The 127,342-nt window shown below is 43.8% G+C and overlaps 4 protein-coding genes across 4 annotated transcripts; 3 read left to right on the forward strand and 1 right to left on the reverse strand.

The window, feature by feature from the left end:
• The first annotated feature begins 17,590 nt into the window (after positions 1 to 17,590).
• EI24 (EI24 autophagy associated transmembrane protein) lies at positions 17,591 to 29,335 on the forward strand. Its single transcript, XM_081114137.1, has 11 exons — positions 17,591 to 17,732; positions 20,433 to 20,545; positions 22,110 to 22,255; positions 23,074 to 23,134; positions 23,977 to 24,043; positions 24,560 to 24,684; positions 24,968 to 25,087; positions 25,427 to 25,538; positions 26,453 to 26,564; positions 26,961 to 27,035; positions 28,319 to 29,335. The coding sequence occupies exons 2-11, from the start codon at positions 20,504 to 20,506 to the stop codon at positions 28,479 to 28,481; spliced, it is 1,023 nt and encodes a 340-aa protein (XP_080970263.1). The 5' UTR covers positions 17,591 to 17,732; positions 20,433 to 20,503; the 3' UTR covers positions 28,482 to 29,335.
• Positions 29,336 to 33,547: 4,212 nt separating this feature from the next.
• Positions 33,548 to 53,534, forward strand: STT3A (STT3 oligosaccharyltransferase complex catalytic subunit A). The gene is made up of 18 exons (XM_081113645.1): positions 33,548 to 33,618; positions 35,383 to 35,509; positions 36,181 to 36,241; positions 38,480 to 38,601; positions 39,102 to 39,247; positions 40,647 to 40,737; positions 41,787 to 41,893; positions 42,586 to 42,750; positions 45,302 to 45,482; positions 46,253 to 46,408; positions 47,579 to 47,670; positions 48,329 to 48,484; positions 48,722 to 48,910; positions 49,772 to 49,888; positions 50,230 to 50,332; positions 51,607 to 51,795; positions 52,566 to 52,681; positions 53,248 to 53,534. Exons 2-18 carry the CDS (start codon positions 35,422 to 35,424, stop codon positions 53,284 to 53,286), a joined length of 2,118 nt encoding a protein of 705 aa, XP_080969771.1. The 5' UTR covers positions 33,548 to 33,618; positions 35,383 to 35,421; the 3' UTR covers positions 53,287 to 53,534.
• Positions 53,535 to 59,298: 5,764 nt separating this feature from the next.
• CHEK1 (checkpoint kinase 1) lies at positions 59,299 to 88,865 on the forward strand. The gene is made up of 14 exons (XM_081113647.1): positions 59,299 to 59,378; positions 60,362 to 60,585; positions 61,775 to 61,839; positions 61,928 to 61,997; positions 64,738 to 64,926; positions 65,353 to 65,457; positions 67,290 to 67,385; positions 68,187 to 68,295; positions 68,482 to 68,659; positions 68,917 to 69,048; positions 71,280 to 71,381; positions 72,725 to 72,846; positions 80,967 to 81,091; positions 87,804 to 88,865. The coding sequence occupies exons 1-12, from the start codon at positions 59,314 to 59,316 to the stop codon at positions 72,818 to 72,820; spliced, it is 1,431 nt and encodes a 476-aa protein (XP_080969773.1). The 5' UTR covers positions 59,299 to 59,313; the 3' UTR covers positions 72,821 to 72,846; positions 80,967 to 81,091; positions 87,804 to 88,865.
• On the reverse strand, positions 85,122 to 90,857 carry ACRV1 (acrosomal vesicle protein 1; the record flags this gene model as incomplete). The annotated part of the gene is made up of 4 exons (XM_081113646.1): positions 85,122 to 85,246; positions 85,935 to 86,054; positions 87,836 to 88,318; positions 90,809 to 90,857. The coding sequence occupies 4 exons, from the start codon at positions 90,855 to 90,857 to the stop codon at positions 85,122 to 85,124; spliced, it is 777 nt and encodes a 258-aa protein (XP_080969772.1).
• Between the last annotated feature and the right edge of the window lie 36,485 nt (positions 90,858 to 127,342).

Below are 127,342 nucleotides of genomic sequence, written 5' to 3' on the forward strand. Positions count from 1 at the left end.
GGGGTAAGTGAACATTCTGCTAAGATAGGGCTTCATTTCATACAGGGGAAACCAACAGAGAAAAGCTTGGGTATGTACAAAGGCACACACACACCTTCAAGTAAGAAAAATCTAAGGCTGGGTCACGGGTACAAGCTGCTAGTTGTTGGGGATACAGGGCAAATAATTGCTCCTGGAATCACACCGCTATCATTCTAGGCTCTTATTGTAGTTCCTGAGCTGAACTTATTTTAGTCCCTAATTTACTTAAATAGAATCAAAGATTCTTGGAGTCTACGAAGCATTTAACAATCATCTAGTCCAACCACCCACATGATTCAGAAACCAATAGAACGTGACACGCAGTTCCTACTGAGACACCTCTGGTGATGGGAAACTTGACCTCGCTGGGCTGCCGGGTCCTTTGTTTTGTTTTGCTTAATGGTTTTTAAACTAGAAATGACTTGCTGTGATCAGAAATTTGGCGGCAGCATGATACGTATCATCCTCATCCTATTTGATCTTTCTCAGGAGGCTCCATCTTTTTCTAAATTTATCTTTATTGATGGAAGTATTAGAGACTTCCTCCTCCCCCCTCCATTGGCCCTCTCGACTCCAGTTCCGCCCCCTCCCCAGGCCTTCACCTCAGGAAGGTTCCATCTTGAAGAAGCCTGTTTTCCGTGACATTCTGGAAATGAGCTGCTGAATCTTTATTGAAAACCCATGTCAATCACAGCCCAGTCAATAAAGATGACATTCTGAGACGATGTTCCCATCACTGGTAGTTCTCAAACACCAACATGCAATTCAAGCCTATATTCATCTCCATCCTCAATCTCCGGGGCGGATTAAAATCCCCGATTTGTTTTCACAAGGGAAATGGGATATTCCCCATGATTCAAAAACTACTCACAGCCATCGAGCCTGCGGGTAATCGCTCCCTACCACAAAGCACATGCACTAAGGACAAGACAATATTGCTTTCACAAAAAAAATAACAGTATTGTAAAAATTGACAATAAATCAACCCCAGGAATAGAAATGAATTCCAGGGTAGTCATCTCTGGAAAATGACAAAAATACAGGAACTTGTTGGCAAATAAAGATTAAGATCCCTCAAGATATTGGAAAACCCCGTAAGGGTAAGTGTGATGACAATTTTTTTTTCTATAAAGAAGAGAATTGAGCCAGGCTGCACCCAGCTGGCATGGTTCAGTGGTTGAACCATCACCCTATGAGCCAGGAGGTAACGGTTCGATTCCGAGTCAGGGCACATGCCCGGGTTGCGGGCTTGATTCAGCTGATTGATGGTTCTCTCTCATCATTGATGCTTCTAGCTCTCTCTCCCTCTCCCTTCCTCTGAAATAAATAAAAATATTTTTATAAAAAAGAGAAGAGAATTGAATATTTCAACGAAGGAGAACCACAAATTTTAATAAGAAAAATGAGACCCCCAGGGTGGGGGAAGCTTTTAGATCTACAGTGCCCCCTCTCCCCCCCCCCGCCAAAAAAAAGCTGTTATTCTTCTTTTCTATGGCTATTGGTGGTTTATCAGCACAGATCAGTGGGTGCAGACTGAAGGGTCCTGGGTTCGATTCTGGTCAAGGGCGCATGCCCAGGCTGTGGGCTCGATCCCATGTAGGGGGCACGCAGGAGGCAGCCAATCAATGATTCTATCTCTCTCTCCCTCTCCCTTCCTCTGTGAAATCAATAAAAATATATTTAAAAATAAAAATAAATAAAATACAGAGACCAAATGCTAGTCTGCAAAATTCTTGGCCTGGACTGGCTTGGTGACTGGGTTTTGGAGAGCTATAAAAGGAAAAACACATTGTTAGATATTGATCCAACACCTAGAATGTGTGGGAAATGGATGAGAAACACATACAGCAGTAAGATACAGAACAAGTGTAAAACCAGAAGCTTTGACAGGCTTGGCAATGTATGACCATTCAAAACCTGATGATTTTGCAGATTTGCATAGCCAAATAAATACAGATTTTTCCCCCCAGCTTAGGAAGTTGTTCATTGGGTGTAATGATGAGCATGAACAAAATGCAAATGCATAAATCAAAGGAAGCTTCTCATTGCCTATTAGAAAAGGTTAGCCCGAAGTCTGATAATAGCAACTCTTTACAACTAAAGGAAGTAAATAGGAGCTATTCTTAAATCCTTTTGTAAACCTTGTTTGGAACAGAAAAATATTTTATTCATTTTAAGTAATACGCTCTATATTATTTGCAAGATCTAGGAGGGATCCCCAGCTAGTGTCTTACAGAACTGTAAAACAATGATGGCTGGTCTGATTATCGAGGCCACACTGAAGGACAGGAAACTACATCGAAGGGAGGAGATGAGAAGGGCACGTGGTGTCCGTAAATGGGAAAAACCTCTGTAGGCTGGGAGTCAGGGGTGTAGGATTTCAATGTCTACTTCCCCATTAGCCAGCTTCATGGCTTAGAGAAAATGGCTTAGTTTTTCTGAACTTCAATTTCTTCATCTAAACCAGCGGTTCTCAACCTGTGGGTCGCGACCCCTTTGGCGGCCGAACCACCCTTTCACGGGGGTCGCCTAAGACCATCCTGCATATCAGAGATTTACATGACGATTCATAACAGTAGCAACATGACAGATATGAAGTAGCAACGAAAATAATTTTATGGTTGGGTCACAACATGAGGAACTGTATTTAAAGGGCCAGAAGGTTGAGAACCACTGAATTCTAAACTATAAAGGGCTTCAAATAAAATCCTTCCCTGCTCTTAAATTTAATGGAATTACACTCTACATTTTCTTCCAAAAACCAATCACATATTTGTTTAAATTGACCCCAAAATCACTGATGGATCCTGAAGCATCTATAATAATAAAAGCTAATATGCAAATCAACCAAACGACCGAACAGCAGAATGACCGTCTGGACGACCTTCCGGACGACCTTCCGGACAACCACGCTATGGCACGCACTGGCGCCAGGCCAGCCAAGGCGGATGCACAGAACGTTAACTAATAGTACTGTTGACTAAGCCTTTAAAAACCTCCTTTGATGTTCACAGTGCCGCTCTAGAGTAGCTATTATTACCCTCTGTCTTGAGGGAAAGGAAATGGACTTGGAGACAGAGTCGCTGAGGTGGAGGCCAGGGTTCCAACTCAGGGCCATCTGATTCCAAAGCCCAGAATAGCCCCGGTTCACACCCTCTCCACAGAGAAACGAGTGACGACAAGGATTCTGAGTAAGCCCAGACCTTTCTCCCTAGTGGACCGCGTTTGTTTCTGTGTTGACTACATTCTCAGCCTTCCTGAGCCTTACTGCACAGGTTCCTTTCTTGCTTTAGCTGCTGCTTGAAAATGCCCTCATCCCTACGCGTCTTCAACGAAAGGTGCTTGGATTCTCAGAGCCCAACAAAAGCTCCGTGTGCTGTTTTGCCGGCAATCAAAACTTAATACCAGGATTTGCTCAGGTGCGGTGCGATGTGTCTCCCAGCCCCTGTTCCTGCTGAGCCACATGGTAGAACACAAAGACACCAATAGGTCTACGTCTTGGTACCCGGTTTGGCTGATAGGCCTGCCCCAGTCCCCTCCTGAACTGGATTTGGGGGTGAGGCCCGAACTCCTCAAGGGCTGCTTAGGACCATCCAAAGAGCGGGACATCTTTTCCTCCTCTTTTTTTTTTTTTTTTTCTCTCCTCAGCAGGAGGGAAGGCTGCTCACCCCTCCCTTTTTCTACAGAACTGCCTCCCTCCACTTCCATCCTTTCCCCCACTGCTGCCTTTCACGGAAGCTGCCAGGTTGCCATGCCAATAAGGTTCCCATGGTTACTAGGAAGAGCTGCTGCATTCCAACAGGCAGGGCTTACCCACCAGAGGAGAAAAGGAGACCAATATTGCGCCAGGGCAAAAAGGGACGGAGGGGGTGTCTCAGCCCCGGGAATGTTGGAGAACAGATCTTGTTTATCTTGGTGTCTCTAGGCTGGACCTTGGACCAAATCTCGCTGCCTCCACTCAAGTTGTCTAGTCCCTAAACCGGGAGAGAGGCGCCTGGCACTAGTTCAAATCCATTGTTTTGCCTGGTGTGGAGTCCAATAGGCACCACATTGTGAGGATCCTGTTAATATGTAAATACACTGATACATCTGGGCTCTTTGTCCAGCTAGAAAAATGGCAAAATGCAAAACATGCACTGCTGCCTCCTCCATTGGATAGCTTGTCTGAGAAACTGCTTTTCTCCTTATGGTGTCCCCCCCCCCCCCGCCCCGCCCCCTCCCCCCTCCACTGACGAGTCTAAGCCACATCACTCTTTAAAGAATACACACAGAGTTTGTTTTCTCTCAAATATAAAGACATGTATTTTCATGTAAAATTCAGAAGTAAAGAAAAAAAATTTTTAGTCATTCACAATTCCAAAATCAAAATACTTATTTTTTAATCCTCACCCGAAGATATTTCTCCACTGATTTTCAGAGAGAGTGGAAGAGAGAGGGAAAGACAGAGAGAAACATCGATATGGGAGGAATCTGCAACAGAGGTCTGTGCCCTTGACCGGAATTTGAACCTGGAACCCTTCAGTCCGCAGGCTGATGCTCTACCCACTGAGCCAAACAGGCTAGGGCTATTTTTTTCTTTTTAAAATACAGTTTTTGTTACTGGTTTGTCTCAGATAGTTGTAGCACTTCATTTTTGAAACACACTTTACTTTGTACAGATTTTTCTATAGTGAGTATTTTTTCTCTCTCTGTTTCTATCAATTGTCAAATAAAAAATGGCAATTTACCAGCCGGTGTGACTCAGTGGTTGAACATGAACCAGGTGGTCAGGGTTCAATTCTGGGTCAGGGCACATGCTTGGGTTGTGGGCTGGATCCCCAGTGTGGGGTGTGCAGGAGGCAGCCAATCAATGATTCTCTCTCATCATTGATGTTTCTAGCTCTCTCTCTCCATCTCCCTTCCTCCCTGAAATCAATAATAAAAAGATATTTAAAAAATAAATGTCAATTCCTCAAAAAAATATAGTTACCTTCTATGCCTGGAAGCAGAGCATCAACTTCTCTTTGAGGAACGTGCTCCTTCCCAACTACGAGGGGAGAAAAGTGATTCTTATCCTCAAAGATGGAGAGTGGATACCCATGTGAATTTGCATAAATAGGCCTTATATTCCATTAGTCCCCCATGTATTGTCTAGTCACTTCCCCACGAGTTATTATCCATTGAAGCTCAAACTCTCTTTCCCTTGTTAAAAGGATTTATAAGCCCCCAGAGCTAAATGCTACTTTAAGTTTTACTTCTTTTTTTCTTGTGAATTTCTGTGCACATAAATGTTCATAAAAATTATGTGCTTTTTATCCTGTTAATCTCTCTTTTGTCAGTTTAATCATAGGCTCCAAGTACTGGATTTAAGAGAGTGAAGGAAAAGTGTTTCCTCCCTGATATATCCATGTTCATAGCAGCATAATTTACAATAGACAAGAGATGGAAACAACCCGAATATCCATCGGTGGATGAATGGATAAACAAAATGTGATATAACCATACAATGGAATACTATTGAGCCTTAAAAAGGAAGGAAATTCTGACACATGCTATAACATGGATGAAACTTGAAGACATTACGCTAACAGAAATAAACCAGTCACAAAAAGACAAATACTACATGATTCCACGTACAGGAGGTATCCAGAGTAAATTCACAGAAACAGAAAGTGAAATAGTGGTTGCCAGGGGTTGGAGGGAGGAGGAAATGGGGAGTTGTTATTTAATGAGGACAGACTTTAATTACAAGGTGGAAAAGTTCTGGAGATTGGTTGCATAACAATATGAATATACTTAATACTATTGAACTATATACTTAAAAATGGCTGAGATAGTAAATTTTATGTGGTGTAGTGTGTTTTTTTTAGTTTTTGTTCTTTTTATAGATTGATTTTTTAGAGACAGAGATGAACGGAGAGAGAGATTTGTTCCACTCGTTTATGCATTTATTGGTTGCTCCTTGTATATGCCCGGGCTGGGAATCGAACCTACAATCTTGGTATATCGGGACGATGCGCTAGCAACTGAACAACCCAATCAGGGTTATGTTATATGCATTTTACTACAATTTAAAAAACCCAGCCCTAACTGGTTTGGCTCAGTGGATAGAGTGTCGGCCTGCAGACTCAAGGGTCCCAGGTTTGATTCCAGTCAAGGGCATGTACCTTGGTTGCAGGCACATCCCCAGTGGGGGCTGTGCAGGAGGCAACTGATCGATGTTTCTCTCTCATCGATGTTTCTAACTCTCTATCTCTCTCCCTTCCTCTCTGTAAAAAACAACAACCCAATAAAATATATTTTTAAGAAAAACAAACATAAAATTACCAAATTATATCTATAACATCATATGACCCAAACATAGAGCTACCAAATTATATATAAAAAACCTATGATAGGAATGTTCATATCAGTGTTATTCAAATAGCCAAAAACTAAAAACAAGCAAAAAGTCCATCAACTGATGAATTATTCATCAAAATGTGGTATATTCATACAATGAAATATTTTTAAAATATATTTTTATTAATTTCAGAGAGTAAGGGAGAGGTAGAGAGCGTTAGAAACATTACTGATGAAAGGGAAGTATTGATTGGCGGCCTCCTGTACGCCCCCTACTGGGGATTGAGCCCACAACCCAGGCATGTGCCCTGACCAGGAATCAAACCATGACCTCCTGGTTCATAGGTTGAACCTCAAGCACTGAGCCGCACTGGCCAGGTTGGAATATTATCCTATCCTATATAATAAAAGGCTAATATGCAAATTGACCAAACAGCAGAAAAAATGGCAGAACGACCAGTCGCTATGACATGCACTGACCACCAGGGGGCAGACGTTCATTGCAGGAACTGCCCCCTGGTGGTCATTGCACTCCTACAGGGGGAGCTCCACTCAGCCAGAAGCCAGGCTCAAAGCTGGTGAGCGCAGTGGAGGTGGCGGGAGTCTCTCCAGCCTCTGCAGCACTAAGAACCCCTCTGGGGTCCCGGACTGTGAGAGGGTGCAAGCTGGGCTGAGGGAGTGCCCCCCATCCAGTGCATGAATGTCGTGCACCAGGCCTCTAGTTTTGCTATAAAAGAAATGAAGTGCTGATATATGCTATAACATGAATAAACCTTGAAAACATGTGCTAAGTGAAAGAAGTCAGACACAAAAAGCTACATACTGTATAATTCAATTAACATCAAAAGTTCAAAATGGTCATCTATAGAGACAGAAAGATTAGTGTTTGCCTAGGGCTGGGAAAGAGAGGTGGGAATGGACAGTGACAGCTAATGGGTATGGTTCATTTTTTTGAGGCAAAAAAAAATGGTTCTTTTAAATTAGAATGTGACGATGATTGAAAAGCATTGAGTTACATACTTTAAATGAGTGAAATGTATGATATGTGAAGTATATCTCAATAAAGCTGTTAAAAAATGGAAAAAATAAAAAAAGTATTTAGGTCTTAGCAAATTGCTGAGTTCTAATAGGTCTGGTAGCTTAACATGAAAAGTCAAACCAAGCAAGTCCCTTGGTCTGAATCTCTAGCGAAGGAGGGATTCTCTAAATTTTGTTCTAATTCCTGGGCTCAGCAGAATCAGTCCAAACCTCTATTTTTAAATCTGCCATAAATGTATTGCTTCTTTAATTCCTGGGTGAAGAGGGCTGATTTCCTAAATGTCTGTTCATTGAGGGGGAAATTCCTAACATCATACTTAGGCAACTTATTTCTCTTTTGCTTTGATTTCATCATATCTAAAATGGTAACAATAATACCGTATTTTTCCATATATAAGATGCTATTTTTTTCTAAAATCATTAGACTGAAAATTGAGGGGTGTCTTATACATAAAAGTAAGCTAAGGAGGGAGCTGCACGGGTGCGTAGCTGCCCATACCTTGTCAAACAGGCTTCTTCCAATCATGAGCCTTACTGTTACTGATGTCAGCTGATGCTGTAATTGGAGGTGGAGATGGAGGTGGAGGTGGAGGTGGAGATTGAGCAGATGCAACAGGGACCAGAGCATTCCGAGCCCATAAAGATGTCAAAAAATAAAAAGATAAATACCAGTAAGCAATTGTCTTACTCTGCAAAATTCAAACTGAATGTAATCAGCTATGCAAAAGAGCATGGAAATAGAGCTGCAGAGAGACAATTTGGACCTCCTCCCACTGAGTGTATGACCAGACAGTGGAGAAAACAGGAAGAACAACTCCTTAAGATGCCAAAAAAGAAGAAGGCCTTAAGAGGAAAACCAGCAAAATGGATAAACTTGGAGCAGAGGCTTGGACCTGGATTACGCAGCAGCGCCAGAGTGGCTTACATGTGTCAACCAAGCTTATTCAACGTCAGGCAAGGATGTTTGCAAGCAAAATAAACATTGCTGATTTTATAGGAAAGGCAAAATGGTGCTTCAATTTCATGAGGGGAGAAGGGTTGACCATGAGAACACGAACAAAGTTAGCTCAGAAAATGCCACCAGTTTATGAGGATGATCTCACATATATAGACAGTGATGCAGAAGACAGCAGTGATACAATAGAAGTTGAAGAAATTTATAAGTCTGGAACTAATAGTGATGAAGAAGAGAGAAGTGATGCAACAGAAGCTGAATCAAGTGATATGCTGCATAATATCATAGTACTGGTATGTAAACACTACCTGTGGTAATTACTAAATAAAAATGTGTTCTGTTTTATGTTTAAAATATTGATTTCTTAATTTTGGGTTGGAAAAGTGGTGGTGGTGGGGGGGGGGGAGGTTATACAGAGAAAAGTACAGTAAATAGCATTCCTATTTGCTTCTGTAGGGGAAGAAAACATTATATTCTACCCTTTTGGGTACTTTTGACTGGTCTATTAAGTTGACATAACACAAATGAACGGGAGAAAAGCAAATTTAATTTTGTATGTATGGGAGCCTCACCCCCAAGGAAGTTAATGAATGTGTGGAGTGTGCTCACTGCCTGATGTTAGCCTGTCAGTTTAGGAAAGCATTGTTCTTTCTGGTCAGTCTAGGTGACCACCCACCATATGGTTTTACTATGAAGCCCCTTAAAAAAGAGACCCTGTCCTGGGAGGGGTTTGGATTCCTCCGGGCCCAACCACCACTGGGAGCAACTGCCTTGCCCATGTTTGTAAGTTTCTCCTATTAAAGCTCTTAGGAATTTGACCAAGGCGAAATGTCAGTTCTTCCGAACTGACCCTGAATTTAGACTTCTGGGGCTTTCCCGCAGTGCCTCCCTTACTATCTATAATCACAAGGCTACTATGTCAATGTCTCCATTAGCATTACTGTACTTTTCCTGGACGGTCCTGCCCAAACAAATGGTTTGATTGTTCATTACAGGAATTTCCCAACAATTTTTCAGTGGGAAACATTGATAGCCTGTACACACAATTCTTTGAATCATACTGACTAGGAAGAGAAGTAGCTGACATTGATGTAGACTGCTTTTGCCTAACACACTAAATCAAGACTTCCTACTGAAGGAGAATATAGGGGGCAGCCTGGGGGGGGGGGGGCGGGGGCGGGGAGAGAAGGGGGTTAGCAATCTGAATCTGTGCCAGTAACCAGAATCCTACTGCACATTCTTATTAGCCTATAATTAAGTCACTGCCCCTGCCTTAGGCAATAATCTGTTTTCCTAAATACTCCCAGTTTACAAGGGCCACAAACCCAGACTTTAACAGCTTAGTCAGAGAGGAGGTCACTGGCACTACCCATGCCAGGTCTTTAGCTATAATCTTACTTCCCCATTCTAACTTAGGTAGGGCTGCAAAAGCCCGGGAGTTAGGAAAAGAATTTTAGGACTATATATAAGGAGTAATCTCATTGTATAAGATGTTCAGGCTTTGGATCTTCAAATACCCTGAGCCAGCAGCACTGCTTTGAATAAAGGTTTCTTTTTTTTTTTTCCTGAATCTCTGAGTACTCGTTGTGTATTTTCCGGCCGCCTGGTAAATTCTGCAACACTGTGTTATCTAAACATTAGACCTTTTTTCTCTTCTTTCTTTCCTTTACTCTGGCATTGGCCTGGAAAGATAATGCCTTCGTCCATATCTCCCAGGCCATTGCTAAGTGGGGTAACCTCTGGAATTTAGAACCACTTTTTTATTTCTAGCTAGCAGAAAACCTAACTGACCCCTACTTTGAATGGGGTCAGTTAGGTTTTCTGATAGGATTTATCCTTGTTTGTAGTGTTTATCATTATTCTCCTTGGGCCTATGAGTGCCTAGCTGGCTGGCACACAGCTGGACAATGACTTTGATTATCTGATTGTGCTCAAAACTGTTCTAGAAAGGCCTAGAAGGAGGCATTCATGATTCAGGAATCACTTCCTTTGGGAGGGCCATATTTTCCTGGGAATATGATCTGAAACCCCTTCTTAATTCTTGGAGACATTACCATTACAGATTTTGTTGCTAAGACATTATCTGTCCAGATCTTTAGACTCTCTGACTAAAGTTGTTCTTGATAATAGAACAGTCTTGGTTATCTTTAGCTGAGCAAGGAGGTATCTGTGCTATGGCCACCACCACCTGTTTTACCTGGATCAACATTTGGGGGAAGTTGAAACTCAGTTATAAGAGATCACTTATTAAGGCATTTGGCTTAAAAGGATGACTCCTTCAAGGGGTCTCTCTTTGTTTGGGTTTTGGGGACTATGCAGGCTTTTATTTAGCTCCAGGTGGTTGCTGTCATTTGGCCATGCATGAAATGTTTCAAGATGATCAAGGTGTTTAAAAGGCCAGAATGGGATTTTCATGTGAAATCTAATTTTTAAAATGTTGGAAAAACTGAAGTCCAAACGAAACATTTCTGCATGCTGGATTCAGCCAGAGATTGCTATTTCCTGACTCCTACATTAAAACATTTGAATCATGAAACAAAAACAAAAACATTTGAATCATGGAAAAAATGAGGTCATATTTGTGTTTCAGAAATTAAGGGGGAGATGCAATAGAGTAGTAAGTAGGGTAACCAGACAATCAATGGGTCTGTGCTGCCTGTCACTACTTGAGCCAATTAAGCAGAGACGGGGTTGAATCATATCTGAGCGTTTATTCCAATACTGACGGCTGTATGGGAGAGCAGAAGGTCATCCACAAAAATCTGCTCTGCAGCCCCCATAAACCAGCTGCTTATATAGGGTAAGACAAGGATTATATGGGGAAGTAGGAGGCTGGGGTGGGACTCCATTTTTTGGGCAACAAGGTTGTTAATATTTCCACGATAATAGGCAGTTCTTAAGTGAGAATGGTTCCAAGGTTGACTCCCAGGTCGTAGGGGCGTACATACAACTCCTAGCTGGGTTAGAATGTCCTTTCTTTAATCAACACAAGACAATCATGGTTAACAGAGCATGATTAATATTTCCCATAACCATAGCTAGTCCCTAATATTCTATTTTCGCCCCTAACAGTAGAACACCAAAAATTATGAATTGAGGTTTGAATGTGAATGAATTGAGTGTCTTATTTATGTCCTTAGGCTATAGACCTCAGTAAGCCCAAAAGAAACGCTTTCTTTTCCTATTAATATGCTTTTATTAATTTTAGAAAGAAACAAAGAGAGAGGGGGAGAGCGAGAGAGAAACGTCTATCCATTGCCTCTCATATGCACCCTGGCAACCTTTTGGTGCACAGGATGATGATGCTCAACCAACTGAGCCACACCGGCCAGGGCTAAAACTCTTTCCTCAATTTACAGAGATTCAGTTTATTTTCTTTGTCAGGTCTCATCACAAGAAAAAAATGTATAACTATGTGTGGTGATGAATGTTAACTGTGGTGATGTGTACACATTTCACAATATGTACAAATTTTGAAACATTATTTTGTATACCTAAAACTAATAGCATAATGATATACTTCAATATATCTCAATAAGAAAGGTCCAAAATTATACATTATAAACAAATCACATTTTACAAGAACATATTCAAATAAAATAAAAATATCAAACACATTGAGACATTTAAGTATGAAAGGATGGAGAAAAGGAGTGGAAAATTGGTGATAAAGGGGAATGTGTAAATGGAAAACAACAAACAAGTAGGGCCTTCTCCACAACAATGATGATAAAGTGTCATGAACTTAGGAGTACAATAAACCTGTTATGGGTAAAAGTAGAATATTGGGGACTAGCTATGGTTATGGGAAATATTAATCATGCTCTGTTAACCATGATTGCCTTGTACTGGTTAAAGAAAGGACATTCTTCCCTAGCTAGTTTGGCTCGGTAGATAGAGCATCAGACTGCAAACCAAAGGGTCTCAGGTTTGATTCTGGTCAAGGGCACGTACCTTGGTTGCAGGCTCCTCCCAGGCCCAGGCCCTGGTCTAGGTGCATGCAGGAGGCAACCAATCGATGTGTTTCTCTCACATCGATATTTCTCTCTGTCTTTCCCTCTCTCTAAAAATCAATGGGAGGGAGAGGAAACCAAGATGGCGGCATAGGTAAACACCGGAGATTGCTGCCTCGCACAACCACTTCAAAAATACAACTAAAAGACGGAACGGACATCACCCAGAACCACAGGAAGGCTGGCTGAGGGGAAATTCTACAACTAGAAGGAAAGAGAAAAGCATACCGAGACTCAGAGGAGGCGCGGTGCGGAAGTAAAATACTAAGGTGCGGAGGTGCATGCGGAGCAGGCTGGCGGCTGAGGGTGCGGTTGTCTGTTTCAATCGGGAGGGAATCTCAGGCTCTGAGCTCCAGTTCCGGGCGAGTCTCTGTGGACCCAGACTCAAACGGGAGAAGCGGGACTGTCTGGCATCGGTCGGAACTCAAGGGCAGCTTTCTCTCCGAGGGGCTTGCAGAGGTTGCTGGGACACTGAGAGGCAGAGCCTCTGGGGACGGGACTGAGAGCAGCCATAACTGCTTGCTCCACCCGCCCTGTTGATCCCCTGGGACCCGCCCTGCCCAAACCTTGCACAGAGGCATTTGCGGGATAGCCTCAGGCAAAGGCTAGATTAGCACCTCCCTAGAGGACAGAAGTTCTCCCACTGCAGACACAGCTGATTCTCACAGCCAGTTGGCCTGGAGGTCACATCCCTCCCAGTGTTACCTACAACAATCAAGGCTTAGCTACAACAAGACTGCACACAAAGACCACAAGGGGGTGCACCAAGAGTGTCTACCTCAGGTAATTGGGACACTTAGCACAGAAAGCCACTCTATGGACACAGCGAAACATAAAAAATGCCGAGACAAAGAAACAGGACACAAATGACAGAACTGGAGGAAAGCAGGCTGCTGGATATAGAATTCAAAACCACACTTTTGAGGTCTTTCAAGAGTCTTCTAGAGACTTCTGATAAACTTAATGAGATGTACAAGAAATCTAATGAGACCCTCGATGTTGTGATAAAGGACCAACTAGAAATTAAGCATACACTGACTGAAATAAAGAATATTATACAGACTCCCAACAGCAGACCAGAGGAGCACAAGAATCAAGTCAAAGATTTGAAATGCGAAGAAGCAAAAAACACCCAACCAGAAAAGCAAAATGAAAAATGAATCCGAAAATACGAAGATAGTGTAAGGAGCCTCTGGGACAGCTTCAAGTGTACCAACATCAGAATTATAGGGGTGCCAGAAGAAGAGAGAGAGCAAGATATTGAAAACCTACTTGAAGAAATAATGACAGAAAACTTCCCCTGCCTGGTGAAAGAAATAGACTTATAAGTCCAGGAAGCACAGAGAAGCCCAAACAAAAGGAATCCAAAGAGGACCACACCAAGACACATCATAATTAAAATGCCAAGAGCAAAAGACAAAGAGAGAATCTTAGAAGCAGCAAGAGAAAGAAACTCAGTTACCTACAAGGGAATACCCATACGATTGTCAGCTGATTTCTCAACAGAAACTTTGCAAGCCAGAAGAGAGTGGCAAGAAATATTCAAAGTGATGAATAGCAAGAACCTACAACCAAGATTACTTTATCCAGCAAAGCTATCATTCAGAATTGAAGGTCAGATAAAGAGCTTCACAGATCAGGAAAAGCTAAAGGAGTTCATCACCACCAAACCAGTATTATATGAAACGCTGAAAGGTATCCTTTAAGAAGAAGAAGAATAAAAAGGTAAAGATACAAATTATGAACAACAAATACGCATCTATCAACAAGTGAATCTAAGAATCAAGTGAATAAATAATCTGATGAACAGAATGAACTGGTGATTATAATAGAATCAGGGACATAGAAAGGGAATAGACTGACTATTCTTGGGGGGGGGAAAGGAGTGTGGGAGATGCGGGAAGAGACTGGACAAAAATCGTGCACCTATGGATGAGGACAGTGGGTGGGGAGTGAGGGCGGAGGGTGGGGTGGGAACTGGGAGGAGGGGAGTTATGGGGGGAAAAAACAGGAACAAATGTAATAATCTGAACAATAAAGATTTAATTTAAAAAAAAGATTTAATTAATAAAAAAATAAATAAATAAAAGGGAAAAGGTCTTTCCTGTTTTTGCCCAGGAAGCAAAAGTTCTATAAGTTATTGAAATGGTTATATGTTACTAGGGGCCCAGTGCACGAATTTGTGCACCTTGAAAGGAACTGTGGGCCCCGAGGCTGCCGTGGGTACAGGGGTGGGTCTTGGCCCATCCTCCACACCCCCACCCGGCCCCTCCCACTGCAGCCCCCTGCCCCACCCATGTCTGCCTTGTCCACCTCTAGGCACCATTGCCAACTCTTTCTGCGCCCAGGCCTCATTGTCCCTCTGACAGAGAACAAGGATCTCTTGGCTCTGAAGGAAAATTTTGTCCCTCAGCATGAAGCAGTTACAGAAGAAACCCTGTGCCCCTTTTCTCAAATAATTTAGAGCAGCGGTTCTCAACCTGTGGATTGAGACCGCTTTGGGGTTCGAACGACCCTTTCACAGGGGTCGCCTAAAACCATCGGAAAACACATATATAATTACATATTGTTTTCGTGATGAATCACTATGCTTTAATTATGTTCAATTTGTAACAATGAAAATACATCCTGTCTATCAGATATTTACATCACGATTCATAACAGTAGCAAAATTATGAAGTAATTATGAAGTAATACAGTTATGAAGTAGCAACGAAAATAATTTTATGGTTGGGGGTCACCACAACAGGAGGAACTGTATCAAAGGGTCGCGGCGTTAGGAAGGTTGAGAACCACTGCTCTAGAGCCAAGATACTTGAGGGGGGATGTGGTAGGAAGTTAGATATAAGCCGTGCAAGGATGATGATCCAACTGGAGGAGAAGTGGATGGGACCCTGGGACGTGCTTCTCACCACTCCAACTGCTCTGAAGCTGGCAATGGAGGAACCTGTGTAGAATTGACCTTTACATTTTGCTGAGTAGGAGTTGGGGCACCTATTGATAATATATAGAATTATTCCATTCATTTTGGGAAGTCATACACAGGGACCTTTGTATGTTGGGATCCACTGTCTGGGAAAAGGATGCAAGGATGTTTCCTCTAAAACAGAGGTTCTCAACCTGTGGGTCGCGACCCCTTTGGGGGTCGAACGACCCTTTCACAGGGGTCGCCTAAGACCATCGGAAAACACATATATAATTACATATTGTTTTTGTGATGAATCACTATGCTTTAATTATGTTCAATTTGTAACAATGAAATTGGGGGTCACCACAACATGAGGAACTGTATTAAAGGGTCACGGCATTAGGAAGGTTGAGAACCACTGCCCTAAAGGTTAGTGCAGTCATTCTCAGTGGCGAATGTCTGACTTTTACCAGGTGTTCTAGTTATTGTGGTTAAGTATCTAGTAACTACAATATGAATTGTTCTGATGATTTCACCCTCCCTTATTAGTAATGGACATATGACGCTGCCAGGTGGTTTGTTTCTGATAGGTGGGATAACTGTTTATTCATATATCCCTGCCAACAGCACGGTGTGTGTGTGTGTGGGGGGGGGGCAGGTAATTCATGGAAGTCTTTCCAGGTAAGGAATGAAGGTTGCTTAGGATGACTGTCCATCTTTGAGCCCCAGAAATATCAGAGTCGGGACCAAAAAAAGACCTTCTCAGGGCCATTGCACTGCACTGCAATGTCATCTCCACCTGTGGAGTCCTGCTGAATATATTTCATCCATTTTTGTTATGCTGGTACTGGTAGGCTCCCTTAAAGTAGAAGTGGCCCAGCTGGCTTGTAGCATGGTAAAAGCCCTGAATGCCACCTCCAGGGCTATACATGGGAGAAATCGAGAGCTGAGCCAGGTCAGGGAGGCAGTTCTAGAGAAGCGGGCAGCAACAGATTGTTTGCTGTTTGTGGCGTGGCCACGGTGGTGAGGAATTTAAAGGAAGGTGCTGTTTTAATCTTTCTGACAGTTCTCAGCAGATAGAAAACATATCCAAGATCCTGCATTTGGTGTATTCCATCTGTGGACGAAAGGGGCCACATGCTAACCTGACAAGCTGAGGGAAGGCCTGCATGGCAGTCTTACAAACTCAAAGACCTAAAGTAACCACAAAGGATGGTCTGAAATTAAACTTTAACTAAAAGCAGTTATGGTGGGTAGTCACACCTAGGCTGGTATCCTCACTGACAAGGTCAACCTTTACCTTAACTGAGCCTGTCTTTTTACATCTACGATAACATAGATAAAAATAGGTGAAAAACTGCCATTCTCTGGAGCAGCGGTAGCCAACCGGTATTCCGTGAACCACTGGTGGTCCGTGAAGTCCGAGAGGTTGGCGACCGCTACTCTGGAGCACTATCTCAATCCGCTGAGATTCTGCTTCCCAGCAACTGTTGACAGTTTGACTCAACTAAACTCACAAAAATTCTTTACAAGTTTGAATGTTTTAACAGGAGTGAGACATATAGAAGAGAATGGGAATAGGGAGAAAAAGGTTACAGGTAGGGCTTGATGGCTTGATGCCAAGAAAATGCCTACCCCTAGGGTAGCCGTGAACTGGTGGGGATGGAGGTGAAGTCTTATTTCTTTTTACTTTTATGTTTTTATCTTAACCATCACTGCCTGCAGAGTGTACCCCTAATGCAGCCGGATGGCATGGCCGCTTGTGCTATTAATCATTTGGAGCTTGACTTAAACCCATCATTGCTTGGTACCTTTGGTTACAGAAAATTTCCAACCAAATAAACCAAGGTGACTTCTGTATTATTGTTCTGTTGTCAGGCTTCCTAAGACTTCATAAGGACATGCAACTCTGCACACGTAAATGGGGGAGGGCGAAGAGCAGGATGACGGATCCGGAAGAACCGAATCTGGGAAGCGCTCCGGAAAGGCTGGGCTTCCCAGATTCGGCGCGGGACGTGCACGGGCCTGTGGGCCGACTGGACTTCCCAGGTTCCGTCGCCCTATGTTGCCCCGACCCGGTCTCTGTCCTGAGCGGCCGTACACGCCCAGTGCGGGCGCAGCTCCGCGTCGCCTCCGCCGCCGAGGGGATCTCTCCCCCTTTGCCTCGGTGGCTCCCCGCCCGCCCATTGCCCATTGCCCAGTGCCCACCGCCCCCGCCCCGGCCTCCCGGGCATGCCCAGTGCAGGTGCAGCTTGGCCCCGCCCCCTCCGCCGCAGCGGCCCCGCCCCCTCCGCCCTGGGCCGATGGCTCCGCGCCCGCCGACTTCCCACCGCCCCGCGCGGCCCGGGCATGCCCAGTGCGGGCGCAGCGGCCTCGGCCCTGGGAGCGCCCGGGCGGCTGCCGGCTGTCGGCGCCGAGGATCCGTGGCCCTCGGTGGGCGAGGGGCCGGGTCGGAGCCGAGCGGCGGAGCTGCCGGGTAGGTGCAGGCTCGGCGGAGCCAGGCCACTGGCGCGCGGCAGGGACCGGGGCGGAGGGAGCGTGCGGTGCGGGTCTGCAGGGCCCGAGCTCGGGGTCGTGTGGCTGCGGGAGGGACCCCGCTGGAAGGAGAATGCCCGGGTGCGGCGCGGCTGTCCCCGGCCTCCGTGTGGCCGCGGCGAGCGGCTCCGCGCCGGGTGCCCGCTGCGGGTGCGGAGGGAGCTCGCGGTTTTCCGTGGGAATCGCCGAGGACTCCGGGAGCCGCCACCGGGCGGACCTGGAGCCAGTCCAGGGGCCGGCGAGGAGCAGGGCGCTCACCTTTCCTGCACCTGCAGCGGGTCTGCCCGCCTCCTGCTTTCCGCACTGGGGCTGCGTGTCTCTGCAGATGCCCCCTAAGTTCTAATGACCGCGAGGCACTGAGTGGCCAGGGAGGGGTATTTCCCGGATTACGAGACATTTTGTCCATGGAATGCTGGGGTAAACAACAGTCCTCCGGAGTAAAAGGTCCGACCGAGGGTGGAACACCGGGCTTTCAAGGTTGCCGTAGCCCATCCCGGTGCTGTCGCCTTGGGTTAGCCATTCGTCTTTGGAGACTCAGTTTCCCCGTCTGTAACATGATGTGGACCCGTTGCACTTCCCCTCCTTCCAGGTGAGTTGGAGGGTCCCCCACTGCGCTCTTCAGTCTCTGTGGGGTCTCAGATTGTGGCAGGTTCCTTTTCTCCACGCCTCAGCTTTTTTGGTCAAACCGGTAAATCCCAAATATTCCCCAAGGAAGGCTGCTAGGATCTCCGCATAAAATGTGAAGTGACCTATCTTTCAAAGGCCACTGTTGGTCAGTCGGTAACCTGCCCCTGGGTGCATGCAGAAGCCAGGTGTTAATGGCCATGGTTCAGATAACAGAGCTGTTCTACTGGCCTGGGATTGACCTGCCTCAGGCTCTCTATGCCCTGTGAGGGATCCAGACTCAGTTATGTGGCTAGCTCACCTTGGAGTGCGATTATGTTCATAAAGAAGTTTTTTTATTTTCATGTTATTGCACTTAAAAACATGAAGATTTTAATACCCTTAATATATAGATTAGTAAGTAGCTGGTTCGGAGTGGATTCATGCTAGTCTTTCCAAACCAGGGCCTTTCTTGTGTGTCATCATTGAGCATTTTACTACTCACCCGGCACCGAGTTGTCTTTCACGCCGAGATGGTTTTCTGTTTGTTTTCAAGTGGGAGTGAGTATTAGAAGGTTCTTGTCCTGGAAACCTCTCTACCCGAAGGGAGTGCGTCTGTGTAGGATTTGCCCCAAGGAGCAGATGGTTCAGATGGTGTGGGAGTTACCTTCTTCCTGCTGTCACATTCCCTGCTCTTTCAGCTCTGGGTGGCATTAGTCCAGTTGGGTCAAGAAGGTACAGTTTGGTGAGGTGGTTTTAGGTCAGGGAAAGTGTGCTTACGTTTTGAAATTTGAGGTTTATATAAGCTGCCTGTGAAATTCTGTCGTTATGAGCTATCTCTTAAATTGAGAATACCTTAGGTTGGTTTAATTAGGATTGAGAAGTGTTTTTGTTTTTAATCCTCACTTGAGGATATTTTTCCCATTGCTTTTTCAGAGAGAGTAGAAGGGAGGGAGGGGGAGAGTTGAACCTGCGACCCTTAGGTGCATGGGCTGATGCTCTAACCATTGAGCACACTGGCCAGGGCTAGAATCCCAATTTCTTAATAAAATTTCTGAAAATGGGTTTTATCATTCACCTTAATGACATTAAGTGGGGACACAAATTTGAAGAATACTTACAGATATGAGCTTTCAAGTTCTTAAACTTTGAAGCTAGATTTGTCGTTTACCTGAGAAATAAAATGGGAAAGTTGTAGTAAGTTAAAGAATATTTGTATGCGTGAACTTTTTTTTGCCTAGTGTAAACAAAATCCACTGTGTCTCCCATGCTTATTAAAATTGCACTTTTAGCCCTGGCCGGTTTGGCCCAGTGGATGGAGCGTCGGCCTGCAGACTGGAGGGTCCCGGGTTCGATTCCGGCTAGGGGCATGTGCCTTGGTTGTGGGCGCATCCCCGGTGGGGGGTGTGCAGGAGGCAGCTGATCGATGTTTCTCTCTCATTGGTGTTTCCGGCTCTCTATCCCTCTCCCTTCCTCTCTGTGAAGAATCAATAATATATATATTTTTTAAAAAATTGCACTTTTATATGCATATATTTAAAATTGGAAAGCGTATGGAGGCCCCTTTTGGAGGTCTAGGTGGGAAATTTCACATCACGCCTTAAACTTAACTGTGTGCCAGGGGACCTTGTGCATGAAGTGCATATTTAGTAAATTTTGCAAGAACTTTCATCTTGCTCTTGTACTTCATTCAAGTGTTAGATAGAGGTTATACACCAAGCATACCTATAGCTTAAAAGGATATTGGAATATGTGTGGGGGCAGTTAGGGACATCAAAGTCTGGTGAGGACATTACTGGTCCCAGAGCCATTTACCCCTGTAAAAGTGAAATTAAATTAAATTAAAAAATAATTTATCCATTGCAGATTTCATTAGTTGCAGGGATAACCTTACTTTAGTTCACTGTCCTAGTATCTAAGGGCTGGAATCCTAAGGACTCCTATTAGAGATGCAAGTATGTGGAAAATGGCATCATGCAGAAATGTACATGAAGTTACTTATCTTTAAATATTTTTTCCCCACTATCTCTGTTTCCAGGTTCTTCATGATGAAAGATTTTGGGGTGCTTCTCTCTCCTCTGTGTAGTTAGTAGTTTGGGTGGTGAAGATATGGCTGACAGTGTCAAAACCTTTCTCCAGGACCTTGCCAGGGTGAGTACATCAAGCCATCTCGTGACCCTTTTGCTGTAGGAACTGACTAGGAAATCCTTTAGGTGTTCATATTTGTTGGGTCCTTCACATACAGGTTTTCGTTCTAATCCACTCTACTCAAGAGATAGGTATTACCCTAGCTTGCAGAAGCTTGGTAGACCTTCCTGGTGTCTACAGCATGAGAATCCTGGTCAGCTTGGGTCTAGAGGTCGCCCCCCACACACACACCTTTTTTTTAACTTTATTTTGGGATAATTTTAGACTTACAGAAAAGTTACCAGATAGTATAGAGTTCCTCTGTATCTGTCACTAGGTTCTGCTAATGTTAGCATCTTCTGTAACCATGACACATTGGTCAAAACTAAGCAATGAATATGGGTTACATTACTGTTATGTAAACTACTACATTTGGATTTACTACATTAGAGTCCCCCCATTTTATAAGGTGCAGATGATGACGCTCTAGGAAAATGTCCCATAAAGATTTGCTTAGAACCTAGTCACCCAGATTTCCAATGGCACAAAATTCTCTTAGAGTGGATGTCTGAGGGCTAATGCCCTAGTTGTGGCCCCTCTAGCTCTGTTCCTAGGAGCAGGAGAGAGGCCAGTTCTGATGCGGGTGGGGAGTTCGAGTTAAAAGAGAAATTGAAGGAGTATCTTGGAAGGGCTAAAGAGACTCTATGCAATGTGATCTACTTTTAATACCTTTACCTCCTTGTGTGATAAAATTTCAACCCTGGATCAGTTCTGCATTGTACACTTTACATGTTTGTCTGCCCCATGAGCTGTAAGTGTCTTAGGTGGGGATCCTGTCATCATTCTCATACATACTAGGCCCTCAGCCATTTGAACTCTACTATCTGGAATATTTAAACTGTTGTGGAAGATTTAGAAATTAAAAGCAAAATAAGACTAAAAATTACTCGTAGGTAAACGATCAGGTGCACACTGTGCCAATTTATGGTGCTATCAGCAGTTGGTAGCTCATAAACTTGCCCGTGTCTCTGTATCCTGGTGATTATCTCCAACATTTATTTTGGCTAATAACAATAGTGAAAATGCCATCCTTAAATCTAGGCTCACCATTGCTACCAGATTGCCTTTTTGTGCTGCTGCTTCAGAAGTCAGGTACCCCAACGCTACCACTCTACTTTGGACATAAAAGTGTGGTGGCAGTTAATTAAACTATAATTTTTGTTGTTGTTTACTTGTATACTTTTCCTGCTATGTTTCTTGATCATTTCCATATGGCCCATGTCTAGCTCATTGGAGATGCTTGGTATGTGGGTGACCCTATTTTATGTATAATAGTAAATGTAGCAAAATATTAATCTGGCGAATCTGGAGGAAAGGGTATTAAGAAGTTTTCCATTCTTGCAACTCTTCTACAAATTGGGAATTATTTCAAAATAAATATAAAAATCAAGGTTCCCGGAAGCCACGTAGCAAAATAAATAGTGGTTTCCACTGTGATATCACTTTACTGCATATAAGTAAGTATTCCCTGATCCATCATTTTCCCCTCTTTAAAAATAGTACTCTTGTATTATACTCTTGTCTGTAGGGAATCAAAGACTCCATCTGGGGAATTTGTACCATCTCAAAGCTCGATGCTCGAATTCAGCAAAAGAGAGAGGAGCAGCGTCGGAGAAGGGCAAGCAGTGTCCTGGCGCAAAGGAGAGCCCAGAGCATAGAGAGGAAGCAAGAGAGGTAAGGAGTGGAGGCCGGTGTCGGAAATGTCTGAGCCCCCTTCCAAGGGAAGGCACTTCAGGACATGACTGCTCCTCGGCATACAATTGAGGCCGTGTGACGTGACTGGGAGTTTTAGTAGCGCCCCATTGCTTTTTGTACTCTCTCCCCCCAAAATGTGATGTTATTCTCCCCCATCCACCCACATTGATTTAAACTAGGGTCTAGCAGTCATCCTTGCTCACATATCGTGGTGCTTGTTTTTTGTTTGTTTTTTAATCAGAACGATGACTAGAGAACCACAAAAGAATTATTTGGATTAATGGGTACTTCTAGGAGAGCCTATGTGGATTTACTTATTGGTAGAACTCCAGACATCCTCTTTTAATCTTCTTCGGTCTTGGATTTTATTTTAAAACATATTTTATTGATTTTTTACAGAGAGGAAGGGAGAGAGATAGTCAGAAACATCGATGAGAGAGAAACATCGATCAGCTGCTCCTGCACATCTCCTACTGGGGATGTGCCCGCAACCCAGGTACATGCCCCTGACCGGAATCGAACCCGGGACCCTTCAGTCCGCAGGCTGACGCTCCATCCACTGAGCCAAACCGGTTTTGGCCGGTCTTGGATTTTAGAAAATAAATGTTTTGTTTGAGAAAAGCTGCTTCTTTAGAAATATTTTTGGTCTTTTCTTATTGACTGACATTAGAACATTGGGAGAACAACAGGTGCTGGAAAATTAATAGCAACAAAAGATATAAAATGGGGAGCTACTGAATGACAGTATGAAAGTGGCCTCTCTGCCTTGTAAGCTAAATACATGTGTTCTTTTCCAGTGAGCCGCGTATCGTTAGTAGAATTTTCCAGTGCTGCGCTTGGAATGGCGGAGTGTTCTGGGTAAGTTCTTTTTCCTTAAATTCTAGGTGCCTTATAAGTATCTTCGGATTGTTGCTGTTAATAGTTCTCTTCTGTTTTCTTTAAACTGGGACAAGTAGCTTTTACCAGCTGACACATGCGTAAGACCATAACTTAGGATTCTATGCAACTGGAGTGCTTTTATTCTCACTCAGAGAACACCTGTATGTAAATAAAGGGCTATTCCTAAAATAAGTTTTTTAAATTACTTATTCACATGTTTTAATGTTGTTATTGGTTAATAATTTCTCTTGACATTGTCTGAACATTTTGGCTAAGAGCATCTTGTGGGATCAGAGGGAAATGACAGGTGGATGAGGACAAGGGTCTCCCCTCATCTGGTTATAGCGATCTGTTAGAATTGATATCTATTGAAACCCACACCAGAAAAGATTGCCTGCAATTAAGTGAGAAGCAACCCAGGCTTAGGTGAAATTTGAATACTTCCAAAAACAGATAGTTAAATATTTCCTTAGACTTGGAATTCGATGTAATTTGTTCCCTTAATTTAAACATTTCACAGATGTTTCCAGGTGTTAACTTTAATAAAACATTACTGTGCACTTAGTCTGTGCCTTTATTTTGTCCTGTATACAGTCTGAAATGTTCTTCTCTGCCCCCAAAGTTTTACTGTGTTTATAGGCAGTATTAGGTTTGTACCTCTTAGATGGAGATTGGGATTAGAAATGGGTCCAGTTTTGGTGCTGCTCAGGCCTTCTGATTTATAAAGTCACCTCCATCTGGAAAATAATTGCACCGATACTTGGAACTCTTTCTTTTGAAGAAGGGTTTTTAATATTTACCTTCTTGCTTCTTTCCTTTAGTTCAGTCTCCTCTTGTTTTACCGGGTGTTTATTCCTGTACTTCAGTCAGTAACTGCCCAGATTATTGGTAAGTGTGGTGCTGTCCGCCTGGCATAGAGGTAGGAGATTTTTTTCTGTCTCCCTCGGTCTATGGAGCTCTTTCTGTGTACCAGGAGCTTGGGATGTTTGTAACTCAAACTTCTCAACAGCCCTTTGAGTGGGAATTGTTATAGATGTCATTTTATGGGTGAGGAAATGAAAGTTAGTTACCAAGGTTAAGTCATTAGTAAATGGCAGAGCTGGGATTTGAGCTCGGGTGGTTTCCTGCATCTTTCTTACTGTTAATCACTGTGACATCTCAGTCACCACCAGGTAAGCAGGTTTGTCTCAAGGCAAGCAGCACATAGCTATGGCTACTCTGAGCCGGAGTTGTGGCCAGAATTTGGCGTTTGCAAAGAATAAAACTATCTGAAAAAGGCATCGTTTGTGCTGCAAAAAACAAAGATATGTGTGGGGCGGGGGTGGGGAGGAATAGTCACGATTAGGGGCTCCATATCTGGTTTTCCATTTCTCCAGTTAAACGAACTCTTTTCCCCTTTCGTAGGTGATCCGTCTTTACACGGAGATGTTTGGTCATGGCTGGAATTCTTCCTCACGTCCATTTTCAGTGCTCTCTGGGTGCTCCCCCTGTTTGTGCTTAGCAAAGTGGTGAATGCCATTTGGTTCCAAGTAGGTCCAGGGCGGAATGGAGGCTGGGTCCCGTAGCATGAGGGTGGACAGGTGGCAGATTATAGCCTGCGAAGTGAGTGGCCTTGTAGGGAGCACCGCACAGGCTTCCTGGGTCACGCAGCCAGTGGGTGGCGTTTGTGCTCCTGTAAAATGGAATGACTGTGTCGGGCCAACAGAGCTTTTCTCATCTGGCAGGTCCAAGGGAAGATCAGTGGCCTTAGCTTTGGGATGGATATTGGGGCCATTTCGTTCCTGGTTGGGTGAGCTACTTTCTCTGTTACAGGATATAGCCGACCTGGCATTCGAGGTATCAGGGCGGAAGCCTCACCCATTCCCTAGTGTTAGCAAAATCATTGCTGACATGCTCTTCAACCTTCTGCTGCAGGCTCTTTTCCTCATCCAGGTGAGACTGGGCACATGCACAGCTTTCAAAATAAAGGTTCACTAGAGGGAAGTTTACACAGACGTGGTACTGCATTTCCCCTGGGGCCGAAGTGCTTTATGGGAGGGAATGATTTTTAAATAAGCTTTTTACAGAAACAACTAGGGAATTTAAAAATCACAGAAGAAACATGAATGTACCTGCCCTTTCCTGCCACCTGGGCATTCTCCAGTCTCCTGCTCGTCATAAATTTGAGAAGCAACTGAATGGCTCGGGGCAGAGAGTAATGACTCAGAGGCAGGTGAACAGCGTTGGGGCTCTGAAACTTTGGAATTAAGATTTTCCATGTTTATTCTTCAGGGGATGTTTGTGAGTCTCTTTCCCATCCACCTTGTGGGCCAGCTGGTGAGCCTCCTGCATATGTCCCTTCTCTACTCACTGTACTGCTTTGAATATCGTTGGTTCAATAAAGGTAAGTCCGCCGAAACCGGTTTGGCTCAGTGGATAGAGCGTCGGCCTGCAGACTGAGAGGTCCCGGGTTCGATTCCGGTCAGGGGCATGTACCTGGGTTGCCGGCATATCCCCGGTGGGAGATGTGCAGGAGGCAGCTGATCGATGTTTCTCTCTCATCGATGTTTCTAACTCTCTGTCTCTCTCCCTTCCTCTCTGTAAAAAATCAATAAAATATATTAAAAATAAAAATAAAAAATAAAGGTAAGTCCATCTGAAGAAACTCCAAACTAAAACTTGGAAGCTCACTTTGGAAACACTGCTGCTAAGCAGACTTCTTAAAACTTACCTAATGCTTAGGCCCTTGGCAGCCCATCTTTGGGAGGAAGTAGCATCTTTGGCAAGAGGGCACTTACCTTTGGCTTAACCCTTAACTTTGATGCTGGGGCGTACAGCAATGTAGCATTACCTTTACGGTGCTTAATGTGATGTAGCTCTGACTGAGCCATAAATGAGCAGAAGGCATTCTGAATTAGAGAAATTAATTTGATGTCAGTGCATTTAGATAATTTTGGGTATTTTAAAAGCCCTTGGCATATCTGTCTGGGTATGTATGTTTGAAAGAGGTTAATTTCTAGGAGATAGCTAACTTTTTATTTGATATCTTGCTTTGCTTGGGACTAATCCTGACAAAGGATGCTGGTGGTGTAATTCATAATTCACTTAGCCTGTCAGCTTTGAAATTGTGATTACTGAATTGTAAAAACTTTGCCTCAGATCTTTATATCACATTTGGACAATGCTGAATTATGTGTTTTAGCTGTTTTCTAAATGGCAGACCTATATCCCAAACTCAAACCTCAAATTTGTCTCCTGTATTTAGTCGTTTTGAGAAAAGGAAGTAAGAATTTCAATTGTGTTGGCTCCTTGTTATAGGAATTGAAATGCACCAGCGGTTGTCAAACATAGAGAGGAACTGGCCTTACTACTTCGGATTTGGTTTACCTCTGGCTTTCCTCACAGCAATGCAGTCCTCATACATTATCAGGTGATTTGGCTGGAGGGGCTGCAGGGGGACTGGTACAGAGCTCCGCGCAGGGAGCATCGTCTGGACGCCTGGTTCTGTGCGAGGCATTCTTCATTCCTGTTGACTGTTAGGCGGCCCAGAGGACTTTCTCCTATGCATGTGTCAGTATTAACATCTAGTCTGCAGGACCTGCCTGCCACATTTCATCTATGTTGCCTCCTGGAGCAGTGTTAAACATAGCCAGTGCTTAGAAAAACCCTCTTTTAAAAATTTAAAGATGTGTTTGATTTATTAAGGGCTTATCAAGCCATAATGTTAGCACCAGACGTAAAGGAATTTTGGGCTTCTCATGTCTTCTCCAAAGTCATGGCTGTTACGAAGGTGACTTATTTTTCTTCTTTTTTTTTTTTTTTACAGTGGCTGCCTCTTCTCTATCCTCTTTCCTTTATTCATTATTAGCGCCAATGAAGCAAAGACCCCTGGCAAAGCTTAGTAAGTATTAGCCAGTACTAGTCAAGGTGTAGTATGCTGTTTTCTGTGTAAAGGACTGGGGCTATAATACCACAATTACTAGCATATGAATGAGACATTTAAAAAAAAATAACCTCTTACATTGCTGGAAAACATTAATGTGCAGTTTAATAAGAGAAAAACACTTCTGGGATATATCCCAAAATTTTCCCCATGCATATATATGTACATGAATATGTTTTTAAAATTGATGCTATAATACATATTTTAAAAATTTAACAATTTACTGAATAAGGCACTTGTAAACACTGGTAACTATGTTCATTTTTGTAAGAATGGCCACCTTTTTAAAAAGGCATCAGGCCCATGTGTCTGGCTATAGGAGTTTAATGGTAACTAGAGGCCTGATGCACGGAATCGTCCACTGGTGGGGTCCCTCAGCCTGGCCTGTGCCATCTCTCAATCCAGGACCCCTCAGGGGATGTAGTAGTGCTTGAAGCGGCAGGTGGCTAGGGAGGAAGCCAAGCCGGGCGCCATGCTGTGCCTGCCACTGCAGCTGCCACCACTGCAACTGTGGAGGTGCTCCCACTGTGGGAGCTCACTGACCACCAGGGGGCAACTCCTGCATTGAGTGTCTGCCCCCGGTGGTCAGTGTGTGTCATAGTGACTGGTCAAATGGTCGTTTGGACATTTGGTCGCCTAGGCTTTTATATATATGGATGATAGTAAAACAGTATTTTAAAAGGAGTCTTAACAGTAATACTAGAACTCCAAAAGTTTTATCACTTCAAAGAAAAACTCAGCCTTTGCTCAGTTTTGGTTAAGTCAGTGAGGATACAATCATGTCAGATCTGTTTTGAGTTTTTGCTTATTCTTGCTGTCCAGCAATGCTCAGTGTGAGTCTTAGTAGGAATTGACTTTGTCTGGAACTCTCTTGAAAATGAAACGCATACGCATATGATGTCTTCAGACGTAGCTTGAAGTTTTGTGCCCTGAAGTCAGTTATAGAAAAGTGCTTCTTGGTTCAGAGTTAATCTGAAATATAAATTTGTTTCCAGTAAGTAAGCTTTGATACTTCAAATGGTGGTGAGTTCATTACACTTACGACAGTGGCAGGAACCAGTGCATTCTTTAGTTGCTGCCTGTTTAATCCATGTGTCCAGTATCTGTACTGTGCCTACTATCTGGACTTCCTTGATCAAATTTCACTTGTCTTATTTTCCATGTCATTTTAAAACTTCCTGTAGTCAGAGAATAATCCTGACCAGCTGGGGATCTCACAGGTTGGCTCTCTTGCCTTTTAGCCTTTTCCAGTTGCGCCTCTTCTCCTTGGTGGTCTTCTTAAGCAACAGACTCTTCCACAAGACGGTCTACCTGCAGTCCGCCCTGAGCAGCTCAGCCTCTGCAGAGAAGTTCCCTTCGCCGCATGCGTCTCCTGCCAAACTGAAGGCTGCTGCAGGCCACTGAGTCCCCTGCCATCAGGGGGAAGGAGTGGGACTGGGAGGAGGCTGTGCAGTTCTTTCCTTGTTCACCACCCCCACCAGGGAAGGCGGGGCCCACTCTGCCAAGGGCCCTCTGCGTGTTCCCTTCTGAGGAACTGGGATTTCTGTCTCTGGTGCACGTAAGGCACCATCTCCCTGACACCAGGATGTGGACTTTTACCACCTGTGAGTCTGAAAGGCCCACAGGTTTTTCTGCAGCTCTTTTCTAGCATTTGCCAGCCTCCCCTCGCCTGGACTGATTCGAATACTTTTTCTCCCCGTGCCATTCACCCTTCCGCCTCCCCTTCCTGCCTTCCATCACCCTTGGATGAATGGATTTTGTAATTCTAGCTTTTGTATTTTGTGGACCTGTTGTTTTTGTTGTTTTTCTGTGAAGCACATACATTGGATGTGGGAGGTACAGGAGTGTCCGTTACTCCTGGTCACTCCCTTTATAGCCATCACTGTCTTGTTTCTTGTAACTCAGGTTAGATTTTGGTCTCTCTTGCTCCACTGCAAAAAATAAGCCTGAAGAGATGGGACAGGAGGAAAGACCTCACAGCCAGATCTGCTGGGTTTTGAGGAGTGGTTTTTCCTTCCCCTTGAAGGGGAAAAGCTCTTTTCACTGGTACATTTAAAGTTCCCCAGCCACAGGGAGGTACCAGTTTTGGACAAGTGCCACTGCAACACAGAATGCCCAGAGAACCTGAACTCTTAAACTCTGCAGGTCTGAAATTTACTGTTGGCCACTGTCGGGCCTGTCTGATGTTTCCAAGGGGATATTGGGTGCTGCAAATCGAAACTGAAGGGGCAAACTTATTAAAACCATTAAGCCTGTGATTGGTGTTTTTCTGTTATTTTAAAGGGACAAGTACTGGAGGAGGGGGCAGATGTCAAAACACTTGTACAATTTTAAAATGTCACAATTAAATGTGATTCGTTTCCCACAAGGTGTGGAATGGTTGAATTTATAAATCACATCAAGAAACATTCATGGCCCTGACCGGTTTGGCTCAGTGGATAGAGCGTCAGCCTGTGGACTCAGGGGTCCCAGGTTGGATTCTAGCCAAGGGCATGTACCTTGGTTGCGGGCACATCCCCAGTGGGGGGTGTGCAGGAGGCAGCTGATGTTTCTCTCTCATCGATGTTTCTAACTCTCTATCCCTCTCCCTTCCTCTCTGTAAAAAATCAATAAAATATATTTTTAAAAAACTCCAACTATTAAAAAAAAAAAAGAAACATATTCATGGAACCCAAGACTTAGTCTTGGGTAAATTTGATTATACTTTTTTGAGAGATTAGTCCTGAAAAATGTAACCTGAGGAAGTTTGGATTATGTCATGATGATGACCATGTTAACATCTTGGAAAGAATTTAGGATTGTTGAATTATTTCTTTTAAAGTCTGTATGTACATCTCCTGTGTATTCATGGATAAAGAGATCCTTATAGATTTCAGTGTATTGAATATTCTCATTAGAGAAGAGATTAGAGATTTGGCTAACTACCATGTACAAGCCAAAATTCGAGTTTAAGAATCACTTCTGGGAGATGAAAACCAAGTTTAAGGTGCAGAAAGTTTTAAAATAGCGGGCATCTTGGAGGTGAGCATTGTTTTCCAGTTTGTGCAAAAAAAAATTATAAAAGACATAATTTAAAATAAGATTTACTTCCTCCTTTAGACACCTGGTCATTTGTCACTAGGACTGCAGAGAACTGCCAGGTTGCTGTGGGGTGCTTGGAAGACCTCGGTATTTCATCAGCTTGCAACTGATCACTGATTGCCTAAAGATCCGTTTAAGTTTTTATAAGTCGCTGTTATTTAAGTGGCCACATCTTTGCTGCCAGAAATTTGTATGTGTAGTCACTAAATTAGTGTTTAGAAAGGCGAGGGAGGTTGAGTGGATGAAGGCACTCGATCTTATTCAGCACTATGTCTTGCGATAGAAAATGCTTAAAAGTTTAAGTGATTGGAAATGAGGAATCTGCAGTTTTATGGGTGTAATCGAGAAGTCAGGCCTGTGGCATTGTATCTACAACAGAAATTCTGGTAATCACTGAAAATGAAAATCAGCGTGTTTTAATCATGTAACCAGGAGGACCTAAGGCAGGGGACCTCAAACTGTTTAAACAGGGGGCCAGTTCACTGTCCCTCAGACCGTTGGAGGGCCGGACTATAGTTTAAAAAAAAAACTATGAACAAATTCCTATGCACACTGCACATATCTTATTTTGAAGTAAAAAAACAAAATGGGAACAAATACAGTATTTGTATTTGCATGTGGCCCGCGGGCCGTAGTTTTGAGGACCCCTGATCTAAGGAATCATGTTCACAAAAGCTCTTCTCGGGTACAGACATCACAGCCTGGACAGGTCTATGGGGTTTAAAACACTACCCTTTTATCCTGCCTAGAGCTGAGTTGTCCATTGTAGCAACTCTGGAGGAATTAGAAACTGGATGCTTCAGACCTGGGGAGGGTAGGTGAGTCTGCTGGAAACTTATGAACATATTTATGGGCTGACTTGTTAATTGCTCTTACATTGTTATGGGCCAAGATAAAGTTTAAGAGGAATTGGGACAAAGAAGAGAGCGACTAAAGGTTAGAGGTTTGTGAACCACCTTAGAGGGATAACATCAGGGAACAAAAGGGCAACTACAGTTGCCTGTTCACTGTCTTTTCATTTTTCGTCCACTTTTATTTTCTGATTATAGAAGTAGGACATTTATTCAGCTTCTATACTCATGTGTCTACCTGTACTGAGATGGCCCTGGTAAAGGTTATCAGTTCATCAGTAGTACAATGGAAGAGGCCTTTAGTCTAGCAGTCATCTTGAGCTCCCCTTCCCCACCCAAGCCCCCCATTAACAAGTCTATGCTACATGACTCACAGAAATAGAAAGGAAGCTGACTTTAGGTCAGTATAACTAAAGCTTTTTTTTAAAAATATATTTTATTGATTTTTTACAGAGAGGAAGGGAGAGGGATAGAGAGTTAGAAACATCGATGAGAGAGAAACACTGATCAGCTGCCTCTTGCACACCCTGCTGGGGATGTGCCCGCAGCCAAAGTACATGCCCTTGACCGGAATCAAACCTGGGACCCTTCAGTCCGCAGGCCGACGCTCTATCCACTGAGCCAAACCGGTTAGGGCTAGGCTTTTTTTTTTTTTTTTTTTTTTAACAATGAGAGCGGTGGCTCTATCAGTAGAATATTTTGTATGGACCTAAAATGAGTCCACAGACCCAGTAAAAGGTTCAAGGAGCAGAATAGCTGACTTAACCATATAACAAGCATTTGAGTGCCTTCTCTGTCAGGCACTGGATTCAAGGATGAATCAGAAATATAGGATAACTGCCCAGTTGGACCTAACAGTATAGTGAAGGAGACAAAAGTGATCAAGCACATTTTTAACAGTATATTTTTATTGATTTTTTTTTTTAGGAAGAGAGAGAGAAATATTGGCTGCCTCCTGTACACCCGCTCCTGGGGATGGAGCCTGCAACCCAGGCGTGTGCCCTGATCAGGCGTTGAACCAGTGACTTCTTGGTGCATGGGATGACACTGAGTCATACCAGCCGGGCGATCAAGCAGCATTTTTAAAAGCGTGTTCAAATAGGTAGCTACTATTTCCACAGGTCTCAGCTTGAGGAAGACATTGGGATTTAGAATCTTTGAGCAGGACGAGAGATTAGGCAGTCTGTCCAGCCTCATTCTTATTTTACCCATTCTCTGGTTTCAAATTTAGATGTTTTGTAGCGCTTGCAGACCGACAGGAAAATAGTGACCATCTGACCATTTAGATGAGTAATTCTTAACCAGAGATCACCCTCAAAATCGTCTCAGGAGCTTTCACCAAATACACAGACCACCACCTGTCCCTGGGAGAAATGTGATTCTAGAAATAAAGGCACTTGAAAAAATTAGAATAACTACCTTCACATTAATGTTGTAAGCTATATGGCATCAGTGAAATAGGAACAGACGGGTGTGAAAAAGGGACAACACAGGAAAGTTCTTGCAAATGACGGCAGCTATGGGCATAAAATGAGACGGCTGATCAAAGTGACACCGAGGGGGCTAAATGAGAGGCGTGCAAGACAGAACCGTGGAAATCTCCAGAATGTAGAGCAAAGGGATCAAGATATGGACAAGGGTAAGAATCACACAGGTATCCAAGAATCAGGAAGCCATTCGTCTGACAGCAACTTCAGAAAATAAGCAAACATGAAGACTAAAATAAAAAACCTCCGGGCCTGATGGTGAACATTGGAGTTTGCAGATGGAAAGGGACAAGTGTCCAGCAGGAAAAATGAAGGGGGGGGGGGGAACCTCCATAAATGGGGTCTCCAAGGAAAAATAATTTACCAGAGAAAAACAGGTTACCTACGAAGGAACGTGACTCACTGGCATCAGGCTTCTCCAGAACAACTCCAGGTAAAAAAAAATTTTTTTTTTTCCAGGTAAAATTTTAATGCCTTAAAAACGCCTGTGCGGGGGAGGGAGGAAGAGGATGGTCCCAGTTCTGTTCCTGTAATTCTAAACCTCGCAATGCTAATGCCTAAAGACAAAATAAAAGCACGGTTTGCTTTCCATTCAGCTTTTCTGAAAAAGTTACTTGAAAAAAAAAAAATCTATGAAAGTGGAAAACAAATACAAGAAATAGATACCTGTGTGTTTAGGTTGTTCCTTCGCGTCGTTTCCGCTTCTGGTCACGTGGCTGAGGTCAACGGGCCGCGCCTCCCCTACCCCCCGACTGCCTCGCGGGTCCGCAGACCGACACGTCACTCCTCGGCCCTCAACCTAACTGCCTCGAGCACGTTCCCTCGGCGCGCTCGCTCTCACTAGCAGGCCAATCACAGCTCGGCGGGAGCACAAAGTCCCGCCCCCCGGATGCTAAGTGACTTCTGCCTTGCCCATTTAAGAAGTGCGAGCGCGGCCTCGTTCCCGCCTCTGGGTCTGACAGACAGTTCCGCGACCCTATCATTCTTCCGAAGTGGCGGGTCGACCCTGAGCCAGCCAATGGGGAGCCGTCCCGGGGGCGGACCTGGACTCTGCCAGGGTTGAGTGCGCCGCTGAGCGGATGGCCGTGGGAGCTGAGCGGATTCCCGAGCAACGCCGGCCAGGTGAGAAGGCCGCGGGATAGAACTGGAGGATAGCTGCAGGTGCGGCCCGGGGCGTCGGTGGGATTGAGGAAGTGCCGAAGGTGGGGCTCCAAGGGCGGAGGTGAGGATCGGAGGCAGACCGGCGAGCGTGGAGGAGGGGGCGTGGGGCGTGGTGGTGCTGGTGCTGGTGGGGTGCCCCGGGAATGGAAAGACGTGCAGGTCTGGGGAGCGGGTGCACTCCGGCAGGGGGTGCGTGGAGTTGCTGGGATCCCGGGATTGGTCCTGGGGGCGAAGGCGCTCAGGCTGCTGAGGTGGCGGTTGTCTCGCAGTGGGGCCGTCAGAGATTTCGATCCCGTGAGGACGGGAGACGGGTGCAGGGGTGAGTGGACCGGGGAGGAGGGGAGTGAAGGCGGGTGCGTGGGGGGCGGGGGAAGGGTGCAAGCGAACGGGGATGGGGGGGGGGAGGGGAGGGTGCTGTCTCCGGAACTGTAACCTGGGTGGGACGAGGGTGCCCGGCTTGCAGGCACGTTGGGGAGAACGGGTGCGGAGCGCTTAGGAGAAGCGCCTTTGCTCTTTCTTGCTCGAGGCTGTTGGAAAACGATCGGAGGGCGGCACAGCGAGAGCTCCCTCGAGGTCCTGCCTTGGGTTACCAGCCCCTGTGCTCAGCTTTCAGGCAGAGGATCTGCTGCCCTCCCTTCCGCTCTCAAACTCTTTCAGGTAGGGGGTCATGTCACCTCGGTAGCGGTGAAGTCTTTTGTTTCAGGCGTTCCAGAAAGCAAATAGGAACCGGAGGTATGTGGCTGGAATATTGACTTCCTGGAGTTAGGTGTTTCTTCTTGATTGCAAGATAAGGCTTTCCCCTGCGATTATCATTAAGCCCGTGTAAAACGGCACCTCTGACGGTGAATTATGGAAAAGATGCTTGGTTTCTCACTGTTGAGCTAGGAACATACGATTCTTCATGCCTTCCGCGCAGTCCAGTGTTATTACCCCCCCCCCTTTCCTCTAGTAATAATTGGGGGTGGGGTGGGAGGATCAAGAGAGGCACAGGTTCCTTTTGACCCCCCTGCAGCCTTGGAGTGTGTTGCATATCCTTGATTGTTGTGTTCTTGATCGCCGAGCCCTGGACCAGCTTGTGGTTTAGGAATACCTGCCATCAGCCGTGCTCTTTTAGTTGACCCTGCAGTCACTGGTCCTTGCAACAGAGGGAAGCTCGTAGCCAGCCGGTTGAAACCGAAATTTGGACCCGCACATTGAGCTGGCTCAGTCAGGCTTCTATTTCTCCGCTTTCTACGTTCACTTCTGTACCCACTGTTCATCCCTTGCTTGCTTTCGGACATTCCTGCCTCTTCTTGAATGCTCTTTCTCCTTGTAATTAGTTTTTTCTCTGTTTCCATTTTTTTTTCCTATTTTCTTTACATCTCTTCCTCCAACCCCCATTTTTCTATTTCTGTGCTTTCTCTGCACACTTGTTGTACCACACTGTTGCCAGTTTTGCGTATGCACTCGTTCGCTGTGAGGAAGTGGGAGGCGGAATTATGGTGATAGGTCTAATCATTCCTTTTCAGTCTTAACACATGCACCTGACTTGTGCCCACTTCCTTGCCAGGGGACCGTAATTCGGGCAAGACTCGGGTATTAGTATTAGCCCTGAGCCTCTCTGGTGTGTTCCGTAGCTCCTGTCTCCTTCATGTTTCTCTGCCGCCATAAAACAGGAGGATGAAACAGTGAATTGGGTAAATGGAAGGTGTTCAATATCCTATGGTCTTGATTTTTCCATTTCAGCTACTTGCGTGTCATCTGTTGCCACCCATCGATGTCAAGATGACTAAGCTGGGATTTTTGCGGTTGTCCTATGAGAAGCAGGACACGCTGCTGAAGCTTCTCATTCTGTCCATGGCCGCTGTGCTGTGTGAGTGTGCATGGGCACTCTTTCTTGGGGGGATGGGAAGGAGAAAATCTTGAAAAAAAAATCAAGAATGGCTTTCTTATTCTTTTCAGTAGGATGTGTTCCTTTTACTGTCCTCCATCAGTATAATTTTAGGAAGGCAAAAGAACAAGTGTTATAAAAGGACTAGTGATCCTCTGGGAAAGAATGGGGAGCATGCTGTGCTCGTTCAAGAGATACTGAGGACCCTTGGGTACTGAATTTTCAAAAAGACAGTTTGGTTGCCTACCTTAGTATTTCTGTCTTTAGATATTTTAGCTTTCTATGAGTTGTAAGAATAGTCTTGATTGCCTTACCTCTTAGTTTGCTCCAAAGTTAAGGTTAGTTGTGGGGAACTCAACATATATAGATGATGACCATGTAAGTTGAGTGCAGCGTTAAAAGGTGGATGCGTTATTAGAGGCATTGATGGGAACTAGTTAAGTGTGTCCTGCCTGAGTGGAAGATGTAGGTGTGATTGTCAGGAGAACGTGAACTTCTCTTTATTTTATGTGGGAGGGATGGACAGATATCCAGGGGTCATTTTATATTTCTGTGACTTCTGTGCTGGATAATACTATTATCTTTAAAATTGTATTGTCTGCTATTATTCATGGCACATTACCATTGAAATATTAATTCTCTGGTATTTGCAGCATTCTCCACTCGTCTCTTTGCCGTCCTGAGATTTGAAAGTGTCATCCATGAGTTTGATCCGTGAGTACATTTGCTTGGTCCGGTATTTTCTTTGAGAAGCATTCAGGTTCATGGGTTTCAAATTCACATTCCAGTCAGTTCTTAGTGATGGGGATGTGTTTTCTACACATTCAGGGGGGAAACTGCTCAAGTTTTCTGAAGGATATAATTGTCTTCATTTGAAACATTTCTGTTAGAATTAATCAAGTGAGTCTCTTAAAATTATAAAAAATGTAAGACATTACTGATATGCCCACCTATCACTTTAAGGTCGGCTTCTCAGCTGGGTCAACAGTTAGGAATGTAGATTGAGGGAAAGGGGCCTGGTGTATGCTTTTAGGCTGAAAAGAAAATCACAAGCCATGAACTTGAGATCCATGACATTTTTTTTCCTGCGTAACAGTTTATATGGTAGAAATTGGGCCTATCAGTTAAGTACTAAGACTTTGAGAAAAATTTAAATGGATTAATTTGATTAGGGATTTTGTTTTAGATAAAAAAGATATAAGTGAAATACATTTATTGAGCATTCATTTTGTTCCAAGCACTGTTTCATGGATTGTCTCTAAAACCTAACTATAGCCCTATGAGATGGAGGTAGTACTTTATCTCCTTTTCACAAATAAGATAGGAAGCTGGAAGAGAGAATTCAGGTTTACAAGTGTAATAAGTAGAAGAACCAAGCTTTGACTCTAGGTTTGTCTATCTCTAGACAAGGGGTCCTCAAACTTTTTAAACAGGGGGTCAGTTCACTGTCCCTCAGACTGTTGGAGGGCCAGACTATAGTTTAAAAAAAAAAAACTATGAACAAATTCCTATGCACAGTGCACATATCTTATTTTGAAGTAAAAAAACAAAACGGGAACAAATACAATATTTGTATTTGCAGGTGGCCCGCGGGCCGTAGTTTGAGGACCCCGGGCTAGACACTGGAGCCATTATGTTATATTGCCTAAGGCTTAATTAAAATTTGGAGAGCTAGGATCATAGGTTCTTGAAATATTGGTATCTTAAACATAGCCTATTCAGCCTATGGAGCATTGATTCAAAATGCTCCTGCATATATTTGTAAATGTGTTGATTTGTAAATTTGCAAGCATTGAGGTGAGATGTCAGGGAAAGCAAGAATATCTGCTCTGTAGTCAAAGAGCTGGAGGAGACTGTAAAGATCTTGTGATTTGACATCTCCTCTTGCAGAGCAGAAAATTGAGGCCCGGGCTGTGACACTAGCCCAGACCTATTCACACTAACTTTTACTTTTTCCGCCTCTCTCTGCCTCTCCTACTGGTAGGCAAAGGACACATTTCTGACACATGTTGACTGCCTGTTACCCTGAGCCCTTCTGTCTCTTTGACAGTTACCAAAATAACATTCATTAGCAAGAAACAGGATAGAGATTTCTGCCACTTCTGCTTTAGCTGTGAAAACTTGACTGACCAAAGAGGAAATAGGATTAGAGGGGTGAGCAGGAATGATGATTAGTCATGATTATCTTTAGTAATTAAACAATTCCATTTATTTATTTATTTATTTATTTATGTATGTATGTATGTATGTATGTATGTTCTTTGCCTTTTAAAAAATTTTTTAAGTGAGAAACTTAAGAGAAGGGGTCACATAGCTTGGACCTAAAGAACTGTGTCTTTCCATGGATAACACTAAGTGTTTTATATCAAACATTTTTACGTAATTTACATTTTACACTCCTACGTAGGTGGCATTTAGAACTGTTTTAAATAACATGAGAATTAAGAAGTTTGTATTATGGAGCGGGTTAAAAAATGTTCATTCTGTTCAACCACCATCTTTAGAGATGCCCATCACTTGAACTGATCCATGTGTCCTTGTACATAGTATGGAAATGTTCTCTTGCATGTTCCTGTCCCTGCCAGATTTATTGGTGCCCACAGCTCAGCTGTTTTGCCTTTTGGGTGCTTGACCTCTCTGACTTGTGGCGGTGCCTACGACAGGCCAGCCTGATGGAGGGCCCCACTAGAGAGCGTTAGCAGCATGTTCGGCTTTAGCTGCACTTCCTTACGAGGGAAGCAGTGCTTTAATTGAGCCAAGCGTGGAACTACAAATGAGACTTACAGGAGCATAAAATGATTTTCATGCTTGGCATAATTTTTGGTAGCAAACTGACTTTTATTGGAGTAATGATAAGTTTCTCAGTGGTATAACCTGAGGAGCAAAATTTACTGCAAATTGGTACAAGTATTTGCGTATGAAAAGACATGGATCCTTTTTCCCTTGCTGTAGGTACTTTAATTATCGGACTACCCGGTTCCTTGCTGAGGAGGGGTTTTATAAATTCCATAACTGGTTTGATGACCGGGCCTGGTACCCATTGGGCCGAATCATTGGTGGAACGATTTACCCAGGTAAGTGAAAGAGGATTCTTTTTAAAAAACAGAAATAAGTATTTGTATATTATGGAACAATTTATTTTCTTTCTAATATCTTTATTTTTGACACTTGTAATTTCATTCTGATTGCAGATTCCTAAAAGTGGATCTTATATAGACAGGAGAACGTATATGGGAGAGTGAGCATGGGTAGTTCTTCATAAATTCTGGACTCTGACTGAATCCTTGAGAGAGATACAAGCCTATTGTAGTTGCTGTCGTAGTATTTCTGGTGGTTTGTTAAGACCTGTGTTGTCACTTTATTGATACTTACATTTGCCCTTAAGGGCTTTATCCTAGGACTAGAGACCCGATGCACAAAATTCGTGCAAGAGGGTTGGTCTTCACGGAGGTGGCAGCTTGCCTCCGCCCTCACAGCCCGGCTTCGTCCGGAAGGTCGTTCAGCTGTCCGGTCTAATTAGCATATTATGCTTTTATTATAGAGAACTTAATGGGGTTTCTTCTTTCTGTTACAGGCTTAATGATCACCTCTGCTGCAATCTACCATGTACTCCATTTTTTCCACATCACCATCGACATTCGGAATGTCTGTGTGTTCCTGGCCCCTCTCTTCTCTTCCTTCACCACCATCGTCACGTACCACCTTACCAAAGAGCTCAAGGTGAAGGATTTGTGGTGACAGGAGGCTTGGGAATGAATGTTGTTGAACCTCTGTAGTCAATGGCAGTGGGTGGGGGACTGACCCTTAGCAGGGAGCCAGAGGCTAAAGACAGCGTTTGCTGTGCTGCATTATTGGTTCACTCCAGCCCCTCCCTAGAATATGTGGTTTCTTATCATTAACAACTGTTTGTCCTTTAAAGAGAACATTTGAAGGTCAAATGTAAATTGTTCCATAAGGAGGAAAAACATTTAAAATGTGAAATGTGAGGTGTGACGTCCTCACACTCTAAAGGAGAGGAAAAACAGCTATAGGACATCTTCTAAAGTGGTTAGTTCTTCCTACTAAAAATGAACACTTTAGCAGTTATTTGTTGATTTTTGAAAAAGATTTAAAATTCTTCAACCGCTTGGCTTGTGTGGGAGACTCCATAATACTGCCTTTCTTTCTAGGTTCCTGCATTGCTGACCCCGGCTCTTTGGAGGCCATTCTTAGTTCGTGGTTATGGTGTCGGGGAGATACTTGAGAGGCGTTAGACTAGTAGGAGGGTTTGGGAAACTTGAGTTTAGTTTGGAAGCCTTTTCATGCTTTCCTTGCTGCACTTGTTTAAAATTTGACTCTTATTAACAGACAAGTCCTTCCTCACTTTGGGTATCAGTTACATTTTGTTGCTCCCCTCTCTCGAGCTCACAGATTGCCTGGTGATATTGCAGCTTGATTATCTAAGCTCCTAGAATCTTTAGTTCAGATAGATTATCACCTAGCTCTGTTGGCTTTTTAGCTCAGATAATAATTGTCTTCCTTTGCTTGTACTTGCATAGCTTTTAGAGGTGTGACTGGTGTTCCTGCAGAGTCACAGATACTCTTAGGGGTGGGGATTCATAAGCCTGGGGATTCACCAGCCAAACAGCCCTCTCTGAGCCAGTGTCTGATGTCTGACAGCTTACATGATTTGTCTGTCCTCAGCATATGTGTTCTCAGTTTCAGACTTGGTATCATCATGGGGAGTTGGTGTGAAGTTTTAGCTGTCTTGTGCTGTGAACATTTCTAGCATCACATTTACCTGTGAAAGCGCTGGACTGTTCTCTGAGCTTATGTTAAACAGAATGGACTAGTGCAGTGGTCCACAAACTGAGGCTCGAGAGCCACATGCGGCTCTTTGGCCCCTTGAATGTGGCTCTTCCGAAGCCTTAGGAATACCCTAATTAAGTTAATAACAATGTACCTACCTATATAGTTTAAGTTTAAAAAATTTGGCTCTCAAAAGAAATTTCAATCGTTGTACTGTTGATATTTGGCTCTGTTGACCAATGAGTTTGCCGACTACTGGACTCATGGATCCTCTCTTCTCCTCTCAGAGATGTATTGGTGTTAACTTCCTGTTGCCCTTCTTTCCTCACAGGATGCGGGGGCTGGACTTCTTGCTGCTGCCATGATTGCTGTAGTTCCTGGGTATATCTCCCGATCTGTAGCTGGCTCCTATGATAATGAAGGTAAGACTGAAAATGCCGAGGAAGGTCTGTCCACTTCATTTCCCCCTGGAACTTCATGATGTGCAGTAGAACCTGGATTCATATCTATTATTTAGCAATAGCAAAAATGGTATCTGGGCAAGATTAGAAATAGGCAGGAAAGGATCTCAGAAAAGTTTATATTCTCTTCCTGTCCTCTCTTGTAGAAAGGTAGCTGGCGATTTTTCTTCTGTAAGGCATTTGACTCATCTCTGGACTTACAAAAGTAGAGTCAATTTTTAGTGTTGAATGGCACACTTGTTTTAACATTATTTACTTGTTTCATTTTCCTAGATGAGTGGCATGGATGTTCTTAAAACTATAATGACTTTTACTACATATTTTCAATTCAACCTGTGTTTATTGAGTGTTATTGGGAAGGCAGTGTTAGGTATTATAAAGATAGCAATGAATAAGATTATAGAGATAATGAATAAAATTGTGTTGGCCTATATTTTATGAAGGAAGGTAAATATGGACCTATAAAAATAACTAGTAACAAGCAGATAGCATTGTGTGCCAAGAGAGTAATATGAACAGAGTACTTTGGGAATGTAGGTAAAGGAGACATTAATTCAGACTTGGGAGCCAGGGAAGGCTATTTGGAAGTGGTTTAGGTGAACTGGACCCTGAGGCTGGTACTTCCAACAGGCATATTAAAGAGGGGCGGTCAGGGAAGAGGGATCTGCTGTGGTAAGATGGAAATGCAGGATGCATGGGATACATTTAGGACTAGCAGGGAATTTAGTACCTGGAAAGAATAGTAATGATAATGGCCAACACTCACTGAGTACTTGCTGTGTGCGAGGTACTGTTCTAAGTGCTTAGCATGCAATTAGTAAGTTTGTCTTCACAACACTTATGAAGTAGATACTATTATGGACTGATTAGTACCAGGAAAGGCACAATAATTATGCTATAAATGGGTAGTAGATCTGGGATATGAATCAGGCAGTTTGTTCCAGAGTGGTATTCTTAAAAATTATGCGAGTATGGCCCTTTATTGACTTTTTGTTGCATTCTTTCTGCAGGAATTGCCATCTTTTGCATGCTACTCACTTACTACATGTGGATCAAAGCAGTAAAGACTGGTTCCATCTATTGGGCAGCCAAGTGTGCCCTTGCTTATTTCTACATGGTAACTTTTCACTTCTTTCTTCTAGAAGTTTCTCTATGTCCGAATACCTACTGGGATCAACTGTTATAAACTGGAAGTAGCTCTTGGGCTTTGAGACTATGGAATGGAAGCTAGAAGTCTTTACTGTCTCTTGTATCCATACAAAGACTAACCCAAGGCAGGCATGGATGTCGATGATATAATAGCAAGATAGAGATGTTTTAATTTTTAAAGTTTTCCAGATACCGTATTTTCTTTGGGTGCATATTGGTTGGCCAACTCTCTTTTCTGATATGTCCCCCTTAAGTTTTTTATATATCTATGTTTGTTTGATTTTACATATACTCTTAGACTTCTTCCTTTAACTGCTTCCACTTGCTCATGTTTCCCATGTATCACTGAGTTCTCCATGTGAACTTAAAATAGCTTGCATCTAGAGTAGCCCTGAAGGTTGGGTGCCTCTTGTTTTGTGATTTTGATGTCAGGAGCCATAGGAAATAGGGGACTGAGTTATAGCAATGGGTGTGAATTTGATTTTCCTATTTAAAGAAATCAGTTATTTAAACTCTCTAAGCCACTTGTCATAAATAAAGTTTATTAGTTATTATAAAGATTATGTTCTTTAAAAAGGTCACAGGTAATATCCCAAGGTGTGCTGGTGGTGGGAGGAGGAGGAGTGCTCAGAGGAACGGTTCTCTTTCATCCTGTCACAGGTCTCTTCATGGGGAGGCTATGTGTTCTTGATCAACTTGATCCCTCTCCATGTGCTGGTGCTGATGCTCACGGGACGCTTCTCCCACCGGATCTATGTGGCCTACTGCACTGTCTACTGCCTGGGCACCATTCTTTCCATGCAGATCTCCTTTGTGGGTTTCCAGGTGAGCTCTAGGCTGAGTGGGATTTTTGGCTTCTACTTGTTCCAACCAGCTCCACCTAGATTGATTTATCTTGGATTTTGGTGAGGAGAGTAAGACTTATTCACAGGTCTCACCTTGGATGCTGGTGCTAACTGAAGTAACAGAATCATTAGTCATTAAACTCTCCTTCCAGGAGTTCATTAATGTTTGCTCCATGAAGTTTGTTAATTTGGCTTAGGTTTGTAGGAAGAGGAGTAGTATTTTGGCCGAGTTGCCTTGATGTAAGTGATCAAAATGATTCCTAATCCTTTTTAATGATAATGACACCATCTACACTAATAAAAGAGAAAAATGGTAATTGGCGTACGGTGATACCCTTTTCATTGGCTAATCAGGGCTATATGCAAATTAACTGCCAACTAAGATTGGCAGTTAACTGCCAACTAAGATTGGCAGTTAACTGCCAACAAGATGGCGGCTAATTTGCATATGTAGGCACAATGCAGGGAGGCGAAAGGGAAAGCAGGAAGAAGCCCCCTGCCACTGAGAGTGATCGGAAACCCAGGGGGGAGCTAAGAGCTGGGGGGCAGGGCAAAGGCGGCCTGGGGCTGCCTTTGCCCTGCCCCCAAGCCATGATCGGAGAATCAGGTGCCTTTTCCGCCCTGGCCAATGATAGCAGGAAGTAGGGGTGGAGCCAGCGATGGGAGCTGGGCACAGTCGAAGCTGGCAGTCCCAGGAGCTAGGGGTCCCTTGCCTGGGCCTAAAGCGAAGCCCACGATCGCGGCACCCCCCGCTGCCACTGCAGGTCCCCACTGCCCGAACCGGATGCCTTAGCCAGAGACGTTAGGCCTGGGCAGGGGCGGAGCCTGCAACCGCGGGGAGATGGGGGTCTCCTGCCCAGGCCTGACACCTCTGCCGGAGGCCTCAGGCCTGGTCAAGGGGCCGATCCGGTGATTGGTGATCGGAGGTTGATGAGAGTCAACTCCTCTGGCCAAGGCATCAGGCCTGGGTGGGGGGCGGAGCCGGGGATTGGGGGGATATGATGGTCCCCTTGCGCAGGCCTGAAGCCTGGGTCCGAGGCGTCAGGCTTGGGCGGGGGGTGGAGCAAGTGATCAGAGGGAGATGGGGGTTCCCTGCCCAGGCCTGATGCCTGGGCCAGAGGCATCAGGCCTGGGTGGGGGGTGGAGCCGGGGATTTGGGGGATATGATGGTCCCCTTGCCCATGCCTGAAGCCTGGGTCCGAGGCGTCAGGCTTGGGCGGGGGGTGGAGCAAGTGATCAGAGGGAGATGGGGGTCCCCTGCCCAGGCATGATTCCTGGGCCAGAGGCCTCAGGCCTGGGCGGGGGCCAGAGCCAGTGATCGGGGGGAGATGGGGGTCCCCTGTCCAAGCCTGACACCTCTGGCGGAGGCGTTAGGCCTGGGCAAGGGGCCAATCAGGCGATCGGAGGGTGATGGGGGTCTACGCCTCTGGCCAAGGCATCAGGCCTGGGCAAGGGGCAGAGCCAGCAATCGGAGGGGTCTGGGGGTCCCCTTTGGCAGAGGCGTTAGGCCTGGGCAAGGGGCCGATCCTGCGATTGGAGGGTGATGGGGGTCAACGCCTGAGGGCTCCCAGTATGTGAGGGGGCAAGCTGGGCTGAGGGACACCCCCCCACACACACACACACACACACACCCGGTGCACGAAATTCGTGCACCGGGCCCCTAGTTTAATGATAAACTTCTTAAAGAGGCCTAAGCAAAAATATTTCAGGAAGCAGAGCACAAGCCTTTTAGCCACATTACCCTCCATAGTTAAGAGACAACTATTAAATCTAAACAATATGGTGTGTTTGGTTTCTCATGTCAGTCTTATCAAAGTGGAATCCTTATTCAGAGGTCAGCAAGTATTTCTTTACTGATCACCTATATGCAGTTTGCTAATCACTGGGAAATGTGAAAAGTAACAAATTGGTCCTGGTCTTTAAGGAAGTTACAGTCTTGCTGGGGGGAAAGAAGTACATGCATCTGTCTACAGTCTATAGTATGTGGTTCTGGAAATGTAGTTCCCGGACCAGCAGCAGCAGTGGTATCTGGGAACTTGTTAGAAATGCAAATTCTGGTGCCTCACTACAGACTGATGGGGGTTGGGCTCAGCAATCTCCCCTCCCTCCCCTTCACCTCCCATGATGATGATTCCTACTAGAGTTTGAGAACAGGTGGTTTAAAGGTAAGTGATGGAAGAGATCTAAAGTTCAGGGAGCGTGGAGGGGAGTGATGGATTTCAGTTTGGCAGATTAGGGGGAAATGATATTTGCATTGTGCCTTCAGTGATGAGAATTTCAGTGAATGCAAATTTTAGGATAATGAGAAAATTGCAATCCAGGCTAAAAGCATCGCCTGAGCAAAGGCCAGAGATGTGATAGAAAATATTGGAAAATATAGCAGGTGAATTAGACCCTCCTCTAGATTGTCCCTAGTTCCTTGGTGGCTTCAGAACTCATTTGACCCATTGAATTAGGTCAGGGTAATTCAGGTTTAGGCTGGACCCATTCTCTTTCTAACATTATTCTCATACGTACGCTTTCACCAACAGCCTGTCCTCTCATCAGAGCACATGGCAGCCTTTGGGGTCTTTGGCCTCTGCCAGATCCATGCCTTTGTGGATTATCTGCGCAGCAAGTTGAACCCACAGCAATTTGAAGTTCTTTTTCGAAGTGTCATCTCCCTGGTCGGCTTTGTCCTTCTCACCGTGGGAACTCTCCTCATGCTGACAGGTAGGAAAGGTTCATGTCTTTTAGTATTAAATGTAAACTCCAAAAATATGGGTTAAGAAAGATTCCTTCTTTTTCTCCTATTTCTCTTTTCGTTATAAACATATGAAGTCCTACTTCTTCAACTTTTATTTCACTTGTCAGCCTGCTGTTTGGATTCAGCATAGCAAAGTATGTCTTGTTAGAGCAGCACTTAATCTCAGAAGAATCACACTTGATCAAAGGACCGTATCTTACCTTGCTAATTATTCCCTTTTTTTTTTCTTTTCCCTTTTTTTGGTTCCTGTTGGTAGGATGGGAGAAGTCCTAACATTGCTTGCCAAACCCTATAGCACGAGCTCATCTGATCCTGTATGCACGACACCACAGGAGTTTAGTTACACATTTTCCTCACTTCCACTTCTCAGAGGCTGATTTTATTTGCCAAGTTTCTGTGAATTGTCTAATTCAGAGCAGCACTAGAGGACGTAGTTGACTTATAGAGTTGGCCTTGGTTTGACCAGATTTGGCCTAAACCCTTCTGGGATGCATTACTGCCTCCCGTCTGAGTTTATGCACAGCCTGACTTTATTTTGCTTGCTTTACTGACGAAAGTACTCTCCAGTTTGAAAAAAGGGAAGGAGTGAAATTCTCCAAGTATTGATGGCATTTAAACAAAAACCTAGTCCTTTTGTCTCAGAGAATCTTATTGAATGAGAAGTTGTGATTAGTAAGGATTAGATGTTACTTTGTTTCAGGAGTGATTGTGAAATATTTGTTCTCTTTGCTGCCAGGAAAAATATCTCCCTGGACGGGGCGCTTCTACTCACTGCTGGATCCTTCTTACGCGAAGAACAACATCCCCATCATTGCTTCTGTGTCTGAGCATCAGCCTACGACCTGGTCTTCATACTATTTTGACCTGCAGCTTCTTGTCTTCATGTTTCCAGGTCTGTCTGCCTTGTGTTCTAAAGTGCCCTTTGTAAGAGTCACCATTTATTTCAAAATAAGTAAAATACCCTCATCCTTGTGTTTGTTCTTTGCCTACTTACCTGTGCAGTACAGAGGGTGATGGCTAAGCATTTTTTCCTGAAGCAGAGTAGATGTTAGACTTGAATAGCTGCAGACCCTGGAAAGTTCAGAACCTCAGTTTTCTGCTCATTTATGTGTGAAAATTTGTATTCAGGGTGTATGTGTGTGTGTGAATAATTCTAGTGTACCTCTCTCCCACTGCCCATCCCTGGGTCCTCCCCATTAATCAGCAATATTGAAATCCAGAATGGGCCTGGCTGATTGCAGAGCCTCTTCATCTAATGCAGTGGTTCTCAACCTGTGGGTCGCGACCCCTTTGGGGGTCGAATGACCCTTTCACAGGGGTCGCCTAAGACCATCGGAAAACACATATATAATTACATATTGTTTTGTGATTAATCACTATGCTTTAATTATGTTCAGTTTGTAACAATGAAATTGGGGGTCACCATAACATGAGGAACTGTATTAAAGGGTCGCGGCATTAGGAAGGTTGAGAACCACTGATCTAATGTATCTTCTGGCCAAGCCAGATATGTTTTAGAATTTACCCGTTGTACTGGGCTTCCTTTTAAAAAAATTTTTTTATTTTGTAAAATAACTTTTACATTTTTTCTTATTATGAAACTAAGTTATCTATTGTAAAAAATATATAAGTGAAAAAAGTTAAAAATTTCAGTTCTCACCACATATCTGTTGCTACTATTAACATTTTGATGTATATTTGTCCAATTATTTATTGAATAAAAATTAAATGCTAGTTTTCCTCGATTATTTTAATTTCATAAGGAATCATAATTTCTGTTTAGTATTGTTTTAGAGAATATTTAAGATATATCATTTGTTAACTTTTTTAAAACTACAGAGATGTGTAATGGAGAAGGCAAATGGTCCATAATCTCTGTAGCAGTATTTTAATTGTAGCATATTAATTTTATAAATAAAATATGCTATAATCTTCATTCTTAATGTTGGACATTTATGTGGTTTCTGATTTTTTGCTATTTTAAAGAGTGCTGTAGTGAACATCTTTCCATGTATGTATGATTGTTTGTTTAGCTGCTTACTTTTTACTTTTACTCTTGTAGTTGGTCTCTATTACTGCTTTAGCAACCTGTCCGATGCCCGGATTTTCATCATCATGTATGGTGTGACCAGCATGTACTTTTCAGCTGTCATGGTGAGGAACTCCCTCAGTCCTAGCACACCTTATATTCCTAACTCTGGGTGCTTTTTTGTTTCCTGCATAGCAGGATTCAGAAAGTTCTGATGATTGTGCACATGCTTCCCTCTGAGCATTCGAGGGCTGCCTTGTAAAGCTGCTCACTGGTTGATCCTTCACTGGAAGGTGTGAGCACTCATGCATTCTGATTGGGGGCCCAGCTTTCTTGTATTCATGACCTTGTGTTAGGGACAGGCACTTCTGCACTTGTTGGAGAAAGTGACCCTGGGCAGGTTCCTTCCCTTCTCTTTCTGGATGTCTTAAAAAGGGAGATGATGGAGGCTTTTTGAGTTGTTAAAACAGGAGAGATTTCATATATTGTAGCAAGACTGTTTCTCACACGTTTTTGATCCCAAACCATAGTTAAGAAATATAGTTAATATTACTCAGGACTCTCATACATATATACATATATGTATAACTGAAAAACGAAGGTTTAGAAATATATACTTATACTACTGTAGACTTATCAATTATTTTTTCTTCTATTTTGTTGTTTCATTGAAAAGTCATATTTGTTAAAAACCCCTAAATTAATGTCATGATGTACGCATAGGTTGAAAACTATAATTCGTAAAACACAGATTAGACTGTAATCTTGCTTCCTGCCTCTTAGGTGCGTCTGATGCTGGTGCTGGCACCTGTTATGTGCATTCTTTCTGGCATTGGAGTCTCCCAGGTACTGTCCACCTATATGAAGAATCTGGACATCAGTCGTCCAGACAAGAAGAGCAAGAAGCAACAGGATTCTACCTACCCTATTAAGAACGAAGTGAGTATAAAGCAACAGTAAGAACAGGCTTGGGAAACTGTGTGTGTGTGTGTCTATGAATGTTTGTGTACGTTTTGTTTTTGAGTAAGGGAGTGAGAGGACTGTCATAAGTGGTCAGAATGAACTTATACAGCCCCTGACTTACTTTGATTCATTTTATTATTGGCTGTGTGTAAGAAGCTGTTCTGTGTCGTGTAAATTTAACTTGGTTTTAGAGCTCATCTTGTCCTTGTTCAGGTGGCAAGTGGGATGATACTGGTCATGGCTTTCTTTCTCATCACCTACACCTTCCATTCAACCTGGGTGACCAGCGAGGCCTACTCCTCTCCCTCCATTGTGCTGTCCGCTCGCGGTGGGGATGGCAGTAGAATCATTTTTGATGATTTTCGAGAAGCGTACTATTGGCTTCGTCACAATACTCCAGAGGTAAAGATTTGGGAAAAGTGGGGTTGTGGGTAGCGTAAAGGGGGAGACATTTGATGTTATGGTGAATCAAAGCTTTTAGATGGGTGGAAAACTTGGAGAAATTGTAACTATAGGACTCTAGTGGTGAGTGAGCTTTAAAGGTCACCTCCATTCAATTCAGGATTTCTATCCTCACTGGTATTGATGGTGATTCTATCATGAGGTGGACTATCACAGTTATATAAGAAGAAAAAAGTTACAGATAAATAATACATGTTCATTGTAAAAAAGTCAGCAAATAGAAAAGAAAAGACAAATTTTCCATAATGTGATCACTTAGTGATAATCACTTTTAACATTTTGGTTTATACCTCTGAGAATCTAAAGTGATTTCCTTTGCAGTAGCTATTAGAAATAGCACTTCTGAGTTAGATTCGTGAAGAGTCAAAACTTTAAGAATTTTGTAATCCTTTCCCATTATATCCTGTGATTTGTATTTCCCCCCCATTATTATAACTGATTTTTAAAATAATATTAAAGACCATTTATTTAATACAATTATCTGTTGAAGCCAATCTATTTGGAAATATTGATCAGTCCCCTATACCTCCCACTCCATTATACTTGTTTGTAAAAAAGTGATCTACAATGAAAGTATTAGGAATGTTTGATTGTATAATTTGCACGGAGATTTCATGATTGTATATAAATGTAGGACCAGATGCAATGATTTATTTTCTGTTGCATGCATTATTTTGTGAAGAAATTGATTAATTAGCCATGCCTGATTTCCTATCAGATGCCCTTCCACTCCATCTCTTGTATGTGATTTTTGGAGGCAGTGAGAAGCTTGTTATTTTCATTTCCCATTACTTCTTTCAGGATGCTAAGGTCATGTCATGGTGGGATTATGGCTACCAGATTACAGCTATGGCGAATCGGACGATTTTAGTGGACAATAACACGTGGAATAATACCCATATTTCTCGAGTAGGGCAGGTAAGGTAAAGGGATCATTTGAGTGTTTGGCCCACAGGGTCTAGTGCAGGGGTGGGCAAACTTTTTGACTCGAGGGCCACAATGGGTTCTTAAACTGGACCGGAGGGCCAGAACAAAAGCATGGATGGAGTGTTTGTGTGAACCAATATAAATTCAAAGTAAACATCATTACATAAAAGGGTACGGTCTTTTTTTGTTTGTTTGTTTTATTCATTTCAAACGGGCCGAATCCAGCCCGCGGGCCGTAGTTTGCCCACGGCTGGTCTAGTGGGAACTATTTCTCCATGAGGGATCAAATGATCTGGAATTTTGTTCTGAGAAATGTGCATGTCTTTTTCTAGGCAATGGCATCCACAGAAGAAAAAGCCTATGAGATCATGAGGGAGCTTGATGTTAGCTACGTGTTGGTCATATTTGGAGGTCTTACTGGGTATTCCTCTGATGGTAATGTACTAGATTCTACTTCTGGCTGTAGGGCCTAGATTCTAAGAAAACTAGATGATGCTCCTATTTTTCTGTCCTTCTGTTATCTTATTAACATATTTTCTTAGTTGGGGAAGTTCCTAAGTATTTGCAGCTTGAGTTGTTTTGGGTTTTTTTTTGGTAACAAGTAGAAAGTAAATGTAAATATTTCTCATGTAGGTACAGCATGCTATACTTGTTTAAGGTCTAGGAGCAGTTCCACAACCACAACATAAAGCTTCTGAAATGAACTTAAGATTTAATGTTTTTTAGTAGATTTAAGCCATAGAATAATCTCCCAGCTTAAAATGTTTTATATATATTGTGTCTCACGCAGCCTGGGCATGTGCCCTGATGGGGAATGGAACTAGCAATCTCTTGGTGCATGGGGTTAATGCTCAACCACTGAGCCACACCAGCCGGGGCCACATAAGTCATTTTAAAATGTCTGTTAGCCAGATCAAAATAAGTAAAAAGAAATAGGGGAAATGAATTTTATTTATTTATTTTTACTTAACTTTTTAATTGAATTTATTGGGGTGACATTATTCCTATTATTACAACTGCTTTTTTTGATATTGTTAAAGACCATTTGTTTAATACGATTATCTGATAAGGCCAGTCTATTTATTTGGAAATACTGGTTAATAAAATTATATAGGTGTCAGATGTACAATTCTATAATACACCACCTGTATACTGCATTGTGAGTTTACTACCCCAAGTCAAGTCTCCTTCCATCACCATTTATCCCCCCTTATACCTTCTTCTACCTCCTCCACACCCCCTGGAAATGAATTTTAATAATTTTATTTAACTGAATATTACTACTTAATATGTAATCAAGATGTTTTACACACTTTGTTTTGTTTTTGGACTATTTCATACTTACAGCACATCTTAATTTGGACTAGCCTCATTTTAAGTGTCAGTAGCTACTTGTGGCTAGTAGCTACTGTATTGGACAGCTCAGCCCCAGCTAATACCTGGACCTAATTTCAGTTGTGACTTAAGCCTGGACCACTTGTATAGGATTTTAGCAGTCTAGTAACCTATAGGACAAGCTGTATATTTTGAGGAAAAATGTTTTATCTACAAATTGTCTTTCCAGTTTTTATAAATGAGTTAAATGGTGCCATTCCCTATTAGAAAAATATTTGGGGAATTTCCTTAGAAATAGTGAGCTTTTCATTAGATGGTTTAGCTCCAGCAACCTTTGTAATGCAGCATTTCTTTCTTTTTCTTTTTTTCCCTAGACATCAACAAGTTTCTGTGGATGGTCCGGATTGGAGGGAGCACAGACACAGGCAGACATATCAAGGAGCATGATTATTATACTCCAACAGGGGAATTCCGTGTGGACCGGGAGGGTTCTCCAGTGCTGCTCAACTGCCTTATGTACAAGATGTGTTACTACCGCTTTGGACAGGTGTACACAGAAGCCAGTGAGTGATTCTTAGCAACATTAATAGCTAACACGGGGTGCTTTTCATGTGCGAGGCTCTAAGTGCCTTACATCTGTTGACTCACTTAATCCCCTCAATAGCTCAAAAAGTAAATATTAATATTACTCCCATTTTATATATGAGGGAATTAAGGTACAAATAGGATACTTAACTGCCCAAAGTCACATAGTAAGTGGCAGAGTCAGGTGAAACTCAGGTGATCTGGCTGTAGATTCTATGCTTTTACCCATTACTTTTTATTGTCTCTCAGTAAAAGGAATTGCAATGGGGAAAGGAATGAAGAGGGATAGATTAAAGGACTTTTCGTTTCTTTAGATAAATACATCAAGAGTAATTAAGGTTAAGTCTTTCCTTCTAACTTCAACTTCTTAGTTCTGCACTAGGGACAATTTCTGAACCAGATACAGGCCTTAGACTTCTGATAGGTTTTTCTCTGATCCATGGAAGGGTTATTAGTGTATCACAGAGGCCTCTGTGTAGCACTCCTCAGGAACAGAGGGGCTTGGAAGTCAGCCTCCTCCCTCTTAGAAGACACAAGAAGCATCATCATCTTGGAGAGGACTTGAGTTAGGGTAACACTGGATTTGCCCTTACTATTGACATCCTTTCTACAGGTCCTACTTTCTAAACAAACTACAGGCTGAGGAATAACATTCCAGTTAGTAGATGACTCACCAAATTGATTTACTATTTCCTTAGGAAATCTGCACTGTAGAAAGAAGTGTATCCCATTTTTTGTCCCTTTCTAGAGCGTCCACCAGGTTTTGACCGTGTGCGGAATGCTGAGATTGGGAATAAAGACTTTGAGCTTGATGTCCTGGAGGAAGCTTATACCACAGAGCATTGGCTAGTAAGGATATACAAGGTGAGCAGATGTTATACTGTCATCTTTGCACGTTGGTTCTAGTGCTAAAAGTGGACTACGGATTTCTAAAGTAGGGACATTTCTAATGTCTGAAAAGTAGCTTGCAATTCATTCCAAATTTTACTGTTTTTATTTAGATTGTTCTTAGAAAACACCCTGGTCTGCTGTCATTGTGGCAATGTTGTCAGTGATATATTTCCATTTGGGGCTGGACTTGATCTTTTAATGATTATCAGGCTTTAGTGGGGCAGGGGGTGGGGTGGAGAAAGTGTGTGTTTGTGCTTTCGAGCTACTGAAGAATTCATGGCATAGAGTCACATAAGTGTGTTATATCTCTAACATAAGAAAAGATTGAGAACCTTGATGTGTTGGAAGGTAGATAATTTATAACTGCTCCTCACAGAGGTATTTCAAACTAGTCTCAAACCAGTGCTCATTTAGTCACAAAGCCAAACTGGGCAGGAGAATCCAACATAATCCCTCCCCGTCTGGGTAACCCAACTCAGTAGAGCAGCTGTCCTAAATTGACCTGATTGTAATGTTAAACTGACATCTTTATGTTGTAGGTAAAGGACCTGGATAACCGAGGCTTGTCAAGGACATAAACGTTACGTCCAGCTCTGATATGCTTCGCACTGAGCGCGTCACATTTAGGACGCTGAAGATGTTTTTAAAATATGCAGTTTATAAGAACGGAGCACGATGGGATTAGAATTGTCTGGAAGTTTTGCCCTGGGTAATATGGGCTGGGCCAAATGCAATGATTTTTTTTTTATAATTCTGAGAGGTTACCAAATGAAATGTCATGGCTTTACTTTGGTCAATTAAAGGGAGGGAATTTTTTTTTTTTTAATGTGCCTTATTTGTTTTTATTTTTGACTGATTTGAGGAAGGCAGAAGTTTATGCTGGGCTGATAAAAGGACAGAAAGCAGGCCTCATCCCTGTTTTTAGCTTCCTAAATCAGCTATGTAGGGGCATACTGTCTTTATCAAGTCAGGAAAACTTCAAGGGCTGGGTCCGATCCTACATATACAAACAATTTTGTCATTTCAAAAATTACAGCACTGAGCACAATGCCGTGCACATAGTAGGTGCTCAATAAACTTCTACTGAATGAATAATGTGGGACTAGAGGAGTGCCATTTCTGGGTAGGAAAGGCAGCGGTGTTGCCATCACGTCTCTGTTCTCAACATATCTCATCCTTGGGAGCTCCAACTTTATGAGGGAGAGAAGGTGGCTAGCCAGACCTGATCTCTATTCTTTGGGACTAGCTAGGTGGTTTTTTTTCTTTTCTTTTCTTTTTTTTCATTCTTTTTTTAGCAGGAATAAATCAAGTGAGAATAAATCAGCAGTTTTGAAGATTCAAGGCAGAGAGTTTATTATTATTCTGATTCTCAGTGGAGGAAGAAACTCCTCCAACATTATATATACAACTTGATGTTTAATAGGTATTTTTGAATCAGCTGAAATATAATCATGCATATCTGTTTGAAATCCAGCTCTTTAGTACTCTCACTTACCCATGATATAGTAAATGTGTCTTCGCTCATTTCCTTTAGTTTAGGCACTAAAACTCTAGTGGTTATTTAAGGCGAGCTATTTTATCCCTTAGTCTCTGTCTATTTGTTGTTACTATGTACCATACCACTAACAATCTCAACAATCTGGTTTTGAAGTCCTTGCCAAATAAGCTATACTAGTAAGTTAGAAGGAGGAATTGCTATCAGTAGTACCTAGAGAGCAGGCCTAGCCTGACTACAATAAAGGGGAAGAGAAACTTAAAAATTTTAACTCAAAGCACAGTAATCCTATGGATACTATTTAATGTCGGGATAAATATTAAATGTTCAATACAGTAGGACACTATGTATCTTATAACACAGGACATATACAGTGAAGTATATAAACCATAAGTCATTAAAAAAATACACAAGGTAACTGTTTAGTGTTACCTGTTGAAGAAACAGGAGCAAGTACATGGCTTTTAGATAAGTCCAAATGGTGCTCCTGGAGGGTATGCTCAGGTATACTTACGTACCCAGGAAACTTAACCTTCCAAACCAGTTTATATACCAAGTGCTTTAACTGTGAGATTTAGTTTTGATGCAATATATGAGTTACTGTATGTAAATACATAACTTGATTTATATACAGAATTCCTCCCTACTGAAAGAGGTTATTCTGAGGCTTGTTTTATTTTTTAAAATTTCTTTTTACCAATATGAATAATACCATTTAGGGATCATTAATGGTCTTTCTCTATAGTAATATGGGATAACCCTTTAACTTATCACTGTAGTTGTTGCTTTGGTGATTCTAATGTTGTTACTTCCTAGGCTGCATGAAGCTGTCTTTTTGAAAAATTAACTTTTTCACTGTTACACTTTTTTACACTTAGTGTAAAACAAACTCAATTCTAAAAAGCAACAACAGTTTTCCACTCCCTGGGGGCAACCACTTTCAACTCTGCTGATCTCACATTACTTACCTCCATCTCATTAAATAACTTGCCTTATTTTGCCATGTGTTGGTTTTTCTATCTTAGGGGTATCATCTGTTGACTTTCTGGTGTGGAAATTGAAAATTTAGCTCTTTTTCACCATCCTGCTATTCCCACGGACCACTTTAAGGTTCTAAAATAGTTATGATTTAGGTTAGCTCCGTAGTTTTTACCTTACGGCTTTTTATAACTAGGCCATGGGGTATACTGTTGCTACTTTGTTTTATCCCTGCATAACTTTTTTGGAGGGAGTTTTTTCATTGTTTTTTTTTGTATTTGTCACTAATTTCTCCCCAAGCTCTCATTCATTTGTTTCAAGTTTCTTTTAATATGCTCAGACTCATTGGGTATGTCTTAGAGATGTCTTGTTTTGGTATGTACAAGTTTGATTTATTCTTTACGTTTGTTACACATCTCTTTAGTTGGTATATCCTTTCACTGTCATGTTATGTATGGTAATGTGATTTCTTTCTTGTTTTGTCACCTCTAACTGCCTCCCTGAGAAAGTGTGTGGGAGATAAATTTCTTGAGATCTTGCATGTCTCACATCACAGTTAACAGGTTGGCTAGGTACAGAGTTCCAGGATGTGAAAACTTTTCCTTAGAATTACTTTGAAGGCATTGGCCCATTGTGTTCTCTCTTCTAAATGCTGAGAAATGCAATGCTGTTCTAACTTTTTTGCATGAGTCCATTCCCTCTCACTTCCACCCCCAGACCTCTTAGGGTCTTCTCTGTATGTAATGTTTCGAATTTTCCCGATGATGTGTCTTAAAGTGGCTCATCCATTGTGCTGGGTACTTTAAACTTTTAAGTCTGGAAAGTCAAGTTCTTTAGTTCTGAGAAATATCCTTGAGTTATTTGTGGATTTCCCCTAATTCTCTTTCTCTTTCTGAAAAATAAGCTATTTGGATGCTGGACTTCCTGGACTAATCACCCAATATTCTTATTCTGTTTTCCATCTATATGCTTTGTTCTCGAAGATTCCTTAAAAAATATTTTTTGCAATCTGTCTATGTAGTTTCCCTATTTTCTGCTATCACATTTTTTAATGTCCAAGAAGTGTTTTTCTGTTTTGTTGAATTTTCCTTTGTTTTGACATCTTTCATATTAAAGGCCTTTACAAATTCTTAGTTGTCTGCTCTTTTTAAGAGTGGGACCCTAGCCCAGTGGTGTGGCTCAGTGGTTGAACATGAACCTAGGAACCAGGTCACGGTTTGATTCCCAGTCAGGGCACATGCCTGGGTTGTAGGCTCAAGTCCCCATTTGGGGTGTGCGGAGGCAGCCAGTCAGTGATTCTCTCATCATAGATGTTTCTCTCCCTTCCTCTATGAAATCAATAAAAACATTTTAAAAAGAAAAAAAAAAGAGTGGGACCCTAAAACAGATTGGAAGGTCTGTTTGGGGAAAGGAGTCCGGCTTATTGAATGTGGGCCTCACTCCTGTGATCTGGCTGGAAATCCCTGATATTGGCATCTTTAGATCTTTTTATATAGGAAACCTTCCCTTGAGAAGGCTTGTAAATCCTCCAAGGATATAAGGCAGGCTGCCATATTTCTAAGTGGGGAAAGAAGGCTTTTGAGCAAGCATGTCAGACGTGCAGCCAGTAAACTTCTTTGCATGAACTGACACTTAATCCCTTTGTTTTCAGTAAGATACCCAAGCCTTTAACTGCCTGATGCTCTCCAGCTCAGATACCATGTAGTTACCCTCTCAAGTCCTGTACCAGCTTTGGGACAAAGTGAGAGGATCCAAGGGTCTATTTGCTTCTTACCTCGTCTTTCAACCTACCCTCTATAGCCCCACCTTCACCTACATTTCAGTTACCTGGTGTCACTAACTCAACTTGAGCCTTTTGGAAGTTCTGTGATGTAAATCAGGTTGCTTTTCTGCTTTCCCATTGTTGGCTCTAGGATCCATCTTTGTTTTATCTAAAGACTTTCCACCTGCCAAAATCTCGTTTCTCATACTCTCTTCTTGTGCCTTTTAAAGATTTACTATTTTAGTAAGGTTTCAAAAGGCAACAGAGGCTATTGTGTGCAGTCATTCTCCCACGGGGCTGTCTTTAACTGTATTCTACCTGAAACGGGGGTGCCCCCCCCCCTTTTTTTTAGGCTAGTTCCACACACACACACACACACACACACACACACAGACACTGAGCAGGCCCTCTTCCTTTCTCCATAGCCTTTGTCCTGCAGCACACAGTGCACAAATTAGAGAAAATGTAGTAAAAGATGTGGAAGCTTTATTACAGGAAGCCTAACCCGTGAAGTCATGGTTAAAAACGTCTCAAATAGGCATTTTGAAACGCTCTGGTGTTGTTTTAAAGCAGATGTGTGCGTTTTTAAACGTGGAATTTATTGGCCCGACTGGTGTGTCTCCGTGGCTGAGGGTCGACCGATGCACCGGGAGGTCCGCCAGTTCGAGGCCCAGTCAGGAGGGCATACGCCAGGGAGCTGGCTGGGTCCCCTGGCCCCGGCGGGGAGTGTGCAGGAGGCCGCTGGCCCATGTTTCTCGTGGATGTTTCTCAAATCGATAAGAACCTACTTTTTAAAATATTAAAATACGGGTTTAAAAATGTATTGGGGTGACATTGGTTAACTGCATTTTTGTGTAACATTTTATACTTATTTTACTCCATTACCAGTAACACAATCGAGCTACGATCAATGTACGTGGCCGATTTAAGAACTGGAGAATTTAATGGAGATGACACTGCCTGTGCCTCGAGTTCCCGGTCACGTATTGCCAAGGGGGAGTACCTACTGGAGTGTCCCGTGTTATTTTATCCTAAAGCAGGCGCATTTCCCCAGAATTTACTTCCCTCCTTAAACGGGTCACTTACAATGTGCTTTGTGCAATGAGGCAGAACGGCGTGTTTGCGCCACCTACCTGCCTGCGCCTCCCACGCTCCCAAGGAGAAGGCGGTGGGACTGAGCGACACGGAGGCTCTTCCTGCAAACGGCGGGGCCCAGGTGCTGCAGGTGCTGCCGAGGAGCCCATTCAGGCCGCACGGGGCACAGGGCCATCCTCTCCCTCCGACGGCAGGTCTCGTCCGAGGCCTCCTCTGCCAGGGACCGGGGGGGCCAGGCTCTGAGGCCCCCGCCGTCTCCTTCGTCCTTCCCAGCCCCGTTCTCGGGGTCTGCGCCTCACTTCCAAGTGACCGGACCGGACAGGTCGCCGGGCAGATACTCGGAGGCGCAGAGCCGGCGTCGTGGCGCCCACGGGTGGAACCCCAGCCTCGCGCACGTCCGTCTCCCGGGTCTCCGGCGCCGCCAGCACCTCCCGACTCACAATAGCCCGGGCGCAGCTGACACCCGTGGGGCTGCCGCGCCGGCCTCCCGGAGCCGCCCAGCTGCCAAACTTCGCGAACCGGAAAGCGCGCCTCCGCGCTTTACGGCAAGGGCGCGCGCGTTTGCGACAGTGTGACGCGCTCCAGTTTTGGCGGGAAAAGCGCTGCATTTGGATTCCTGCGGTGGCGGGCAGAGGACGGCCTGGTGAGAAGGGCGGCGGGTGGGGTAGGCAGGGAGTCTGCAGAGGGGTTTCGGGGTCCGCAAGAGCTAGGAGAGCACGGCGAGGGGTTCGGAGAGACTCCCGCGGAGGGGCGGCCCCAAAGGGCGGAGGAGGGTGGCACGGGGCGCCGGAGGCAGAGGGACTGCAGAGACCTCCCGTTGCTAGTCTGCGTGCCTCCCGGCCCTGCCTTCCGCCCCTCGGGGCAGTTTGGCCCCGCCCCGGGCTCCACCCGGCCCGGGGGACCCTGTGGGGTGGGGAGGAGCGGCCGCGGTGATCATGATTATCTTTCCCCCTCCCCTGACCCCTCTTACCCCTTCTCTACACCCACCGCGAGGCATTGTCCCCCGACTCCATCGCAACTGCTACAGTTCCTCCGCGGACGAGGGGCCGACCCTGCGCATCCGCTGGGCGTGGGGATGGGGATTTACAGGATCGGACGCCAGGATTTGGGAGACTGGCCTGTGGTTTAGACGGGGGTAGGATCTGGGTGATGGGGTGTCAGGGGAAAGAAGAGCTGTTATTTATGTGGAGGACTCCTGGCCGACGCGGAGCTCAGCGACCTCACCCCCCTCTTTTCTGGGTCCCGCCCCTTGCAGCCGCGGTGCGCAGCGGAGCCATGGCCGTGCCCTTCGTGGAAGACTGGGACCTGGTGCAGACGCTGGGGGAGGGTGCCTACGGAGAGTGAGTCCGCGTCCTCGCCCCCTGCTTTCCCGCTTGCTTTGCCCCCTCTGTCTGGTTTGAGCCCCTGGGCGTCGTTTTGGAGTTATTTTAACACAGCGGGGCCTTAGGAAACGGACCTCTGCCTGTGAAATCCAGGACTTCTGGGGAACGGAAGTTGTGCGATCTTTTGTAAGCACTTTGTTTACTTTGACATTGACTTTGTCCAGCGCCGAGGTCCGTTTCTCCTGCCTCCGCTTCCTTCTTGAGCTTTAGGCATCGTGTTTTCAATGAACAAATGAACGGACTCTGGAGCCAGGCCGCCTGGTGTCAGATCATCAGCCTGTCACATACCGATCATTGTTTTGTTCTTAGGCGAGCTGCTGCTTCTTAAGCCTCATCGCAGCGTCTGTATATGTTGGTGTTAGAGAAGGAGGAAGGGAGTGAGAGAGAGGAAGAGAGATCCATGTGTGGGGGAAACCTGTGCCCCGACCAGGGGCTGACCCTGCACCCTTTTGGTGTAGGGAGCGATGCTCCCGCCAACTGAGCCACCCGGCCGGGGCCGCGAGCTTCTTGATACTGTTGCTGCCTCTGTTTCCTTAGCTGTAAGATGGCAATCATGGTACTGACCCCATCGGTGCTGAGAACAGTTACCGCGGGATTGGTAAATGTTAGGTGATGTTATTACAGTTAAATGAATAGAGCATGTGTATATGGAATGTGGCCTAGAATGGTTATCCCACTTTAGTTCATTTTCTCAAGCATTTATTGAATGACTTTTGGTTCAATAGCATAATGACTTCTTTGGTGCATTGTCTGTTGTACCTCATATTTCAGAAAGGAGGAGTATCTTTTGAGAACATGGCAGAAACCATCCCCATGGTTTCTCCTTGGTGGATACATTTATAAAAGTGCAATAATTCTGGATGGGTCGTGTTTAATCTTTTTTGAAGTTTTAAAATAAATAGAATTCAGGCGCCTGGAATGTTACAATCTTTCTTTTTTAGGGTTCAGCTTGCTGTGAATAGAAGAACTGAAGAAGCAGTTGCAGTGAAGATAGTAGACATGAAGCGTGCCATAGACTGTCCAGACAATATTAAGAAAGAGATCTGTATCAATAAAATGTTAAATCATGAGAATGTAGTGAAATTCTATGGTCACAGGAGAGAAGGCAATATCCAATATCTATTTCTGGAGTATTGCAGTGGAGGAGAACTTTTTGATCGAATCGGTATGGAAAGGATTTAAGATAATTATTCTCCTAAATAAGTTTCTAGATTTCTTTCTTGAACTTGGGTCTGCTATGTGGTCATTGTCCATTAGGAATTGCTTATGCAGCAGAGAAATTGGAATAAGTTGTTTTGTTTTTGCAACTTATATTAACACATGAAAGCATAAAAGTCATCAAAACTTTTTTCCCAAGTTGTATAAGTGATTTGGTTGGTATTGTTGTTTCGTAAGTTTTAAGAATGATAAAGTGTAGTCTCATTGTATATATTTAGAAATCCAGAATGATAGCATGTTACTATGTTTCTCCTTTTTAAAAAAAATATGTTTTATTGATTTTTTTACAGAGAGGAAGGGAGAGGGATAGAGAGTTAGAACATTGATGAGAGAGAAACATCAATCAGCTGCCTCCTGCACCCCCCCCACCCCCCCACTAGGGTTGTGCCCGCAACCAAGATACATGCTCTTGACCGGAATCGAACCTGGGACCCTTGAGTCCACAGGTTGACGCTCTATCTACTGAGCCAACCAGTTAGGGCAGTATGTTTCTTCTTTTTGTGTTCAAGTGAAATAATGTAGAATTTTCTAGGATTGCTTTTATACAACACTGAGAAGTACATAAAATATATTCTGTGGTTTATTATTTAAAGCTATGGTATGGACAGTTAAAATTGATTATTAGAATCACAAGTACTTATCTTAGGAGAGAGTTGAGTGTAAGAGAAATCATGAGTTAATAAGGGAGATCAAGATATAAAGAAGATGACTGACAATAGAATACATCTTAAAACTGTTCCTAAAGAAACATCACAGGCATTCATGACTTTGTTCTGTGAGAGGTTATCTGAAGTTTAAATCTGTTGTTAAATATTTAGTGAAATTAGCTTAGTTTTGCCCAAGCCTCCACTTTGGCAATTACACTTGAGGAGTGGAAAAATCTTGGCATGACATTTTGATGAAATTAGGGGAGAATTTGAAAGACCAAATAAATAGTGGTTAATATAAGATAAACGGGGACTTTCAAGGTTGTTATTATATGTGTTAGTGGACTCCAGAGTCTTTTTGATTGTTAGCATGGGATTCTGTTTGCTAAAGTACAATCACAAATGTTTTACCTTAGAATTAAGAGGTTATGGGGTTGATTCCTGATTACATTTACCTGGTAAACTAACTTTCATCATGAATTCTTATAGAGCCAGACATAGGCATGCCTGAACAAGATGCTCAGAGGTTCTTCCATCAACTCATGGCAGGGGTGGTAGGTACAGTTGACTCTAACTTTACTTAAAATTAGTGTGAGTGAAGTAAGTTACTGAACTCTAATATTCTTCCCTCTGCTTTCTTAGACTTATCTGCATGATATTGGAATAACTCACAGGGATATTAAGCCAGAAAATCTCCTATTGGATGAAAGGGGTAAGTTTAGCATTTTGTGATTGCTACCTAAATTATTTTAATACCAGCCATACAAGGCTATTTGAAGGCTTTTGCATTATTGAAATTTCAGGGAATAACAAAACAAAATCCAAGGATATACAAAGGTTATCCATTAGTATTTTCAGTGATTACTACTTACAAGTAACTTGGGACTCAATGTCATTGGTTTATTAAGATTGTCATATATAGATATTAACAGGTAATTACACTAGCTACCTTCCAACTCAAATACAGGTAAACATCATCAATGGCTTACATCAGCCGTATCCGGCCCGTTTGAAATGAATAAAACTAAAAAAAAAAAAAGACCGTACCCTTTTATGTAATGATGTTTACTTTGAATTTATATTAGTTCACACAAACACTCCATCCATGCTTTTGTTCCGGCCCTCCGGTCCAGTTTAAGAACCCATTGTGGCCCTCGAGTCAAAAAGTTTGCCTACCCCTGGCTTACATGCTATATTGTAGATGTAATTGATTTTTAAAGAATTATTCCCCTATTTTGGGACAGTTGTTTTTGTAGCTTTTAAAACAAATAAAACAGTGATGACTGTTCTATAAATTTGTGCACAAACCCAATATAAAAATTGGGTCATATAATGAATATTTTTTTTGACACTTGCCTTTTTTTTTTTTTTTTAACTTATACCCAATTCTGTGTCAGTACATATAGCTATACCTTTATTTAAAAACAATTACTTATATAGTTTTGTTGTGTACGTGTATTATAAGATTTAGTCATTTCTTTATTGATGGACATTTAAGTTACTTACAAATAAAATGAATATCCTTAAGTTTCTGTGTTTGAGGTAGTATTTCTATGGATATAGTCCTAGAAATAGAAATTACTAGTTCAAAGAGGGTGTGAATATTTCAGATTTTAACATCTTTTGCCAGATTGTCCTCTAAAGGTTGAAAATAGGTAATATTCCCTAATTCCTAAGACTAGATTTGATTCCTTTGCCATAAGATTTTGTAATCTACACTAATAAAAGAGAAAAATGGTAATTGGCGTATGGCGATACCTTTTTCATTGGCTAATCAGGGCTATATGCAAATTAACTGCCAACTAAGATTGGCAGTTAACTGCCAACTAAGATTGGCAGTTAACTGCCAACAAGATGGTGGCTAATTTGCATATGTAGGCACAATGCAGGGAGGCGAAAGGGAAAGCAGGAAGAAGCCCCCTGCCACTGACAGTGATCTGAAACCCAGGGGGGAGCTAAGAGCTGGGGGGCAGGGCAAAGGCGGCCCTGGGATAGCAGGAAGTAGGGGTGGAGCCAGCAATGGGAGCTGGGCACGGTCGAAGCTGGCAGTCCCAGGAGCTAGGGGTCCCTTGCCTGGGCCTAAAGCGAAGCCCACGATCGCGGTGCCCCCCGCTGCCACTGCATGTCCCTGCTGCCTGGGCCGGACGCCTAGGCCAGAGGCGTTAGGCCTGGGCAGGGGCGGAGCCTGCAACCGCGGGGAGCTGGGGGTCCCCCGCCCAGACCTGACACCTCTGCCAGAGGCCTCAGGCCTGGTCAAGGGGCCGATCCGGTGACTGGTGATCGGAGGGTGATGAGGGTCAACTCCTCTGGCCGAGGCATCAGGCCTGGGTGGGGGGCGGAGCCGGGGATTTGGGGGATATGATGGTCCCCTTGCCCAGGCCTGAAGCCTGGGTCAGAGGCGTCAGGCTTGGGCGGGGGGTGGAGCAAGCGATCAGAGGGAGATGGGGGTTCCCTGCCCAGGCATGATTCCTGGGCCAGAGGCCTCAGGCCTGGGCGGGGGCCAGAGCCAGTGATCGGGGGGAGATGGGGGTCCCCTGTCCAAGCACACCTCTGGCGGAGGCGTCAGGCCTGGGCAAGGGGCCGATCAGGCGATCGGAGGGTGATGGGGGTCAACGCCTGAGGGCTCCCAGTATGTGAGAGGGGGCAGGCTGGGCTGAGGGACACTCTCCCTCCCACACACACACCCAGTGCACGAATTTCGTGCACCGGGCCCCTAGTGTCCTATATTTTCATAACCTTTGCAACAGTTGTCTTTTGTTAGCCTTCTCCAGTAATTTATCTAACTACATTGGCTAGCACAGTGTCATTTTGTTACGGTAGGCATTCACCAAGTATAAGTTAAATTGAGTTTTACCTGCAGTTTATATGTGTGGAAGATGGGAGGTTAGAGTAGAAATTTGCTTTTCTGGTTTGTTTTTTTTAGAGTTCCTCCCCCTTTTCTAAACGTAGCCACTTTGACAAGTAGTTCTGGTGGTTTGTGTATCTTTAGTTTTGGTGTGTCTTTACAGGGAAATTTTCTACCAGCCGACAGGCTTTGCCTGCTGCTGGGAAAGTTGTACCTAATACATTATTGATGTCTCCTCCTGCCTGCTGCACAACCCAATAAAGGGCCAGGCTCTGCTTTAAGCCTAAGTCTCCAGTACCCTTTCCAGAAGGGCAGGCCCTTCTGACTTCAGTATCTTTCTTTAACCTGTTTGTGTATCAATATTTCTCTTTTTTAAAAAAATATATTTCTCTTGAATGAGCAGAAAGGATGAGTTCTTTCACTGATTTTTGCTGGATGATGATGTCTTTTATTTTTCTTTTTAAAAATTTCTTTGTTGCCTCGTTTTAAGGCAGAGAAGTTCTACAAACCTTGGGTGACACCAGTGATTTTCCAATAAAGCTTTATTTAAGTATATCTACTTACAAAACATTTTTATCCAGTGCCATCTCTTTTTCCTTTGGTTTAGATAACCTCAAAATCTCCGACTTCGGGCTGGCAACAGTGTTTCGGCATAATAACCGTGAGCGTTTATTGAACAAGATGTGTGGTACTTTACCTTATGTTGCTCCAGAACTTCTAAAGAGAAAAGAATTCCATGCAGAACCAGTTGACGTTTGGTCCTGTGGAATAGTACTTACTGCAATGTTGGCTGGGGGTAAGAGCTGTTTAATCATGATAAAACTCGTCTCCTGTGGAAAGACAGATTTGTTATTCCAAAATTAATGAAATAAGCCAAGGGCATCCATATTTATATGACAGGATTTTAATAGTAAATTATTTATAATTAAGTTGGAACTTTTAATCCCAAAGCTTTTTAAAAATGAGGTATGTATAGGCTATTAAACGAAATGCAACAGTAGCTCTCGCTTTTAAGATTCATGTGAATACTTTTAGAAAGAGTAGGGCAGGAAGTTTCAGCTCATCTATCTTTGAGTGCTTCTGAAATTTTTGTGAGCTGGTATTCTTAGTTTGAAAACGATTGACGTAACTAGGAGGAAATGGATTTGTATTGTTAATTATTTTCCCTGGAATCTTTACTGCATAATGATATGAACACTCAAGAAACTTGTTTCTTTTTTAGAATTGCCATGGGACCAGCCCAGTGACAGTTGCCAGGAATATTCTGATTGGAAAGATAAAAAAACATACCTCAACCCTTGGAAAAAAATTGATTCTGCTCCCCTAGGTAACTGATTGAAAGTACTGATTTCTTGGATAATGAAGTGTAGTGCTGTTTGATTATTTTTTCTTACATTTTCTTTTTAACTTTTAAGTTATCATATAAGTAATCTATAATCCTTGTAAATAAATATAAAAATGATTTAAAAATTTTTAACAACTGATTTCAGAGAGAGAGAGCGAGAGAGAGAGAGAGAGAGAGAAACATCAATGATGAGGGAGAATCATTGATCGACTGCCTCCTGCAAGCCCTACACTGGGGATCGAGTTGCAACCTGGGCGTGGTTCCCTGACCTGGTTCATAGGTCAACACTCAACCACTGAGCCACACTGGCCAGGCAATAAAAATTTTTTAAAAACCAGTCCTATAATCCCTGAGAAATAGCTTATTTTAATATTTTGATATATGCTTCTATACTTCGTTGCAAAATATATGTATTTATGTGTGTTTTTACAAAAAATGAGATTACACTACGTACACACAATATTTTGTAATCTTTTTTGTGGGTGTGTGTTAATGCTTTGTGAACTTTTCCTATGATTACAATTATAGGCCTACGTCATTGTTTATAAAGACTCTGAAGGTGTTCTACTATATGGACATTCCTTACTCATCCGGTTCACTTTTTTAGAGATCTAGATTTTTTTCTAATTTCTTCCTGTTATGAAAGAGAGACAATGATCATCCATATAATTAAATCTTTGCACATACCTATAACTTATTTTATTAAAATAAAACCCCAGAAATGGAATTGCAGGGTGAAGGACATTTGTAGTTTTTAATTATTCTAGTTTACTTTGCCAAGTTGTTTTTCAGAAAGTTCATATATTTCATCAAAATGTCATTAATTTACCTTAAAAAATATTTACTTTAATAGGCCTATAAAAATATATTCAGTGTTTTTTGTTTTTTAAATTTAGTACCAATGACATTGTATATCTTCAATGTATTTATTAGTTTTTTAAACGTATTAATGTCATTAGATCTTTGCATGTATTTTTTTATTGAATTTATTGGAGTGACATTGGCTAATAAAATTATATAGGTTTTAGGTATACAATTCTGTAATATATCATCTGTATATTGTATTGTGTGTTCACCATCCCAAGTTAAGTCTCCTTCCATCACCATTCACTTACCCTCTCCTACCTTACAATCTTTGCATTTATTACAAATACTTTTCACGATTTGTCATGTGCTTTTATTTTATTTATGCCATTTTGACATGCAATAAGTTGTGTATTTTTACTTATTTAAATCTATTATCTTGTCCTTTGTGGTTCCTGGCGATATTGTCATGTTTGGAAAGGTCTTTTCTATTCTAATGTTAAAAAATAAAATTCCCCATTACCTGTTTTGTTTTTTTTATTTAAACCTTTTGTCCATTAGAAAATTATTTTTGTGGTTGGAGATATATGAATTCATTATCAAGGTAATTAGGATGCTGGAAAGTCAAATTTTAAAGTAAAACTGTGTGAATGAGTACTTAACATGACATTGGAACAAGTTTGGTATTGAAAATGGATAAGTTGTATCTTTTTGTTAATGTTGTCAGCTGGGGAGGAGCAGTTCTACCTGGTTGTTATGCTACTATCTGCAAATAATTGAAAATCAGGCCTGGGCAGACTATTCTAAGATATAGACAGTAGCAAAGAACAACTGCATGAAATTAAAGCAAGAATTCAGGAGCTTTAATAATTTATTCTTTCTATTCCCCAGAAATGATATTTGGACATAAGGAGAACAAGAGAGAGATGTGTTCCATACCACAAGCTATAGGCTTTTCTAATCTGCATGACTCTTTTGTAAATGTTTGTCTTGATGTTTTTTTTTTCCAGCTCTGCTGCATAAAATCCTAGTTGAGAATCCATCAGTAAGGATTACCATCCTAGACATCAAAAAAGATAGATGGTACAACAAACTACTCAAGAAAGGTAGTATCCTTAAAATACAAGTATTTTTATTCTGTGAAATTAGGAATTTGACAAGAGTGTAGACGTTTTGAAATAATCCTTGTGGAGAAAGGGAGAGGAAACTGTTGAGAAAAACACAGGACTGTCAGTTGAGGATCAGCTGAGGATAGTAACAGTGAATTGATAGTGGCATCATTTTCTGTTTAACGCGTGTTCTTGTTACAGCGTCTCCAGTGAAGCAAGGAATGTTGGATAGAGCAAATTCATAATGTTCATTGCCATGATCATAGATTTTTTTTTTTTTCTTTAGCTAGGTTTCTCTGCCCCTCATAGAACATTTTTCTATTACTATAAAGGGTACCAATAAAATTATGGCCTTGTACTCCACACGTGGAACACACTTACTGATCAGTATTTGTATAATTTGACAAGTGAAGCCTAGTCAGTTCAAAACGACCACATTTCTCATAAAATCGTGTAGAAGGAGCCACTATTTGTTGGATAAGTATTTTGGTGTTAAATGAATTCAGATGTAGTTTCACTTCTTCAGATTGCCAGTTATATTAATTTAAAAGTATCGGCATAGAAGACTTTGAAATAAATTTGTATTTATTTTATTTATTTTTTATTTTATTTTATTTATTTATTTATTTTATTTTATTTTTTATTTTACTTATTTTATTTTATATTATTTTATTATTTTATTTTATTTTATTTTATTTTTTATATTATGTTATGTTATGTTATGTTATGTTTGTTATGTTTGTTATGTTATGTTATGTTATGTTATGTTATGTTATGTTATGTTATGTTATTTTTTAGGAGCAAAGAGGCCCCGAGTCACTTCGGGTGGTGTATCAGAGTCTCCTGGTGGATTCTCTAAACACATTCAATCCAATTTGGATTTCTCTCTAGTAAACAGTGCTTCCAGGTAAGATTAATTAATCAACATCAAGTGCCTGTGCAAGGTGATATCCCCCATGTAAAGTAATATTTATATGTATTTTATGTTAATAGTGATTATCAATTTTATTGGTGTGAGAATTGTAATATGATACTAAAAAGCCTGATACATTTTATTTAAAGTTATATATTTCCCCATATCTTAATGTCTTAGTGAAGAAAATGTGAAGTACTCCAGTTCCCAGCCAGAACCACGGACAGGTCTGTCCTTATGGGACACCAGCCCGTTATACATTGATAAACTGGTACAAGGGATCAGTTTCTCCCAGCCCACGTGTCCGGATCATATGCTTCTGAATAGTCAGTTACTTGGCACCCCGGGATCCTCACAGGTAAGAGAATTTCGTTTGTAAGGTGAATAATGGAAGCCGTGTGTTTTTTATTGTCTTAAAGTCTCTCTTTTAAATGTGTAAATCTTAAAGTATTAACACTTTATATCGATTTTTTTCTGACAAGGAAGAAATAATTAGAAGAGACCTTTATGTATAAGAACGTTAAATCACAGAAAAAAGAATTTTAAGACTAAGTAGCTGTATGTCTCCTTTTGGTGATAACAGATTTATCCTGCTTTTCTTTATTTGGCATGTAGAACCCCTGGCAGCGCTTGGTCAAAAGAATGACACGCTTTTTTACCAAATTGGATGCGGACAAATCTTACCAGTGCCTAAAAGAGACTTGTGAGAAACTGGGCTATCAATGGAAGAAGAGTTGTATGAATCAGGTATATTTCATTCATTCTTCATTGTATCTTTTCCTGAAGAAAAATTTAAATATTTGACTAAAAAACTATCATCAGTATATTTTTAAAATATAGAGTAATTAGTTTGAAAAAAAAACAATGGAAATTGAAGAAATTTAAGTAAAATGTTAACTTAAATATTTTTTAAAGACTTCTCTAAGTTATTGAAAACATTGAGAGTCAAGTAATTATTTTCTCAAAATCGATCCATACTTAAATTGTAAAAGTAACAATCGACTTCCTTCTATGAAAGATGAATACATTAACAATCCCACACTTTCTCCATGTCCTCTGCTCCCATCTACCAGTTTTTGTTTATATCATTACTAGAGGCCCGGTGCATAGGATTTGCGCACTGGTCGCGGGCATGGTCTGTGGGGATTGGCCCACTGTGGGAGCGCCGCTCATCCGGGTCAGCCGAGTGGCTATGGACCCGCCCTCTGAGGTCTGCTCTCTGGTCGGGCATCTTCCGTGGAGCCAGAGCACTCGCCTCCCCAGGGGACCCATTCGGGGCCAGGCCCAGGGACAATAGCACTGAGAGGCTGCGGAGTAGGCCTCAGTCCCGTGGCATCCATGAACCCACCTCCCAGCCTCCAGGGTCAGGTCTGCGATCCCCTTGCGGGCATTCGGAAGAGGTGGCAGGTAACGAGGAGGCAGAGGAGGAGGAGCCTGGGGTGAGGAGTTGACAATCGCAGCCCGGGTTCCTGCCCATTGGCTCCAGGTTCGCAGCAGGAGCTGCTGGTCATCCTGGCCGGCCGAGCGATGCTCCCACTGTGGTAGCGCACTGACCACCAGGTGTAGCTCCTGCTTTGAGTGTCTGCCCCCTGGTGGTCATTGCACATCATAGCGACTGATCGACCAGTCGTTCTGCCATTCGGTTGCCGGGCTTTTATTATATAGGATAGCATATTTGGAACATTGACATTCTATTATCTTTAGGCTTTTCAAAACTTGTGAAAAACCAATAGGGGAATATTTCCTAGTATTAAAGGGGCCTGATAAATAATGCAATCACTAGGTCATGGATTTAAAGGAAAAAAGCTATAGCAGATGTTCTTGGATCAATTGGGGAAATTTGAATATGGGTTTTATATTAGGTAATGTTTTTGTATCAGTGTCAGATTTCTTGGGTATGATCATGAAATTGTAATTTGTCAGAGAATGTCTTGGGTTGTAGGAGAAATATGGTGAAGTTTATGCTGTTTATAACTTAGTTTAAAAAGAAACAACCAACCACATAAAAAAACCCTACACCACATCCTTATCTAGGTCGGTAAGGCCAATGAAGCGTATGGCTTTATTTATTATATGGTTCCTTCAGTTTTTCTGCAGATATGTGAGCTTTAACAATTAGAAGTTAGGAGAAAATGCCACTGTGCAGAAATCTGAAGCCAGCCTGATTGTCCTCTCACTTGTATAAATAATTCGCTCTTTTTTTTAAAGGTAGATTTAATGAGATAAAATTCACATAACAGGAAGATCATTGCTTTAACTATTTTAAAGTGATTTTCAGCATATTCACAAGATTGTACAACTTGCATCATCATTTCATTCCAGAACATTTTCTCATCCCCAAAATAAGTTGTACTTCTTTATTAGCAGTCACTTCTTACTCTTTCTTTCTTCATTCCCTGCCAACCACTCATTTACTTTCCATCTATGGACTACCTATTCTGGACATTTCATATAAATGGAATCATATGATATATGGCCCTATGTGTCTGCTTTTACTTAGCATAATGTTCTCAAGGTTAATCCATGCTGTAGTATTTAGCAATACATATAGTATATTCCTTTTTATGCGTTGATAATATTTCATTGTATGGGTAGACTGCACTTTGTGTATACATTTATCTGTTGATGGACATTTGGGATGTTTGTAGTTTTAGGCTATTTTGAATAATGCTGTGATCATTCTTATACAAGCTTTTGTGTGAACATATGTGTTTGCAAGGGCTGTCATAACAAAATATCCCAGACTGGGTGTTTTAAACAACAGTTATAGAGGACTTTCTATTGAATTTCTTTTTGGGTAATTCTGGTACTTCCAAACTCATATTTTAACTGGGACTTTTTTTTTTTTTTATGCGTAGTCTCGCTGGATATGGAGTTCTAGCTCAACAGTTTCTCTTTCAGCACTTCGAATATGTCATCCCACTGCCTTTTGGCTTCCCACCCAAACATCTGGCTTAACCTTATTTTTATTGCCTTAGGTTACTGTATCAACAACTGATAGAAGAAACAATAAACTGATTTTCAAAGTGAATTTGGTAGAAATGGATGAGAAGATCTTGGTTGACTTCCGGCTTTCTAAGGTATATAGGACAGCACATATCTTTTTAAAAAACTTAGTTTTGCTTAAAGAGTATTTTTACACATTCATTGTAGAAATTTAAAAAAATACAAAAAAAGTTCAAAAAAATACAAAAAAGTTGAAAGAAGGAACTCAGAATCAAGTTTAATCTTATCATCCAGAGAGAACACACATTTCTATTGTTGTTAATCCTCACCTGAGGATATTTTCCATTGATTTTTTTTTTAGAGAGAGTGAAAGGGAGAGGGGAGACAGAGAGAAAGAGAAGCATCGATGTAAGAGAAACATTGATTGGTTGCCTTCCACATGTGCCCTGACTGGGGCTGGGGATCGAGCCTGAAACCAAAATACATGCCCTTGACCGAAATTGAACCCGAGACCCTTCAGTCTGCAGGCTGACGTTCTATCCACTGAGCCAAACCAGCTAGGTCCAGATTTATTTTGATATATTTCATTATAGTAATCTTACTGCTACTAATAGTATATACTATGGAGAGTTTATGTGGAAGTTATTTTAAGATGTTATTATATTTATATATTTATATATATATATATATATATATATATATATATATATGGCATTTATAAATATATTGAATTCCTATATATCTTTTCTATAAAAATTGTGATTTGTCAGAAATGTTTGCACATTGTAATTAATGAACCATTATCTATTAATAATCCTCTGCGTAATATCCAGATACATAGAGTTTTACTCACATTTATGATTTTTTTTTAGAAATTATTAGAGCTGAGGTTATATATAGTTTTAAAACCTTTGGTATATCTAAGACAAAAATAGCGTCTTCTCTATTTCCTGAGAGATTGTATGAGCTCTAAAGGAGGTTGGAGGAGAAGGTCACATTCTGTATATTGGAGATTTCCTGCATTACTGTTGTCCAGATGCTTGGTATGGAATTATATTATTAAGATCCTATGTGATAATGTTTGTTTGGTTTTTGGTTTTTTTTATAACTGAATCACTGGCTTTGTTGCCACAGTATTTTGAGAAGGCTTTAGTATAGTTGCGTAGCTTATTTTTAGTTTACATTTTTCCAATACCTATGGAAAACAATGACGTAGGGCCCGAGATACCAATGCTTAAAACAGACAGGCTGTCATTGTATTTGCTCTCTGAGCCCAGTGTTGTGGGAACAGTGATGGGCCCTAAAATCAAGTCAGAACTATTTATTTTAGCCATTTCTTCTCCCAAGGTAATTGGTCTTTCTCAGAGGACCTAAGGAGAATGGTAGCTGGACGCATCTGTAGATGTTTTTCTCTGCATACGACCACAGAGGTTTTGATTTTTTTTTGACATTATTTTTTGTATTATTCCTAACATAGGGTGATGGATTGGAATTCAAGAGACACTTCCTGAAGATTAAAGGCAAGCTGAGTGATGTTGTGAGCAGCCAGAAGGTCTGGCTTCCTGCCACCTGATAGAGCCACCGGCTTTGGGATTCCTGGTGAATATAGTGCTGCTATGTTGACATTATTCTTCCTAGAGAAGATTATCCTAATCTGCAAACAATAGTCCCTGAAGAGTTGTCTTCCTCCTAGTCAACCATTTTCCAATTATTTTGTAATTTCTGCATAAAAATAATACCTATATTTTAATTGTAAATAAGACTTTGGGGAAGGGATAGATAGAATTCATTAGATACTTTTTCATCTGTGTTTAGTGTCTGAATTTGAGACCCACCTGGTGAAAACCAAGCTTTGGGGATATATGAGTTTACCAGCTTTTATACCAATATAATGAAAGATGATATTCTTGTCTCATTTTTACCAACACATTTGGTTTTATCTAGAAAGTACAGATTGCTTCCACCTTGATTTAAGTGGATGAATTAGTGAAAAAAGGAAATCCTTGTGGCTTTTGAACAGTAGATTTATCAGTCTGTGAAGTGAAGTTATCTTCAAAAAATATATCCCCAAGATTGGTACTCATTTTCAGAAGGGCCTGGTCAGGTATCTAAACCCATTATTGAATTACAATTATTCATTGGAATTACAAGTTGGTATGTTTTTTTCCATTATAGTTAATAAAATATAAATATAAAATGCTGGTTGGTCTTTCAAGTAGAAGTTGAGCATAAACTCTAGTGCATAACTACCTTTAAAATTACTGTTGCACATTTTAAATATTTTTCTATATTCTCTACTTTCACAGCCATATTTTAATTCTTTATTACAGAAATAAATTCTATTTTGAAAATAAATAACTAACTCTGTGAACTTACTGGTGATTAAGCTTCCAGGTGGTAAGAAATAAAAAAGGAGTCAGAAATAAGGAAGCTATAATAGAAATAGATCTGATTCCTCATTCTTTTATCTATGAGATTTACTAAGACTTTATTCTAATACACTTTATATTAACTTGAATGTATTAGGTTCAGACCCTGTATTCCTATTTCTTGGTAATTTATGAAATCACTCATCTTAGTCTGAAGTCAAGGACATATGAAATTTTATTGTCCAAGTTTATCATATATTAGTGTATATGTACCAGTAAATTGTTCTACTGCAGTATACCCATAGGAGGAAGAAATTTGAACCGATAGATGGCTCCTAGGAATTGAGCCAGTAAATTCTTAAATATGAAGACATTTTGTTCTTGAAGATTGCTATCCAACCATCCATCAGTAACTCAAAAACAAATCATTTCTGGCTTTGACCTCCCCTGAGTTCTAGACTTTTGTAGCTACAGCCTGCCTACCATTTCCTCTAGCCTAATAGTCAAGACCCAAAATAACTTTTTATTTTATTGTTTTTATTAATTTTAGGGAGGAAAGGAAGAAAGAGATAGAAACATCAATGATGAGACAGAATCACTGATCTGTTGCCTCCTAGCCGCACCCCCCCCTCCACTGGGGATTGATCCCCCAACCTGGGCATGTGCCCTGCCGGTAATTGAATCATGACCTCCTGGTTTATGGGTTGATGCTCAGCCTACCACTGAGCCATGCCAGCCGGGCAAGGAAGTTTGTAATTTTAATGTAGTCCAATTAAGATCTTTCCTTGGCTAACATTTTTTTGTTTCTTATTTAAGGATTCATTCCCTACTATAAGTTTATGAGAAATTTCTTCCCCATATTTTAAGAGATTTATTATAGTTTTGGATTACACAGATCTACAATCTACCTGAAAATGTTTTTTGTGTATAATGTAAGATAGAGGTCAAGTTTCATTTCTTTTTTTAATATACTTTATTGATTTTTTTACAGAGAGGAAGGGAGAGGGGTAGAGAGTTAGAAACATCCATGAGAGAGAAACATCCATCAGCTGCCTCCTGCACACTCCCTACTGGGGATGTGCCCGCAACCAAGGTACATGCCCTTGACTGGAATTGAACCTGGGACCCTTCAGTCTGCAGGCCAATGCTCTATCCACTGAGCCAAACCAGTTAGGGCTCAAGTTTCATTTTTTCCCCCATATTTGGCTATCCGTGTAGTACTGGTTATTGAAAAGATTATTATAGCTAGTAAAATTGAAGCAATTATAAAAACAACTCTCAATAAACAAAAGTCCTGGACTGGATGGCTTAACAGGTGAATTTTATCAAACATTCAAAGATGAATTAACACCTATCCTTCGAAAATTATTCTAAAAAATTCTAGAAGAGGGAAGACTCCCAAACTCATTTTAAGAGGCCAAATAATTCCAAAACCAAATAAAGACACTACAAAGAATGAAAATTATAGGCCAATATCCCTGATGAGCATAGATGCTAAAATTCTCAACAACATATTAGCAAACCATATCTAGTAATACATTGAAAAGATCATATACCGCACTGGCCGGTTTGGCTCAGTGGATAGAGCGTCAGCCTTCGGACTCAAGGGTCCCAGGTTTGATTCCAGTCAAGGGCATGTACCTGGGTTGTGGGCACATCCCCAGTAGGGGGCGTGCAAGAGGCAGCTGAATCGATGTTTCTCTCATCAATGTTTGTAATTCGCTATCCCTCTCCCTTCCTCTCTGTAAAAAAAATCAATAAAAAATATATTAAAAAAAAAAAAAAGATCATATACCACCCTATCCGGTTTGGCTCAATGGATAGAGTATTGGCCTGCAGTCAAGGTCAGATGCCCAGGTTGCAGGCTCGACCCGCAGTAAGGAGTGTGCAGGAGGCAGCCAATCAATGATTCTCATCATTGATGTTTCAATCTCTCTCCCTTTCTCCCTCTAAAATCAATAAAAATATATATTTTTTTAAAAAAAGATCATACACCATGATCAAGTGGGCTTTATTCCAGGGATGCAAGGTTGGTACAATGTCTACATATCAATAAATTTGATACACCACATTAAAAAAATGGTCAAAAACCACATAATTATATTAATAGATGCAGAAAAGGCATTTGATAAAATCCACCACCACATTTATGATAAAAACTCAGCAAAATGGGAATAGGGGAACATACCTCAATGTAATAAAGGCTATATATAACAAACCCACAGTCAACATCATACACAGTGGGCAAAAACTACAAGCATTTCCCTTAAGCTTATCAGGAACAAGACAGGGATGTCTGCTTTTCCATTCATTCAACAAAGTCCTAGCCACAGCAATCAGACAAGAAGAAAATATAAAAGGCATTCAAATTGAAAAGGAAGACATAAAACTTATTATTTGCAGATAACATGATACTGTATATAGAGGATCCTAAATATTCCACCAAAAAAACTACTAGAACTGATAAATGAATTCAGTAAAGTAGCAGGATAAATATCCAGAAATCAGTTACATTTTTATATACCAATAATGAACTATCAGAAAGGGAAACTCAGAAAATAGTCCTATTAACAATTATTTAAAAAAAAAAATACGTAGGACTAAATATAACCAAGGATGTAGAAGACCTATACTCAGGAATTATAAGACATTGAAGAATATACAAATAAGTGGAAGTATATACCATGTTCATTGATAGGAAGAATTAGCATCATTAAAATGTCCATACTTGCCAGAACCGGTTTGGCTCAGTGAATAGAGTGTCGGCCGGCGGACTCAAGGGTCCCGGGTTCGATTCCGGTCAAGGGCATGTACCTTGGTTGCGGGCACATCCCCAGTGAGGGGCGTGCAGGAGGCAGCTGATCGATGTTTCTCTCTCATCGATGTTTCTGGCTCTCTATTCCTCTCCCTTCCTCTCTAAAAAATCAATAAAATACATTTAAAAATAAGCAAATAAATAAAATGTCCATACTACCCAAAGCAATCTGTATATTCAATGCAATTCCTATTAAGATACCAATGGAGTATTTTACTGAACTGAAACTATTCTAAAAATTTATATGGAATCACCAAAGACCCAAATAGCCACAGCAATCCCGAGAAAGAACAAAGTTGGAGAATCACACTACGTGATATCCAACTACAGTGGGGCCTTGACTTACGAGTGTCCCGACTAACGAGTTTTTTGAGATACCAGCTGTCTCTAGGCTGATTTTTTGCATTGAGTTGACAGAGTAATTTGAGTTAACAAGTTCCTTAATGAGCTCCTTAACGAGCTTGGTCTCGGAACGAATTAAACTCGTAAGTCAAGGCCCCACTGTATATTATAAGACCATAGTAATCAAAATAGCCTGGTGCTGGCATAAAAACAGACATATAGATCAATGGACCAGTGTAGAGAGCCTAAAAATAAACTGATGCCTTTATAGTCAATATTTGATAATGGAGGCAAAAACATCTGCAGTGGTTTTCAACCTTCTGGCCCTTTAAATACAGTTCCTCATGTTGTGACCCAACCATAAAATTATTTTCGTTGCTACTTCATAACTGTCATGTTGCTACAGTTATGAGTCATAATGTAAATATCTGATATGCAGGATGGTCTTAGGTGACCCCTGTGAAAGGGTCGTTCGACCGCCAAAGGGGTCGCGACCCACAGGTTGAGAACCGCTGAGTGGGATAAAGATAGCCTATTCAATAAACGGTGTTGGGGAAATTGGATAGATACATGCAAAAAAAATGAAACTAGACCACCTTCTTACACCATACACAAGAATAAAAATATGGATTAAAGACTTAAATGTAAGACTTGAGACAATACAAATCCTAGAAGAAAACAGGCAGTAAAATCTCAGACATTTCTCATAGCAATCATTTTTCTGAAATATCGCCTCAGGCAAGGGAAACAACAAAGAAAAATAAGCAAATGGGACTAAAGCAAACTAGAACGTTTCTTCACAGCAAAGGAAACAAACAAAATGAAAAGACAACCAGTGATACAGCTGATTAGGGATTAATATCCAAAATTTATAAAGAACTTACAAAACTCAACACCAAAAAACCAAACAATCCTATTAAAAAACGGGCTAAGGACCTGAATAGTCACTTCTCCAAAGAGGACATACACATGGCCAATAGACATGTGAAAATGTGCTCAATATCACTAATCATCAGAGAAATGCAAATTAAAGCCACAATGAGATATTACCTGTCAGAATGGCTATTATCAATAAATCAACAAGTATTGGTGTGGATGTGGAGAAAAGGGAATCCTTGTGCGCTGTTGGTGGGAATGCAGATTGGTGCAGCTACTGTGGAAAGCAGTATGGAGTTACCTCAAAAATTAAAAATGGAACTACCTTATAAACCAGCGATTTCACTTGTGGGAATATATCCAAAGAAACCCAGAACACAAATTTGAAAGAATATATGCACCCCTATGTTCATTGCAGCATTATTTACTATAGCTAAGATCTGGAAATAGCCCAAGTGCCCATCAGTTGATGACTGGATAAAAAAGCAGTGGTACATTTATACAATAGAATACGACTCGGCCATAAAAAAGAAGGAAATCTTACCCTTTGGGATAGCAGGGGATGGACCTTGAATTAAATGCTAAGTGAAATAAGCCAGTCAGAGAAAGACAAGTACCATATGACTTCACTCATTTGTGGAATCTAAGGAACAAAATAAACTAATAAACAAAATAGAAACAGACTCATAGAGAACAGACTGACAGTTGTCAGAGGGGAGGGGAGTTGCAGGGCTTGGTGAAAAATGTGACAGGATTAAGCAATTGAAAAACATACTCATAGACACAGACAACAGTATGGTGATTACCAGAGGGAAAGGTACGGGATCGGGCAGAAGAGCGTATAGGTGGGATAAATGGAAGGAGACTTGATGTGGTGTGGTGAACACACAATATAATGAACAGATGATGTAGTATAGAAATTGTACACTTGAAACCTATATACTTTTATTAACCAGTGTCATCCCAATAAACTCAAAAAAAGGGGGAAAAAGAGAAAAGATTATCCTTTTCTTACCACTCTTCATTGATATACATTCAGTGTTACATTTTCTTATTTTTTTATAGTATGTTTTTTAAAAAACTATATTTTTATTGATTTCAGAGAGGAAGGGAGAGGGAGATATAGAAACATCAATGATGAGAGAGAATCATTGATGGGCTTGCCTCCTGCACACCCCCTACTGGGAATCTAACCACGACCTGGGCATGTGCCCTTGACCCGAATCGAACTTGGGACTCTTCAGTCCACAGGCTGACGCTTTATCCACTGAGCCGAATCGGCTAGGGCTGTATGTTTTGAATCAGAATCCAAATAAAGCCTACACTAGCAATTGACTGATGTCTTTTCAATTACTTTTGCTCTATAAATTCCCCCTTCATCCTCCCTCTCTCTGATTTTTTCCCCCTTGCAATTAAAAAAAAAATGTTTTTTTACTGATTTTATAGGGAGAGGAAGGATAGATAGAAACATCTTGAGAGAGAAACATCAATCAGCTGTCCCCTGCACGCCCTCTACTGGGGATCAAGCCCATAACCCAGGCATGTGCCCCGACCGAGAATTGAACCGGTTGACCTCTTGGTCAAGGCTCAACTATTGAGCCACACAGGCCAGGCCCCCTTGCAATTTTTATTGGTAAAATAATCCAGCTGGTTTACCCTATAATTTTCTTTCGTCTGAATTTGTTGATTTTATTACTATGGTACAGTTTCATCTTTCCTCTATCCTTTGTGTTTTCTGTAAATATATACATTCATGATACTAGTCCTGTGTCAATTAAATGTGCTTCATATAAGCATTTAAAATCATAAATTTTCCTCTAAGTACCACTTTATGCCACACATTTTCATGTGTTGTATTTTTGTTATCTGTGTCAAATGGTTTTCTAATTTCTTTATGATTTATTTTTTGACCCAGGGGCTATTTAGAATTATGTTTCTGAATTTCAAAATTAGGACTTGTTTTTAAAAACTTTTATTGAGATAATTTATATACCATAAAATTCACCCTTTAAAATGTACCCTTCAGTGGTTTTTAGTATGTTCACAAAGTTGTGCAACCACCACCACCACTGTCTAATTCCAGAACATTGACATCACTTCGGAAGAAACCTTTTACCCATTAGTAGTCATCACTTTTTCCCCCTGCAGCCCCTGAGAAACACTAATTTCTGTCTGAATTGATTTGCTTATTCTGAACACTTAATAGAAACAGAATTATATAATTTTGTGCCTGGCTTCTTTTACTTAATGTTTTCAAGGTTCATCCATGTTGTATCAGTACTCCATTCCTGTTTATGGCTGAATAACATTTCATTGTATTTTATTGTTCAGTCAATGGACATCATAGTCTTAAATGTAAAATAAAAGACCATTAAACTTTCAGAAATAACATAGGAGAAAATCTTCAAGATCTAGTCCTAGACAAAGCATTATTATTCTCTGTCTAAGAGACACAAAAATATCATCCATAAGAGGAAAAACAATTAAACTTCATTGAAATGAAAAAACACACACACATTTGCTGTTTTTAGACCTATTAGGATAAAAAGGCAAGCTACAGAATGGGAAAATGTTTGCAAACCATGTTGTAGCATGTTTCAAATCGGATTTTGTTCCTTTCAAGGCTGCATAATCATTTCATTGTTTTTGTATACCATATTTTATTCATCCATTGATCCTTTGATGGACATTTGGATTGCTTATACCTGTTGGCTATTGTGAATAATGCCGCTACGAATGTGGGTGTGCAAATACCTATTTGAGTCTCTGCTTTCAATTCTTTTGGTTATATCCCTAGAAGTGGAATTGCTGGATCATATGGTAGTTGTATTTGTAATTTTTTGAGGAACCATCCCGCTGTTTGCCACAGAGACTGCATCACTTTACATTCTCAGCACCTAACCAGAATCTCCTACCCAGGCATCTGCTCATCTGTAGGCCCCTACAGCTTTCACAAGAGGTGCTTACTGCTTCTCATGGGTTTTTCAGCCTAAGATCGGAGCTGTTCTGCTTCTCCCTACCTGAGCTCTGGAGTTGATTAAAACAGGGTGGTCCTCAGGCAGCCCCCACACAGATTAGCACGTTGCAAACAGGGTCTGCTCCATTGGGTTGGGGGCAGTGTATTGGCAGTTGGACCACTGCCACCTTCTCTAGAAAAGGGGGTGGAGCAAGGATGAGTAAAAACACCATGAAACTTCCTACCATGTTTAGGCTTTTTCTTGATTGGGGGTTCATTTGTTTGCTGTAGACCTTTGACTTTTCTAGCATTCCTACTAAATTATTTTCTCCGATCTTTAATTAAAAAAATATTTCCACAGGGAAAAGAGAGCCTGGAGTTACCTAGTCCATCATCTTGATGATGTCGCTCCTCCTCATTGCTGGGCTTTTGGTTGGAATTCTACTAAATTCTATCAACTTTGGGAGAATTGTCAGCTTTCCTGTGGTAAGTCTTCCAATTCATGAACACAACACGTCTCTCCATTTCTTAAAATATCTTTGACTTCTTTCATCAGCATGTGTAGTTTTCAGTTTATACAGCCTATGCATATTCATTAGATTTATATCTACATTAGAGGCCCAGTGCACGAATTCGTGCACAGGTAAAGTCTGGCCAGCCCAGCCCCAACTGGGGCAGATCAGGGCCGGGCCTGTCAGGAGGAGGTGACGAAGGGAGGTTGGCTGGCCAGCCCACACTGATTGGGCTCAGCAGGGCTGGGCCGGCTAGGGGGAGGAGCCATGGGCGATTGGCTGGCGGGTCCCGCCCCTGGTTGGGGTGGGAGGGATTGGGGGCGGGGCTGGCCATGGGGAGGGGCTGTGGGCAGTGGGCCAGCTGGCCCCACCCCCAAGTGGGGTGGGGGTGCCGATCAGGGGTTAGCAGCTGGGGGAGGGGTGGTGGGAGGTTGGCCAGCCAGTCCCACCCCCGATTGGTGTAGGGGGGTGATCAGGGGTGGAGCTGGCTGGGGGGAGGGGCCTCAGGCCAATCGGGGTGTTGGGGGCCCATTGGGGGTGGGGCAGGCCGGGGGGAGGGGCTGCAGGAGGTTGGCCGACCAGCCCACCCCCATATCGGCAGTTTGCTGGCTGCAGTGGGCATCATAGTGACTGGTCGTTCTGGTCGTTCTGGTGTTCCAATCACTGGCTTTTTAAATATATATAGATAGTTCTCTTGTTGTAAGCCATTGGGAAGGATAGTGTGTTTTAGTTTGGGTGTTTAAGTGTTCATTGCTAGCATATAGAAGTACAATTGATTTTTGTACATTAATACTGTGTTCTCTGACCTTGCTGGACTAACTAAGAGTGTTTTTCTGGATTTCTTCAAATTTCCTACATGGAGCATCATGCCATCTGCTAATAGGGACAGTTTCATTTCTTCCTTTCTGATCTTTATGCCTCTTACTTCCTTTTCTTTCCTTACTGCACTGACTGGAACTTATGTTGATTAAGATTGTTCCCAGGCTTAGAGAGAAATCATCCTGTTTTTTATCATTATGGATAATGTTATTGGTAAGGTGTGTTTTTAAGTTGAGGAAACTCTCGTCTGTTTCAGTTTTTCTGAGAGTTTAACGTGAATGATTGTTGAATTTTTGTAAATGTGTTTTTCTGTGTGAGTTGATATGATAAACTTATTTTTCTCCTTTAGCCTGCTCTTATGGGCTACATTGAGTTTCAAATATTGAGCCAGCTTAGCACCCACAAATAAACCTCATGGTGTATAATTCTTTCCACATCATACTTAATTCCATTTGATAGTATTTATTCAGGATTTTTTTGTCTGTATTCACGAGAGATACTGGTCTATAGGTTTTCTTTCTTTCTATTTTTGTGTGTACTATGTTTGTCTGGTTTTGGTATCAGGGTAACATTAGTTTCTTAAAATGAGTTGGTAAGTGTTCTCTCCCCCTGTGTTTTCTGGAAGAGATTGTGTAGAATTGGTGTTAATTTTTCTTTAAACATTTGGTAGAATTCTCAAGTGAAAACATCACAGCCTGGAGATTGCTTTTGGGGGAATTTCTAGATTATAAATTCAATCTACACTAATAAAAGAGAAAAATGGTAATTGGCGTACGACGATACCCTTTTCATTGGCTAATCAGGGCTATATGCAAATTAACTGCCAACAAGATGGTGGTTAATTTGCATATGTAGGCACAATGCAGGGAGGCGAAAGGGAAAGCAGGAAGAAGCCCCCTGCCACTGACAGTGATTGGAAACCCAGGGGGGAGCTAAGAGCTGGGGGGCAGGGCAAAGGCGGCCCTGGGGCCGCCTTTGCCCTGCCCCCCAGCCATGATCGGAGAATCAGGTGCCTTTTCCGCCCTGGCCAGTGATAGCAGGAAGTAGGGGTGGAGCCAGTGATGGGAGCTGGGCACGGTCGAAGCTGGCAGTCCCAGGAGCTAGGGGCCCCTTGCCTGGGCTTAAAGCGAAGCCCACGATTGCGGGGCTGCTGCAGCTGTGGGTCCCCGCTGCCCGGGTCGGACGCCTCAGCCAGAGGCATCCTGCAGAGGCAGGGGCGGAGCCCACGCGATCGCGCCCCCTCCCCGCCCCCCTCCCCTCCCGCTGCCACTGCAGGTCCCAGCTGCCCGGGCCGGACGCCTAGGCCAGAGGCGTCAGGCCTGGGCAAGGGGCCGATCCTGTGATTGGAGGGTGATGGGGGTCAACGTCTGAGGGCTCCCAGTATGTGAGAGGGGGCAGGCTGGGCTGAGGGACACTCCCCCCCCTCCCACACACACCCAGTGCACGAATTTCGTGCACCGGGCCCCTAGTATTTTTAATAATTATGAAACTATTTAAATTACTCATCACATAATGAGCAAGTTGTGGTAATTTGTGTTTTTCAAAGAGTTGGTTTCTTTAACTAAATTGTCAAATTTATGTGTGTAGAGTTGTTTATAGTATTCCCTTAGTAACTTTTTGAAGTCTTCAGAATCTCTTTGTATCTTTTTTTTTTTCTTTGTCAGTTTTGCTAGAGGTTTAATTGATCTTTTCAAGCAACCAGCTGTTCCTTTTATTGATTTTTCTCTATTTTTCTGTTTTCAGTATTACTGATATCTGCTTTTATCTTCATTACTTCCTTCTGCTTCCATTGGGTTTATTTTGCTTTTCATTTTCAAGGTTCTTGAAGATGGGAACTTAATTGACTTGAGCCTTTTTTTCCTTTTCTAAAGTGTGCATTTATTGCTATAAATTTCCCCCTCAGCACTGCATTAGCTGTGTTCCACAAATGTTATATTTTCCTTTTCAAAAGTATATTTTTTATTTCCTTTGATGCTTCCTCTTTGACCTGTGAATTTAGAAATATGTTCCTTAATTTTCAAGTCATCTATATGATTTCAATTCTCTTATTGTTGAAGTGTGTTCTATGGCCCACTATATGATCTGTTTTCTTGTATTTTCCATGGGCACTTGAGAAGAATGTATAAACTGTAATGGGGTAGGGTGTATAAACATTGATTAGATCCTTTTGGTTTATGGTATTTTGAGTTCTATATCTTGGCTAGTTTTCTGTCCAGTTGTTTGTATTTGTTGCTTATTGCTGCTGTAACAAATTACCATGCATGGGCTTAAAACAACATAAATTTATTATCTTCCACTTTTGTAAGTCACAAGTGTGTGACACGTGACTCTGTGGGTTGAGATGAAAGTATTCGCCAGCCTGTGGTCCTCCGTGGAGGCACTTCCTTGCCTCTTCCAGCTTCTGTGGGCTGCCTACAGTCCTTGGGTCATAGTGCCCTTTCTGTATCTTCACAGCAGAGACAGAGAATATAACACTGATACCAGGCGAGAGGGGCTATGATAGCATTTCCACTTGCCCCTCGATGGCTGAGACAATCCAGTAACGTCGTGTATGAGGAAAAGATTTAAGCATTATGACCTGCTATATATTTATACAGCACTAGATAAAAAGGAGTCATTTTATTATGATTATGTTAAGAGTAGACTCTTGAAGACTAAACACTGTCAAAGAAGGGGTGAAGTTTGGACCCCATGATAAGTAGAAGGGGATGGGGTTCCTATAGGGAGTCAGAGAGGGACCCCCTCTCTGTTTAAGCTTGTAAAACGTTAGTACCGACTTTGTATTCCTCTTTGTGGTCTCTGCCCTGGGGGATCCCTTCACTTTGACGCATGTGTGGAACGGTTTAAAAATGCATCTGTTTCCGTGTGTGACGTGAAGGACAATCAGGCTGACCCTGCAACTGACGGAAAAGAAATCTGTCTGGAGTCTGTATTCTTTAACCATGTGGGATTTATTGAAAAACAAAAGAATGTTGAGAGATGGATTTGGGGAACAGAGAAAACAGGGGGCAGAGATGAGTGGGTAGGAGAGGCATGGTGTGGAGCATCCAGTCTGACACTCAGGCAGAGGCACATGCGACGAGCTGTTGACTGGGAAAGAAACCAAATATAAACTGGGCCCAGGTGGTGGGTGGAGGATTTTTGCTGCCTGAGTCAGAGCCAGCAGCAAGGAAGAGCACCAGCTTCTAGGTCTTGTTGCAGAAAGATGCATCCCGACAGCAGATGAGTTGCATCCTGGTTCCATGGGAGAAGAGGCTCATCGATGGGCACATATTCTCACATCCCTGAACCATGAATTCAAGTTTTCCACCTGAAAGAAGCAGAAACAGACTGTAGTGAGTGAGCAGAAGCCTTCATCCCGTGGTCCCCAGTGTCCTCATGCTGGCACGAGTGAGACCTCCCGTTCCATTCGCCTCTGCTAGGCCCTTCCCTCCATCTCTTGCCCACTCCCTCTATTGAGGGACCGAACGAACTACAAGGGAAGTTAGGCAATGTGGTTTACAGGATGGAAGTCACCAAGATCCCTTATTTTGGGGATGAGGGTAGAGAGGGATAGCTGTATACTCTGACAGTTCTGCAACCTATGGGCACAGACTGGTAGACAATTGTTTATTCATTTATTCAGTATTTACTAAATACCTACCATGTGCTGGACATTGTGCTACGTGCTAGGAATATATAGCCATGAACAAGATAGACACAGTCCTAAGCTTACAGTCAATGACTCAAGGGGCAACTCCTATTTCTTTAATAAGAAGAGACAGTCATTCTTTCTGCCTCCTTTAAGACCTGCTGGGAAGGGACTCTATCTCTCCATCAGTAGAGAGATAAGATTTTGAAAGGATAAGGTGTTGTTGAATTTCCAAGTTTCTGGGAAGCACAGCTTGATTCCTCTGCAGGCCCCTGTCCCCTCCCTGCCACCAAACTACTCTCCATAAATACTCAAGTTGGTCGATGTGTTTGCTGGCAAAGATCGCCTCATGAAGTCCCCACTATACCTTCAAAGATCTTCTTTAACATGCACTGCTGGGAATTCTGAATGGTGCAGGATCCCTCTCCACGAAGACATTTTGCTTCACTATTCATATAAGAGCATGTGTGGCAGTTTATCGCTGGGCCTGAAAATGTAAGATAAGCCCTGATGAAATTCTCTTGGGTAGCCTTGAGTCACACCACGGGGGATGGATGATGGGCAACTTGTAGCCTGGACACAACACATTTCATTTCTTGGTTCTTGTTGGGGATCTGAGGGCCCTGTGTCTCATAGAGCATATTCTTTCTTCTCTACCAGTGAAATCCCTTCATTCTTTCTGCTTCATCTATGATGTTCATTGCTGATGAATCCCAAATTTATCTCTCTGATACTGACTTTTGCTCCAATTCATATCTCCATTGACTTCCTGGGCATTTATAATTAGATGTCTATTTATAGGTCTGCCGTGTCTAACAATAGGAGCAAAGAAGAACTTATTACATGACTGACGCCCTTTAGTACTCTCCTCCACTCTCTCACTTACCCACAGGCACAAACCCTTGGAGTAAAATTTGACTAATAAGCTACGTTAGAATGCTCTCATTTTGCTAACCCTATAAAGCAGTGGTTCTCAACCTTCTGGCCCTTTAAATACAGTTCCTCATGTTGTGACCCAACCATAAAATTATTTTCGTTGCTACTTCATCACTGTAATGTTGCTACTGTTATGAATCGTCATGTAAATATCTGATATGCAGGATGGTCACAGGCGACCCCTGTGAAAGGGTCGTTCAACCGCCAAAGGGGTCGCGACCCACAGGTTGAGAACCGCTGCTATGAAGAGTCTGTACCGTTCTTCATTTTCAAGTCGACCTTTATGAGAAGGTCAGTTTGTCACAAAGGGCATTCTCTTTGAAAGGCTTCTCTGTTGCCTTTTGGACTCTCTCCACTGCCAATTCCCTAGTTAAGGAAGCATAAGAAGTGGGAAAAAAAAAAAAAATAGGGCTTTGGAGTCAGACCTAAGTTTGAATCCAAGGTTTGCTATTTTTTAACCATGTGATGTTAGTCTCCCTTCTCTCATCTGAAAATTTGGGATACTACTACTTATGCAATGGGGTGAAATATGAAGTATTTATGTCTGGTAATAACTTAAGGCCTCAAACCTTTGATCTAGTTTTCAATTCCTCGAACAACCCATTTTTAGTAAGAGCCAAAGAATTTCCATTGTCCTGGGAACTTATTTCTGGATCTAACAGAATGTCTTCATGCCTTACTTTTTGTGTTCAAACAAACAAACAAACAAAAACTCACACCAAAGCCACCAGCTTGGAAGCTAGGTATTTCTCTCTTTTAAAAAAAAAAAAAATATTTTTATTGATTTCAGGAAGGGAGAGGGAGAGTGAGAGATAGAAACATCAATGATGAGAGAGAGAATCATTGATTGGCTGCCTCCTGCACTCCCCCCACCTCCCCTAATGGGGACCAAGCCTGCAACCCAGAAATGTGCCCCAACTGGGAATCGAACCGTAACCTCTTGGTTCATAGGTCGCTCAACCACTGAGCCATGCTGGTTGGGCTAGATAGCTCTTGACAGGGTTGCATTCTAACAGTCTGTGAAGAGGCAGGTTTAGCACGAAGCTCTTGAAGATTAGTCTTCCAGAAGCCTCTTCCATGGGAGCTGTGAGCATTTGTAGTCACAAGTTCTTATGTAAAGTGGGGTTGGAGGGCCTGCTGGCCTCTTGCATTTGTGTTATATTTCTTAAAAGAGGACCTTCCTAATGGGTTCGCCTGTAGAGAGAGTCCCTGGGAGAATGGTTTGCAGAGTGTTTGTGAACTATATTCTCTCTTCTACACGCTTGGGTCCCTCAATGTGTTGCCTCCTTCCCAACCGAAGGCGAGGCCTGGCACCCATCAGACGTGGCTCACCTGCACTGGTTGCCGCTGGGCTGCCTGAAGGCTGTTCACCCGAAGCCTGTTCCCCCGAAGGCTGTTCCCCCGAAGGTTGTTCCTTGGCGGCCAGTTCAGTCACAGCTTGTTCAGCGGCAGCTTGTTCAGCCGGAGCGTGTTCAGCCGGAGCCTGTTCACCTGGAGGTGGTTCCCCTGCAGCCTGCACACCTGGAGGCGGTTCACCGGGAGCGTGTTCACCCGCAGCGTGTTCACCTGCAGCGTGCTCCCCCACACCGGGCTCACCTGAAGGGTGCTTACCTGAACTGTGCTCCCCGGAAGCGCGTCCAACTAAAGCGTGCTCGAATGCAGCCTGCTTGCTGAAAGCGTCCCGGCCTGAAGAAGTGTCAAAGAAAGCCTCGCGGTCTGAAGGGGTTGCAAGTGAAAAGGGCTCACCTGAAAATTGCTGGACGGAAGCTTGATGATTCAAAGAGCCAGGAGGCTCATCCAGCTGACTTGGTGCTCCTGGATTGGAGAAGGAACAGAAACAAAAGATGAGGAGGAGGAGGAGGGAATGCGTGTCCGGGGTAAAGACTACTTCCCTGTGGAGGAAGGGTCCTAGGCTTCCTGTGGGCCTGTATCAGGCAACGGAAGGTATTACAGATGCTGGAGGAAGCCAGCTAATTATACACAACGGAATGCTACTCAGCCATAAGAAAAGACGGAAGACTGCCATTTGAGACAGCATGGATGGATGGACCTTGAGAATATTACGCTAAGTGAAATAAGTCAGTCAGAATAAAAGTGAAGAACCATCTGATTTCACTCATCTGTGAGATATAAAACTGGAACTTGTGGACACAACAGTGTGGTGCTGCCAGAGGGAAGCGGGTGGGGGATGAAGGGGGTCTAATATATGCTGATGGAAAATGATTTGACTTTGGTGGGCACACAGTGCAATATACAGATCTCGGTATCATAGAAATACACACTTGAAACCTATATGATCCTATTAACCAATGTCACCCTGATAAATTTAATTAAAAAATAAATGTCTACTGAACACAAACATTACCAGATGGAATTAAGACACCTTTATTTGGCAATTTCAACTTCTTTCCTGCACTCAATCCCCTATCTATGTGGGTTGGAGACTCAAAGCAAAGTTGCCATCTATCTTAAGGTAAAAACATCCTTTGCTTATATATCTGAACTGAGATTCCTCGTGACATAACATTTACACCCACTTCATGGAGTTGTCATGAGTAGTCAATAAGATAAATGGTGAAGTGCCTAGTCCATTGCTAAAGTGCTCAATTAAATTTTTTTTAAAATATATTTTATTGATTTTTTACAGAGAGGAAGGGAGAGGGATAGAGAGTTAGAAACAACCATGAGAGAGAAACATCCATCAGCTGCCTTCTGCACACCCCCTACTGGGGATGTGCCCGCAACCAAGGTACATGCCCTTGACTGGAGTCGAACCTGGGACTCTTCAGTCCACAGGCCGACGCTCTAGCCACTGAGCCAAACTGGTCAGGGCGTGCTCAATTAATTTTAGTTTCCTTTCCTCACTTACACTGGGAATTACAAAACTCTTAGCTGGGCATTCTCTTCTGGCCAGTCTCTTCTGCCTTTAGTCCATTTCATCAATGACTGTAGACAGATATTCCTTAATTATGACTTTCATTTTATCGAGTGAAGCACCCAATAGAATTTGAGTATTACTCTTTGAATTGACTGAGTAACCCAGAGGAGGGAGAGCAAACTACAATGACTGAGTTATTAACCTAGTGCCAGTGGTTGGCAAACTGCGGCTCGAGAGCCACATGCGGCTCTTTGGTCCCTTGAGTGTGGCTCTTCCTAAGCCTTAGGAGTACCCTAATTAAGTTAATAACAATGTACCTACCTATATAGTTTAAGTTTAAAAACTTTGGCTCTCAAAAGAATTTTCAATCGTTTTACTGTTGATATTTGGCTCTGTTGACTAATGAGTTTGCCGACCACTGAAAAGCTGAGAGGAATTACAAGATCTTTCAGACAGGTAGCCTAAGGCCCCAAAGTCCTCTAGCTCTGTAAGAGTTCTGACTCATTCATTCACTCTGGGTGATCTGAAGTCCTTAAAATCAATGACTTCCTGGAAAAACTAAGCTCATAGTATGTGGATAAAGGAGGAAAGGAAAGACTTAATAAGGCTTTTAGGAGGTTTTTATTTTTAAAAGGTTGTTACAGAATTATCTGCTTGACTGGTTCTTCAATAGTTAACAGAAGCTTTAACAAAGAGATATTTGTACTATAGAAAGGAAGCTTGAAAAAGTACACTGATTTCTTAGTCATCCTTATAGTTTCTGAGTCACTGCTTTGCCGTGGGGCTGACATATATTACCACCTGGTAGCTATGAATCTATGTTTCTGAGTCAACCTTTGAAAATCTAAAAAGACCAAAAACAAAATGTCTGAGAACTGACGTTACAGGAAAACACTTTGTCATTTAACCACCAGCTCAGAGTTCATGGCCTCTCTCTTCTCCCGGAGGAAGGAGGAGGGAACACAGCCCACCATGAATGTGGGTCCTAAAGAGGAAATACAGACACCTGGAAGGCAGGAAAGAGAGATGTGCCAGTAAACTCTGGCCCCAGCCCTGCTGTGTCCTGACACGGCTTTCTGGCACTTTCATTCCCGCCTCCTAGTAGCTTTCCTTGCTACATTAACGGCACATGGATCTCTTGCGTTCAGTTCACAGGAACAAGCCTTCATTAGACTTCCATAGAAGCCTAGACCTATCTTCTCATCTCACAGAGCATCAGGTACAAGTATCGAGTGGCTGAACGAAGTAGGAACAGTGGGCTCCTCTGACGGGAAAGCCATAACTAGGAGTCAACTGGCTCAGAGTTGAAGTGGTTTAGCTCTTCCTCATTATGAGTCAGACTGATTTCGGTAACTAAGGTACCGGTCTTTCTTCTTCAAGGGTTGAAACACCTTAAGATCTACCCGGAGCTAAGGTAGAGGACTCACCTCTGGCAGATCCAAGCAGATAAAGACTCATGAGCAAGAGAAACTTCATCTGGATTTTGGGAAAGAGGGAACCCTGGTGGAGGGCCCCCGAGAGCTGTGAAGAGAAACTGAGCAGAAGCTCCCAGTGCTGAGTCACTGCTTCTGGGAGTTCTAGAACCTCAGCATCAACCCATGTTTGCTAACAATGGGCTGTGCTCTGAGGTTCTCCAACAACCCATCAAACGGTGCCAGTGCGGGTTATGTGTTTGCCACGTGCCAGGCGGTGTGTTGGGGCCCTCTGCCCTATTTTAAAAAATCTTATTGTCAAAATAACATATAGCCTTTGTAATAAAATTTAAAAGCTATATCCTCTCTTCTTCAAGTGTTCTTGGGAGTGAAGTGTGGCTGACTGGTTATTTTCTCTTTGGCTCTCTAAATCAGCCCTTCATTGACTCTGTACCCCAGAAGGCTGACCTCTATTAACTTGATTTCCTGAGTGCTGATTGGGTTTGGATTCAGATTGGATTTAGCCAATGGAAGATTGGAGGGAGGAAACAGACACACACACATACAGAGGGAGAGGGAGGGAGGGAGAGAGGAGAGAGAGAGAGAGAGAGAGAGAGAGAGAGAGAGAGAGAGAGAGGAGAGAGAGAGAGAGACAGAGAGAGAGAGAGAGAGAGAGAGAGAGAGAGAGAGAGAAGAAGAAGAAGAAGAAGAAGAAGAAGGAGGAGGAGGAGGAGGAGGAGGAGGAGGAGGAGGAGGGGGAGGAGGAGGAGGAGAAGGAAAGAAAGAAAGAAAGAAAGAAAGAAAGAAAGAAAGAAAGAAAGAAAGAAAGAAAGAAAAAGAAAGAAAGAAAGAAAGAAAGAGATTGAGATTGAAGTACTTGTTATTCCTATTCCTACCATTCTTTCCATGATGGAGCTTCTGTGGGTGTCCTCTCCTTCATGGTTCCAGCTCTCAGCCAGGCTATTGTAACATGTTTTTCTTCCCCTGCCCCCTTAGGCCTAAGGACAATGATAGTTTCTTTCTGTGCTAAAATCTGGATGCCCCAACTCCCTTTCCTTCCTTCCTTCCTTCCTTCCTTCCTTCCTTCCTTCCTTCCTTCCTTCCTTCCGTTTCCTTAACCCTGCCCACTTCTGTAAATAGTCTCATCATAAAGGTCTATATCAACCATGGTTTTGGCAGGAAGCAGATGGCAAACTCAAGTGGGTAACGAGAGAATTTACATGCTGTGGGCACAGAAAAGGGATCAACCAGGGATAGTGGAAAGCTGTGCCTTGAGCTGTATGTTCTTTCTCAGGAGTAGCCAAGCTGAGGGGACAGATGCAGTGAGGCATCCCCCTGGTATAAAGCTGGAACTTTGGGGGAACTGGGTGGTAGAGAGCCCCCAGCCTTCATCTACTTCTTCCCTGCCTGCCTCTCTTGGACCACAGTGTGCTGGATCTAGAGTAGATGATATTCACCACTCTATAATTATCTGTTCAATGTGTGTTTCCTCCATTAGACTCTAAGCTCCTTGAAAGTAGGTCCCTGCCTGAGTCACTGTTGTATCCCCAGGACCTTAGCAGCATATTTGCCACATTAAAGGTCCATAATACATTTTTTTCTGAATGAAGGAATGAATGAATTGCCTTTTCTGGGCCTCTCTCTGCCTCCTGGACGAGAATCTATACAGAGCATCTAGAATGGGCTGGCTGAGGATCCTGGGTCAGTTGGAGAAGCAGGATCACCAGGTGACAAAAGCTGCAGAGGAGGCCTACCCAGGAGGACAAAACTAGGATTGAGCTGGAGGACAAAATCAGAGGCTGGGCTCATTTGGAATAAAGAAGAATATGAAAAAACACGCTACCAATAGTTCCTTTCTTCCATGCAGAGTAAGTTCGGAGAAACAACTATGAGGTCACATTGAGTCAGACTTTTGATGCCAGAAGCAGTGGAAATTAGTGGAAAGGAAGAGGCGCTGTGGTCTACACCACCCCCCAGTTTAAAGTTTAGCAGCACCCCTCTTTGCAATTAGTATTCCTTTCCGGGTCATCCCTGTCTCACCCCTCCCCCATATTGAGAGACAGGACCTTAAAGCCTGATTGTTCTCTCCTTAAACCCTGTGCTCCAACTTTTTCCTCCCTCTTTTTTTTTTTTTTAGGTTAGTTTTATGGGACTATAGCCCAGTCCCACTCACGGTGGCTTTCCCTGAGTTCTACTTTGGAAATCTCTTTCCTATGACAAGCAGCCTGGCACTTCTAAGCCAAACCTGTGAGTGCCTGAGCACACCGTATAAGAAAGCATGATGATGGAGAATTCACTGTGGAACTTGGAGCATTCTGGAACTAAGACATCCAGAGGTGCTCCAGCCCCGCCTCCTTCCTCTGCCAATCTCTTTCGTCTTAATGTTCCTGTTCCAGTGCCCCTAAATCAGTGGTTCTCAACCTTCTGGCCCTTTAAATACAGTTCCTCATGTTGTGACCCAACCATAAAATTATTTTCGTTGCTACTTCATAACTGTAATGTTGCTACTGTTATGAATCGTCATGTAAATATCTGATATGCAGGATGGTCTTAGGTGACCCCTGTGAAAGCGTCGTTCAACTGCCGAAGGGGTCGCGACCCACAGGTTGAGAACCGCTGCAATGAACACAAGTATCAGCCAGCTCAGCCCCTGTAATGTTCGTGGCCTGGCTCAAATAGGTGAGCTGAGCCAATCAGAGTCTTTTCCCAGGAATTTGCCATTGAAACACAGAAAGACAGAGACAATTCGCCAAAAGTCATTTAGCCTCATGTGCTGAGACCGCTATTTGGGGCCAAAAGGAGGGTGAGCAAGCTGAGAAGTCCAGGAGACGGTAACAGAGAGAAAAGAACACAGAAGAGATGGGAGACACCTTGCCTCATTCAGTAAACCTTAACTAATGGGAAATTACATAGATGTCCACGCAGGGAACACACACCACCCGGACTGGGCCACCTGGAGACCTGAACACATCTGTGACCTGAGATGGGGTTCTGGCTACACGGCCTTGCTAGTTGTAGTTACCTTGTAGGACTTCGTTTCCTATAGTCTTCCTCCCTATGCCCCTACTGCTCTTGTTCTAAACTCACTTTCCTCTATTCCTTCTATTTTGAGACTTCTGCTTGCTCACAACTCCTGATTCATAACTTTTGCTTACTCACAGCCTCTGAATGTTCATTACATCTGCTTACCCTTGACTTCTGAGGCGTGCCTTTGTCTATCTTTTGATCCTAGTGTTCGTTGTTGACTCTTCTCACATTTGGTTTTCTTTGTTAATCCCACCCCCCTGAGGATATTTTTCCATTGATTTTTAGGGAGAGTAGAAGAGAGGGAAAGACAGATAGAAAAATCGATGTGAGAGAAACACATTGATTCGTTGCCTCCTGCACGATCGCCGACTGGGGCCTGGGCCAGGGAGGAACCTGCAACCAAGGTACATGCCCTTGCCCTTGACCGGAGTCGAACCCGGGACCCTTTGGTCTGCAGGCCGAGGCTCTATCCACTGAGCCAAACCGGCTAGGGCTCACATTTGGTTTTCAAGAGAGAATCTCAGTGGTCTAACCTCTCACCCATCTCTTTTGCACAAAATTCCAATGCCAGGCTACCTCATAGGCCATTTGTGTGATTCACATGGCCAGAATGGAGGGTATCTGTGATCCCTAGCATGGCGATCCCCATGAAAAGACCTAGGAAGGGGTTGTAGCCATGGCAACCATTTTCAGGCTTCCCAAAAGTCAGAGGGGGTGAGGGTGCAGTAAAATTGGAAGGCATGTTGCTTCCCCTGGGCAGTGCTACCATCAGGACCTTTTGCAACCTGTCCCCACATGTACTTCCTTAGGCTCATCTTTCTGCCCCACCCCCTCTCAATCTGCATCGCAAGCTCCCTCCCAAGCCACAGGCATACACAGCTGCCAGTTTTTTCCTGAGTATGCAGCATGCTCTGCACATGCATGGTTCTCTCCTCTCTTTTCCTGAAATCATACTGCTCTACCTCATCTTCCTGATGAGAATGAATTCTCAACTCTTCACACACTCCCTGGTTCGTCTTATCCATGCCAGTCTCCACCTACAAATGGAAGACTTCCTGACTATCCATCTGGCCCGCAGACACCTGGCACAGGGGCCGGGTGTGGAGGGACTGTGCCAGGATGAGACTGCTCTGCCCCACGAGCTGGGCCTGGGCCGGAACTGAGGCTGCTCTCTGCAACCTCCCTTAGGGACTGATGGTAATCGATGTTCCTTCGGAGAAGTCAGCATCCCTTCCTGGCCTCCTGCTATGTGCTGGTTCCTGGAACAGGCTGTTGTCCTGACCTGGTCAAGCACGTACTAGTAATCTCCCCTCCGTGGTGGCAATCCCATTCGATACCAGTGCCCATGCCTGTCTCCCCACCTTTACCCTGTGTAACCGCTGGCACCCACCGAGCGGTGCCAGGTTCCATTTTTGTCTCCCATTCACCTAAGACACTCCTTGTATGTAAGTTTCCCTTAATAAACTCGTTAATGACCAGACTGGAGGCGTCAGACTTTTTCTTTCTTTCTTGTTTTTCCTTGCCCTCCACTTACCAAGGTAGATTTTTTTGTCTCAGAGCTTTCTCCTGGGTCTGCATGTACAAGCACAGGGTCAACCGAGCCTGAAGATCTGGGTTCGATTCTGCCATGTGTCCTCTTTGTCACTTGGGACCGATGACTTCCTTTTAGTTTTCTCATCAATAAAATGGAGACCATAATGACACCTATATAGGCCCGTGTTTGAGAGTCAGCCGGAAGAACCTTGTCTGGCATATGGCAGTCTCTCAATGTCGCGTGTTGTTCTGGGATGGAGTGTGTGTCAACCTCCTCAGACTTCAGAGCTGGGCTGGGAGTGTTGTACCCTGTGGAGCTGGCCCCCCATTTCAGAGTGTTTCCTGTTCTTTCTTAAGCTGGGGGAGGAGGACCATGCAGAAGGGGTGGGGGGATGTATTTGCTCTTGAAGTCTTGCACTTGGGGAAGGGTGGACCCCACGTTATGGGATGTGCCGAGGGCTGCAGAGGAGCCTGAAGACAAAGCTACAAAACATTTCCCTCAGATCAGTGTTTTAAAATGACATTTATCGCCCCAGCTGGTTTGGCTCAATGGATAGAGCGTCGGCCTGCGGACTGAAGGGTCCCAGGTTCGATTCTGGCCAAGGGCACATGTCTGGGTTGCAGGCTCGATCCCCAGTAGGGGGCATGCAGGAGGCAGCCAATCAATGATTCTCATCATTGATGTTTCTATCTCCCTCTCCCTTTCTGTCTAAAATCAATAAAATAGATTTTTTTTAAAATGCCATTTATCAAGCGACAAACAAACAAAAATCTCTGTCTTGTCTGGAATGCAGCCTGCCTGAAAAATAAGACTAAATTTGCTATTCGGGGTTCAGTGTGTTATTAGCAACAGTCTAGGCCCGTGATTGGCAAACTTTGGCTTGCGAGCCACATGCGGCTCTTTGGCCCCTTGAGTGTGGCTCTTCTTAAACCTTAGGAGTACCCTAATTAAGTTAATAACAATGTACCTACCTATATAGTTTAAGTTTAAAAAATTTGGCTCTCAAAAGAAATTTCAATCGTTGTATTGTTGATATTTGGCTCTGTTGACTAATGAGTTTGCCGACCACTGGTCTAGGTGCATATCCGTTCCCATGAAATCAGGAGATTGCCATAGCTGGACTCACACGTTTAGGGACGAGGTCCCATAAGTAAGGAAGATCATGTGTTGTGAGCCCCACCCAGGTTCATCTCTCACCTGAATCTCCCAAGTCCCGGGGCTGAGTAAGGCAGCCACAATTCTCCCATTTAAGAGCTGGTAGGGCCAGTGAGGGGTTCGGGAGCTCCATGCCCTCAGGCCCTGGGGAAGGGCAGCCGTCCCTCTGCCTGGGCTCCTATTGGCTGCTCCTCCCGTTATAAAGCCGGACAGGTTCTCAGGGGTTGGTGCCTGCAGCGAGCTCTGTTTTACCTTCAGCTACTGCCCTGTCCTGGGGCAGAGATGGGGACCAGCCTTTCACCTCGGCTGCTGTTGCTGCTGCTGGGCCTCTCCTTGCTTTTGGGATCCCTGCAAGGTGAGCCCCTCCAGGGCATCTGGGGGGACCCTGGGTACTGGGTTTAGGTGAGCAGACTCACTGGGGTGCTGTGGATTGAGGGGCATGGGGACACAAGTAGCAAGACATAAGGACCTACCCTCAACATCAGAGGTGACTGCAGCCTTCCCCCCACCCCACTCTACCCCCCACCCCCCCACCCCCCCACCCCCGCCTCGGCTTCCTCCCCTTTGCTGCTTCCACTTTGGGCCCCACTCTGCTCCTCCTCCCTTTCTTCTTCCCCCTCTTGTCCTCCTTTTACTTAAGCCTCCACCTCCCTTCCAGCTCATTTCTAACCTTGATGCTCCCCAATTCCTCACTGAGAGCCTTACATTTGAGTATAAAGACAGTCTTTTGTCGGTGGACGGTGGACGGTGGACGGTGGTCGGTGGATGTGGGCTCCTACGGAGAGGACTGGGAGGAATGACATGGGCGTTACAGGTGGGGTCAGGCAGACTGCCGGGTAGAACTTGACCTGTTCCAGCAGCACAGTCCACCCCTGGGAGGTGAGGAAGACCCTGTCTGTACTTGGGCACAAGCCCTGCACCCAGAGAAATCCATGCCTCCTCCCTGGTCCCTCAGAAGTCACCCGCTTTCTGCATGCATCAGGTGGGGCCGTCAGTGTCCTGTCATTGTCATTGTGCGGCCTGCGTCCAGGCCAGGGGCTGTGCTCTCCCTCCTGACCTGCAGGAGGTAATGGGCAGGAAGAGCCTCATGGTGTTGGTTTTGCCTTTTCAGCTCTAACGTGTTTCAAGTGTGATCTACTCAACGCCACTGGTGTCTGCGAGCGCGGGGAAGGGTCCTGCCAGGCCCTGGGCAGCCAGGAGTGCTTCCTGAGGAAGGTGTATGAAGGTAGGTGGGCCTGAGCCGCCTCCGGGTGCACTTGGCCCCACCTTGAGGGCGGTGGCTCTCTCAGGAGCCCTGGGGGCAGAGGCAGAGGGAATTTTTTTCCCCTAAGAAGTTGGGGAAGTGTCTGGGTCTGGTGCTGGATGGCCTCTGACCCTTGACCAGATAAAGAGACTTGTCTGGAGACAAGTGCTTGTGGGGGAGCCCCTGGGTCCTTGTGTCGTCCCCACACACACTCGGGGAGGACAGGAGTTGGACTATAAATGCTGCGGGAGCTTGTTTATGGTATCGATTTGGGGGACGGGAGGCCCTGCTGAGGGCAAGATTAGGGGCTGGGGGATGGATGGCTCCTGGCAGTCTGACTTCTTGGAAGCAATGTGCTGTTTGCTGCTCCACATTCATTGAATCACGTATTTTTTTTAAAAGTTATTTTTTGCCTCTTATGTGGTGAACACGTGTGCTTGGAGGCCACAGATCAGAGATCCCTGTGTGTGTTTTTGTCTTTCTTCCTCTCCAGATGACAGGTTCCGGTATGGATACCAGGGCTGCAGGGACCTGTGCATCTCCATGTCTATCTTCAAACCAAATATTCGAGTGGATAGCGAATGCTGCCATGACGTGTCGTTCTGTAACCGGCTTTAGGGACCTGGCCCCTCCTTGCTCCGATCTGCTGTTCACTAGCCTGGGCCTCCCATGTAGCCCCTTTTTATACCCCTGTAGCCTCTCCCCGTCCCCAAACCTGCTCCTACTCAGCTACAGGCATTGATGCTTCAACAGCTTAACCCACCAGATGGAAGCTTTCTCCTGCCCCCGACCCTTGCTGCTCCCTCTCAGATCCTTGTCCCTCCTGTTCCTCCCTTTCTCCCTCCCTTCTTCTCCCATCACTGGCTGCGCATAGCAAGACCCATCATCCTCTTTTCAAAAAATATTTTCTGATTGCTAACCCCTGAATTAGGAGCTGATCGTAGCGCAAAGAATAAGATCTGGTCCCTCCCGTCAATGAGCCTTCAGTTTAGTGGCTCTTATTCTGCCAGGTTGACCAGGGTCATCATAGTGGCTTCAATCTTGCCTTCCTCTTATTCACAGGTCTTAGGGCTGGAAGCTTTAAACACACACACACACACACACACTCTCTCTCTCTCTCTCTCTCTCTCTCTCTCTCTCTCTCTCTCTTTCAGTCTTTCCCCCTTTCTACTGTTTAGCTTTTCCCCTAATAAATTTCATACATTATACTGGTTGGTGTGGCTTGGAATTTTTGTTTTTATGTGTGTTTCTTAATTGTCACCCAAGGATATTTTCCCATTAAGTTTTAGAGAGAATGGGAGGGTGAGAAAAGGGGGAGGGTGGTGAAACATCGATGTGAGACACATCAACTGGTTGCCTCCCGCCTGCGTCCTTAATAAACCCTGATCCAGGCTGGGGATGGAACCGGCAACCCAAGTACATGCTCTTGACTGAGAATCGAACCCGTGACCTTTCAGACCCTTGCCCTTCCCAAGCCTGAGATAAGAAAATCATCTTAACGAAGAAGTTCTCTCTCTCCCCACTGCTAACACACACTTGCCTCATTCATATGTGCGTTCTGGGGGCAGACTGTGCTGGCCTGAGCACAGTGCCAGCCGGGCACAGACTAAGCTAGCTGATCAGGACAGAGAGGGACTGAACCAATAATGCAAAATGTCCGGACACTGGCCCTATTCCTGGGCCTGATGAAGACAAGATTGGACTTCTTTCAGAGCAGGATGGACGGAGTTGGGACATTGGGAACCTGGGGGCAGCCTTCTATTTTCACCCACATAAATCTTACCAACAAACCTCATCCTCCCTTGTGGGTCCCTGGAAATGCTTTCCTCAAGACACTCCAAGAACCCCACTTCTACCAGCAGCAAGTAGACCTCACAACCCATCATATCACGCAAGAACTTACCTCGTTTACATTTTCAGATATCTTTCCAGGCTTTTAAAAGCTGACATAGGTCATGATATGTATCTCTGTGCATATTTAAATTATATATATATATATATTTACATATGTTAAAAATTATATCTTACTTTTTTCTATGATGCATCATGAATATCTTTCCAACTGTACATCTATAGTATGTTATCATCTTTCATTGGTTGCATTATAGTGCATCCTCTGACCTATAACATTAACTTAATAAGTTCTTATAGTTATTTAGATGATTTTCAATAATATCAAGCTTTCACTCATGTGGGATATAAAACTTAAACTCAGACACAGACAACAATATGGTGGTTACCAGAAGAAGATGGTGGTGGGGGTAGTAAAGGGTAAAGAGGACCAAATATATGGTGACAGAGATGATTTGACTTTGGGTGTGGGACCACAATGCAATAATCTGATCATGTATCATGTGCACTTGAAACCTATATAATCTTATCAACTAACGTCACCACAATACATTTACTGAAAAATAATATATATTAAGTCATCATTGTCATACAGTAAGATTCATGCTTTTTAGGGGTACAGTTCCCTCAAATATGATCAGTTGTGTGTGTGTGTCTATGTTGTTGTTTTCTGGTGATAGATCTGATTATAATACAATTGGCAAAAAGGAATTTGCTTTTCTGTAACAATATTTTAAGATCAGAAGAATTACAAATGAAAATATTGTATCATGACTTTATAGAATCTTTGAGTTTTATATAATCTACTAGAGGCCCGGTGCACAAAATTTTGTTCACTCGGGGGGCGGGGGGGGTCCCTCAGCCCGGCCTGTGCCCTCTCGCAGTCTGGGACCCCTTGGGAGATAACGACCTGCTGGCTTAGGCTTGCTCCCGGGTGGCAGAGGGCAGGCCCAATCCCTAGGTGGAGCCCCTGGTTGGGTTCAGAGCAGGGCCGATTGGGGAGTTGGGGCGCCGCCCCCTATCACACTCAAGGCAGGGCCAATCAGGGGGTTGGGGCGCTGCCCCCTGTCACGCACAGAGCAGGGCCCATCAGGGGGTTGGGGAGCTCCCCCCTGTCACACACAGAGCAGAGCCCATCAGGGGGTTGAGGAGCTCCCCCCTGTCACTCACAGAGTAGGGCCGATAGGGGAGTTGGCGCACTGCCCGCTGTCACACACAGAGCAGGGCGGATCAGGGGGTGGGGCACCACTCTCTATCATCCACAGAGCAGGGCCAATCAGGGGGTTAGGGCGCCGCCACTCTCACACTCAGGGCAGGGCTGATGGGGAGGTTATGGCTCTACCCCGCCACACACAGAGCAGGGCCCGTGGGGTGAGGGGGTTGGGGTGCCGCCGCACCCTGTCATACACAGAGCCGCAGGGTGATCAGGGGTTTGGGGATCTCCCCCCTATCAGGCACAGAGCAGGGCCGATCAGGGGATTGGGACGCCTTCACCTGTCATGAACAGAGCAGGGGCAATAGGGAGGTTGTGGCCCCGCCCCCTGTCACACACAGAGCCGCAGGGCGATCAGGGGGTTTGGGCGCTGCCCCCTGTCACACTGATCCCGGTGCCGGGAGGCCTCTCAGCTCCGCTGATCCCGGTGCTGGGAGGCATATTACTCTTTTACTATATAGAATAGAGGCCTGGTGCATGGGTGGGGGCCGGCTGGTTTGCCCTGAAGGGTGTCCTGGATCAGGGTGGGGGTCCCCACTAGGGTGCCTGGCCAGTCTGGGTGAGGGGCTGAGGGCTGTTTTCAGGCTGGGACTGAAGCTCCCAACTGCTCCTTTTTTCTTTTTTCTTTTTTTATTCTGAGCCAGCTTTAGCTCTGAGGCTCCAGCTCTTAGGCCTCCGCTCCTGAAAGCAGGTATCTGGTTTGTTTCGGTTCTATCATCGAAACTCTGTATCAACTCCAGCTCTGAGATCCCAGCCGGCTGAAAGCTGGTTTCTGGGGTTTTGTTTAGCGTCTATATTTGTTACAGTGTTTGAAACTGCAGGCGGGGAACGTTGGAGTCCTCTGTCACTGAAGCAAGCAAGACTCATGTTAGTTTTAAGCTGCCTGGCTGCAGGCCGCCATCTTGGCTGACAGTTAATTTGCATATCTTGCTGATTAGCCAATAGGAAGGGTAGCGGTCATACGCCAATTACCATGTTTCTCTTTTATTAGATAGGATTATACTCATTTTAGTAATAAAATGTATGTATACAAATATATCATAATTGTTATTTATTTATCTGGCAAAGCTTCCCATGTAGTTTTGGCATATCAAGTAGGTTTAATTAGTTTAGAATTTCTTTTTATAAGGAGTGAGTGAACAAATCTTTGAGGTATTCCAGGGGCCCACTGGAATACCTCAAAGCTATTTCCAGCTTTAAAAAGTTGTTTTAAATTTTGAATTTTAGGAAAGTTTTCAGACATACTTGACCAGAAAAGATTCTATATCATTGTGAAACAACATTAAATTATTCATAATTTTTATCTTTACCTTTTTCTTCTTCTTCCTTTTCTTAAAGAATACCTTTCAGCATTTCATATAAGGTTTGGTGGTGATGAACTCCTTTAGCTTTTTCTTATCTGTGAAGCTCTTTATCTGACCTTCAATTCTGAATGATAGCTTTGCTGGATAAAGTAATCTTGGTTGTAGGTTCTTGCTATTCATCACTTTGAATATTTCTTGCCACTCCCTTCTGACCTGCATAGTTTCTGTTGAGAAATCAGCTGACAATCGTATGGGTACTCCCTTGTAGATAACTGACTGTCTTTCTCTTGCTGCTTTTAAGATTCTCTCTTTGTCTTTTGCCCTAGGCATTTTAATTATGATGTGTCTTGGTGTGGTCCTCTTTGGATTCCTTTTGTTTGGGGTTCTCTTTGCTTCCTGGACTTGTAAGTCTATTTCTTTCACCAGGTAGGGGCAGTTTTCTGTCATTATTTCTTCAAATAGGTTTTCAATATCTTGCTCTCTCTCTTCTTCTGGCACCCCTATAATCCGGATGTTGGTACGCTTGAAGTTGTCCCAGAGGCTCCTCACACTATCTTCATATTTTTGGATTCCTTTTTCTTTTTGCTTTTCTGGTTGGGTCTTTTTTGCTTCTTCATATTTCAAATCGTTGACTTGATTCTTGGGGTCCTCTAGTCTGCTGTTGGATCTCTGTATATTATTCTTTATTTCAGTCAGTGTATGCTTAATTTCTAGTTGGTCCTTTTTCATATCCTTGAGGGTCTCACTAAATTTATTGGCGGTTGCTAGAAAATTCTTGAAAAACCTTGTAACCGTGGTTTTGAACTCTATATCCAGTAGTTTGCTTTTCTCCTTTTCTGTCATTTGTGATCTGTTTCTTTGTCTCCGCATTTTGGCTGCTTCCCTGTGTTGATAGAGTGGCTTTGTGTGCTAGGTGTCCTGTAGGGCCCAGTGGCTCAGCCTCCCCAATTACCTGAGGTGGACACTCTTGGTGCACCCCTTTGTGGGCTTTGTGCACAGTCTTGTTGTAGTTAAGCCTTGATTGTTGTAGGTATCACTGGGAGGAATTGACCTCCAGACCAATTGGCTGTGAGAATCATCTGTGTCTACAGTGGGAGAACTTCTGTGCTGAAGACACCTTTCTGGGGCAAGACTTGCTTCAGTGGGGCTTTGGTGCTCACTGAGTCTGCCCCCTGAGTGTGTCCCTTATGGATCTGAGGAGTTGTAATCTGGATGGTCCCAATCTGACCACTGGGTACGCTGGCTCTTGGATCTCTAAGGAGGTGCTAATTTAGCCTCTGTCTGAGGCTACCCAGCAGGAGCTATGGAGAGATCTGCAGATTCCTCTTCCTTGTTTGGGGTTTGGAGGTGCCCAGATGAGGCCCAGCTGTGAAGCAGTGCAAGCTGCTGTGGGGCCTTGGGCCGTCTTTTGGATGATCTGGGTCTCTCTGACCCAGCTGCAGCTTGTTAGGTAATTTTAGATCTCAAAGGGCCAACCCATTCATATGCAAAAGCCTCTGCTAGCAGCTTGGGTGGGGCAGGGTCTCATGGAGTCAACAGGGCGGAGCAAACAGCTATGGCTGATCCTCAGCCCTGTCCTAAGAGGCCCTGGGTCTCAGTGTCCTGTCTCAATGTCCTACCAACATTAAATTATTCATTTACTCAAAGTGGCAATAGAGGCATCAAACCTAAATATGTTAGCTATTGTTAGCAAACTTTTAGTTGTTAGGATTGGGAATATTGTTTTCTTAAGTAAGTAATCAAGGACCTGATTAAGACAAAAGAAAACAGAAAACAAATAAAACAGATTATTTGCCTTCCAAGCAGAGAATTTTTTATAACATTGTGTTGGGAGTAGAACAATCAATAGAGGAAAAACTTTTGTCTTTTTAAGAGAGCAAAAGAGAACATTTTTAACATTAAAATTTATTTACTTAAATGAATTTATTTCACTTAACCACAGATATACTTTCCTCTCTTAAGGTTCCTCTTCACATACCTTTCATAACTTTCCTCATCTCTCTTAGTTTTCCTCTTTTCAACTCATTCAGAAATAACCAACTTCAGGACAAACCACTTTCCTTCAAAAATATATCCTCAATTCAAAACCAATTTCTTTCTATTTAGAATTCTTTTTTAAAAAATATATTTTATTGATTTTTCACAGAGAGGAAGGGAGAGAGACAGAGAGCCAGAAACATCGATGAGAGAGAAACATTGATCAGCTGCCTCCTGCACTCTCCCCACTGGGTATGCGCCCGCAACCAAGGCACATGCCCTTGACCGGAATCGAACCCGGGACCTTCCAGTCTGCAGGCCGACGCTCTATCCACTGAGCCAAACTGGCTCCGGCTCTATTTAGAATTCTTAACTTTAGAAACCTTAATGCCTAGTAACAACTAAAAAGTAAGCAATCAATATTCTGTAGATTGACAAATTTATGAATACATTTCATAACCTTTAGAAACATAAGCTCATTCATTGGCAAATATATTCACAATTAAAAAACATTTTTAATAAAGCACAAGATAGATTCATTAACATCCAAATTTATTTCTTAGTTTTTCTGTAATAAAAACCAAGTGTAAGTAAATTTAGACTTGTCTAGTAATTAATGTTTTTAGTATTTTATGTTATTTCAAACTATGTAGCTATTCAATAATTTTTGTTATGTAACTCATCTTGGAAAACTCTTAAGTTTCAAGTGACTAATAGATTTTGGAAAACTATGTTTAGGTATATATAAAACAATTATCACTGAAAGGTTTTATCAAAAACCTTTTATTTTAAGTCTAACTAATTATTAGTTCTTAATAAATCTGTGAGAGTCTAAAGTCTCTTACAAACTCAGAGACTGAAAATAACCACTTAAGTGGTCTGAACATAAAAATTCCCAATTGGAAGTGAGTCATGGCGTGTAGTCATGTCCTAGGCCTGTAGCTTCCTTGACAAAGGTTAATCTTTACCTTCGGCGAGCCTGTCCATTGTTTTTTTGCATCTAAGATAACAGATCTTCATAATTTCCGAGCAGTCTTCTTTTCCAGACCCTTCAGGGCACAATAGCAGCTCCACCTCCAGAAGGCAGACGCCGCGCACAGTAGATTCTGGAGTGTGGGCTACGTGAGTAACTGAGTGACTTTGCTGAGCCAACCAGGCACCTTCCTGTTCAGCCTGCCTCTCTAACAGTGACAGTTGAATTCCAGGGGTCTCACAGTTCCCCAAGGCTACATCACCCCCATTATAATTATGCAGAAAAAAGGGGTGAGGAAGGAGTAGAAATGGGGTAAATTATAAATAAACCCATTATTGGAGCCTCCAAGGAGCTGCTTTGCTCTTCAGTAGTGTTATCTTACTGAAGAGACGCTGTTCGGTGCCAATTGAAGAATGATGATACTACATAATGCATAACGTGATATTGGAAAGGGACGTGTTATCCTGGGGGGACCTAGGAAAAGGGGGTGGGAAGGAAAGAAAAGAATGGGCTGGTCAAATTTTCCTGTGGGAATGAATGCTCCACAAACTTCCCAATGGTGTTTTCTAAGGCAAGCACAGTGGTGGGTCCTTTACTACGGAATTCTTTTAGCGCGATGCAACTGATCTATCTAGGCTGCTCACATGGACAGAACTTCTCTGATGGATTTATGGGATGTGGCCCCACCAGAACTCAGGAGCAGAGCTTAGCTCCCGAGGTCCTCACAAGGGGCATGCCAGTCTGGATGCAACTTCCCCATCAGGTTCACTCTGAACCACAGACAGGGTACTAGTAATGCAGTTAATGCACTTCCTATTGGGTTGCTGGAGCCATCAACACAGTCACTTCAGAGAACAGTTGATATATCCTATATAATAAAAGGGTAATATACAAATCCACCGAAAGGAGGAAAGACTGGCCGCTATGATGCGCACTGACCACCAGGGGCAGATGCTCAATGCAGGAGCTGTCCCCTGGTGGACAGTGAGCTCCCAGAGGGGGAGCGCCGCTCAGCCATAAGTAGGGCTCCCGGCTGGGGAGTGCAGCAGCAGTGGTGGGAGCCTCTCCCGCCTCTGCGGCAGTGCTAAGGATGTCCGACTGATGGCTTAGTATTAGTCAGACATACCCTGAGGGCTCCCGGACTGTGAGAGGGTGCAGGAGGGGCTGAGGGGACCCCCCGCCCCCACCTAGTGCATGAATTTTGTGCACCTGGCCTCTAGTCTTCTTATAAGGTTACAGGGGAACCAAGTTAGTAAATGAATCCAGGGTCAATTCATTCCCATTAAAGAAAGAACTGTCCCTTTGACCTTTGGTTGACTTTTTTAACTAGAGGCCTTGGCCTTTGCTGGCATAGATTTAACTTGTGTCTCTAAGTCAGCGGTTCTCAACCTGTGGGTCATGACCCCTTTGGGGGTCGAATGACCCTTTCACAGGGGTTGCCTAAATACATCCTGTATATCAGATATTTACATTATGATTCATAACAGTAGCAAAATTACAGTTATGAAGTAGCAACGAAAATAATTTTATGGTTGGGGGTCACCACAACATGAGGAACTGTATGAAAGGGTCGCGGCATTAGGAAGGTTGAGAACCACTGCTCTAAGTGGCCCATGCGTGATCTCAGATATACAAGCAGAGCCATTTCAGTCACACACCAGCTCCATGTGATTTGGCTGTAATTACATAGCCGTCACAGACATTTTCATCTGTCCTCAGAAGTATCCAGGTGGGTTGGCTCTGTGGGAACATTTCCTGGGCCTGGGTGGCAGCGAAATACCCACTGGCCAGTGTGCAAGAGGAAGCTTCTGCCCACAGCCCAGGAGCAGCTCAGTCCAGATCGCCACCCACTCCCATCGGCACCCCAGGACAGCCTGTCCAGCCCTTCCTGGGACGTAGCTCCCTGCTCCAGGGCCCTCTGCATCTCCCTGCCATCCCCAACTGAGATGGACAAGCCTGTGCTCCTGCTGCTGCTGCTGCTGCTGGGAGTCTTCCCTTTCATGTTCTTCCAAGGAGTGGGTGAGGCCCTGGGCTAGCTGGGCAGGGGTGAGGGCATGGGGGAGGGGAGCACTCCCGGGATGATGATCTGTCCCCTTGGGAGGGAGTGAAGTCAAGGTTGAGGTTCTGGGATGATCACCAGCAAGAGTTTGAGGTCTCTCTCTGCTGTCCCACCCAAACTACTACCAGGGAAATGGTTCAAGTTCCTTCCAAATAGCCCCCAAGTGGGGTCAGTTACTCCCTTGGGATAGATTGGTCCTGGGGGCATTTGGAGCTTTGGGCCTGGCTGGAATGAGCTCCAAGTTTTGCCCAATGGTTGCTTAAGACTCTCTCTAAAGCAGCAGCCTGGGGGCAGTGGTCCAGCTGGAAGAAGCAATTGGATGACTTCTTTTATTTTTATTTTATAAATGTGATTTTATTGATTTTACAGAGCGAGAGGAAGGGAGAGGAGAGAGAGAAACATTGGTGAGAGAGAGAAACATCTCTTGGCTGCCAGCTGCAAGTCTCCCACCAGGGACTGAACCCACACCCCAGACATGTGCCCCAACAGGGAATTGAATCAGGGACCTCTTGGTCACTGATGACGCTCAACCAACTGAGCCACACTGGCTAGGGCTGGATGAGTTATTTTGAACCAATATTTTCACAGCTCTCTTTTCACGTGCGCTTTGGATGACTTTGGTGCTGTGCTAGCAAATCTTTGGATACTAAAATCTGCCTCCTCATCTTCAAGCTGTCTAGTCCTTATGCCCCATCCATTTCCCCAGAGGTCCTGGCCCAGAGTGGCTGTACGTAGATGCTCTCATTGGGTTCTGCACATGGCTTCACAGCTAAGGGGAGAGGGTTTGCTTAGTGAACCTCTCCTAGATTTTATGAGCATGTGAGCACAGAACTGGTACTAGGGAAAGTTCAGCCGGGTTCCTAAGGAACAACAATTAAGAAGACACAATCTCTTAGTGTTGTTTAGGGACAACGTTGGAAATTTCACTTGTCCCGTTAGAACCCATATCTTTTCCCCTCATATCTCACCTCCCAGTACCTCCCACGTCACCTGGCAGTAACATCTCATATTCTTGTTCAAAGTTTTTTTTTTTAGAACAGCTTTTCATGAGATATAATTCACAGTCCACACAATTCACACAAAGCTAGTGTACCCTAAGTTAGTTATCCTTGATGGCTTTTGAGATTCCCATGATCAAAGGCCCCGTTTCCTTAAATACCTAATGGAAGTAATCCAGTGGGGATATTTCCTGCCCCAAATCAGGTGTAGGAGAAAGTATTTAGAGTCATGCTTTGTCCCTAGAGTCCTGGGTCCTCATCTGCTATAACCCACCGTGGTCCCAGCCCATTCAAGCCCGGGCTCAACCTCCATGTCTACTTCTCCGTAGCGCCAGCCACACTGTGTATGGTCTGCAAGGTTTTTAAGAAGGGCAAGTGTCTGGAAGGCAACGGCACCTGCACTGTGGAGGAAGGCCCCGGATGCAGAACCCGGGATCTCTTCTTTGCCCACGTGAGAGGTAATGCTGTTGAGCCAGGGTCCACCGTGTGGAGCGGGCCCCTGACTTCAGACACTGTGTGGGGCCTCTCCAGCCTGAGGAAGCCCTTGCCGAGAGGTGGTTGTGTCTGTCGTCTGGGCCAGGCTTGGTGTGGTTGGGGAAGGCCCTCCTGAGCCCCAAGCATTGTCCCCTGGCACTGAGTGCGAATTCCTTCTCTTCCAGATAAGTGGCGCTACAACCACACACAGCTGGACTGCTCGAATGAGTGTAGGGCTTGGAAGTTGTTTCGCGGGGACCTGAAGGTTTCAAGCTTTTGCTGTCAAGGTCAAGATTTCTGCAACATGTATCGAGGAAAATCGCTGTTTTGGAAGTCGCACTAACTGATGAATCCTTTGTCAGTGGTGATGGCCACGGGCCCTCTCCTGTCCCTGGCGTCTCTGGTCCTATCTGCCTCCACGTGGGCTCCTGAAGAGCATGCGGGACCCTGCTCTCTCCTCCATGTTTCCCTCCTCACTTTCCTCCTGGCCACTGGCTCCTTCCCCGTGACACCAAACACTCTCAGCTCACCCTTGTTTCAGGGCTCTGCTTCCTGCACATCTGCAATCACCACCAGCCCCCTCTCACCGTGCACATCCTGGTGTCTCACAATTATCACGTTTCTCTGGCTGCCTGGCTGCCTGATCTGTAATCCTGCCAATTCGGAAGTGACTGGAATGGGCCCAGAAAAAGAGTGGGTTCCCTTCTACACATCAGGAGTTTGAGGGTCAGTGGGAAAATTCAGGAAAATGTGCCCAAATGTCAGGTGGACAGAGAGGCCTCAAGGTCCAAGGAGGTTCCAAACCCTGAGTCATGATGATGGGATCATCAGCTTTAGATGCTACATGCAAACTCGGGACCTACTGAGAGCTTATGTTATGAGACTTAAGGGGGTTGTCCCAGGAGAGGAGAAGGGAACGGGGGGAAGAATCTTAGGTCCTGGAGGCTGCCACCATAAAAAGTGGGTGGTGCCCGGCCAGTGTGACTCAGTGGTTGAGCCCATTAACCAGGAGGCCACGGTTTGATTCCCAGTCAGGGCACATGCCTGGGTTGTGGGCTCGATTCCCCAGTGGGAGGCATGCAGGAGGCAGCTGAAGAAAGATTCTCTCTCATTGTTGATGTTTCTATCCTTATCTCCCTCTCCCTTTCTCGCTCTAAAATCAATAAAAACATATTTAAAAAAAAAGTGGGACCTAGCCGATTTGGCTCAGCGGATAGAGTGTCAGCTCGCGGACCGAAGGGCCACCCGTTTGTTTAAGATCAAGGGCACGGGCACATGCGGGAGGCAACAAATCAATGTGTCTCTCTCACATCGATGTTTCTTTCTCACTGTCTTTCCCCCTCCCTTCTACTCTCTCTAAAAATCAATGAAAAATATCCTCGGGTGAGGATTAACAACAAAAAAGTGGAGTTTCGACCTACAGTATGAACCAGGAGATCACTTTTCAATTCCCAGTCAGGGCAGATGCCAGGGTTGTGGGCTAGGTCCCCAGTAGGAGGCTTGCAGGAGGCAACCTATCAATGATTCTCTCTCATCACTGATGTTTCTATCTCTTTCTCCCTCTCCCGTCCTCTCTGAAATCAATAAAAATATTTTTAAAAAATTTAAAAAGTGGGTGAAGATCACTCTCCAAGAAGATTCATGGGTGATGGTCCCAGAAGCCACATTACAGTGAGGTGAGAGATGGAAGGACTATGATGGGAGGAAGTAGTGAGTATGGGCAACTCTTCCCAGAAGTTTTGGAAGAACTGAGAAAGTGAAATAGTATTTTTTATAAGACGAGTGAGCTTAATATGTTCTTAGGTAAAGAAAGTTCTGTGTCTTCTCTTTAGTGTAAAATGCCTCTCATATAATGACTGTGAGAATACCTGCCACCATCTTATCATCTTTCTCAATTACAGTTTAGAACTTCTCTGTCCAGCAAGAGTGAAGGGGTTACATAGGACAGGGCAGGATGGATGGGGGTACGAAGGGTTGACCTGCCCCAGGTAAGGGGGAACGCTTCACACGCTGTCCCAGGAACTAGCAGGCATGGGCCACAGGGAGGGGCCGGAGAGTCTCTGAGGGCGTCTACAGAAAGCAATCTGTTCTGCCCCGGATATAACTGGATCTAGCACGAGGGGCTGGCAGTGGTCAGCCAGTGGTCACATCATGGAACAGTCTGTCCTTCACAGGAGGGATGGGAGGGGTCAGGCATCCTACTCACAGCCTCTCCCTGGACCCACTAGAATCATCAGAGCAAAAGCCTACCCATCTTTGCTCTGTGTTGCATATTGTGCTAGAAACCTAACATTCATCCAGTACATAAACGTGGATACATACATTTCCTTACAGCCATTCTATGACTTAGGCACAACGATGATCATTTCTCCTTAGCAGAGGAAATCTCTCCTCAATAGAGGACACTGAGATGCACAGAGATGATGTAACCTGCCATGGCCTCAACATTTTAAAATGCTGGACCCAGGCTTCCAACCTAGGCCGGTCTGATATCTGAGTCTGTGCTCTGGCCAGGGCACGCCCTTGTTGGGCCCGGGCCTGGACACATTGCTGGCAGGTCTGACGGGGGTTGGCGTGGGCCTGGAAGCTTGTGGTGGTTCCGGGTGCCCACTGTCTGGCTGCTGCAGAGAAAGAGGCTCCTACACAGGCAGAGATGGTGCCTGACCACCAAGTAGGTGGGTCATTGATTTATTTCCTGGACTGGAACACGTAGGGAGTAAATGGGCACTTATTAATATTTAGCTTGGAATAGAGGCACGGATTTGTCTAAATATTAGATCTCTGCCAACTTGTGAGTCTGGCAGGCACTCATGGGCACAGAATGAATTTAATACATGCATCCATCATGCTTCCAATTCCTCCCCTAGACTCCCCTAGACTTTGGGGCCCTAACATTGACTTCCCCTAGACTCCCCTACTTCAATTCTACCATTAAAAATTACCTTTCCATCCCACCTGAGGTAGAGACCTTATGGAATGGTGTTCAGGAAGAGTGGATGAAGGTAGACCGGAACGCTTGGCGTCTCTCAATGACCCACGTGTGGTATCAGACATGTAAATGGAGCCATTTCAGTCACACACCAGCTCCATTTTATTTTGCTATAATTACATAGACATCGCAGACCTTTATTAATAGAGCCTCAGCCCATAAATCTGTCAAAGTTTGTTCATTGTGAGCAGCCTAGATAGATCAGGTGCATCATGCTAAAAGAATTCCGTAGTAAAGGACCCACCACTGTGCTTTCCTTAGGAAACACCATCAGGAAGTTTGGGAAGCATTCATTCCCTCAGGAATATTTGACCAGACCATTCTTTTCTTTCCTTCCCATCCCCTTGTCCTAGGTCCCCCCAGGATAACATGTCCCTTTCCAATATCACGTTATGCATTATGTAGTATCATCATTATTACATTCTTCAAGTTGGCACAGAACAGTGTATCTTCAGTAAAATAACTCTACTGAAGAGCAAATCGGCTCCTTGGAAGCTCCAATAATGGGTTTATATCTAATTTACCCCACTTCTACCCCTTCACCCCCTTGTTTGCACAATTATGATGGGGATGATGTAGCCTTGGGGAACTGTGAGATCCCTGGAATTCAATGCCACTGTTAGAGAGAGGCAGGCTGAACAGGAAGGTGACTCTGCGACTCAGCAAAGTCACTCAGTTACTCACACACCCCACACTCCTCCAGAAATCTACTGTGCATGATGTCTGTCTTCTGGAGGTGGTGAGGGGAATGCTCATGTGTGATCGCTCTGATCTCCAGTGTGGGATGCAGCCGGACTCTCTGTCTGTGGGTGCTTGGCCCTTCCCCTCTCCTGGTGGCTGGCTGAGCCTCATGCACTCATTCATTTGTCCCATCAATCCTTGTTTAGCTGGAAATGCTTACCGCGTGCACAGCCTGACCAGGCATTTTGCCAAGTTATTCTGATTTCCTGGTGAGCATGACTGTCAAGGTCTATGTCATGAAAGGATGTCTAGATGGAAAAGGAGAGAAAGAGAGAGGGGGAGAGAGAGAGAGAGAGAGAGAGAGAGAGAGAGAGAGAGAGAGAGAGAGAGAGAGATGCCCTGCACCCTGGAAGGTTTTCTCTAGTGTGCACTCTGCACATTGGGATCTCTCTCTAGCTTCTTTCTCCTTCCCTTGACGGGATCTCCATGTATAAACACTCTGTTGGAGGCTTGGCTATTTGTAGTAGGCATGATCAGTGAGCTGAAGAGATTTACTTACAAAATATAAGTAGAAAATTTTAATAAAAATGGAGAAAAAATATTTAAAACCTGGTTTGTTCACACGGATGAAGAAGTGTCTGTACAAATTTTGAGCCTTCCAACCAAGTCCTGCAGCGGTCGGCAAGAGCCGCCATCTATATACATCCTGCTTGGTGAACGTGGGTCTGTGTGTGTAGTGGCTGCGAAGAATAAAAGAGTTGAACATAGTAGGAATTGTTTCATAGTTTGTAAAATAACATGGCCACCTATCTATCTGTTAGGCCTCCTTGCCTTGTGTTTAGGTAGCATATGCGGTATATTTGACGTGTTTATGACAGACTGAAGGTGTGTCTTAAATGATGTATTGGCTGATAGTCAGGGATGCAGATCTGGTTTATAGAAAGGACTGAGTGTGTGTTTTTTACTATGCATAACCAGGGTGGATTTTCAATACCAGTTTAGTACCGAGAGACGATAAAACTCTCTACTTTGATCACACAGGAGTCACGGTCCTCTGAGTACTCTCCCTGACTAGTCCCGGACCTGGTTCCTGACCTTGACACATTTTGTTCTTGTTTTAGCTATCACCCTGCTAGGTCAGTTTAGTAAAACCCTTCACCTCGATATTTCATGTTTCCTCTTAGTGATGTTGCATGACTGAGCCCCACGCTACTCCCTGGGTATAAATCTGCACTTGTCCTTGTAATCAGAGGTGAGATCGATCTCTCTCTCCTACTACCAAACCCCATTATCACCGGCCCCTTGAATAAAGTCTACCTCACTGTCACTGACAAATGCCATGATTTATTTTTTCTCCAACACTGGGCCATGGTTCTAACTGCGAACATAATGGTAGAAGCACTGAACCTATGGGGAAAGCATCCTGAGCCCTGAGAGGGGTTGTCGGCCAGTTTGTGGACTGGCTTGGGCGGAAGGACAGGAGGGAAGGTGATCATAAGGGGCACTGGGCCTAGAGGAAATGGGCATTTTAGCACAGCCCTGTTCTTGGGCCTGGGCAGTGGGATGTCCAGACAGTAAAGGGTCAGACTACTGAGGGGTCCAGTTGATCTGGCCAAGAATCATGCCTCCATTCTTCAGGGGGCAGACTCAGGGGAACAGGAGGGGGCACCTAGAACATCCTCCGTCCTCAGAAGTATCCAGGTGGGGTGGCTCTGCGGAGCATTTCCTGTGCCTGGGTGCCAGCAAAACACCCAGGGACACTTAGGGAGTAAGTGGGTATTTATTAATATTTAACTGGCCAGTGTGCAAAAGGAAGCTTTTGCCCACAGCCCAGGAGCAGCTCAGTCCAGATCTCCAGCCCCTCCCATCAGCACCCCAGGACAGCCTGTCCAGCCCTTCCTGGGACGCAGCTCCCTGCTCCAGGCCCCTCTGCATCTCCCTGCCATCCGGACTGAGATGGACAAGCCTGTGCTCCTGCTGCTGCTGCTGCTGCTGGGAGTCTTCCCTTTCATGTTCTTCCAAGGAGTGGGTGAGGCCCTGGGCTAGCTGGGCAGGGGTGAGGGCATGGGGGAGGGGAGCACTCCCGGGATGATGATCTGTCCCCTTGGGAGGGAATGAAGTCAAGGATGAGGTTCTGAGATGATCACCAGCAAGAGTTTGAGGTCTCTCTCTGCTGTCCCACCCTAACTACTACCAGGGAAATGGTTCAGGTCCCTTCCAAATAGCCTCAGAGTGGGGTCAGTCACTCCCTTGGGACTGATTGGGGTTTTCTCCATTTAGGGTTTTGGGGCTGGCTGGGAAGGCCCTCAGAGGCAGAGCCAATGGTTGGTTGCTCAAGACTTTCTCTAAAGCAGCCACCAGGGGGCAGTGCTCCCGCGGGAACAGGTCACTGAAGGACTTAACTAGAACCAATACTTTCATGCTATGTGCATTGTCATCACTTAAATATGTTTGAACATCTAGTGAATTTTTTTTTGGTGGGGAGCTGTGATAGGAATTTTGTGGGACTGCCCCCCCCCCACTTTGGAGCCAGCACGGTTGTTATGTCTCATGATATTCTAACAGATCTCTAGCTTCACGTGGATGTAAGCAGGTACTTTTATTGTATTCTGCACAATGGCGCCAAGGTAAGGGGAGACCATGCCCTTTATTTTCTTTAAAAGTATTGTTTTAAATTGTTGATACTCTTACATATGTCCCCCGTTTTTCTTCGTCTTCCCCCTCCCCCTGCCTCCCCTCCTCCCCGTGTATTCACCACATTGTTGTCCATGCATATATGCATTTGTGTTCCTTGGAAAATTTCTTCCGTACTTTACATCCTATGATTATTCTGTAACTGCCAATTTGTACGTCTAAATCCCTTCACCTTTTTCACCCATACCCCTAACTCCCTCCCATCTTATTCATTGCCATTTTATTGTCCATATTTTTATCTTTCTTTTTCTTTTTTAAAAAATATTTTTATTTTGGAATTGTTCCTTTGTCTCCACAGTTTGTCTGCTTCCCTATGTTGTCCCCCCCCCACCCCCCTCCCCCCATGCATCAGGTATTGCTGCTACATCTCCCAGGCTTGGTAGAGTGACCTTGTGTAGTGCGTGTCCTGCAGGGCCCAGGGACACAGTTCCTCCAGTCACCTGAGCTGGGCATTCCAGGTGCGCCCCTCTGTGGTTGTGTGCACTGTCCTGTCATAGTTGAGTCTTGAGTGCTGTTGGTGTCACTGGAATGGACAGACCCCCAGGCCAGTGCTGTGAGGACTGGCTGTGACTATAACGAGGGAACTACTGTGCAGGAGCTGACCCTATGGGGCAGGGCTTGCTTCAGTGGGAGCTTTGGTGCTCATGGAGTCCATGCCTTCAGTGTGTCCCTCATGGAGATGGGAGGGTGGTAATCTGACGTGGTCTGAAGCTTTCCAACAGGTGCACTCACTCAGGGGCCTCCCATGAGGTGCAAAGTCAGCCACCGCTTGTGCCCTGCCTGGGGCCACCCAGCACAAGCTACAGGGCTATCTGCAGATGGCTTCTACTTGTGTTGGGCTTGGAGGTTCCCAGAAGGGACCGAGCTGTGAACCAAGGGGGGATACTGCTAGTGCTGGGCCTGTGACCACCTCACAAGAAGTAAGGGGTACACAGAGGACAGATGCTGCTAGTTTGAGAGATTTTAGGAAAGTCTAAAGCATGAGGCAAGAGAGGCCAGTTGTATAAAAAAGCCACCAGAAACAGCTTGGATGGGCCTTTAGGTTGGGTGGGATGGGTCCTCAGGGAATTACCTAGAGAGGAGAAAATCAGGTTAATGGAGTCTCAGAAATGTCACCCACCAGTCTGCTCTGTCTGTGGGAGGGTGTCTCACAAAAGGAACAATGGCCTCTGCTAGTCCTTTGGTCTGTCAGAAAGCTACCCCCCAATTCTTGCCCTGATGCCTGATAATTCAGTTCCTCCTGGTATGTCCCTGGTTCCTTTCAAGCTGGCTGCTATCCCAGCACTGGATCTCAGAGGGAGTGAATCTAAGTAGTCTGTGCACGGGCCCTTTCAGAGGAACTGCCTGGGTCTCTGAGAGCACTCATCCCACTAGCCACACACCCCTCAGGATTTTAAGGGGACTTTTCTTGCTGGCACTGGAACCTTGGACTGGGGGGTGGGGGGTGGGTCTGGTGTGGGACTGGGATCTCTCGCTCCTCAAAATATCCCTCCTAATTTTTTTTTAAATATATGTTATTGATTTTTTACAGAGAGGAAGGGAGAGAAATAGAGAGTTAGAAACATCGATGAGAGAGAAACATCGATCAGCTGCCTCCTGCACATCTCCTACTGGGGATATGCCTGCAACCAAGGTACATGCCCTTGACCGGAATCGAACCTGGGACCTTTCAGTCCGCAGACCGACGCTCTATCCACTGAGCCAAACCGGTTTTGGCTATCCCTCCTAATTTTAAATCACCACACGTGGGTGTGGGGCCAGCCTGTTCTGCGTCTCCATCCCTCCTACCCGTCTTGATGTGGCTTCTTCTTCAAATCCCTAGTTGTAGGACTTCCATTCAGCTCTATTTCAGGCAGCTCTGAATTATAGTTGTTCTGTTATTTATCTGTAGTTTTGATGTGGTTGTAGGAAGATTTGAGTACCCACATTTACCTCCCAGCCATCTTGCCTGGAAGTCTGACCTTTCACTTTATTTTTAATGGAATCAAGAACCTTGTGTTGAAGTCCCATATACTTAAAGAATCAACGGACATCATCAGATGGGAATACCTTCAGGCTTTAAGAATATACTAGAGGAGGTATTTTAGGCAGTACTTTACCCTTGAAATCCTCAGCCCTCTCATCGTCCTAGCCCACCTTGGTCTCATCCCATTCAATCCTGGGATCAGCCTTCATTTCTGTTTTCCACAGATCCGGCCACATTATGCATGGTATGCCACAATTTTAAGCAAGGTCATTGTTTGAGGGGCAAGGGAAATTGCACCATGAAACAAGGCCCAGGATGCAGAACCAGAGATTTCTTCGCTTTCAGTGAGAAAGGTAATGCAGTTGAGCGAGGCTCTACTGTCTTTTTTTTTTTTAAATATATTTTATTGATTTTTTACAGAGAGGAAGGGAGAGAGATAGAGAGTTAGAAACATCGATCAGCTGCTTCCTGCATATCTCCTACTGGGGATGTGCCCGCAACCCAGGTACATGCCCTTGACCAGAATCGAACCTGGGACCTTTCAGTCCGCAAGCTGACGCTCTATCCACTGAGCCAAACCTGTTTCAGCAAGGCTCTACTGTCTTGAGCAGGCCGCTGACTTCAGACACTGTGTAGGGGCTCTCCAGTCGGAGAAAGCCCTTGCTAAGAAGTGGATGTGTCTGTAGCCTGGACCAGGCTTGGTGTAGTAGGGAAGTTCCCCTTACTTGAGTTCCAAGCGTTGTCCTCTGGCACTGAACACGAATTCCTTCTCTTCCAGATGGGTGGAAGCACAATCGCACCGAATTGGACTGCGCAGAATATTGTTCACCGATGTCTTTTCATTACGGGGGCATGAAGATTTCAGTATTTTGTTGTAAAGGTCAAGAGTTCTGTAATCGATATCAAGGAAAGGGACGAGAATACAAGTAATAGAATCAACGAATTCTTTGTGATGGTGATATCCACTCCACTTGTCTTTTCCCTGGCATCTCTGGTCCTAGTTCCCTCCACATGGGCTCCTGGAGAGCAGGCAGGGCACTGCTCTCTCCTCCACGTTTCCCTCCCCACTTTCTTCCTGGCCCCACCGGCTCTCCCCCATGATGTGGAACACTCTCCGCTCACCCTTGTTTCAAGTCTCTGCTTCCTGCACACCTGCAATTCACCATCAGCCTTCCTCACCTTGCATTCCTGGTCCCTCACCATCATTGCATTTCCTTGGCTACCTGACTTCTACTGCCTTTCTCTTAGAAGTGACTGGAATGTGCCCAGAAAGGAATCAGGTTCCATTCTACAGATCAGGAGTCTGAGGGGTCCGTGGGAAACTCAGGAAAATGTGTCCAACTGGTAGATGGGCCGACAGGCCTCAGCGTCCAAGAAGGTTGCCAGGGCTAAGGCATGAAGAGGGGATCATCAGCTTTAGATGCGGGGGGATTTAGATGCTAAACTTTTGCGTGCACTTCTCTTGTCTTTTGACCCCTTTTTCTTTCCCCTTGTTGCACTTCTGTCCTTATCCTCTTCCTTCATTCCATCTCCTTTATCAGTCTTGATACAAAAATAGAGAAAATTATTGTTGTGTTAAATTACTTATCAGCCAGCCAGTGTGGCTCAGTGGTTGAACGACAACCTATGAACCAGGAGGTCACAGTTTGATTCCCGGACAGGGCACATGCCTGGGTTGTGGGCTCAATCCCCAGTGTGGGGTGTGTTGGAGGCAGCTGGTTGATGATTCTCTCTCATGATTGATGTTTCTATCTCTCTCTCCCTCTCCCTTCCTCTCCGAAATCAATAAAAATATATTTGAAAAAATTACTTATAAAATATAATCTTACATTTCTCAGTTATAAATTAAAACAAAGCAAGAAGGATATTTTGTTTCTCTTGTAGAACAAATTCATTTTGTGTGATTTTTATGTGGTTGATACTTTTGGGAACTCATGAGAAGACCTTTTAAAAATCTATTTTTATTTTCAGAATGTCAAATGGAATTATATTTTATGGATTTACCTTTTTAAACTGAGGTAGGATATGAGCTAAGATGCAAGGCCATTTGACTTCGCCACTGTGGACACCATCTAAATCGGGGCCTCTGAAACATCAGGAACAAGGCCAGTAGTGATAAAACGTACCTCCAGTATTCCAGCCGACATTCAACTTATCCAGATAGGTCTTGTTGTAGTAAGGAGAACTATGGGAGAGCCAGAATAACGGAGGCAGGACAAGTAAGAGGCCTTTCTTATTTTAAAAACTGCCTTAGCCCTGGCCAGTGTGGCTCATTTGATTGGGCGCCATCCCATACACCAAAAGACTGCCAATTCCCTTCCAGGTCAGGGCACATGCCTGGATTGCAGGCTCAGTCCCTGCAGATGGGATGTATGCAGGAGGCAGGCAACTCTTGTTTCACTCTCACATCGATGTTTTTCTCTCTCCCTCTCCTTTTCATCTCTCTCTCTCTAAAAAAAAAAAAATCAATAAAAATATTTAAAAAAATGAAAATTGCCTCATTAGCCATCTTCTGATGGGCAATGTAAATCCTAACTATTGTAAACTATTCTAAAAAACACTAACCAAGTAATAGAAAAATTTAAAAAAGAATGAATGGGCTACACTTAATGATTTGCTTTCAGAAGGTACAATATGGAAAGGGGAAAAGTCGCTTTATTGTGGCGTCACCTGGCAACCAGTGTCAGCCAGGTGACCAAGGTCAACACCAACAGCAATACGGCAGGTGGACAAGCACGTCCCTCTGACATGATGTGATGAGGATGGCACTTTGCCTCTGTGGTCCTCCCTTCATACCCGCCACCCTAGTCGAATCAGAAAAACATCAGATAAACCCAAATGGAGGGGCATTCTGCAAAATATCTGCACAGTGATCCTCAAAGTTGTCAATATCACAAAAACAACAACAGGCACAGTCCAGACATGATGGGTAAAAGAAACACAGTTTCGTGGAAGAGAAAAAAGATACTGGGCGTGAACCGAAGGAAACCCGAATACCACCCATTAGGCAATAATAATGAATGAATATTTTTTTCCAGTTGTGACATAAACCAATATAATGTGAACTGTGAGCAGTAGGGGGAAACGGAGTAAGAAACTGCGTAATATTTTTGTAAGTTTTCTGTAACTCTAACACAAATTTAAAACCCAAAATATTACGGAAAAAAACACCCACCAAAGCAATTCTTAGAGATTAACATTTTAAACGTTCTGTGTGATGTGTAGACTTCTCATAAGCATGGATGCACACATGGAGATGTATACATATACACAGGCATGAATTTTTATCCACATATCTTACGAGCATATTGAATGTCAACTGTTCTTTGGTGACCTGAGAAAGGCCACAGACAAAGCCTCGGACGCCTGATGTGTCTTAGACCAGCTTAGGTCTCGCTCCTTCCTACCCTCTCACACTCCCTCACAGAGCAGCTCCTTCAGGGGAGGGGTAATGTCAGATTTCTTGGGGCTGAGAGACAAAAGAAAGAGTTGTCAAACTCCAATACGACATTATGACTTTATTAAGGGAGCTTATGTGTCTCACTGGGCACCAACACAGCATGGATTTCCTCAGCACCACCCAGTAGGCGTTAAGGGGTCAAGACAGGGCAGGATGGATGGGGGTAAGGAGGGGTGACCTGCCCCAGGCAAGGGGGAAAGCTTCACACTCTAACCTGGGGAAGGGCTACAGCCTGTCCCAGGAACCAGCAGGCATGGGCCACAGGGAGGGGCCGGAGAGTCTCTGAGGGCATCTACAGAAAGCAATCTGTTCTGCCCCGGAGATAACTGGACCTAGGGTGTCCCAAAAGTCACGCAAGAAGTAATTTTGATAGAAAACACAGGTTTATAATTAAAAATTATAAATTTTTTATTGATTCATAAAGTATACAGGATAGGGTTATGTATGGAATAGCACATCGGGTAAATGGCCTCCACGGCTTTGCTGGCACATACGCAAAACTATGGTCTTCATTTGCCTTCATTGTCCCTGCTCCTGGGCCATCATTGGTACTTGGTAATGCTTATCAAATTGAAGGGATTGAAATAAAAGGACAAAATATATTAGAACCTTATTCAATAAACCAAGTAAAATTATTTTTGTTGTTGTTGTTGTTAATGCTCAAGCAAAATTCAAATCTTGCGTGAATTTTGGGACACCCTATAGCACGAGGGGCTGGCAGTGGTCAGCCAGCGGTCACATCATGGAACAGTCTGTCCTTCACAGGAGGGATGGGAGGAATCAGGCATCCTACTCACAGCCTCTCCCTGGCCCCACAAGAATCATCAGAGCAAAGGTCTACCTGTGGCGAGCCATGGCATACTCATCCCACATTGGGTGCCTTATGCGCCGCGCCAGCTCAGCCAGGTTCGGTGACCCTGAGAGGGGCGGTGAAGGATGGAGAAAAGACAGACAAGAGAATGAAAGCTGGGTCTGGGTGGGACGCTGTCCTCTCTGATGGAGAGCTAGCGACAGCGCCAAGGACTACAAGCCGTGTCTTTCTTTGATAGCCAGATTCCACGAGGCAAGTAAGGGCGTGGTCAAGATGTTTACAACATTCTCCTGGGTTTCGATCCTACTCAACTGCATGCACCTGAACTCTGTCAAGCCCACATCATTCAGACACGTGGGGCCACGTGTTCGAACCATAGGTTCAAGCTTACAACTCTAGCTGTTGGCTATCATTGTGCTGGGAGGGCTCTGCCCTCCAAGCTGGGACTTGCATGTGGCCATGAGAGGATTGTGCCCTCTCATTAGTCCGTGGCTTGAACCTGTTCAAACACTGTAGCCGCTCTCCACACCTACCCATCCTTGCTCTGTGTTGCATATTGTGCTAGAAACCTAACATTCATCCAGTACATAAACGTGGATACATACATTTCCTTACAGCCATTCTATGACTTAGGCACAACGATTATCATTTCTCCTTAGTAGAGGAAATCTCTCCTCAATAGAGGACACTGAGATGCACAGAGATGACATAACCTGCCATGGCCTCAACATTTTAAAATGCTGGACCCGGGCTTCCAACCTAGACCGGTCTGATATCTGAGTCTGTGCTCTGGCCAGGGCATGCCCTTGTTGGGCCCGGGCCTGGACACATTACTGGCAGGTCTGACGGGGGTTGGCGTGGGCCTGGAAGCTTGTGGTGGTTCCGGGTGCCCACTGTCTGGCTGCTGCAGAGAAAGAGGCTCCTACACAGGCAGAGAGATGGTGCCTGACCACCAAGTAGGTGGGCCATTGATTTATTTCCTGGACTGGAACACGTAGGGAGTAAATGGGCACTTATTAATATTTACCTTGGAATAGAGGCACGGATTTGTCTAAACATCTAAATATCTCTGTGAACTTTGAGAGTCTCCAGCAGTGGTTCTCAACCTTCCTAATGCCGCGACCCTTTAATACAGTTCCTCATGTTGTGGTGACCCCCAATTTCATTGTTACAAATTGAACATAATTAAAGCATAGTGATTAATCACAAAAACAATATGTAATTATATATGTGTTTTCCAATGGTCTTAGGCGACCCCTGTGAAATTATATATGTGTTTTCCAATGGTCTTAGGCGACCCACAGGTTGAGAACCGCTGGTCTCTAGGAACTCATGGGCACAGAATGAATTTTAAAAAAAGAAATGTTTTTATTGCCCAGCCAGCATGGCTCTGTGGTTGAGCATTGGCCTATGAACCAGGAGGTCAGGGTTCAACTCCCAGTCAGGGCATATGCCCTGGTTGCAGGCTCCATCCCCAGTGTGGGGCCTGCAGGAGGCAGCCGATCAATGATTCTTTCTCTCATCATTGATGTTTCTCTCCCTCTCTCCCTCTTCCATCCTCTCTGAAATCATGTCTCTACTCTTCAGGAGGCAACCTCGATGGAGCAGGAGGGGGCACCTAGAAGTTCCTCCGTCCTCAGAAGTATCCAGGTGGGGTGGCTCTGTGGGAACATTTCCTGGGCCTGGGTGGCAGCGAAACACCCACTGGCCAGTGTGCAAGAGGAAGCTTCTGCCCACAGCCCAGGAGCAGCTCAGTCCAGATCTCCAGCCCCTCCCATCGGCACCCCAGGGCAGCCTGTCCAGCCCTTCCCGGCACACAGCTCCCTGCTCCAGGGCCCTCTGCATCTCCCTGCCATCCCCAACTGAGATGGACAAGCCTGTGCTCCTGCTGCTGCTGCTGCTGCTGCTGGGAGTCTTCCCTTTCATGTTCTTCCAAGGAGTGGGTGAGGCCCTGGGCTAGCTGGGCAGGGGGGAGGGCATGGGGGAGGGGAGCACTCCCGGGATGATGATCTGTCCCCTTGGGAGGGAGTGAAGTCAAGGATGAGGTTCTGAGATGATCACCAGCAAGGGTTGAAGGTCTCTCTCTGCTGTCCCACCCAAACTACTACCAGGGAAAGGGTTCAAGTTCCTTCCAAATAGCCTCAGAGTGGGGTCAGTCACTCCCTGGGACTGATTGGGGTTTTCTCCATTTAGGGTTTTGGGGCTGGCTGGGAAGGCCCTCAGAGGCAGAGCCAATGGTTGGTTGCTCAAGACTTTCTCTAAAGCAGCCACCAGGGGGCAGTGCTCCCGCGGGAACAGGTCACTGAAGGACTTAACTAGAACCAATACTTTCATGGTGTGTGCACTGTCATCACTCAGATATGTTTGAACATCCAATTCCCTTTTGTGGGAGTTGTGGTAGGAATTTTGTGGGACTGCACCCCCACTTTGGGGTTAGCATAGTCGTTATGCCCCATGATTTTAAACAGATTTCTAGCGGAAGGCGGCCTTACGTAGATGCTTTTATTGTATTCTGGAACATGGCACCAAGGTAAGTGGAGACATTTCACTTTATTTATTTTTAATTTTTAATTTTTTTTAAAAACAAAACTTGTCATTTTTTTAAAATATATATTTCTTTATTGATTTCAGAGAGGAAGGGAGAGGGGAGAAAGAGAAACATCAATGCTGAGAGAGAATCATTGACCGGCTGCCTCCTGCACGCCCCCTACTGGGGATCGAGCCCCCAACCCAGGCATGTACCTTTGGCTGGAATCGAACCTGGGACCCTTCAGTCCACAGGCCTACGCTCTATCCCCTGAGCCAAGCTGCCTAGGGCTCACTTTATTTTTAATGGAATCATGAACCTTGTGTCAAAGTTCCATATACTAAAAAAATCAATGTACATAATGTGAGGGGACCTTTTCCAGGCTTTAAGAGTATATTGAAATGGCCAGGTGGCTCGGTTGGTTGGAGTGAAGTCCCCTGCACCCAAAGGTTGTGGGTTTGATTCCCAGTCAGGTCACATGCCTAGCCGGTGGGTTTGATCCTGCGGGGGTGGGGGGAGGGGGAGACTATATCCAGGAGGTAATCAATTAATGTTTTTCTCTCACATCGATGTTTCTCTTGCTCTCTCTCTCTCTCCCTTACTCTCTCTAAAATCAATAAACCTATCCTCAGATGAGGATTTTTTTTTTTTAAGCAGCATATATTGGAGGAGGAATTTAGGGTCATACTTTTCTCTTGAAGTCCTCGGCCTTCTCAGTGTCATAGCTCACTTTGGCCCCAGCCCATTCAACCCCGGGATCTGCCTTCATGTCTATTTCTCCGTAGCTCCAGCCACATTGTGTATGGTCTGCAAGAGTTTTAATAAGGGCAAATGTCTGGAAGGCAATGGAAACTGCACCGTGTTGGAAGGGCCCGGATGCAGAACCAGAGATTTCTTCTTTATCAATGAGAAAGGTAATGCTGGTGAGCCAGGCTCTACTTGACTTCTTGAGCGGGCCCCTGACTTCAGATACTGTGTAGAGCCTCTCCAGCCTAAGGAAGTTCTTGCTGAGAGGTGGACGTGTCTGTAGTCTGGACCAGGCCTGGTGAGTTGGGGAAGTTCCTCTTACTTGAGGTCCAAGCATTGTCCTCTGACGATGACTATGAATTCCTTCTCTTCCAGGTGGGTGGAGCCACGAGCACACTGAATTGGACTGCTCAGATCATTGCTCACCTGCACATTCCTATCATGGGGCCCTGAAGATTGTAACCTTTTGTTGTAAAGGTCAACATTTCTGTAATAGAAATCAAGGAAATGAACGAGAATACAAGTTGTAGAAACAACCAGTTCCTTTGTCAGTGGTGATGGCCATGGGCCCTCTCCTGTCCCTGGCGTCTCTGGTCCTATCTGCCTCCACGTGGGCTCCTGAAGAGCATGCGGGACCCTGCTCTCTCCTCCATGTTTCCCTCCTCACTTTCCTCATGGCCACTGGCTCCTTCCCCGTGACACCAAACACTCTCAGCTCACCCTTGTTTCAAGGGTTCTGCTTCCTGCACATCTGCACTCACCACCAGCCCCTCTCACCGTGCACGTCCTGGTCTTTGGCAATCATTGCATTTCTCTGGCTGCCTGGCTGCCTGAATTGCTTCCTACCAACTAAGGAGTGACTGGAATGTGCCCAGAAAGGGCGTGGGTTCCATTCTACACATCAGGGGTTTAAGGTCAGGGGACAGCTCAGGAAAATATGTCAAATGGAGAGATAGAGCCCAAAGTTTAAGAAGGTTCCAAAGCCTGAGGCATAAAGATGCGATCATCAGCCTTAGATGCTACATACAAAGTCGGGATCTACTGAGAGCTTATGTTATGAGACCTAAAGAGGTTGTCCCGGGAGGAGAGAAGGGGTCAGGGGTGGATGAATCTTAGGTACTAGAGACAAGAACCTTAAAAAGTGGGTGTAGGTCACTCCTCAAGAAGACTCATGGGTGATGGCCCCAGAAGCCACATTACAGTGAGTTGAGAGATGGATGGACTATGATGGGAGGAAGTAGTGAGTATGGGCAACTCTTCCCAGAAGGTTGGGCAGAACTGAGAAAGTGAAATAGTATTTTTTTGGAAGACGAGTGAGTTTAATGTGGTTTTAGGCAAAGAAAGATTTATTTCTTCTCGTTTACATTTGTTTAATGTAAAAATCTTCCCATTATAACTATAGCAATGTGTATTTCTATATCTTTCTCCATATCTATAATAATAAAAGAGTAATATGCTAATTAAACCGGACATCTGACCAGATGTCCTTCCAGACCACCTTCTGGACGAAGCTGGGCCTGCAAGGGAAGCCTGGGTCCCGGTGGCAGAGGGAAGCTGGTGCTGGCAGCCGGGGGAAGGAAGGCCTACTTTAGCACAAATTTTGTGCATTGAGCCTCTAGTATATACACTGAGTGGCCAGATTTTTATGACCACCGCATCAGGACTTCATTGACACTTCCAAAAATACTGAATATTAACTTCTTTAAAGAAATACTCTCAAGGTTTTATTATTATTTACATAACTAATTCACTTCATTGTACTGATGGGGTGGTCATAATAATCTGGCCTCTCTCTCTCTCTCTCTCTCTCTCTCTCTATATATATATATATATATATATATATATATATATGCACACACACACACACACATACATATATAATGATTTCTGCTCATTTTGTCCATCTCTTGGCTTTTCCTTTTCTTTCCATCTCTTGTCCTTGCCTTTTCTTTATCTTTTCCTTTGCTGTTTGCTATAGAAAAATGGAGATTATTTGTATTTTTTATTACTCATTGACTGTCTCCCACTCATAATTTAAAACAAACTAAATGGAATATTTTCTTTTGGAAAGACTAACAAAATAAATTAAATTTATTTTCTGTGTGTTTAATTTAGGTAAAATTTTTTTCAAAGTCACCAGAAATATACTCTAAAAATCAACTTTTTTTAGAATATCAAATTTAAAATTTTTATAGATTTTTATCTACAAATCTGAGCTGAGAAAGGAGATAAAAGGGAAGACAGGTAGGACTAGCCATTGTGGGAGCTTGCTATTAAATGCTAAAATGCCAGCAACAACCCCTTTCAGATCAAAGCCAATAGAACCAAATATTGTCGTGTAAGTGGGTGTACTTATTATGTCTGATCTCATCAGAAAGAACTACATATGGGTCATGGTGATGGTGGGAGTATGTCCAAAAAACAAAACAAAAATACACCCCACAGAAAACAAAAGTTGGCAAGAATGTGGAGACATAAGAACGCTTGGTCACTCTTGGTGAAATGTAAAATGGTGTAGCCAACAGCATGATTGTTCTTCAAAACATTAAAAATGGAATTGCCATATGATCCAGCAGTTCCACTCCTGGTCTATAGCCACAAGGATTGAAAGCGGGTCTCAAAGAGATATTTGCACACCCCTGTTCATAGCAGCATTACTTACAATAGCCAAAATGTGTAAACAGCCCAAGTCCCCACCAACCAATGAGTGGATAAATAAAATGTGGGGTATACGTGGCAATAAATATCATTTAGCCTTAAAATGAAGAAAATTCTGCCTGGCCGGCGTGGCTCAGAGGCTGTGTCGATCTATGAACCAGGAGGTCACAGTTCAATTCCTAGTCAGGGCACATGCCGAGGTTGTGGG

The sequence above is a fragment of the Myotis nattereri genome (genome assembly GCF_964212035.1).
Source record: "Myotis nattereri genome assembly, chromosome: 19".
Lineage (NCBI taxonomy): Eukaryota > Metazoa > Chordata > Mammalia > Chiroptera > Vespertilionidae > Myotis > Myotis nattereri.

Excerpts from the sequence above, each read along its gene's own strand:
- CHEK1 (XM_081113647.1), top strand. The coding sequence starts at position 59,314 with ATGGCCGTGCCCTTCGTGGAAGACTGGGACCTGGTGCAGACGCTGGGG. Across the intron at positions 67,386-68,186 it reads CAACAAACTACTCAAGAAAG|GAGCAAAGAGGCCCCGAGTC; the intron begins GTAGTATCCTTA and ends GTTATTTTTTAG. Across the intron at positions 68,296-68,481 it reads CTAGTAAACAGTGCTTCCAG|TGAAGAAAATGTGAAGTACT; the intron begins GTAAGATTAATT and ends TTAATGTCTTAG.
- STT3A (XM_081113645.1), top strand. The coding sequence starts at position 35,422 with ATGACTAAGCTGGGATTTTTGCGGTTGTCCTATGAGAAGCAGGACACG. Across the intron at positions 36,242-38,479 it reads GTCATCCATGAGTTTGATCC|GTACTTTAATTATCGGACTA; the intron begins GTGAGTACATTT and ends CCCTTGCTGTAG. Across the intron at positions 39,248-40,646 it reads ACCTTACCAAAGAGCTCAAG|GATGCGGGGGCTGGACTTCT; the intron begins GTGAAGGATTTG and ends CTTTCCTCACAG.
- EI24 (XM_081114137.1), top strand. The coding sequence starts at position 20,504 with ATGGCTGACAGTGTCAAAACCTTTCTCCAGGACCTTGCCAGG. Across the intron at positions 20,546-22,109 it reads TTCTCCAGGACCTTGCCAGG|GGAATCAAAGACTCCATCTG; the intron begins GTGAGTACATCA and ends TCTTGTCTGTAG. Across the intron at positions 24,044-24,559 it reads AGTAACTGCCCAGATTATTG|GTGATCCGTCTTTACACGGA; the intron begins GTAAGTGTGGTG and ends CCCCTTTCGTAG.